Source organism: Carlito syrichta, unplaced genomic scaffold (genome assembly GCF_000164805.1).
Source record: "Carlito syrichta isolate Samal-C Ts95f unplaced genomic scaffold, Tarsius_syrichta-2.0.1 Scaffold311616, whole genome shotgun sequence".
In the NCBI taxonomy this organism is placed as follows: domain Eukaryota; kingdom Metazoa; phylum Chordata; class Mammalia; order Primates; family Tarsiidae; genus Carlito; species Carlito syrichta.
Window position 1 is genome coordinate 1,853,563 of NW_007255712.1, and position 128,851 is coordinate 1,982,413.

General features: G+C 36.1%; 1 protein-coding gene across 2 annotated transcripts; it reads right to left on the reverse strand.

Moving 5' to 3' along the window:
• Positions 1-62,885: 62,885 nt before the first annotated feature.
• ZPLD1 (zona pellucida like domain containing 1) lies at positions 62,886-121,570 on the reverse strand. 2 transcript variants are annotated; one of them, XM_008068869.1, is made up of 11 exons: positions 121,419-121,570; positions 99,248-99,361; positions 85,038-85,258; positions 81,667-81,848; positions 80,211-80,283; positions 76,049-76,146; positions 74,606-74,686; positions 71,033-71,204; positions 69,667-69,775; positions 63,541-63,570; positions 62,886-63,115 (listed from the first exon to the last, which is right to left on the reverse strand). In XM_008068869.1, exons 2-11 carry the CDS (start codon positions 99,351-99,353, stop codon positions 62,940-62,942), a joined length of 1,248 nt encoding a protein of 415 aa, XP_008067060.1. In that variant the 5' UTR covers positions 99,354-99,361; positions 121,419-121,570; the 3' UTR covers positions 62,886-62,939. The 2 variants fall into 2 exon arrangements, with proteins under 2 accessions (XP_008067060.1, XP_021573644.1); XM_021717969.1 differs by lacking the exon at positions 121,419-121,570 and adding an exon at positions 102,142-102,165 and having other exon boundaries at positions 99,248-99,371.
• Between the last annotated feature and the right edge of the window lie 7,281 nt (positions 121,571-128,851).

Below are 128,851 nucleotides of genomic sequence, written 5' to 3' on the forward strand. Positions count from 1 at the left end.
GTACATTTCAGGATTAGGTATACAAGTGATCATCATGCAGGTAAAGTTTGGGCCTACCCTTGGTCCTCACATTGCCTGGTTTGAGATTAGTTACCCTTGTTAATGTTATAGGCACCCACCCACCCTCAAACACACACACACACACACACACACACACACACACACACACCGGCAGTTTCTGGCTACTACCAGTCCCTTTCTCTTTTTTTTTGAGTTGGAGTCTCACTCTGTCACCCAGACTGGAGTGCAGTGGCCACTCCCGGCCACTGCAGCCTCGACCTGCTGGACTCCGGCGATCCTTCCGCCTCAGCCTTCCAAGTAGCTGAAACTACAGGCACACGCTACCACACCCAGCTATGTTTTTGATTTATTATAGAGATGAGGTCTCGCCAAGTTGCCCAGGCAGGTCTCAAACCCGTGGGCTCAGGCAATCCACTCACCTCAGCCTCCCCCAAACCCTTTCTTATAGGATTATGGTAAATGTTCAGGGTCTGCTTATGAGTGAGAACATACGGTACTTAGTTCTTTGTTTCTGTGATAAATCACTGAGTATTATAGACTCTAAATTCATCCAAGTTGCTGTGAAGCCCATAATTTTGTTCTTCTTAATGGCTTCTTCAGTTATCTTGAGAAAATATCATCCCACTGGTCTGTAGATTATGACTTAGAAAATGCCACCACTACAAGTTCATATAATTTACCCATTAATATCACATGCTCACCTACTAAATAGTTGGTATTGTATGGGACACTGTGACACTGTGACACTATTAAGGAAGATAAACCAGTCTCTAACCTCAAGAAGCATATATGTTGGTAAAGCACAGTGAAAACAATTAGTAAAAAATGATTCTGACAAAATATATCTGCAATCAGAGCTCAGAAAACAGAGTATTAAGTGCGGGAGGAATTTAAAAGAAACTAATAAAGGATTAAAACTTGAACACATCCTGGAAGGATGGGAAGGAAACTGATATGTGAGAAGAAGGAGGGGGCAAGAAGGAGACTTCCGGGGAGATGGACCTTGCAGATGGAGTTAAACAAGTGTTCATTTGAGCCAAAACCAATAAGGAAAGGAAATAATCTGAGATGTGCATGATGCTACTTATTAGTGGAGAGGAAGCAGAGGAAGATCAGTGGAGTGAGGTTTGAATTGTGGCAAGCAGTGAGAAGCAAGCAAAGAGTAGATTTGACTTGACAGCAGACAGATAGCATTTCTAGGGGTACCAGAGAAATACTGTGAAAGTCGTTTTAGGAAGATTAGCCTAAATGAGAGAGGGAGAGATTAGAGAGGGAAACAGATAAACCCAGAGAACAAGATAAAAGATCAAGGCAATCATCCAGGCACGAGAAGAAGGAGGCGTGGTCTAGGAGGGTGGCAGTAAGAATATATTCAGAAAAGCAAATATAAGAGCAATGTCAAGAAAAAAAAACTGACCAAATCCAGGACAGACTGATATAGATGGATGAAGGGGATAAAGGCTGGTCTTGATAACTGGAATAATGTGCTTTCACCGAAACAGACCATAAAATTTGCGAGAAAGAGAATAAATGTGATTGTAGAAATGCTACTTTCGACCATGAGGAACGTTCTTCTAACATGTTCCAAGAACAAAATAAAGAATACTAAGATTTAGAAACACATTTCTTCCTTCTCACCAGAAGAAACACCATCTGTAACAGTGTAAAAAGGTGAAGGTATTTTTGAAAGTGTCACTGTTCAAAAATACCTAGAGCTTAGGACACACAGAAGGAGTGATTGGAGTTAGACCCTATAAAGAAAGTCTGGGAGAAATCATAAAATAACTGTAACAAGTTGAAATTGAGCTCTACGGGGCAGACACAATGGAAACTTAGCAAGAGAGAGTGATAAGGCGTGGGTGTTGAGTCTTGTCCATTATTTGGAAGAGAAGTAAAGGAAACCACCAGTGAAAGTGATAGAGCCAGGCTCGGTGGCTCAGCCTGTCATCCCGCGCCTTTGGGAGGCTGAGGTGAGTGGATTGCCTGAGCCCGTGGGTTCGAGACCCGCCTGGGCAACTTGGCTGAGACCTCATCTCTACAATAAATCAAAAATCAGCCAGGCGTGGTAGCGCGCGCCTGTAGTTTAGTTCCAGCTACTCGGAAGGCTGAGGCGGAAGGATCGCCGGAGCCCAGCAGGTCGAGGCTGCGGTGGCCGGGAGCGGCCACTGCACTCCAGTCTGGGCGAGAGAGTGAGACTCCAACTCAAAAACAAAAAAAAAGAAAGTGATAGAGACAAATAAAGTAATAAAGTAGGCATGATGGAGAGAGTGATGAATAAAAGTGAAAGAGCAGAAAACTAAAAGGAAGTGAGTTCTATAGGAAGAAAGAATCACAGTCTCAGTGCTTAAGCTTATTTAAGAAAAAAATTGTTTATTAAAATGCAAGTGGCCTACGGTGACTTGTCAGTTTTAAAAGATATCCCCAATGAACTATACTACCTGTTATTCATGGTCTTGTGTACTCACCACCTCCCAAGCTGAATCTATGCTGCCCCGTGACTTCCATTAACAGGAGCTTGCAGCTTGAGTGACACTGTGACCCTTCTGGGTCTAGACTTTAAGAAGACTTACAGCTTTTGACTCCCCTTGCTTGGTTTTTAGAACTCTGAACTGCCACATAAGATGCCATTTTCCCTGGTCCAGTGATGGTCAAAAGACGCCATTATAAGAAGTCATGATACTACAAGGAACGGGAGAGAGGTGCAACCTCCTTCAGCGTCTCAGACCGGCCTCCAAATGACTCCACTAGCCTGAAGATGAGGAAATAGCCGTCATCTGATGGCAATCACATGAAAAACGTCAAGCAAATCTCAAGTAAGAATAACAGCCAGCTGAAAACAGTAAACCCATGAACACATGGAAGATGACAAAATGATTGCTATATCAAGCCACTAAATTTTGGAGTAAAATCTGCCCCTGTGAAGTGAGGTACATTCAGTCATAAACACTCAGCACCTGTAAGGGCAAATGCCCCGTCTAGGGGGCTGTTCCCCGGGAAAGGTTCCCCACCAGATCATGTATAGGAGGCCAGAAGGGGTTGTAGTAACGAGACGGGTGTTCTGGAGAACCAGAGGACCACAGCCTGGGGAAGAGAGAAGAATGTGGCTAAAAGGAAAAGTGGAAGGCACTGTAAAAAATGGAAATTCTCTTATTAAAGTGAAACCTCAAACCTCTAGGCTTTTCTACAGGGGAAAATAACCGACCCTGCAGTTCTTCCACTCTCCTTGGAAGATTTGCTTTCCTCTTGGGATTCCCTCATTTCAGACACTGCTGCTACCATCTCACTAGCTCCGGGAGATACAGTGTGACCGGTTCTTTGCTCTATCTAAAGCTCAGACAAAACGTCTTCTGTTTCTCTTAGCACAGTTTAGGGAGGCTAGAAATTTAAAAGAGACTTCATTAAACATCAAGGCAGAGAAAAGGTAGCAAGCAGAGTGAAACACAGAAATGATCCATTATTCAAAGACTGAGACATCCACTCCTGTTCCAAAAAGCTGGCCAATTTCAAAGGCACCTTTCCCAGGTCCTTCACTTCTGGGCTCTCGGCTTACCCCATTTATTCATTCAACCAACACTGCCTGAAGCCTACTGTGTACTAGACAGCTAAGCACTATATATGAATAAATAAAAGATACAATTCCTAGGAGCAAGAAGCTTAAGATGTAGTGGGTGATGGTTAAATGAACAAAGGATATCCGGGGGGGACAAAAATCTCACGTGGGACGGTAGCATTGGTGTAAGAAAGTTTCCCTGAAGGAGCAACTGAATTCTAGGAAATGAATAAGAGTTAGTCAACCTAATGTGTGAAAAGGCTTTACAGGGTGTAGGAATAGCAAAATCAAATTCAAAGAGACTTGAGAAATATAGTAGCCAACGTACAACATACAACAAAAAACAGTTCAATGAAACTGGAAAATAATGCATGAGAGGCCCAGAGAGAAGAGGTAACATTAAAGAGACTATCTAAGGCCTGAGGTGCCATGATTAATACTTTAGATTTCATTCAGAAGGCCACAGTAAAGAAGTCATCGTAGATGATTGACACAAGAACTGTATTTTGAGAAATACTTTAGAGTCATTGTGGAAGTTTGGAGAGAGCGAAGGCCTCCACATAAAGTGTAAATTTCTTATCCCAAATATCATAATATATTTCTGGTCAAGGCCAGGAGTGACAGATTCAAATTCTGCAGCCCACCTTGGGTGAACTTTCTGAATTTTTGTTTTATGTGTAACAGATGCAGGTTCTTCAGTGGATTTATAACAAAGATGAGCACACACTTCAGGTAAAGCCTTACTCACAGGTGTTGACAATTCTCTCAGTCATTATTCTGCAACTAAATTTTACTTTATTTTAGTTTACTTTATTTTATTGATTTTAGAGATGGGGCCTCGCTCTACTGCCCAGGCTGAGGTACGGTAGCACAAACATGGCTCACTCCAACTCCCAGGTTCAAGTGATTCTCCTACCTCAGCTTCCCGAATAGCTGGGACTATAGGAGTGCACCACTGTGTTAGGCTAATTTTTTTTTTTTTTTTTTTTGTAGAGAGACAGATCTCACTTGGTTGTCCAGGCTAGTTTTGAACTCCTGGCTTCAAGTGATCCTCCTGCCTTGGCCTCCCAAGTGCTGGAATTATAAGTGTGAGTCACTATACCCGGTCCAACTAAATTTTAATATAGCACAGTAACCACACTTCTTGGTATTTTTTTCTGTCAGAGAAATCAAAGATAAGCATTGCCATATTAATAATTGTTTCATGGGTCACCACATGGTTTAGTTCTATTTATTACATGACTGCATGCAAAAAGGAAACAGGAAAACAACTCATGGCATTAGATGTGGAATGCGCAACGCCTCATCTATCCAAAAATAAGTAAAATGCTTCATAAGTAAGAGAGTGTTTTCTTCATACATCTCTAAATTTTAGTTGCTTCTCAGCACTGCTGATGCCAGTATTAGAGAATGGACACACCTATCCAGGCAAATCAAGAATTGGAAAAGCAGGCTGGGTGCAGTGGTTCACTTAGTGAGGCTGAGGTGGGAGGATTGCTTGAGCACACGAGTTTAAGATTAGCCTAGGCAACATAGCAAGACTCATCTCTACAAAATATAATATCAAAAAAATATTAGCCAGGCATGGTGGCACACGTCTATAGTCCCAGTTACTCAGGAGGCTGAAGTGGGAGGATCTCTTGAGCCCAGGAGTTTGAGGCTGTGGTGAGCCATGATAGTTCCACTGCACTCCAGCTTGTGAGACAGAGATAGACTCTAACTCCAGAAAAAAAAAAAAAGAACTGTACAAGAAAATTGCATGCCCTTTTTCTTCTAGTCTAAGCTTAGTTACTAACTTTCGAGGACTTGAACCATCAATTAATTTTCTCTAGCTGGTCCATATAATGTCCCATCCATACAAATACAAGTTCCTTACTACAACACTGCTGGTCCACATTTATAGAAGCAGAAGCAAAGGTGGAGACCCATTCTTATTTTTTTAACTTTTAATTTTTTTATTTTAAAGATGTGGGGTACAATTCAGGGTTAGGTATACAAATGTTCATTATGCAGGTGCCCTTGTTGATGAGATGTGCTCCCTCCCTTTCTCCAGGCAGATTCCCACTACTGCCAATGCCACTTCCCTGCACCGCTCCCGGCAGTTTCCCATTACTGCCAATCCTTTTCTTATAGTATTATGATAACTGTTCAAGGTCTGCTTATGAGTGAGAACATGTGATACTCAGTTCTTTGTTTCTGTGAAAGATCACTCAGTATTATAGACTCTACATCCACCCAGGTTTCTGTGAAGTTTATGATTTTGCTCTTCCTTATGGCTGCGTAATTTTCCATCATGTATATGTACCACATTTTTTTAATCCAGTCTTCTTTTGATGGGCAGCATGGTTGGTTCCATGTTCTTACTACTGTGAACAATGTTGTGACAAACATACGTGTGCAGGTATCTTTTTTATAGAGTGATTTGAATTTTTCCAGGTATATTCCCAGTAGGGGGATTGCGGGGGTCATATGAAGGGTTGATTTTTTGATCTTTTAGGAATCGCCACACTATTTTTCACAGAGGTTGTACTAGTTTACACTTCCACCAACAGTGTAGAAGTGTTCCCTTTTCATCACATCCTCTCCAGCATCTGTTGTTTTTTGAGTTATTGATGATGGCCATCCTGACTGGAATTGGTTATCTCAGTGTAGTTTTAATTTGCATTTCTGTGATGACTAGTAAGGCTGAGTATTTTTTCTTGTATCTGTTGGCTGTTCATATGTCTTCTTTTGAGAAGTGTCTATTCATATCTTTTGCCCACTTTGTAATGGGGCTGTTTGTTTTTTTCTTTTCGGCACATTTGAGTTCCTTGAAGATCCTAGATGTTAGGCCTTTGTCAGACTTGCAGTTGGCACATATCTTTTCCCAGTTCGTGGGCTGTCTCCCCACTCTCTTGATGGTTTCTTTGGCTTTGCAGAAGTTTATCAGTTTGATGAGGGAGACCCAGTCTTTTAATTCTTCTCCCAGCATTGTTTCAATGGTGTGTCTATTTTCCATTTGGTGATCTAATGATTTCAATGACATGGAGGGAGCAGATGAGGATCAATAGGACACACTCAGCAAGGGTTCTAGTCCATTTTCAAGGAACCTATTGCACATTAACTAGGACTTATTTTCAAACAATGTCATTAGTTAGCTTGTTTACATGAAATAAAATGCCGACTATAGTTTTAGTTGGAAACATTCCTGTCACTTGAGAAAATAGGAACCAGAATGACCTTACTTTGCAGATATTTTCTTTCTTAGGACACCCGTCATCTCATGAACCATCGCCTTCTCCTCCTTGCTTTAAGTCAGATTAACAGACACTTCTGTAAATCATGTTTGTTTTATTCTTGTGTGAAGAACAAAATGGGGGCAAGGAACATAACAGGAGTTTGGAAAATTTAAATATTTATACCCTGGAGAATTAAGTCAATTCAATAGGGTAATGTTTGAAATGAAATGCTAATAACCAAATGATTATGTAATCTCACCCTCTTCTATGACAAACATTTGACACAATTCAAAGCCAGCTCTGGCCAGATTTTCAAGGGCAATATTCCTGCAGGGGAGTACTTAATTTGGAACTGCAACAAAATAACACCCTTGGTAAAAGCAAATACTGAATTACAGTTGAAATATGGCTGCATTGACTAATTGTAGTCCTGCTCCCTAAAAACTCACTGGGGCTAGCAGAAACACGATGAGGCATTGTTTGTAAGAAGAGAGAAGCCGCCATGGAGAGTCAGGCTGCAGACGACACACTGACTTCCGTGCCAGTCTCAAGATTTGTGAGGTCAGGAGACTAGAGTAAAATATGAGACTCCCCGACAGCAAAGCTGTTTAAAACTGACCTTGCTCACCTTGGAGGATAACCAAGGAACTGATCGTTCCACTGCACTCTGCAATTGCCAACCATGAAGAAAAACAACATAAGGTTGGCTCGGGCAATCTCTACCAGGGAGAGCTATGTTCACAGCCTCACAAGATTCCAGAAAATGCACCCATTCACAACATCTTGCTACTACCCTCAGCACTTTCTTCACTGAGTATCGCAATGTTTATGTGAATTTGCTGTTTTTCTCAATATGCCCTATATATTGCTAGCCATTGATTTTGAGACAAAAATCTTTCCTTGAGCAAACTAGCTTAGAGAGATGGTGAATGTGGCCAATGCCAATCATGATTTCCCAACTGACAATAACAATATTGTTCTGTCCTTAGTATGGCCTGACTAGGAACATAAAGAAGAAGGAGACAGGATATTTTTTTAATGTCCCTGACCAATAGGGAGATGAAAAAAAAAAGCATGACTTGTCTTCTTCTCAAGGGTAATGAGACAAAATTTCTTTTCTAAGGGAACTCAGAAATGTCATATAAATAACATATTTAAGTGTTAGATTGAAACTTGGAGCTATAATGGGCCTTGTGTTGTCCAGTTCTTTCACTATACTAATAAGAAAAATGGGGGTTCAGAAAGCACTGATTTTGCCATGGAGAAGACTTGAGGCTTTATCAGTTCTCCTGACTTCCAGTCCAGTTCTCTTTGCACTACGTTGCCACATTGCCAATTCCAAATGAAATTATGTGCAAGGCATTTATATGTGTCTGGATGATTCATTTTAATCAAGTCAAGATCCCTTCAGATAAATTTTGTGGGCCATTATTCACTCTACTGATTTTTGGATTAGAAGGATAGTAATCATTGAATTGTATTTAAAGCTCTCAGCAACCAAAGCAATATGCTTGAAAGAGGTATTCCTGCATGGATAATTCATGATCTGTCAACAGAGTCAGGGCTGGGGTAGAGTGTATCCTTGGGCTGAGGACCCACAGCATCCTATAGGAGAGCTCATAAAGCTAGTACTGAGGAATGCTGTCCCTACCAAACACTGTCCACAGTCACTCCACAGACCCCTAAGTTCTATAAACAATACTGCATTGTGTCCATTTTTTCTAAAGATTACATCAGTTGACCTTCAAAGAACAGGCAGACTCATTCACCTGATACTTTTCCTGGAAGACATATTGGCAACTTTATGTCTGTGTTCCCATATCCCATCCTTTGTATAACACCAACAATTTGGGGATGGAAGAGGCAAGTCATCTCTAAGATCCGGACCAATAGCAGAGGTGCCCAAATGCATTTTTCCTCACTCAAAGAAAGGAAGTAAGCTTAATATTGAAGAACCTTCACACAACAGTGCTTACAAAAGAGGAATGAATCCTGATTATTTACTTAGGGTGATTCGGTAATGACAAAGCAAATATGTTTTATTTTTCTAAGCCCATGGGAATTATAATAGATACTTCATTGGAAATAGGTATATACATATTCACTGAAATGAGTGTGATTCCATTATTGTTCAGAATTCTATGTTCTCAATATATTGACTAGAAATCATCTAGTCTCATTTTTGTGTTCTCTGAGAGCTGAGACCACATGAGTATTTCTCCAAATGAGAAAGCAAAAACAATTATATCATTTCTATTTCACTTCAGCTTACTTAATAAAGGAGAAACAAGAGAGTTTAAAATTAATTGCAAGAGCTAGACTTGTACTGGGCAAGTTAATGAGGAGCTTTTATGAGCTTTAATTTTTATTTATTTATTTGTTCAATTAATTATTTATTATATGCATTGGATATGGCCAGTGCATAATAGCCATCTGGGTGCATTTAAAGCTGTAATTACCCAAAAAACGAGTCCTGCCCTTACAACTTGTAACCTAATCAGACTCAGGAAAGCAGAACATTCACATATGGAGTAAATGAAATTTACTGAGCTCTCTCTTAAAGTGATATTTCAATGAAATTTCTTTTCATGCAGTAAGAGATGGTGGTGATTTCTATGTGCGTCTTATTAATCAACCAGTTAATAAATAATTTACTAATTACCTACTATGTGTAAGACACTATGGTAAACAAAGTGAAAAGAGGAAAAAAGCTTATGACGTGCTATATACATCCTCAAGCAAAGTTTGCGGAGACCACCCACTGTGTGCCAGACATACTACATATATACTCTTGCAAAGCTTCACATTAACTTAAGAACAAAGCACTATTATTCTCATTCCCCCATTTTGCAGACCAGAGAGCTGATTTAATAGCTTGAATGACCCGAATCAATAATTTCCCTGTTAGTTGTTGCACTAGCAAGGTATAACATGTGGTTCTCGTTCTAGCTGTTAGTTAGAAAATTACTTGCCTACATACTGGTAGACTAGTGTTTTTATTATAATTTTATTAAATGAAATTTACACAATGTAAATTAGCCACTTTAAAATATAAAGGCATTTGTATGGCATTTAGTACATTCACAATGAGAAAAAATTACATTTTAATTTATCTGACTTCTTGATGTTTTAGAAAGAACACACACTGATGTGAAAGTCTAAAGTTCTCAGTTTTAGTTCTGGCTTGTCCAAACCATTTCTGTGACCTTTGGTAGGTTAGTAAACTTCTCCAGAACAGAGGTATTTTACCATAGAAGGACAATGACTTTCATTGTTTGCATCAAAATCATCTTAAGAAGTTTTTAAAATACATGACATCAGACCATCCCCAGATTCTAATTCAGTAAATTTGGCATTTATGATTTTTAATAAGCCATATTTAAGAACTATTGGGCTTGATCTCCTTCATAATCTTATATTTTATGATTTTCGGAACCATAATTTCCATAGTACGAAGCCAGAGATACCAAAAAAACTTCTTTAAAAAAAGGTGAATTCAGATAGAAGGGTATGAGATTTAATACATGTACAAAGCTTCATGATTTTTTTGTAATTATTAAAATTATTTGGAAAATTATATATAAAATGGATGTCTTCCAGCAAAGAGTATGGTAAGTAGCAGAAGTCACTTCAGGCAGCAAGTGGTCCAGAGAAAACTCAAATTTAATTTATAATAATGGGCATTTTCTAATAAATATAAACTGAACTACTTGTCATACTCTATCTTGTAACCATACAAGTCATTCATGGTTTGTCTTTGTCAAGGTACATACTTATCCCTCATACTTCCAGGAGAGTGATTCCTATGAAGATTATACAGTAGATATTTTCTATGAAGAGTCTGATTCAAATGTTGGCTTCATTTCAAGAATATGTATTTTTGACACATTTCCCTGGTAACTTTTATTATCACACAGGATAGTAAACAATGATGTAGACAATAGCTTGTTCCATTTTGATATAGTCATTCAAAAATTAAAGGCTCATGTCATTTGTATTTATCAAATATCTAAGCAAATTCCATTCTCAGCTATTTCCTTCCTTGGGTCTGCGTTTGCCATTTATATTTTCAGTTGGAAACAGAATATTCAGATTGCCGATTTCTGGCAAATGCACTTATTCAAAACACAGTAGCTCTCTCTTGCACATCCATTATAATTTGTGTACTTCCAAGATGTCTGAAAGGTCAGAACAGGTGGTCTCTACTACGTAAGTGGATATTTGTGCAAGCTGATTCTGAATGGTTTTCTTTTACTACCGGATGCATCAATATGAAAGAGATTTGTCAGCAAATGAGAAGTACAAACGTGGAGCTGGACATTATGAGAAATAGAATCAGATAAGATGACTTTATTTTCCTCAGATTTAATCTTATAGACAACAACACCTTTGGTAATTTGCTTTCTACTAAAGCTTATTTTTAGTCAATGTGAGAGTGATTTCTCTTTGCTATTTCAGTGTGTTTCTTAGTTTGTTTCATAATAGACGTCACAGTATTTGCATTTCCCATTAGTCCACATTTCCTAAGTGTCACCCAGTGAAGGCTATTGTTCTCAGTTTTTCTTGCAAATACAGTGCAATATTTTTCAAAATGCTGCAAAATGAGCCCAAATATTTCTTTCCTGATTAACAGATAATGGACTTTCCTAATCTTAATATAATGTGTCATTGTATACTATTTTAATAGCAGGTTTCTTGTTTCATATCTTGCAAAAGAATGACAATCTCCCTTCCAACATACACACACATACAAAGCCCTAAATTCTTAAGTCTTCTTTCTCCTTTAAAGCATGCATGATTGCTTTTAATATTTTGTTAGGAAAAACAAGAGAACCAGAAGGATGATAGTTTGTGTTGAAGTGCTATGGATTCAATAATGTTTTGACTCAGGCTCAGCTTGAGATTTCTGCCCAGGTTGCCTCACAGAATTACAGAATTTTCTATTTCTGTTTGATCATCTAGACTAGGCTCATTTGTTTTCACCCATCCTTGAGCTCCAGAGAACACCCTGAAAAATCCCCAACTCTCACAGGGGTCATCAGGCATCTACTTTGTCCAATTGGTTCCACAAACTCTCTCTGCCAAAATCATGGTTGGGGGAGTAGGGACCAGAAAGGACTGCTTTTTGCTACGTTAATCATCTTCTTACTCACCAACCTCTATCCCAAGATGTGCACTCACCAGGTGAAAAGTCACTGACTTTTTCAAGCTAGAGAGAGAGTACCCAACAAATGAGAAATAGCCATACTAAAGCAAGTTCCCCTGTACAGCTTTAAAGTTTCCCAGCAGTTAAAAATCTCTAAAACTCAGACTATCCAGGGAGAAGGAAACAGGTGGTAGCCACAGATTAACTTCTGTTACAGTTAATGTGATTAACTCAGTGTTTATTTATTTGATAACAGCTAACAATTACATAAAATATGGTAATAACCAGAGATCAGAAATTCAAAGTCCACAACCCCAGTTACATGCCCAATGCTCATAATGTGAGCTTGGAAACCTTTTCAGGTACAAATAGTCAAAGATAACCTAAAGACCAACACTGATAACCACAACAGTAAGCAAACTCCACTCCCTAAGTAGACTTAGCCCTTTCAGTTGCTAACATTTCTGAGGGAAACAGGAGGTCTCAATTTAACAAATAAGCATTTAGGAAATGAAATTGCTCACTGAGTTAGGCTGTCAAAGATAAGATTTTCTTGTACTTGATGAACAGAGTTTGCTTGAAATGCCTCCAATCTGGTCATCAGGTTGACGCACAATCTCCACTTCAAGAGGGCACTGATTCCTCCCAGGAAGAGTAGAGGAGGAATGCTGCACAGAGATATGTGGAAAGCCTTGCAGGCTGAAAAGCACCTGGTATTTTTCAGAACCCAGAAGGCCAATATGGTTGGGGTGAAGTGACTTTGGAAGAATAGGCCAGATGTACATCCCTGTCCACCACTAAATATTTTGAGAGTCTCAGTCTAACGAGAAGTCACTGAGGGCTTATATTCTCTGGCTGCCACATGTAGAATGAACTAGAGATATTAGAAGGCAAGTGGGCATAACCAGGTTAACACTCAGTACATGCATGAAGAGTATCTAGCCACTCCTTGTTGCCCAGATAGTGCAAACACTCTGTTATGTTACATCTTTATGAGTCTTTCGCCTAGCATAGCATATTTTACATATTTCTGCTACAAAATTAAATGAAACAAGTCAGGTACTTATAACTGTGTCTGACTGCAAATATTAGTTTCTTCTCTTTCTCTGAGTACTTATAGTCACTCTTCATTTTCTCTCTTCTGCATAGAAGACTCCAGAGGATCACTTTGACTAGAAATTATCAGTAATGCCACAACTGAGGGAGCTTGCAGAGCAAGGTTCATAGGGCAAGAGGAGAAATTGGGGATTTTGGCAAAAAAGGGGAGTGCTAGCCACAGATATTGAGAGAAAAGTAAAAACCAGGATTTAGGGAAGTCAGGGAAATGAGAACTTGCAGGATTGTGAAGATAGAATGAAGACAAGAATGGTCCTTTGTCAACAGCTGGGTCAGGTTGGCTTTACTTGGTGAGGAAGCAGACCAGCTATGTTTCAGCAGTCAGAAAAGGTGTGAAGAGTCCTGGTGTCTTCTTTATTGATGTGATCCCATCTCATAGCCTAGAGTCAGGCATACAGGAGAATCTCAAAAATGTTATTACATGATTATAAATAAAGTACGCTTCAAGTAGAGACAAGCTGGTAAACTGAGGTGCAGTTAGGATCCTCTTAAGCCGAGGGCCACAGTGCTCAGGGAAAATGGCTCTATGTAACCTTATGTTATATGGAGAATTAAAGCATGGCCTGATCCCGTAGATAACACTCATATGAATAACATAATCAGAGAAGAGTGGTCATGGCTTGATTGTTAGAATGCAGAGAGGAAGGAAAACAAAAGAATAAAAAGGAATAACTACATTTTATAATGCAATTTTATAAATGGATTATGATAGAGAAGTACAAAGACAGCAGAAGCCTCTTTCTGAATAGCACCAGGAATATGGTTCAGATCTAATGTCATTTAAACTCTTGGAGCATTTTCCTCTGTTTCAGTCCCCCTTTCTCCCTTGTCATGGCATTATCCTTTGAAGTTTCAACTATTGACCCAAGCCTGGTGTCCACCCCTCTTTTCTGCAGAAGTCGCAGTCACACCATTTGAGCTCAGAGCCAAACAGCACATTGAGTCATTTAATGAATGGTTCATCCAATATATCCAACTCCTGATAGGAGTGGAAGTCCATCCAGGAGTCATTTATAAAAACACTACAAGAAAGAAAAAGAAAAAAGAAAAAATCAATTGACATCCCAATGTCCCTAAAAAGCTGTAGTTGTCAAATTTCTTCTGCAACTCCCTAGTGAATCTCTGAGGCTTATCTTAGAAAACTATGGAAGCAAAATTCTAACAGTATAAGAAGACTGGAGATTAAGAACTTGCTTGTATCTGATTCACACTTTGCTGTTTTTAACTTTAAATTGAAGTCTATGCTCAACGGTGGTCCCCAAAGAAAAGCAACTATAAAAGACAGATTTGTAGCCAGAGCCCACCCACACTCAGGAAAGGACTGATGGGGTCCAGTAACCAGAGACTGTGGTGAATGCCAGGAGGGTTTAGGATTACTTGAGTTTGATGTAGCTTGTTCTCAAGAGAAAAATGTTCTTTTTTTAGTCATGGCCTGATGGAAAAGGATGCTAGTAACTGCAGAACTACCTTGTGATTTGGCATTATGTATCTCCTCAATAAAAAGTAGTTTATCATCCTGTAATCACTACTCTTCTCATTTTGACACTCCCTCCCACATTCTCTCTCTCTCTCTCTCTCTCTCTCTCTCACACACACACACACACACACACACACACACACACTCCCCAAACTTTTCACAAGGCAAACAAAAATCTAACAATGAGGCTGACAGCAAGCTAAGACAGATAATCAAAACAAAGTGGAAAAAATTGTCTTGGGAGCAAATAACACAAAACACTTGGATGAACTTGCTTTATGTAGACTTTCCTAAACATATACTTTTCAGACAGATGCTTTTGTTCTCAATATCCAATAAAGTGGGGAAAAAATAGAAAGCGATAAAAATAGCCTAGTAAGAGAGGACATAGAGCTGGGGAACATGGTTGTATTCATTGTACATCTTACAAAATCCCTGAATCTCAACTGACACCATGCTCATTTTTCACCTGACATAGTCTCCAATTCTCTGCTTACCCACCAAACTATCTGAGACACAAATTAGACACCAGATGCCACAATATATACTAATTTTCTGATTAAATTCATGAGTAATGAATGATTTGAATATACATTCAGATCTGCTAGTTTTTCACCATGATGGATGAAATTATTTATTTGCCTTTGGTGAGTTAAAGGCGTACAGTTACTTAACAGCCTTGCCTGAATCCAGTTCTATAAACATTCATTGTAAGTCTTGTTTTAAAAGCTCTGGTGTTTTCCTTCCCCCTCACCAAGCTATAAAATTTAGTTCTGTCTTATTTAATGCATCCCCTCATCTCATTACCATATCCTGTTCATATAAACATTATAAATAAAATTTTAAAAAGAAGGGAGCACTACATTCAAGGCTTTAACTTGTGTAAGTTTTTATTTAAACATAGCTAATTAATAAGCATTAAACTTGAATAGGCTATGCCTTTCTTAAGCTAACAAACATAATTCTTTTTAAAACTCTGTGCAAGCTGTTCAATAGTTTATGTGGCAGCGTCTACTCCAAGTTTTAATTATTTTGTATGAAGATAGGTAACATAATAATTAATCATCTTCAACGCCTGAATGGAAAATAGAAAGTCCTTTGTTCCATTAGTAGTGATGAATTTGGTAATCATTAACCATCTTAACTCCTTTGTTCCAGAAGTAGTGATAAAATTGATATTCTTTAAATAGCTGAGGGATAGACATTTCACCTATGATTAAAAGTAAAGCCATTTTTAAAAATAAGCATCTAAAGAATGTGAAACAGTTAAAGATTTTAATCAAACCAAGCCCTGGACCATTGCATACATGATGTAAAAATATATCCAATGAAAGCTTAGTTGGTGAACCAGTATACTTCATGATACTCTCAGTTTCCATGTAGTTGATTAACTGAAATCTAAGAAATCCAAAGAAAAAATCAAAAATAATAGGGCTTATGTCCAAACTCTCAGATATCATTTCCCTTTCAGTGGTTATGGAAAAATTATTTTTTGAAATGTAAACAGCATTCTTCATCTTATTACCATTAAGCAAAACAGTAGGTACCAGGGCCTAAATTCTTAAAAAGAAAGCCAGTCTAACAAAATTTCAGCTACCCTATTCACATTAAATGAATTCTCTTGAATAAGTCTTTATTTCCTTCATCATTTTTTGTTAGTATCAGTTAGGACTCTTGTTGTAGCAAGTGATAGGAACCATTTTAAATTAAGTAAAGGGAAAATGGGAGGGATTATTGGTCAACACCAGCAATGGCACTAAACCAACAAACAGCAAGAAATACATGGATGCTGGAACAATTAAAGCCAGGCTGTTGAATAAGGAGTTTCTCCCTGTGTCTCTTTCTGTCTAGTTTCTCTCCATTATCTCCACCTTTTTGTGTCTGTCTCTTTGTGTGTCTGCCTGTCTGTCTCTTTCTCTTCATGTCTATGAATACTTTTTCAGTACACCTGGCAGAAAATGTGGCAACAACTTCCATGTTTAACATCTTACAAGCATCATTATAGATATTGACTTGTTCTTTTAGGACTAAATCCAAAAATCTAGAGGCATCCCTACTCTAATTCCGTTGTAAATTAATTCTTCTCTGATTATCCTATTTTGACTACTATGGGTTCCTTCTTGTGACTTTGATATAAAAATGCCATCAAGAATCATAAATCTGAGAAACATCAGTGCCATGAAAAAGGAAAAGCAAATTCCACAAGGAGAATAATTTTATTCAAGATAAATACAGTTAGTAGAACAAGGAAAACCAAATTTTTAAATATATCCTTGGAGAGTTATACAAGAATGCTGCATCTTAGCCGGGCTCGGTGGCTCAGCCTGTAATCCCACACCTTTGGGAGGCTGAGGTGAGTGGATTGCCTGAGCCTGCGGGTTCGAGACCCACCTGGGCAACTTGATGAGACCTCATCTCTATAACAAATCAAAAATGAGCCGGGCATGGTAGCACACGCCTGTAGTTCCAGCTACTTGGAAGGCTGAGGTGGAAGGATCGCTGGAGCCCAGCAGGTTGAGGCTGCGGTGGCCAGGAGCGGCCATTGCACTCCAGTGTGGGTGACAGAGTGAGACTCCAACTCAAAAAAAAAAAAAAAGAATGCTGCATCTTTTTTAAAACATTAAATAGAGGATTTTTGCTTCCAGATATAATGAGGCAACTAATACCAGTCAATCCCTTCTGACATGGATAATTATAAAACTGGACCGAAGTACAAGGTCACTGTTTTTAGGCATTGGAAGAACAATACTACAAACTTTGAGAGAAGGGAAAGCCCTTAAGATGAGACTGAGGATCACTCTATTTCTGACTGGGGACAATTTCCTAACCATGACACAGTGAGCTGGAGTCATGATAGAATATGATGAACTGCTTCAGCTACCCCAGACCCTGATTTTTACTTCCTGGATTCAGTAAGACCTTCAGAAAATCGGGAAGAAGAAGCTGTACCAAGGATGGACAGAAGTCTATTTGGGGGTTTCAGGCAAGACTTTCATTAAGATTTGGACTGCACATGTGCAAGGTTAAGACTTCATCAGATTTAGCAGAAAATATCTGCTACAGGGTTCAGAGCTTGACATTAGGGGCTGAATAATGCTGGAAAATGGAGCCTGGCTCAGAGAGCATAGACGTCTTTAAACACTTAGAGAACCCTGGGAATCCAGCTGAGACACTGAAAGAGTAAGAACAGACTACAGTAGATCTGCCCAATAAAACCAAAAACTAAGCCATGACAAAAGCCTCAAGGGATACATAATTTGAAGGAATTTGAATGCTGGCAAGTTGGAGTGCCTTGGAAAACATCTTATGCTGTTGTCAGGTCTGCAATAAACAAGTGAAAACCATGCTTACACAAATTCAAGGTGTTTAATGAATAATTACATTTCTTACTGGAACAGACATCAAGACACCTAGAGAAAGACAGCAGAATTTATATTATTTACAGCACATTATGCAAAATGTCTAGTATACAGTGAAATATGCAAAACTATGAAATATGTTAAAAAAATAAAAAAAGTGATAGTCATGCAATAAAGCAGTTTGTAAAAACGAGCCTCATGATAGACTTGATGTCAAACTAACAAAGAAACAAAAGGAGCTATTATAAACACCTTCAAAGAATTCAAGGAAAAGATATTATTTAAGTAATCAAAGAAATACATGATATTAACGAATAAACTGAAAGGGACCCTGCAAACTTAAAACTTCAAAAAAATTAAAGGACCAAATAGAAAATTCTAAAACTGAAAAGTAAGTGAAATGAAAAAAAATTACTGGATATCAGCAGATGGGAGCTCTTGAAGAAGGATTCATTAAATTTGATGATAGGTCTATAGAAATTACCCAATCTGAAAAGCAGTTAGAAAAAGATAAAACAGAGCAAACGTGACCTGTTGGATGATATAAAATGGTCTTATATGTATATAATTTGAGACTCAGCAGAAGATACTGTGAATGTAGCAAAGAAGTATCTGAGGAAATAATGACTAAATTTTTCCCAATTTTGATGAAAAAAATCAAGCAAACATCCCTTATACGCTCAAAAGTTCAGGAAATAACAAACAGAATACAAAGAAAACACCCAAGTACATTACAATCAAACTGTTTAAAAGAAAATATAAACTCTTTTTAAAAACAGAGAAAAAAGACACACTACATACAGAAAAAAATGTAATCAGTAGCTGACAATATTCGAATTATAGCTGATTGCTCATGAGAAATTTTAAAACCAGAAAACAATGGAAGAATATTTTTAAAACACTAAAGGAAAACTATCAGTACAGAATTCTGTATGCAGTGAAAATATCCTTCAGAAATAAGAATAAAATAAAGACATTTATAGATAAATGAAATCTAGTACTAGCAATACTTTACAAGAAATATAAAAAGATGTTCTTCAGAATAAAGAAAAACAATGCCAGGTGAAAACTCAGATCTATTTTTTTTTTTAAATGAAGGGCTTTGGAAATGGTAAATAGATAAATAGAAGATATGACTTTTTTTCTTGTCATAAATTCCTTAAAATATAACTCTCTCAGTCTGACTGGGCTACTATAACAAAATACCATTTACTTCATAACTTACAAGATGTAACACTTAAGTTCGCAAACCTGCCACCAAGTGCTTATGTTGGCAGCATTACACAAACAACTTGGTAAAGTTTCATAACCTTGGTATATCAGTGTCCGACAGCTGCATTCATGTGGATGCGTGGCAATGTCTTGCTGAGTGGTGTTCGTTATCGTTGCTGCATGTTTTTGTGTGACAGTGCGAGAATGTCAGAGCTTGAATCAGAGCAACAAACAAACGTTAAGTTTCTTGTTTAACTTGGCAAGAGTGAAAGTGCAATCATATTAGTCCAAGTTTATGGGGATAATGCCTTGAAGAAACTGGCAGTGCACAAATGGATTAAACGTTTTCCTGAGGGGAGATAAAGTGTCACTGATGAACAGAGGTCAGGACGACTAGTAAAGAGCAGATTTGATTAAAATATTGCAAAAATTCATCAAATTGTGCATCAAAATAATCGGCTGATTGTGAGAAGAAGCATAGCAGAACAAATAAACATCGACAGAGAAACAGGAAAATAAGAATCTTGATATGAGAAAGGTAAGTGCAAAAATGATCCTGAAGGAGCTCTTGCATCATGATGATGCACTATCTGTGAGGAAGTTTTTAGTCAGTAAACAAAGAACTATATTGGAACACCTTTCCTACTCACCTGATCTGGCCCCCAATGACTTTTTTCTTTTCCTGACAATAAAGGAAATATTAAAAGGCAGACATTTTGATGACATTCAGGACATCAAGGGTAATACAATGACAGCTCTGATGGCCATTCCAGAGAAAAAGAGTTCCAAAATTGCTTTGATGTGTGGACTAGGTACTGGTGCCAATGCATAGCTTCCCAAGGGGAGTACATTGAAAGTGACACTAGTGATATTCAGCAATGAGGTATGTAGCAGTTTTTCTAGGATGAGTTTGTGAACTTAATTGTCAACCCTTATTATAAGCAACAGAAATGTTTTCCTCAGTGTACTGGAGGATGGGAAGTCCAAAATCAGTGTGTCAGCAAATTCTATGTCTGGCAGGGGCCCACTTTCCACTTCTTAGATGGCATCATTTCTCTGTGCCCTCATGTGGCAGAAGGGTTAAGGAAACTTCTGGGATCTTTCTTAAAGGGCACTGATTCTACTCATGAATGCTCCCCCTGCCCCCGCTATGACTTAATCATTACCCTAGGTCCCCACCTCCAAATTCTATCACACTAAGGGTTAGAATTTCAGCATATGAATTTGGAGTAGATGCAAACATTCATTATATCACAATAACTGATTCTAAAGCACATATAATAGTATAAGGTAGTCTGTAACATTTGTTGAAGAAAACAATTTGAAAAGTATAGTACAATCGGTAGGAAAGTAGTTAATTGAAATTGTACTGCTACAATCTTCTTACATTTATCAAGTAGGAAATGTGACCAGAATGTGCCAGGTATATTGTATAAGAGGCAATTAATAAGGAAGACAATAAAGTTAAAAATTGGAAGAGGAAGTGCTACAATATTAACTTTATATAGACTCTAATGAGTAAAGTTGCATATCATTAAGCCAAGAACAAAAATGACAAAAAATAAATAAAAAGATGTATAGCTAAAAAATAATAGAAATAAAAATTTATAAAAATAAAACAATATTAAAAATATTGAATTTACCTCAAAGAAAGCAAAAGAGAGAGAAATAAAAAACAAAAGGGACAAATGGCAAAGAAATATCAAAATGACAGACTTAAAATCAGCCATGCTAATAATTTTTACATTAAACATAAATTGACCAAAAATTCCAGTTAAGAAGAGTAGCATCAGTCTGAATTAAAAATAAGACCTAACTGAATAATGGCTTCAAACAATGTGCTTTTTTTTAACTGAAAGTCATATATAGATGGAAAGTTAATGGATAAGGAGGAAAGCATATTATGAAAACACTAATCTTAAGAAAGCTGGCATGGCTATATTAATATTGTCATAATGTTACAAGAGATAAGAGGAATATTTGATAATGATAAAAAGAAAATTTATAAGAAAGATAGAAATCCTAAAAATATACACATCCAGTAAAACAACTTCAAATTTAATGAGGCAAAGGCAGACAAAACTAATGGGAGAAAAAAATAAATCTACAACATAGTTGGAAATTTTGACACATCCTCTCAGTAATGGATAGAAAAAGTAAAAATAAATAAGTAAACAAATCACTGAGTATATAGTCTGACTGAACAATACTATTTATCAATCTGTTCTAATTAACATTTTCATAACACTATATACAACATCTCCAGAATACATAAGTGTACATGAAACATTCACCAAGATGACTCATATGCTATAATAAAATAAATTTCAATACATTTCAAAACAATTAAGTCATAGAGTATGTTCTCTGACTATTACAATTAGGTACTTAACCAAAACAATGAGATATGTTAAAAACTATCCCAAACTACTTGGAACTTAAATAATACACTTCTAAATAATCCATAAGTCAAAGCAGAAATTACGAGGGAAGTTAAAGAAAACTTCAAATAGAAAAATAGTAAAAACATAACATGTCAGCTAAATCAGCATTTAGGGAAAACAATTAAAGCTTTAAAAGCCTCTATTAAATAAGAAAGATTTAAAATGATCTAATACATTGAATGAATTGAAATACAATTAAATCAGAGAAAAGAAATAAAGAACAGAACTTAAATAAATAAAAAGCAAAAATATAGAAAATTTTAAAATTGAAAAGTTGGTTTTTGGCAAATAATAATAAAACTATAACTTCACAATATTAATCAGAAAAATCACAAATTACCAATTATCAAGAATACAGATGGTGATAAAACTTTCAGTCTTACAGGCATGGATAACAAAAGTATAGTATGAACAATTTTATGACCATAAATTTGTTAACTTAGATTAAATAGTAAATTACTTGAAAAAATTTTACCAAAATTGAAACAGTAAGAACTAGAGTCTGATCATTGATCATCTTAAGAAATTGGTTTTGTTATAAAATAAACCTTTCCCAAAAAAAACTCCAGATAGATTTGGTTTCGGTGGTGAATTTTATCAGACATTTGAGGAAGAAATAATTCGAATTCTATCTAAATTTTTGTTTAAAAAAGAGGTAGAGCAAAAAACTTCCACATCATTTTATGAGACCAGCATTACCTTGACATAAAAGCCTGAAAGAGATATATTATGAGAAAAGAAAACTTTTGTGTCATGACATACATATAAAAATACCCCAAAATACTAGAAAATAAAATTCAGCAATACATATAAAGGATAATACACTGTGACAAAGAATGCAAGATTTGTTTTCACTTAAAAAATTAATCTAATTTGTCACACTTGCAGAATAAAGACATACCGTGTGACCATTCTAAAGGTAAGGAAAAAGCATTGACTTACTCCAAACCCTCTGGTTAAACCAAAGCAGAAACAAACTTTCTCACCTAATAAAGAATATCTTCTAAACCATTAGCTAACACCATACTTAATTGTGGAAGACTAAATGCTTTCCCTTCATATTAGGGACAAAGGCATAATTTTATTGTATTGGAGGCCCTAGCTTGTGCTATAAGGCAAGAAAAAAGATGGCATACATATTGAAAACCAAGAGGTAAATTTTTCTTTATTTATAGACATTATGATGATCTACAAAGAAAATCCTTTTTAAAAATTCCCCCAAACTACATTAATACACAGATTCAGAGAGCTTACAATATAAAAGGCCAATAATCAACTATATTCTGCAGATCAGCAATAAATATCTGGAATTTGAAATTTAGAAATAACATTATCCAAAACACAAAATATTTAGCCATCAATCTGATGAAAGATATTTAAAACCTCTACAATAAAAACTTCACAAAATTACTGAAACTAAAGATGATCTAAATAAAATGAGAAATAACATGTTCATGGATCAGTCAACTCAATATTGTTAGGATGGCCATGCTTGCTAAATTGATATATAGATTCAGCACAATCACATACATAATCTCAGCAGGATTTGTTGTTGTTTGCAGACATTGACAACTTGATTCTAAAATTTATCTAGAAATACAAAGACCTAAATAGGCAAAACAATTTTGAAAAAGAGCAAAGTTGAATGGTTTGTTGACCACTTCTATACCTAATCCTGAACTGCACCCCACATCTTTAAAATAAAATAATATTAAAAAGTTTTTTAAAAAACTTAGAATTGAACATGGAGAAATGATCATGAGGAAGAAAAGAACAAAGTTGATGATCTACTTAATTTTAAAGTGATGGTATTAGCACAAACGTCGGCATAAAGATTAATGGTAGGAGCACAGAGTTCGAAAATAGACCTACACATATAAAATCAACTGATTTCAACAAAGGTGTCAACATAATTTAATACGATCAATGTATTCTTATTGGGAAAAGTATATTCATTGTTTTCTATGCAGCAGAAGCTAAAGGTAGGAGGTAGAGGAACCCTTCTCACAAACACACAGATTTAAACCCACAATATCACTGCCAAGAGGCCACAGATAATTAGGCAAAGCTAAGATTAGCCCTTCACTTACCTGGTTCCCTGTACTTGATTTAATCCACTGAGTCACTCAGTCCCTGTATTTGATTAAAGGAGCATAGTAAAGTTTCTCTAATTGACTTGCAGATAATTAGCAGTCAAATTATAGTTATAATATAGAAAAAAATATGAGATGAGCATTCTAAGAAGGAAAAGGAATTTATTTTTTTAATCAAATGAACTTAGGTTTCACTTTTCTACCTCTTTGATGATAGAACTCCTTGGCACAAAAAATAAAAATAAAAAAGTTTCCATTAATTAAATCTAACCTGCTTCAGTTATGAGTATAGGACCCTTAACAGAAAATTGATTTTTGTTTCATACAACAAAGAATTGCAAATAGAACATATTCTTTTTGTCAGATAGATTATCTCTAATCTAAATTATTTTTAATTGTCAAAGTTCATTTTGGTGGAATCATTTCTTAATGAGATTTAGCTTGATTTAAGTAAGAAAAAAAAAATTACTGCATAAATGCCTCGTTTGTTCCTGCTCATTTGAATAACAGCCAAAGTAATATTGTCTCAGAGAATTGTCTTCAAGTGTGGTTTTATGCAGCAATAAGTTATTGATGTTAACATTTCCAGTCATGATTATTACAAAGCTAAATATCACCAAAATCCATTCATTCCTATTTGATACATAGGATGTGGTCAAGGTTGACAGACACTACATCGAACATATTACATCTTCCTTATCTCCTCACAAAGTCCATGCAATTTAATTTCATTGCATCGTTTTTTGATAATGTGTCAATTTTTTAAATGCCTTTCTTCCCAAAGAACTAAAATACAAAACTAGTACAGAGAAAAAACGTCATGTTGTCATCGACTGCTTTTTAAACACAAAGGTTATTATTGGTGGTAGATGAATTTTTGTTCTAAAAAGCTACATCTTCCTCTTCCGTCTCCTGCCAACACAAAATTAAGTGGAGCTTTGGAAATTAAATATTTCAGTGAATTCAGATTGTGAAAAAAGTCAATTTGAACCTTGAATCATTTAGCATTTATTGTCCATGAGAAATACAGGTGAATAGGTTAGTCTGAACTATGCTAACAGTCTAGAAGCTATTTAATGAAACAATTGTAAATCCTCCAATTATAACTCATCCCCTTTCTATCCAGCAGGAATTCCTGGCTCTCGTTAAGGTACTTCACCAATTGTGTAAACAAAAGACTTGAGCGTTTTTATCTTTATTCCCCACTTTGAGCAATTTAACTTTAGAGGATCAAACTGGATTCAGTATGCACTGTACACGTTTTACTTTTTCCTTATAAATGGGCATCAAATCATGGAGTAGGAAAAAAGTGTAATACACAAGGAGTCCATTATGTATAAAATTATTTGCATACTGTGGAAATCAAGACATCTTTGAATTGTGCCTCCTGGCTTGCTCTGCCATTCTCATCATCACTTAAGGAGGATGAGTCATCATTATTGTAGTCATTCAAGCACTAAGAGTGGCAGTAACGACCCTCAGAGAAAAGGCCTCAACTTGTGGAGTCATTGAATTCCAAGTTTCAAATAATACAATTATGCATCAGCATATTAATGGGTACATCACACAGTAGCTTTTATCTCTATACAACTAGATTATACTGGGCATTACTCCATATGAATTTCCTAACTAGCGGGAACCTATTGTAAGAGAATGTCAGTGAAAATTATACATGTGCCTCAGAAGAAAATTCTGTCCCAGAGCTTGATTTTTTAAATGACAAACTACCAGAACCTGAAATTCATCATTTGCTATGACTGTAAAAACTGCCACATCGAGTTGCGGAAGGGTTCTTGAGCTCATCCTTTCGGTTGCCAATCTTTATAAATGTCTTCCTTTCTTCTCTGATCAGATCCTGGGTTCTGCTGGCTGCTAAAACTAAAGTTGTGCCATGGTTTGTGACTGCAGTGGGTTTGCTGTATACATGAGAAAGTCCTCCCCATCTGCTTCTCCAATCTTCTTCGCCATTTGAAAGTTTCCTATTACTAGCCTGAATATGCCATTGCTTAATTATAGATAGTTTATTGTAAAGTGGGTTTTTTAGTTCCAGAAAAGTTGGAAATTACTAGTTGCTGAATCAGCAACCAATATTATATGATACATACTCATTTTTTCTTTCATAGCACAATTGAGTGCTTTAGGAATCTATAGAATCTTTAGGTTTCAAATTGTGTTGTATGTGCCATTATCTAGGGACCTTACCAAATGTGTCCTGTTATGCCAGGAGAATTTCTCCAGGGTTGCTATTTCTTGTGCCTGGGACAAATTTCTTGTGTCCAGGGATGGGGCAAATTTCTTAACCCATCTTGTGTCATAATATGAAATTGCCATCTTAAGAGAGGGGAAGATCGGTCTTATAGGTCAAGAATGAGAAAACAGATGTGCCAAGGCAGAAATACACAGCTTTTAGGTACCAAGAGTTAGGATTTGGGTTAGGTACCAAGAGTTACAGGAGCTATCTGAGAAAGCTAGCTGCCCAAAACCTGGAGACTGTGTAACACATAGGTTACTGGCAGAGTAAAGAAGTGATTAGGGTTATGGAAAGCTGAGCTTGGATGCAATACCACCTTTCCCATCAAGAGAAGAAAAAGAAGGTAGTCTCTGCTGTCTTATTGTCCAGTCAACTCAGACTGAGCCCTTGGGACCCCCTTTGGACGATTCTGCTCACTGCATCACACATTCTGTTCAAAACATGCCTTACTAAATAAACATTGCACCACCTGATTTGACCAATAAAGCTCAGGATAATTTCATTTCAGGACTTGGTTCCAAGGTTTACTTATTACTAAACCTTCAAGGATAGCAGAAACACGGTGGTTATCCCCAAAACAAAGACAGACAGGTCCTAGACTAGGAATGTTTTACCATCAAAGTAATATTGACTTCTACCTGCTGACAGGAAACACAGCAGAAAATCCCTTCAAAGATGACTTTGTCTCCAAAGTACATTTAGTAGACTCTATCTCATTGGATTCCTTAAGAAATGTCACCCTTTAGAAAAACATGTACTCAATTTTTTTTATTTGTTTCCCTTTTGATTCAAAAAAACCCAGAACACTGCTAAATCCTTTGCCAGTACAATTGTGATTTATTCATCTTTTGTTTTATTATGATTATCTATTTATATACTGGTACCTGCCTGTCTTCTCATCCATTGGCAGCTTGAGAAAGCAAGAAGGATGAATTCTTTTGGATTTGCAGGAATTCTAGGTGGGTATCTTGCATTCCATTTACTAATACCAGACAGGTTGGAAGAGAGCTGGTGGAACTGCTTTTATATTTCTGAATACTCATCCATAAATCTTATTTTATATGTGTCTCCAAAGAAACTTTGAGTTTTACAGATATTTCTTTATTCATGCAAATATTCTGGAAGGGAAAGAATTACCACTTAATTTGTTTTATAAACTAGAGGTTGAATTGTTAATATTTTCTAAAGTAAGGGCATATATCTCATGTCATAAAGAAAGAAAATCATATCTTTCAAAATGGACACTTCTGATTTTGAAATATACTTACAAAATCTTGGGGATAGGTAACACTGAAAAAGAGTGTCATCATATTAGCAGAGTTTATGACTGATAGGCACATTCTATGTATTTATGCTTAAGCTGTTTTATTCCTGAACCAGCATGTTTCTGTGTAGATATACTGTAGCACAAGGCAGTGCTAAGTGATGCATCTATATGTTAATGTTCACAGATTTACTGAGGCATCATATTACTAGAATGATTAAGTTTGGTATACATAATGCCACGGTGTCAGCAATGTTGATGTTGGCTCAGAAGCCGTTCAAATTAGTATTGCTCATGGCATTTTTTATATACCAAGATGTTACTCATAATGGCAATATTGAAGAAAATACTTCTTCTGAAGGTGTCACACAACACCCCCAACTGTCAGCAAAACAGATTAAGCAGATTTAAAGTCAGCTTTTGAAAAACAAAGGGATGAGGCATTAGAAATTATGCAATCACTTACAAATGACTGCTCCAAAATTCTTGTGTTTATAACTTTACTGCAGTTTTAGGCTATGTTTACATTATGAAGACATAACTCCTGTGTATGCCATTGGGTTTTGTAGAGGATTTTTTCAGATATTTGCATTAGGAATTCAGTTTGGAAATAGAAGTCATTCCCAAATTAGGCTGATGTTGTTTATTAAAATGAAATTCATGCCCAAACCCCCAAATGACTCTGATGGTAATTAACTAGAATCAAGTACTAGAATACAGCAATTTTTAAAAACCAAGCTGACAATTAATTTTTAAAGAGAGACAGTCACCTAGTAGAGATCAAATTTTAATGCATTTACTTAGCCTGCCACCATTCAAGAGCTTTGTCAGATATTTCCTAGTTTCCTAGTAGAAGAATAGTTAGCATACTAAAACAATTTTACAATGGTATCTTTGCCGAAACATGTATTCGGTTGAGCTTATTTACAGGAGCTGTTCTCTTCCAAAACTCATTGCATTTTATAATCTAATTTTAGTAATCACTGTGTTTCTATAACACCAGCAAGTGGAAAAGAGCATTCCCATTTTCTAGCTAAGTAATTGCAAATTAAAAAAGAGGGGAAGGATAAGTCATTTTCCCAAGGTCACTCAAATGACAAAGGGCATAAATACTTAAGCAGAATTCATGGCCCAAAACACCTGTGATTCCCAGAACATACCTCTGGCTTCCTGAGCTTTTCTTTCACTAGTTGTATGTGAATAAATTTCCACCATTACATAGCCCTAAAAGTTTACATGGAACTTTAACATATATTATTACACATAGTTATCACAGTCCCATGAAGATGAGTATTTTTATTCTATTTTACTCATGTAACATGGAAACCTTAAAGGCATAAATTGACTTTTCCAAGTTTACATAGATGATTATTGGTAGAGCCGGAATAAAAGCTTCAAGAACAGCCTTCTGTCCTTGTCCCATAACTGCAGTTGTCTCTTCCTGAGTTCTTTCTGTCTTGCCTGTAAAAAGAATATTTTGTCTTTGAAGATCTCTCTCAATAGTACCTGTTGCACAAGCACCCTAATACACCAATGTATCCATAGGAACTTGATACAAATATCTTACATACAATTGTAATATGTGGTTTATCTCTTCTTCTTAAATAAAGCAGTAAAGGGAAAGGACTGGTGATCTTTGCACAGAGCAGTTGTTCAAAGAAAGTAGATTGAACAAATGGATGGAATCATTAACTAAGGAAAGAAATTTTTTTTAAACCTTCACATAAGAGTTGAAAGTATGTTAAAAATATTAACTGGCTTGCCTTTCAGGAAATAAAGATAATCTAGGGAAGTGGCCTGGCTTGAGTATAGGCAGGGCTAATAATGCTCAGCTGTGATGAGGAACAAGGTGTGAACTTAGCAACCCCAGGTTAAGTTGCCTAAGTTCTGAAAATTCACTTGGAGTGGATCCTGGATCCCAAAAATTGAATCTAGTGACAAAAGAAGGTTTGGAAAAAGAAGTCATTTGTTATTTATGAAGTCTGATGTTGTTCATGCAGGTCCCAGGGCAGTGAATACCTCCAAATTCTCCTCAGCTTTTGCAATCACAGTTGAGCAGAAGTTAGGACAGAAGAGGCATTTCTTGTTTGTGACCTCACTAGACTCTAGCCTTTTTGGTGGCCAGGACTGTGTCCTGATCATCATTGTGTCACCATGACACCAGTACAAAGCAAAATGCCTAACATTTTAGAAATATCTGACACCTGTTTCTAAAACAAATAAACCCAAATCCAGAGTACTGTAGTACTGTAGAAGACAGGTATTCCTTCTACATTTCCTGTGGCAGGCCAGCTTGTCTTCTCCCAAGATACTTTGCAGGGTGATATTAATTGAATAATTTCTCCATGGTAGAACATATGGCCCTTAATCTTGAAGAGTGTAAAGCCTTAATCTTGAAGAGTGTAAAGCCTTATTTGTCAGCACTTATAGAGTGATCTGTCTCTCAGACGCAGACCCACATGAACAAAACCCACAAAACTGAAAACTAACACCAGAGTGACAACTGATTAATTTTAGTATAAAATCTATTTGATTCAGGTTCTTCAATTCTAGCCAATGCATTATCTCCCTGAAAACAAAAAGTATGGAAAATTCAATTATAATAAAAAAGTTTCTGGATGAAAATACAATTTAAAAGTGGATAAAGCCACCATCTCTGGGTAAGGATGGTTTTGATAAAAGGGTAGAAACAATCAAAGTCATTGTCTTTCTCACTAATCGGAAAACTACCAGTATGCATCTTCCCCATTTACCTCCCTAACCCTTTTGTCTTTGTTCTGGAAGTTATTAGTATTCTCTTTTGATAGATTCACTCTCTTTAAAAATAATTTTCATTACTATATTTCATTGGGTTACTATCAAGTCTTGTAGTCCTGGAAGCTAGTCTATTTTGGCAGTTTTGTGCATATGTCCACTCTATTGATATTAACATTTAATTTTTAGAGTATGAAGGGCAAACAGATTTTCCTCACTTCAAAGTTCTAGGAGAAGCCCCACTGTATCATGATGCCATGAAAACAGTTAGATAAAAGAATAACACATCGAAAATTGTTTCCCAGTGGGCTCTACTGAGAGAGTTCAACTCTCACAATGTCAAAGGAAGCATAATTATTACTGAATCTTAGCTGATCCACAGTGCTCTCCTGGTCTCACAGATGAAGCCTGTTGACTCTACCTGCTGTGCAGATCCAACCCACCCAGGTCTGTAATCATAGTCAAAGGAGATCCATGAAGTTCTTACTCTGCATTCTCGTTTTTTTCATCAAGTCGTCTTCTTGTTCAGCTATCTCTGAACTCTTACAACAGTGTGACAAGCAGGCATCTCATATGGGCTAGAGCCTATGTCCCCATCATGTACCCCAGGATTGGACAGTCAGTAAGAAGGGTCATAGACATTACCCTTTAGGGAGTGTGGAATAAATACTTTGCCCTTACTCTCTTCCTTCTTTCTAACCTTTCTCTAATCTCTTCCTATCAAGAAGAGTAAGGTGGACAAAAATGCAGAGTGCAGCAAAGGGTCAAATAAGAGATATCTAAAACAGTCGCTAAAAGTGCAAGCAAGCAGAGTGAATTTGGTCAAGTTCTTTCTCTAGACCTTAGTTTCCTTTTTTTTTTTTGGAGTCAGAATCTTACTCTATCACCCAGGTTGGAGTACAACGGCATGCTCATGACTATTGCGGTCTCAACCTACTGGGCTAAAGCTATCCTTCCACTTCAGCCTCCAAGTAGCTGGAACTACAGGCATGCAATACCATACCCAGCTATCTGTCTGTCTATCTATCTATCTATTGATCGATCGATCGATCGTAGAGATGAAGTCTTGCCAAGTTGCCCAGGTTGGTCTCGAACTCCTAGGGTCAGGCAAGGCTCTTACCTCTTCCAAAGTGCTGGGATTACAGATGTGAGCCACCACACCCAGCCTCAGCTTCCTCTTTTTTAGTGTGGGTATAACAATGGCTACAGAATTGGTGGAATAATTAACTCAACTATTTCATGGAAGAGTGTTTAGCAAAGCACCAGGCATTCTGTAAGAGGTCTAAATCTGCCAACTCTCATTGTTGCCGTTGTTGTTATCTTTTTTTCTTTTCTTTTCTTTTTATTATAAAGATGTGGGGTAAAATTCAGGGTTATGTATGCAAACATTGATTATGCAGGTACCCTTGTTGATGAGGTGTGCTCCTCTTTCCCCTAGCAGTTTCCATCAACTGCCAATCACACGCCCCTCCCCTGAAAGTTTCCCGTTACTGCTGAATGCTTTCTTATAGTATCACAATTGTTCAGGGTCCACTTGTGAGTGAGAACATATGGTTCTCTGTTCTTTGTTTCTGTAATAGATCACCGAGTATGATTGGCTCCAAATCCATCCAAGTTACTGTGAAGTTCATGTATTTAAAAATGACTCATTTTTTATGTTTCCAGAATAACAAACTAAATTTAAAAACTCACTAAAACTAACTAAAACACTTCTTCCACATGTGAAATCAAAAAGAACCTGACTAAAATTGGTTAAGCCAAGATGGCTGACTGGAATTTGCAAAAAACAAGGTTGCTAACATCACAGGCTGAACTTCCAACATATCTCATACTACTATGCCTGAATGGACATTTGAGGTAGCACAGTCCACTCTCTAAATCTCTTTTAATAAAAATATTGCCTTGAAGCCAGCACAAGGAGACAGAATTGAGCCTGATTCCTGTCTTCTTGTGAGTTGACTTTTTTTTTTTCTTTTTTTCAATTTTTATTTTAAAGTTGTACGGTACACTTCAAGATTAGGTATACAAGTGGTCATTGTACAGATATAGTTTTGGCCCCTGCTTTGGTCCCCAATTTGCCTGGTTTGAGTTCAGGTATTCTTTTTTTTTTTAACATATTTTTTATTTTAAAATTGTGGGGTACAGTTAAGGGTTAGGTATATAAATATGCGTCATTCAGGTACCCTTGTTGATAAGGGGTGTCCCCCCATCCCCAGACAGATATTGACTACCATTAATCCCACCACCCTTGCCCTCCCTGTCCCCACCCCATAGATTCCCACCACTGTTGATCCTTTTCTTATAGTATTATGATAGATGTTCAAGGTCCACTTATGAGTGAGAACATGTGATACTCAGATCTTTGTTGCTGTTAAAGATCACTCAGTATTATAGACTCTAGTTCCATCCAGGTTGCTGCAAAAATTCATGATTTTGTTCTTTTTTATGTCTGGGTAGTATTCCATTGTGTGTATGTACCACATTTTTTAAATCCAGTCCTTTTTTGGTGGACAGCATGGTTGGTTCCAGGTTCTTGCTATTGTGAACAATGCTGCAATAAACATACATGTGCAGGTATCTTTTTTATAAAGTGATTTGAGTTCTTCAGGGTATAATCCCAGTAGGGAGATTGCAGGGTCATATGGGAGGTCGATATTTAGAGCTTTTAGGAATCGCCACACTGCTTTCTATGGAGGTTGCACTGGTTTACACTCCCACCAACAGTGTAGAAGTGTTCCCTTTTCGCCACACCCTCTCCAGCAGCTGTTATTTTTTGACTTGTTGATAATTGCCATTCTGACTGGGGTTAGGTGGTATCTCAGTGTGGTTTTGATTTGCATCTCCCTGATGATTAGTGAGGTTGAACATTTCTTCATGTGTCTGTTGGCTGCTCGGATATCTTCCTTTGTGAAGTGTCTGTTCATATCTTTTGCCCATTTTATAATGGGGTTGTTTGTTTTTTTCTTTTCAGCACGTTTGAGTTCCTTGTAGATCCAGGATGTTAAGCCTTTGTCAGAACTGGTGTTGGCAAATATTTTTTCCCAGTCTGTAGGCTGTCTTCCTGCTCTCTTGATGGTTTCTTTGGCTTTGCAGAAGCTTGTCAGTTTAATAAGGTCCCACTTGTCTATTTTCTCTCTTATGAGCTGTGGTTTTGGGTTTTGTTCAGGAATTGGATGCCAGTTCTGATTTCCATGAGGGTATTTCCTTCATTTTCTAAGGTTCTTATGGTTTGAGGTTTTACATTTAGGTCTCTGATCCATTTAGAGTTAATTTTTGTGTATGGGGATAAATAGGGGTCTTGTTTGAGTCTTCTGCATGTGGCCAGTCAGTTTTCCCAGCACCATTTACTGAATAGGTTCTCCTCTCCCCAGTGGTAGGTGGTGGAGGCTTTGTTGAAGATGAGTTGGTTGAGAAATTGAGGTTTTGCTTCTGGAATCTCAATTCTATTCCATTGGTCTATATGCCTGTTCTGGTATCAATACCGAGCTGTTTTGATTATTGTAACTTTATAGTAAAGTTTGAAATCTGGTAATGTGATACCATCTGCTTTGTGGTTTTTTTTGCTGAGGATTGTTCTGGCTATTCTTGGTCATTTGTGTTTCCATATGAATTCCTATATTGTTTTTTCTAGCTCTGAGAAGAATGTTGCTGGTAATTTGAGGGGTATTGCATTAAATCTATAGATTGCCTTAGGTAAGATGGTCATCTTCACAATGTTGATTCTTCCAAGCCATGAGCATGGGATATTTTCCCACTTGTTTGTGTCATCTTTGATTTCTTTGAACAGTGTTTGGTAGTTTTTATTGTAAAGGTCTTTCACATCCCTGGTTAGGAAGATGCCAAGGTATTTCATTTTTGTTGTGGCTATTGTGAATGGGATTGTGGTTTTTATTTGGGTTTCTGTTTGCTTGTTACTGGTGTAAAGAAATGTGGTTGTCTTTTGCACATTTATTTTATACCCTGAGACTTTGCCAAAGTACTTTATCAGTGCAAGGAGGCTTTTGACAGATTCTCTTGGGTTTTCAAGGTACATGATCATGTCGTCTGTAAAGAGAAATAACTTGACTTCCTCTTTTCTTATTTGGATACCCCTGATCACCTTCTCTTTTCTGATTGCTCTAGCCAGAACTTCCAATACTATATTAAACAAGAGGGGAGAGAGTGGGCATCCTTGTCTTGTTCCAGTTTTCAGGAGAAATGGTTCCAATTTTTGTCTGCTTAGGAGTATGCTAGCTGTAGATTTGTCATAGATGGCTTTTACTATTTTGAGGTATGTTCCATGTATGCCTAGATGTTTGAGGGTTTTTATCAAGAAGGGGTGTTAAATTTTATCAAAAACTTTTTCTGCATCTAATGATATAATCATGTGGTTTTTTTCTGACGTCTGTTGATATATTTAATTACATTTATTGTCTTGAGAATGTTGAACCAGTCTTGTGTCATAGAGTTGAAGCCTACTTGGTCATGATGGATGATTTTTGAGATTTGTTGTTGAATCCAGTTTGCTAGGATCTTGTTGAGAATTTTAGCATCTATGTTCATCAAAGATATTGGCCTGTAGTTCTCTTTCTTTTTTGGGTCTTTACCTGACTTGGGTATCAATGTGATGTTAGCTTCATAAAATGATTTGGGGAGAGTTCCATCTTTCTCAATCGCCTGGAATACTTTCAGTAGGATTGGTATCAGCTTCTCCTTGAATGTCTTATAGAATTCTGCTGGAAAGCCATCTGGCCATGGCTTTTTTTGTAGGTAGTTTTCTTATGACATAGTCAATTTCCTTGATTGTTATTGGTCTATTTAGGGTCTTCTTGTTTTAACCTAGGCAGGTTGTGTGATGTCAGGAAGTCCTGCATTTCCGTAAGGTTTTCAAGTTTGTTTCCACACAGGTGAACATAGTAGTCTCTAATGATCTTTTGTATTTCTTCAGGGTCAGATGTGACTTCATCTTTTGTGTTTCTGATTGTGTTTATTTGGGCCTTTTCTCTCTTTTTCTTGGTCAGTCTAGCTAGGGGACCATCGATCTTGTTTATCCTTTCAAAGAACCAGCTTTTTGTTTTATTGCTTTTTTGTATTATCTTTTTGTCTTCTATGTCCCAAATTTGGGCCTTTATTTTGGTGATCTGGATTCTTCTGCTGAAGTTAGGATTTTGGTGTCTTGCTTTTCCAGCTTCCTTAGGTGACTTGTTAGGCTGTTAATTTGTGATCCTTCCATTTTCTTCATGTGCGTCTGTAGAGATATGAATTCCCCTCTTACTACAGCTTTCATGGCATCCCAGAGATTTTGGTAAGATGTCTCTTCATTTTCATTTGTTTCCAGGTATCTTTTAATCTCTGTTTTGATTTCATCATTGACCCAGGTGTTGTCTAGCATCATGCTGTTTAGTGTCCATATCTTTGTGGGTTTTGCGGGAACCTTGTTGGTGTTGATGTTTATTTTTATTCCACTGTGGTCCGAGAAGGTGCATGACAAAATTTTGATCTTTTAAAATTTGCTTATGCTTGATAAATGGCCAAGTATGTGGTCGATCTTAGAGTATGTTCCATGTGGTGATGAGTAGAATGTATATTCTGTGGTCCTTGGATGGAGTGTTCTGTAGGTATCAATTAAGTCCATTTGGTCAAGAGTCACATTGAGGTTTCAGATCTCATTGCTGATTTTTTGTCCTGATAATCTGTCTAGGGTTGTGAGTAGGATATTGAAGTCCCCAGCTATGATGGTGTTGGAGTCAATATCTTTTTTAAGTTTACCTAGAAGCTGCTTTATGAAAGTTGGCACTCCTATGTTGGGTGCATATATGTTTAGGATGGCTATTTCTTGTTGATGGATTGAACCTTTTATCATTATGTAGTGGCCGTCTGTATCTTTTTAAATTTTTGATAGCTTAAAGGGTATTTTGTCTGAGATTAAGATCACAACTCCTCCTTTCTTTTGTGTTCTGTTCACCTAAAAATTTGTTTCCCACCCTTTACTTTGAGTCTGTGAGTGTCCTTTCTAGTGAGGTAAGTCTCTTGAAGGCAATAAATTGTTGCTTGGTGATTTTGCCATTCTATGCCTGTTGTTTTTATTATTATACTCTAATCCACTGGCATCAATTTTCTTTGAGAAATTTTGTCAGTATAGTCACATCTCCCTGAGACTGGATTCCTGTTCATGAACTTGGCTTGTGAGAAATGCCTTCTTAACTGATGATCCAAGTGATCAAGGCTGAATCCTTGCCTTCTTGCCTTCCAGATTCCCTATCGTAGGGTTTCACTGACCACTATCACATCTTTGACTTTGCTAGTAAACATTGCTTTACTGAACTACCCTTGATGAGCAGTGCTACACTTTCTAAAAGTAACAGTTGTCTTACCACAAGGGTAGAGGAGGGGTAGAGATGGGTTTACACCCTAGGTTTGGGATCTTCTAACCCCAGGCCTTTGTTCTTAACTGGCTACAGTCAGTATAATCATATTCTAAGCTATGACAAAGACAAGAGTTTTATTTTTAATGCCTTCATATTATTCAGAATCATATGCTTTACTCTAATGTTTAAGAGTGACATTTAGAGAATGAAAGGATGCACCATTAGGAATTATGAGTCTGTATACAAATGAATACAAATGCAAATACAAAATACCTTGGCCATTCCCTATTTTCTTCCTTAGTCTATGGTTTATGGGTGAAGCTCCATTGACCACAGAAACCATCTTGGCAGGATCATTACCAGTTGCATAAAAGTTGACAGTCAAAACATATTAGGTGATTGTTGACCATAACTTACTGAAAATATGAGTGTTAAGTGAAGCAAAGCTGAGACTGGGAGATTGTTCTGAGACTGAATATCAATGTAGTAGTTGAATCCAGCAATTTACAGTTGTCAACTTAGGGTGGTTCTATGAAGCACTTTAAACTCTACTGCTGGCTGGAGTGGTCATTTGATGGGTGAGGGGTTTTTGTTTTATTTTTCTAACAGGTTTAGATTATTTTCTTTCCTTGGCAACAAGATTCTTCTACTGTTCCTTTTCAATCCCCAAAGTCTTACTCGTGTGCCTAACTGGAGGTGTTAGAAAATGATATGAAAAGTAATTTGATCAAGACTCTAGAATTATGCCCCCCAAATAAGGTAGAAAGTCTGGATTTGTTTTCTCAAGGACCAGAAATCACTTCAATTGGAATGAAAAAAAATGGATTAACCTGAGAGAGAAAGACATCTGTTGCTAAATCTGGGCACCTGTGAAGTTCCTAAATGGACAGAATTTCCAACCCAGCATGTCTCAGCCTGATGTAATATTTAATTTCTTGTGCTCTAAATGGCAAACTTAGTGTGATATGGTGAATACATTCTCTATGAAAGGTAAAATTACAAGATTGTAATTGGGAGAACATAAATTACAATTTCAGTAATAATGAGTCATCAGATGATTTGACATCATCAGCCCAATGTTGCTGATTTTAGGCCTAAGGCCTCGCATGTATCTTTGCAAAGCATCACATATGACATTTGAAGTAAACCAGAAAAAAAAGAATCATTATGAGTTGTATTGATACTATGATTAACAGTAATATCAAATCCTTTGAAAAATACAAAATGACATTACCATTTAAAGTTTCTTTTGTGTCCTATAAACAACATGGAGCAATAAATGACTTTGAGCAATCATACCCAGAGGAAAATAGCTATTTCAGCTTTTTGCCAGTAACTTGAACTGATTCTATGGTCTTTCTTTGATCTGTTGATTGGAGGTTTTAAGTAATGGAGTAATCATTTGAAACTGGTAGAATTCCTTGAGATACAATACAGAAGTGTGTCTCAGAGTGTCCTACCAAAGCATGGAACCTGGGGAGAAAATGTTTTGAGATCATTAAACTCATCCTTCATGATGCGGTGCAACATTTGGGTGCTAATTAGCTGTGAGATCTTTGACCATTTACTTAGCCTTAAACTGCAACCATGAAATAAGACATTGGGGAAAGATGCTCTTATATTCTCTTACAACTATTAAGGGATGGCATTCCAGGACACTTATGCCTGACTTCCCTTGGAGTGTCAGGACAGTCAACGAGCTGAAGTTTATTCTCACATTCCTAATTTTAACATGTATACATTGTTTTTGTGATTGACAGCGTTAATACCTCAGTTTCTTCAAGAGCTAAAAAGTTCTTCCTAGAAAGTTACAAAATTGTTAGTTTCAAATAAAACATTAAAAGAATGCCAAGTGTTACTTTCATAAACCTTTTCCAAGCCACTTGCTCTTCCTCTTCCTCTTAGTCATTATTTTTGGTTCATATCATATTCATTAATTTCCTAGAATTGTCTACTTATAATTCAGTACTCACAAATGAGGCAAGTGGCTTCTACATAACCAAAGTTGTTCAATCCCATCGATTATGTCACCAAGCTTTGAACCATGTCACACAATGCCTTTGTAATAGTTGAAGAAGTCCTAACCCAAAGGCACTCATCCCTACAATAAGATATGTTCCAAAATTAGACATCTATTCATTGTAGGTACTGTTTGATGGACCATGATTGTCTGTCCTGATTAGATCCTATTTCTTGAGAAATTTGAATACAAAGACTAGAGATTCAGAACATACAGTAGTAGCACAGAAGAAAAGACATGGAGAGTTTGCAATAAAGGAGTCATAAGACATGAGTTACTGAGTAACAGGAGACAGTCCAAGATCCAGTCAATAGTAGAAACAGAAGCAGAGGAAGATTTACAGAGAATGAATGAAACTAATTTGGGGATAATTTACCCTAGAATTGTTGTTGGACCACTGGAGCAACTTGAATTCTTACTGAATTCCAATTCTCCACGAGACCTGTTTATGTATCTGCTGAGATTTTTTTCAAGGTTTCTTACTCCTCTGTATGAATCTGGACCCAAATCTTATATAATCTGAAGAAACCTGTGTATCTTTTTGTTCTTTGCAACCTGAAAGAGCCTAACATAAGAAAGCATCCAATAAAATTGACCTGTTTTATCTGGTCCCAAATGGTCTTATTCCTGAATATGCAAAAGCCGAGTGTTTTTCAGTGAGGGTAGGCAGAAGGGAGCTACAGTAAAGTCTGACACATTAGTCTATTATACTTTATATTTCAGGTTTTATTAAAGGAATAAATAGTCAAGGAACGTAAAGCTAAAGGCTTACATATCCCTGTTCATCATTTGCAGGGATAATCAAGATGAGGTATAATAAGATTACTTTGTAAATAGAATTTGGTTAATGTTATTATTGCTTTCATGAATCCCTGGTATCAGCAATATGGTTTATCATTTCCTACCAGAGAGTTGTATAAATTAGACCATAGAATGCTTACTCTGTCTGCTAGTTGCTGAAGTATTTATCAGCATGCTAATTAGAGTCCTGTTTATGAGACTGAAAGAGCTCAGTGCCAACTTCTCACATAGCTCCTGTTGGTGGGCATAGCTTCCAGAAAAGCATGGTTACATCTGGTGTGCATGTTGTAGCTCAGCATTGATATTTTATTCATTTTATAGCTAGCAGCAATATCTGTCTGAAACAGTGGATTCAGTACAAATAGCAATGTAGCTGTGATATGCTCTGTTTTATCAAGTGGAAAACTTTAAAAGAAAAACCTGTGTGATTTGAATATGCTTGTAAACCGTGTTTAATGCACCTTTAAATGAAAGGAAAAGAGCTGATCACAGAAACAAAAGCACCTAATACATCCTTCTTCCCTGTCTGATGCAAAGTAAGATACATATGATGTCATAATAATTAAACTAGCATTTTAGGGCTATTTCAAGAACAAAAGCGACCAGAACATTTTGACATGTGGGGGAAAAAGGCAATGCTTTCTCCAGTCTAATTTAGTTTGTCAGTCATGCAATAGGACAACAACAAACTTATTTGTTTTACTCAGCCTAATTGCACACTTCAGAATGAATATATTTTCTTTTTTTTTCTCAGTCCATCTATTCTACATTAAATTGAGATACAAAACAGGAAAGATTAAGAACATGCATTTCTCACAGTAAAAGATGACTGGTTTTCCTTGTCCATAAATCTAGGTAGGTGAGATGCAACTTTTGTTGCTGACCAATTCCATCCATTCATCTATTTAGAAAAAAAAAGTGGTGCTGGCTGGATCTAAACATCTTTAAAGGGACAATGCTATGTATCCAGTTAATTACTCTACCAAAGGTGTGGCAAAGCTTACAACAGTATCTTGCCTGTAGCCATTAACAATACTGTGGCCCCTAAATGACCCTTCCAGCCACATCATCCATACAGTTCACAGTAGTGTCTTATGACTTACATGAGAGACAAAAGAACATTTCAGAAGCCTTGAAACATTACCAGATTGACAGACATGGTACATTAATAAACCTGCACCTTTGTGGCGGTGAAGACCATGAAAGTATTTTCTAACTTTGCCCTTTAATTTTCAACATCTCACCTGGGAAAGTAAGTTAGGTCTCAAGAGAACCATAAAATATTGGGCTAGAGATAGGACACAGAAAGTCAAGAAGATGGTCATTGATAAAATGCTATTTTATTCTGTGATGAATTTTCCCCTTACTCCGAATATCAAACTGACCCTATCAGTTTAATACAAGTTATGATTAAATGGCAAAAAAAAAGAAAAAGAAGGAAGAAAGGGAGGGAGGGAGGGAGGGAGGGAGGAGGGAAGGAAGGAAAGAAAGAAAGAGAGAGAAAAAGAAAGAAAGAAAGAAAGAAAGAAAGAAAGAAAGAAAGAAAGAAAGAAAGAAAGAAAGGAAGAAAGAAAAAAAAAAGAAAAAGAAATTTCAGGGAGTTATGGATGTACATTGTTGCTGTTGCTGAATGACAGTGGGAGTTTGTAAAACACTCCAGACTTTGGTCCATGGTGATACTTTCAGTTTGGGGAGAAACTTTGTTTCCCCCTCCATCTTTTATACATGACCTTCACCTAACACTTTTATCCTAGCGAATTTTGGTTAAAATAAATATCAAAAGAATGTACAGCCTAAAAGAAATACATGAAAAAGAGAAAAGGGAGTATCAAAGCCAACCTCTGTCCCCTCTGGATTTAGAGGTTTTTTTTTTTAATCCAGCTGCTGCTCTATTTTTTGTTCGTGTGTGTGTGTGTGTGTGTGTGTGTGTGTGTGTGTGTGTGTGTGTGTGTGTTTTACCTGCAGTTCAGTGTTAGTAAAAACATCTGTGGAGAAAAAAAAAACATTTCCTCTCACGAGTTAGCACCTTCCCCGTGAAGGATGTTACAGTTAGCACTGCGGAGAAAATAGTAACCTGATCCCTGCTCTCCAGGCCTCTCAGATTATGTTGTGAATGACCAACTAAGGTAGAAGGATTAATATGGATATATTCTAGAAAATGGAAAATAGATGAGGGAGAGATTGATTCCCACCTAAGAGATCTGAGAAAGCAAAATAGCATAAAACAAAATTTAAGGTCAGTATTTGGAGGATAGAATAGTGGAAAGAGAAAACATTTGGTAGAGAGAGGAGGCATATGAAAAACCTGCCAATCAATATTGTTCAATTAATTAAAAAGTTAACTACTTATATAAGGCAAGAAAAGCTAGAACAAGTTCAAGGGAGGGCATCGTCTGGAATACTGTAGAACAGGGTGTTGGTAAGATGTGAGGAAAATATTAGAAGACAAGTTTATAAAGAGAGAGAGTGGTCACATTCAGTAGAACATTTTCCATTATGCTGGGAGCCATGAACGTTTTATGAGCAAGGGTGTGATCTGAAAATATAGACTTTAAAAATACCTCTCACATACTAAGGTGTTAGGCCCTGTTCTGAGAATTTGTATTAGGTGGTCTTATTTAATCCTCGCAACAACTGTGTGGTCACTCCCATTTTAGAGCTGAGAAAACTGAGAATTAAAGAATATAAGGAAACCCCTGATTGCCTTCTCTTCTCTGATTGCTCGAGCCAGGACTTCCAATACTATGTTGAACAGGAGGGGTGGGAGTGGGCATCCTTGTCTTGTTCCAGTTTTCAGGGGAAATGTTTCCAATTTTTGTCCATTTAGGAGTATGCTGGCTGTGGGTTTCTCGTAGATGGCTTTTACTATTTTGAGGTATGTACCCCGTATGCCTAGATGTTCGAGGGTTTTTATCAAGAAGGGGTGCTGGATTTTATCAAAAGCCTTTTCTGCATCTAATGATATAATCACGTGGTTTTTGTTTTGACATCTGTTGATGTATTTAATTACATTTATGGTTTTACGAATGTTGAACCAGGCTTGCATCCCAGGAATGAAGCCTACTTGGTCATGATGGATGTTTTTTGACATGTATTCTTGAATCCAGTTTGCTAGGATCTTGTTGAGAATTTTAGCATCTATGTTCATCAAAGATATCGGCCTGTAGTTCTCTTTCTTTGTTGGATCTTTACCTGGCTTGGGTATCAATGTGATGTTGGCTTTGTAAAATGATTTGGGGAGAGTTCCATCTTTTTCAATCACCTGGAATACCTTCAGTAGGATTGGTATCGGCTCCTTCTTAAATGTCTTGTAGAATTCTGCTGGAAAGCCATCTGGAAACCATCAAGAGAGCAGGGAGACAGCCTACAGACTGGGAAAAAGTATTTGCCAACTCCAGGTCTGACAAAGGCTTGACATCTTGGATCTACAAGGAACTCAAACGTGCTGAAAAGAAAAAAACAAACAACCCCATTATAAAATGGGCAAAAGATATGAACAGACACTTCACAAAGGAAGACATCTAAGCAGCCAACAGACACATGAAGAGATGGTCAACCTCACTAATCATCAGGGAGATGCAAATCAAAACCACACTGAGATACCACCTAACTCCAGTCAGAATGGCAATTATCAACAAGTCAAAAAATAACAGCTGCTGGAGAGGGTGTGGCAAAAAGGGAACTTCTACACTGTTGGTGGGAGTGTAAACTAGTGCAACCTCTGTGGAAAGCAGTATGGCGATTCCTAAAAGCTCTAAATATCGACCTCTCATATGACCCTGCAATCCCCCTACTGGGAATATATCCTGAAGTACTCAAATCACTCTATAAAAAAGATACCTGCAGACGTATGTTTATCATAGCATTGTTCACAATAGCAAGAACCTGGAAGCAACCATGCTGCCCATCAAAAGAGGACTGGATTAAAAAAATGTGGTACATATACACAATGGAACACTATGCAGACATAAAAAGGAACAAAATCATGAATTTCACAGCAACCTGGATAGAACTAGAATCTATAATACTGAGTGACCTCTCACAGAAACAAAGATTCAAGTATCACATGTTCTCACTCATATAATGAATCTTTAACCTCCAATGTAATACTATAAGAAAATGACTGACAATAGTGGGAAACTATTTTGGGGGGAGGGAGATGCAATTAACAGTAGCAAATATCTGTCTGGTGACGGGGAAACACCTCTTATCAACAGGGTGCATGAATGAAACTTATTTGTATACCTAACCCTTAACTGTACCCCACAATATCATAATAAAAATATTGATTAAAAAAAAAGAAGAAGAAGAAAAAAAAGAATATAAGGAAATTTGTTCAAGGTCACATAACTGGTGAGTGACAGAGCCAAGATTTCCTTGAATCTAAAGCTGTCAACCACTTTAACATGTAGTACCTTCTATAGTGCTGGTTCGTGATGGGCATAGAGGCAGTCTCTCTGTTTATATCCTCATGTTTTTGTGAAAGACGTAAGTCTTTTAAAAATTTAATTTAATTGTTACGTTATTCATTATTTGATTCAAGATAGACAGTACTTTATTTTAAATTATGAGATAGAAGCCTGTCAGATTTGATTATAATGGCAACAGATCCCATTTAAAGAAATCTTACTAGATTTTAATCATGATGGAGTGCAAATAATTAGAAACTTTTCTGCCAAGACACTGGTATCATCATGATAGAGTCACCTTTGCTCTTAGACATGGTTATATCAGAAATCCTCAAGCCCTAAGTTACAGAAATCTTCCTCTTATCATCCAATCACATATGACAATATTTGCATTCTAAAAAGTTATTGTTATGCAGTCACAAAAGTCACTTCCAACATGCCTGACTTTAGCCATCCTGTATCATCACTGTAGATTTCTTTTGGCGCCTTAAATATTTCAGGCCCCTGGGACCACTTGGAAGGTTACTGCTTCAATGCACTAAGTAGGCCCTTGGTGGCATGAAGCAATTAATGAGTTGTCCAGAAATGTCTGGTAATAGCTTAAATCAAGAATACAAATGAGCCTCTCAATTGCTACATCTTCTACAATGTATTTTTATGTAAGTGTGTACTATCATATCAGGTGTGTTCTCTATGATTTCTATCTACACTGTGCTTGAAAACACCGTACGACTAGTAAGCATTTCTTTTTTTCTCTATGTACTTCATTTAATTATACAATTGTATACTTTTGAGAGAGATTATATTGGAAATAACCTGTGGAAATAAAGGTTTAAAGGTGAAGAGTCTTACTACTATGAAAATGTAAGTTTCCTAGTTCAAATGATAAAGTCACTTAGTCACAAGTATTAAAGAAATGATTAGCATTTTTTCCACAAAGTAACCATTATGTTTCTCTTTCCCTTATACAGTATATTATTCTATTTTATTCATAAATTTGTTGTAGAGTCAGAAAAAAATAGAAAGGCAGGCTGTGTAAAAACTATCTCTTTCCAGATGAAGAACTGGCAGGGGGAAAATCTATTTAAAGGGTATTGTCTCTTGGTTAAGCAGGAAATGAATTTGCTACAAATGACTGTGGAACCCTGCTCTGATAGAATTGAAGGTAATTAAAATCTAATGGTAGAATCTAACCATTTAAATTGCAATTTAAATTGGTCAAATAAGATTGAAATCAGAATACTTGACAACCTTAAAATGGGAGTATAAGAGATTCACTGTGTGCATGTGAAATATTTTGCTTACTCTGGATTGAAATTAACATTGCATGGATGAAGCGAAATAGTATCTAAATTTATATGACTTTTCATTAGTATGAAAAGATAGTTATGAGCTTTTGCATCTTACAATATGTAATGACAAAGAACAACTGGCAGAAAATTAAAAGCTTTCAATAACAAGCAAATGATGATTAGGTATTTGCTGTTTATGAGATCTTATTATTTTAGCATGTATAGTTTATGACACAAAGTCTGAAGATAAGAATTTTAAATGATCAAATTACCTTTATTGTTAGTTTAACTCAAGGTTACATGGTTAGGCCTAACAGTCATTCTCTTTCCAAGTGTGGAAAACTCAAAGTTGCAATGCATATGTTTTCACAGTTCATTATACTACTTGTATTAAAACGTTAATGTATTAAAGTGGTTTGACACATGAAGTTGAGAAAACGCCATTTGAATTTCTTACAGGAATTGATAAGGACTAGTAGAAGTTTAGAGTTTATGTTTGCCAAAGTGAACGTAGTTCTTCCAAGTTTTTGTTCAACACTCTTTCTAGTAGTACATCTCTAATTCCTACTATTTTTCACATTGCCTAAGGCTCTCGATACAACTACTTTTAATACCACACTAAGCACCAGATGTCCAGTGTTGTTGAATATATGATCCACTGCATCTGAATCTGTCAGATTCCATCTTATTTCAGAGAACCAGAGAGAAAGTTTTCAGGCCTCACTGGACAAATAAAACATAGATCTCTAGATGAGGACATGAATTGAAATTCATGAAAAGAAAAATGGTTAAAGTGTTAACAATATAAAACAGATGTAGGTAAAATTTATTTTTATTTTAATAGCTTTTTTCTCATTGAAAATGTTTCCTAATTAAGAATTCTTTTTGACTGTAATACATGTATACATACAAACCCATCCCCAGCACACACCTATATATAGGCACTTTTTATGAACTTTACTGAGAATTTTGTATCTGGAAAAAATGCCTGCCTAACTCATAGTGAATGATTCGACCGCCACTTAACATAACCACATAATTTTAAGGAAAAAAATAATCTCAAAAAGGAAACACAGGGAGAAAAAAATTCTAACCCAAGAAGAAAACCTTGGTCTCTGTCCATTAGCTTCACTGAAATTATAGACAAGCAGATGTTCATGAAAGACAATGTATTTATGTATTTTCCCATGGAAACCATGTTAAAACTGAGAGCTCTGTTCTTGACAAGAGACTTGGCATAAAAGTAAGCCTATCTTAGGCCAACGATGTCATAAAAACAACCATAAAATTCTTCCATATATTTAATAGTAAAATTATGCTCAGAGCCCAATAAAATGAGCATAAATATTCTATACACATTGATTATACAAGAGGGTACTCTATGCTATAAAGTATACATGCTGCACATAAATAAAATTATACTACACTATAAATTAAAACTACTTAAAATTAATATGCTAGCTATAATAAAGATTGAACATTTAATTAACAATATTTTTGCTTGCCTTCTTGGAAATTTTATAATTTGAATGGTCTGGGTCTCCTAAATTGCTGTCTAGGGAAGTTTGAAATGACATTTTTTTCTTCAGAAGGTCCCCTGTCTTAACCTACATGATTCAGATTATAAGAGATTCTGAAACTGTTCAACAGACTATAGCTGAGACGTATAAAAGAGAAATAAGCTGAGAATAAGTATGGATAAGAATCCATATGCACCGGATCCCCTTAGGGTGGCCAACCATCTGAAATTCAAACTTGGACCTTGACAGACTTAGACATTACTTGGATTAGTGCAAAATTCCCCAGGGAGAAGTGATAGAAGAGAACGAAAAAAAGGAATCTTTCAACATTAGTGATACCTTTGGTCGAGAAGCATTGTAACTCAGGAATCCATTTTCTAGCAGGGCCTGGGTAGCAAGTGATAGAAACAGAAGCAGGCAGAGAAAAAGGCCATGTAGATTGTCAGAAAAGTGAATAAGTCCAATCTTGAGAAGTGACAATAGGAAAGGATACCACTTGATGGACGTACAGATGTCCACAGAATTCCTAGTGAGCAAATGACATTAGGTCTTAGAGGCAGCAAGACAAACATAAGCCCTTACCATCACCCCTGTTGGAGAAGGGGCTCCAATATGCAGTCTGGTTTGTCTTCATTGGCTCCCAAACTGGATTTTCAGGGCTCTGCAGTTAGGCAGCCTGGAGTGGGTATGGACTAGAACATCCTCCGATAGACAGGAGCTCAAATGTCACCCAGTGACCCTTACATGATGCTCAAAAATTGAGTTCTTATTTTCAGAACAAGAACTTTATTCTAGTCCATTCAGGCTGCTGTAACAAAAATGCCATAATTGGAGTGGCTTATAAACAACAGACATTTATTTTCATGGTTCTGAAGACTGGAAAGCCCAAGATGCAGGCGCCTACAGATTCAGTAACTGGTAAGGGCTAGTTTCCTCATAGACAGTGCCTTCTAGTTGTGTCCACATCATGGAAGCAATAAAGCTCCCTCATGCACTTCATGCACCCTCGTGCATCTTGCCCTCATGACTCTATCATCTCCCAAAGGCCCCACCTCTAAATGCGATCACTTTGGAGATTAGGTTTCAATATAAGAATTTAGAGGGGGACACAAGCATACATATTCATTTCAAAAAATAACCTTGGTAATATACAACATGAAAGGAGGTACCTATAGAAACCTAGAATAAACTTAGTTTAGCAGAGTCTTTTTGCCTCAGCATAACCATTTTGCTTAGACTTTGTTCTTGACATACTTTGAATCTAGCAGAGGTTAGGCATAGATAGATAAATTTCCAATAGGCAGGTTTTAGGAAGCTTTCAGACATTCTACCGCAGGCCAAGCTGGCAGCCTACCCCACCCCCTCGGCAAATCACCATCAGATGCAAGACAAGGACAGAGCCATAGAAATGATAATAAGACCACCTTTTGGTCAAGGAGTTTGTGGATTGGAAATGTCTGACAAGGTTCTTGCAGGAAAAACTCCTCCTTTATCTTCCATCTAGTCCACCACCATGGCAGCAATCATGTGACTGACTAACCCATCCATCTCCCTTCTGTCCATCACCTGACTTCAGAACCTGGCTTACCTGCCCTTTCATAATGACATGGAACAGACCATCATCCAATCACCTCAATGGCCTTCCCCCATTAAAGGGAACAGTTAAAAGAGCTCAACTATGAGCAGCCATTGCCACCACCATTGTCTTACTAAAGTACGGTGTGGCTATGTGCTCTTTGAACTATGGCTGTCACCATATTTCTTAAGCTTTGGCCCCCTTCCCTACCTTGAAGAAGTGAATCTCCTCTTTCTCTCTCTCTCACTTTCTAATTTACTTTTTAGATAAACTATATTTTCTCATCTAACTTCTGTGCAATTCTTTGCATCTTTCATAGGGCATCAGCTCACACACAGCACACCCCACACCTCCAACGGGCCTGACCTAACGCTCTGGAGGCCCCACTAGGAGAGCATGCTCTAACACAACATATTTACAATAGTGTCTAAAGTTTTAGTTTAAGCTCTTGAAGAAGAGCAAAACCTCGTAAATTTGGTCCTTCTGCTTATTAATTTTCTTATTTGTTAAGTCATTTGTTTCTCCCCCCTCATCTCATTCTTCTAAGAGCACTAAGGCTGCCAATGAACATGCAAATGGGAAATAGGAGAATGTGTTTGGAAAGGAGGAACAATAGCTCTCCTCTTCCCTCATGCTATACGATATGGGGAGCTGTTGATGATTCAATTGTCTACACATGGACTTGAAGCTTCTTATTTGTTTTTGGAATCACATTCATTACCTCATTTTATTTACAACTCTCGATAAGAGAGAACTACTATTATCCCCATTTTACAGATTAAGAAACAAACTTGGAGAAATGGTAATTAGTAAATGCAAATCTGTGCTTCAGAAACTTGAGGTGAGGGATCTATTTATCTGTTCACATCCTCTCACAAAGTAGGTCCTCAAAAATATCTGTTTGCTGATTGAACACAGTAATCGATTTTTTTTTTTTTTACCAAAATATTGTTTTAGGGTAAAATCAAGATAAGGAAATGACATGAAGTCACAACCAGGCTGAGGAACAAAGGTGATGTATTATTATTATATATTAATATCAATTGCATGCTTACTATATGTCATTTGATAAACACCTTGTATTATTTTATTCCTTAGAAGAACTTTTTGTTTGTTTGTAAAAAAGTCTTTCTCTGTCACCCAGACTGGAGTGCTTTGGTGTGATCATAACTCACTGCAGCCTCCAACTCCTGGTTTCCAGCAATCCTCCTGCCTCAGCCTTTGGAGTAGATAGGACTACAGGCACTCACCACCATGTCTCTAGTCCCAGCTACTCCATAGGCTGTAAATTTTTTTTTAAATATTGTATATAACAGAGTGCTGTGCTGCCCAATCTGGCCTCAAATTCTAGGCCTCAAGCGATTCTGCCACCTCAGCCTCCAAAAGCACTGGGATTACAGGTGTGAGCCACTACACCTAGTCACTTACAAGAGCTTGTAAAGGTGGATAGTCATATTTTTCACATTGTATGCATGAAGAAACCACAGGATTTGTTTCAGAGCTGGGATTCAAACTCAAGTAGGCTGATACTACAAACCATGCTCTTAAACCCCTACTACTCCACATGGAAGCAAATTAACAAGTCAGAAGTTACAATGGTAAAGAGTGGGTGAACAGCAAGGGGAGATAAGGCAAAGTGGAGGGTCTAATGTCTACTGTGGGCTCGGCTTTTGGTTAGCTGCTTTACATAAATTATTCATAATTCTTCAATTAACCTTAAAAGTTTATATAAATATCTTACTTCATAGATAACGAACCTGAAGTTCAGAGACTACATGACTTCCCCAAGGTCATGCAGCCAACAAGTGACAGAACTGTGGTTCATATCACGTCCAATTCCAAACCAGGTGATTTTTTTTTCCTTTTATATACAATGTTGCCAAAGACCAAATCTACACAATGTAGACAACAGAAAATGTCCATGCCCAGCAGCATTCTTTGTTCCTAAGGAATGTGGTACTGAATAGCAGAGGAATTCTTTCACCAAAGAATAGTCATTCTCAGCTTGGAAATTTCATTGCTTTTAACTGAGCATTTATGTTACTGCTTCTGGAAAATAAACAAGGAGCTCTGAGAAAGAAAGTACACAGCTCTAGACTCTGAGCAGTGTGTATACTTCTTTGTTTTTCGGGATATACAAACGATGCTACATAGCCATGATGATCTCTTTTTAGCCTTCTGGAGTTGACTTTTAACCTCATTCTAGAGAAGTAGTTTTCAAGCTTTAGAATCAACTGGAGAGCTTGTTCAACAGTAAATATGGAAATCAAAATTTCTGATTGAGAAGGTCTGGACTTGGTTCTGAGGAATTGCATTTCTAACAAGTTCCCAAGTGGTGCCAGTGAGGAGACCATGCTTTGAAGACTGGTTCTGTTAGACACAACATGATATTAGTTACTAGGAATGAACAATATGGTTTTTAGGCAAATTGCTCAATTCCTCGGCTTCAAGTTTAGCAAGATCCCAGGTCTAAGTACTGATTTCCAGAGTTTATGCATTTCATAGTGAGTTCCACATTTTCCCGAAATTTAGAAAGCACAGATACATATGGCAACTAAGGTAGAAGTTAAAAACAATAATGTCTATAACTGCAAATTATGCATAGGTCCTATACAGTTAGAAACCTTTGGCTGGTCCTGCATAAGCAATAGAATATAGAAAGCTTCATTTAATCAACAGTGTTTAGAACCTGCTCATTTTTCTGCCAATAATTATAGAGAAATAAGGTTTTGCTCATGTTTTGCAAATAATTTTTTAAAAATAATTTTCATAGCTTCACCACACGCTTTAGACTTTTATAGTTGTCAAAACTCAGCTAGGGAATGCTATGACTGACTGTTTCATTCTGACAGTTCCTTTGGAACAATTATTTAATGTGAGCATTATTTAAATATGAGAGTATAGTGAATATATCTTGGTATGAGTTTTAAAATTTAGTCTCAACATCTTATCTTCCATCTACATTTAAAACAGCACATTATTCTTTGCTTCCTACCTTCCATTTAGAGTCTGGACAGAATTTGATATGGGGAGAAACAATTTTGAATAAAGAGCTAAGGATAAACACATTGATTGCTATCCTTGGCTCTGTTACTCTCTTAATCCCATTTGAAGAAAAAAAAATATTGGTTTTAAGCTGAAGCAACATGTGATTCCTTTTGAACTACACAGTTGACAGTTTAGAAAACCACACAGTATTCAAAGCATTATTTTAAACCCCCTGGGTGACTATAAAATTCCTTTCACAGGCTGCTATTTTGAGGAAAGATCCTGATTCGAAAAGAGCCTACAGAGGAAAGTTGCTGTTGCCTTCTCTTCAGACTTGCAGGAAGTATAGTTATATTACCATGAAGTTATATTATAGCTATTTTTATAATGGAATCCTGGTCATCCATTCTAAGAGATACTTAATAGGTAATGGAGGAAATAATGGAGTCGGCAAAGCAATTATCACTGGTCTGTCAAGGGGATGGGGTGAGGTGAAAATGTATAGAAAATAGTTATTTGTTTACTTCAAAAAACGGGTAGTGTTCAACAGAAGGGGGTAATCTGAAGGGTTTCTGTATCTTTTTCACATGCCATTTCTCTGGAAAATCGGCAGGCAGTGGTTATACCCGCTCTGGAAATTGCCTTTATGTACAAATAGCATTCATTACATGCAGCTTTTCTCAGCTCTAAAGGGCAAGGGGAAAACAAATTATTCGTAAAATGATTTAAAAAAAAAATAACGCTGGCATGGCTTTTTTTATTTTTTTATTTTTTTCCAGGTGAGAGGAAAAATGTCTGGATGTTGTTTTCAAACATTCCAGCCATCAACTCCAGAGAGAATGGACAAACATAATTTTCATTGTTGACATAATGAAGATGATGATGCTTTTCAACCATTTCCCAGAGCATAAATTCGTTTTCTGTGTGAACCTGGCAGTGTGACCACAACAAATGCAGTGATGTGGGAAAAACAAATGCACACATGAAAAACAATGAGTTGGATAACTCATTCATTGCTGTCAGTAGGTGCCATAGCTCCCCAAATCTGCTTAGTATGCTGCTATTGTATCACCTGAAGTTCATGGCAGACCATTTTCACATTGAATAAAATGTTAGAACTGGTTGGGAATAAACAACACCATTGTATTTTTACTATCTCTCAGAAAAGGTTTGGAAATTTATTTTCTTGGTGTGGTGTGTGTGCTTATTAAATTGGATACAAATAATTTTTTTTCAGCAGATTAAACTAAATGAAGTTGAGAATTGATGCAATTATCTCAACCATATAGAGGAAGTCTTCCCTCAGCTCTTCAACTCTCTGGTTTAAATTATCTGGATATTTTCCCAAATATCCAAATAATTTCCTTACGGTCCAGAGTCCACATTTCTATCAATTTCCTTCCTGTCTTTTTTCTGTGTCAGTTTTATTGTATATGTAGTTCTATATTCTGATTTTTTCTTTTCCTTTTATAGTATAAACATTTTCTCATTTGGTAAATGTTTTTGTGGCTGATTTTCAGTGTCTACATATTATTATATCACAGAAAATAACCACGACCCATCTAAGAATTAATATACTACTTTTGTTATTAAAAATAATGCAGTGACATGTACCTTTGTACATGAATCAATGTATATGATGTTTTAAGGCTGTGAATAAATGATGACACTATTTGAGTAACATAGGTGTAAGTCTAATCTTCTGATTAGCTGGGAACATGGATACCCACAGTATAGACTATGTTTTCCAGACACCCTTGCTGGTAGGGTGAGTGTAAGTTCCAGCAGATGTGTGGTGAAAGTTTCAAGAAATCATCCTTGAATTATTGATGGTGTATGCCTTTTGTTCCTCTTATGAACCTTTCACCATAAAACAAGGGCTACAGGTCAGGGATGATAGAGCAGTGAGTTTAAAGAAGACTTGGCCCCTGAGGACTTCACGGAACAGAGCTGCCACGCCTGCCCTGGACATGTACATAAAACTTCTATTATATTTATTATAAATATTTTTTTACTCTATTACTTGTAACTGACTGTAATTCTAGCTAATACAACAAATGCCTATTTCTCAGTGAAATGAAACAATCAAGTAATCTAATACCACGTTAATGCTACCTATAATGATTAGAATTTTATTACACAGCTAAATCAAATTTTTAGTAGTTTGATTTGCTAATTATGGTACAATAGCTATAAAACTATATCAATGCTGACAAATTTCCCTGATAGTCAATGTTCATCTCTTCAACCTTCATCTCTTACAAACACTAACACACACTAATTAATATACAAGGAACTTTGATCAACTCTGTCAAATCTGGAGTTTTATATTCTCTTCATATCTATCATGTCCCAGGTGGTGAATGAGAAGCTAGTCAAGGGAAATATCTAAGACATTAAAAGAACGATTACTACAAAAGGTGAATTAACTAATTAATAAAACTTGGAAGGTAGATTACACTTCAAATTATTCAAGTAAAAATATGATGCAAATTCCTCTAAGTAAATTAGAAAAATAACATTCGTTTTTGTAAAGTCATTATAATATGTACTAATATAAAAGCATCTATAAATATTTCCTTCTTACTTTTCTTTTCCTTTCTAGTACATATAGATTTAAAATATTATTTATATAATAAAAATTAATTAAATTGTGATTCATAATTTTTCTTAAAAATCAAATTTGCAAAAAAATATGAGATAAAATGGAAATTTATAAAGATTTTGCCTCTGACATTATCCTACAATACAAAGATTTCATATAAGTCAAAAAATCAGATTTCATAATTTTTTCAAAACTGTTGAAATAAATAATTCTCTAGTAGATAAGTGCTTAGATTTCAATTACACTAAAGAGATTTTATTACCCCCAGGCTTCTGGAATAATCCCCTAAGGTAAGACTTTAAGAGAAATTCAGTGTAATTTATTTACAGTTTCTTTATCTCTAAAGGAGGTCAGGAAATTTGGAACTGTAATATAACCATTTTTTGACAGTCTATGGGAAAAGCAATATAAGTTTTAACACCTTGTAAAATTTATCTTCCAAACTGAAAAAATAAGTGGGTGATTTGTAAATGACTACCTTTAGACAGAATGTATAAAGACAACCAGCCTATTAGTGTTTCCCAGTGCCCTACCAACCAAAAGAGATTAAAATGGGGGAACAAGAGCCACCATCATGTCGGCATCAAATAAAACATCACACACTCCAAATCAAGCACACACTACCATCACTACAGGACATCTGGTGACCCAATCTGTGACTTTTTTAGTTGCTTCACCTGTTCCCTCAGCAAATGTGGGCTGAAAAATCTGACCTTGGCTGTCACCTTGGATGGGCCTGCCCTCTATTCCAACATTGCTCTCCTCTCTGGAAGAGACAGACGACTTAGCTTCATAAGTGACCTCTCTGACCCAAGTACAGGGGCTGCTTCTCTTATAGGGCTCTCCATCCTGCTCAAGTCAGCATTACTTGACTTTGGGCTAGAGCTGGGGGATATTTGCAGCATATGACTCATTCTCTTTGACTCATGGTACACTATTAACGGGCCTCTGAAAGCAATATTTAAAACAAAAGGTAAGTTTAATGAAAGAACATAATAAATAATTAACACTTATGTATTTACCAAATGCAGCCACAAATATCATCCACTTATTTCTCATGTAAGAGTTGGCAAAAGGCAGTGTCCTCGGATCACTGTCATTCACTTACTTCTGCCAGGCAGAGTTTGACTTTCAGAACTAGCCTTGGGCTAATAACATTTCCAGAAGTTCCCCATGACACAACACTCTTTCCTGAATGACTAACATTATTTAGTATGATTCCAAAAATTCCTTTTAAAAAACCTTCACCTCAGCCGTAAAGATAATAAAATATGATTAAATGAAAAATTCCAAAGATTTTTACTGAGAAAAATAAAGAGTACTTTGAATGAAACTGTTTGTTTGGTCCAGGGCCTCATTGTGGCCTTTGGATTCCCTAAGCTGGTCTGAGGGGATGCACAACCAGAGGGGTAATAACCCAAACTTGACACTCCATCAATAGTGGTAAATAAAATATAAAAACAAAAATTGCTAACATTTGTATCCAGCAACAATATGTAATTACGAAGTTTAATTCTCAAAAAAGTTTTCATTTATACTAACTGCCAAAACCTACGATACTCAGGAGTAAATCTAACAAAAGTTATATAAAATATTATGAACTTTTATAAAGAAAGTACTAGACTCAATAGCAGGTAATATAGGAAGACATGAATAAAAGAAGAAACAGAACATGATTGATGATGGAAAATCTCTCAGTATCAAAAACATGACAATTTTTCCCCAATTAATCTATTCCAATAGAAATTTTAACATAATTTTCCCCATGATATCCGATTTGAGAATCTATATGTAAAAGTCATGATCCAAGAATAGCCAAGGCAATTTTTGAAGAGGTGGAGGAAGGGTGAGGACTTTCTTGCAAGATATAAAGAACCTTTCCAAAGTAATAATTGGTAGGCTATAATTAAAGCAGACATTATTGAAGCAATAATGTAAAGAAGTCATGAAACTAATCTGTATTAGGATAAAGAGATTTCAGTAACATGCTATTGACTTCCAAAATCAATATGCAAAATAAAATATACAATATGATAAGGAAATGTACATAATGATAACATTGACGCTCTTTGTTGTTTGGAAGATATCCAAATGTAATAAATATTAAAACATGAATGGGAAGAAAGCACACCAATTTAATGACAGTGATTCCTTCTGGGCACAGAGTTAAAATGACTAGAGAGAAGGACAAAATGAATCTCAACTTATATGCAGGCTTATTTTTATAGATCTGAAATACTTAAAACAAAATATGCATATCTGTTAATCCAGGATGGTAGAATTTCTGTGGTTGTAACATTGCTCTCTGCATTTTTCTATAAGTTTGAAAGTTTCAGGAATTAAAAAAAAGAAGAAAATTTTGTGTGCCTCTAACTCCTCTTACATTTTGCCATGTGCTTAGCCTTTCTTTACTATCCTTAATCCCCAGTTCCACATTTTTATAATTAACTCAAATTGTGTGTATATCAAAAAGTTTACATAACTTCTCACCACATTGAATCCTATACACAGAAAACAAAGACAAGGTTGAGGAGAATTACTATGGGTCAGTGGAAAACCCTTTCTGGGCAAGTGAGCCACATGGTTTTGGAAGCCAATGAAGTGGTCATCAGGCAGATTTCTTTACACATACGCCAGTGAATGCAAGGTCAGATGAACACACACTTCTTCAGACCATTTGTAACTGTTTATGAATTAAATAACCATACTGTCGTATTGGTTTAATTATAATGTTCACTGTAACTTTATTTTTATTTTATTATAAAGATGTGGGGTACAAGTGAGGATTAACTACATAACTAGACTGCATGCAGGTGGAGTTTGGGCTTCTAACTGGCCCTCACTCCCCCTGCAAGTGGACCAGATACCTTTTGTATTGTCATGTGTCTTCCACCCTACATTCTCCCTCCCTCCTTCCCCTAGCAGTGCCCAGCAACTGCTAATCCCTCCCCAATGATCTATATATCTGCTGTTCATTCTAAGAACATAGGTACATCCCACACTCACGTGGGTAACTCTGGAACTGAGAATGTAGATCTCTATTTGCAGAATGCATGACCTTACACATGGGAAACCCAAAGACAAAGAAAAAAATACTTGCTAATATGACTAATGTTCAGGGCCTACTTATGAATGAGAACATGCGGTATTCAGTTCTTTGTTTCTGTGACAGTTCACTTAGCCTAATGGTCTACAACTCCATCCAATATGCTGTGAAGCCCATGATTTTGTTCTTCTTTATGTCTGTGTTAGATTCCATTGTGTATATGCACCACATTTTCTTATTGGCTTAACCATGATGTCATGGTAACCTTGAAAAGAGTTTATGACATAGTCTCAGAGACATAAATCATGTATGTTGATGATTAATTTATGAAATAAGAGACATTTGATATCTATCCATTGACAAACTAGAAAGAAAGCATTAATTTTGATAAATATTTTAATGAACAATAGTGAATCGCCTTTGTTCTACATTGAATCTAGAGAGTGAGGTGGAATACCAAAAAAGCATCTGTGATATATATTTATGGACTCAAGAGGGATTTGGAGTTTAATTTCACTCACAATGGACAGGCACCCGACATCATTCTCACCCATCTTACTCATCACAAAACATATGCTCCCCAAAACAACAGCTTTTAAATAACAAATAAGTTGTAATTTCCAAATAGTAAATAGTTGCTAAAAACAACTATATTTCCTCTAGAGTAATTTTTCAGTTTAGTCCTTTGTTCACTACTTTTAAAAAAATAAATAAGTTACAAAACTACATATAGGAGGAGAAATAGCTTCAAGACCTGTATAACTTTGAGTCAGAGTTGCGTGAAATTGTCAAACCCCAACTCTCCCAGGATCTTCCAGTGTTAGTTGATTAGTCAAACCAGCAGGATTATTCAGTAATGGATTCTGCTTTGGGCGATGCTAATACAGCTATGCTCCTGATGAAAGCTAACCTCAAAATGTGGGCCACTTTGCCTTTGACTGAAGCGCCGTGTAATGACAGCACTGGTCCTTCCTACATAGAAAATGAAAGGGAAAATTGTGGTAATTATGTTGGCAATTTAACTAAAAAGGAAATATCCAGATACTTGAGGCAAAAGGGAATTGGAGGTCTGAACTATGCAGAAAACAATCTGAGTTCTCAATTTCACTTTGCCAAAATACAAAGCATTTTATAAATGAAGATTACTGAGCAGAGATTTCTAAAGATTATGTCTAGTCCACATGAGCACAAGCCCTGAAACCAATCTTTTCCCTGCTATCTCAGCAAAAAGTGGCATTAATTAAGGCTATTTTCGTTCTCTTGTGTTATCCAAATCTGCTGAGACTGATTCTGTTTGCCAATAAGTTGTCAGACAAGATATTCTCACAAACATGAAAATATAACTTTTAAATTCAGTTTCCACTTACCTTTGAGCTTCTGAAGGAGACGGGCTGCCATGGTGAGTGTGGGTAATAGCTGTGCGAGATTTTAGTTCTATCTCCTACCAGTGAACTAGTTCACTGAGAAGCGGCCTTTCCTCCAAGGTTCCAGCACTTCCTCATTGTGTTTGCCCCCTACTACCTCTGCTCCCTCAAGTTCTGTACTTTCTGCTTCTGGCCTGATGTCATTACGCTTCTCCTTGGCTGCCAGCACCCTTGAAGCCAACCCTGTAGGAAATGGGTCCAATAAGTACTGTCTGGCCATGCCTCCTCATACGCTGTTTCTCTTGATACTGTAAGATAATCTGGCATGGCTTCAGAGCTCATGGCTACCCACCTACTCATGGTCCTGTCTTTCTCTTATTTGACCCATGTTATTTAGCTACTATAGAAGTAGACTATTCACAAATCCTTACCACTAGACAGTTAATATTTCAAAACCATTTTAATTGCACTGTCAAATTTTGTAATACGTTTATTGATTCATTCCCCGATGTCACTGTACTGATTAAGAAGTTTTTCTTTTTAGCAGTGTGATACATTCAATCATTTGAAAGCCTGAACAGAAAAGTCTGACTCTCCTAAAGTAAGAGCAATTTCCTCCTGCCTTTGGACTGAACTGGAACATCAGCTATCCCCAGGTCTGGAGCCTGCCAACTTTTGGGCTGTAACTACACCATCAGCCTTCCTGGGTCTACAGTTTGCCAACTGTAATTCTTTAGACCTGTTCATATTCCATAACTATGTGAGCCAATTGCTTATTATATAGGTAGAATGTATGTGTGTGTGTGTGTGTGTGTATATATATTTGACCCCCCCAAAAAAACCAGAATTATCCTTGGTAGGGTGGGCCCCGTGTAGTACAGGTTTTCCCACTAGGTAAATGTTCTAGAAACCCACCCACCAGCTAGAATTGTTGTGTGTCATGATTTGCAGAAGAAACGTCCCGAGTTGTGGCAAACAGGTGACTGGTTCTTCCACCATGAAAAGACACCTGCCCAAACCACGCTGAGTGCTCAGCAATTTTTGACCAAAAATAACATGACCTCCATGCCCTACCCTCCTTATTCACTGCTCATCCCAAGGGACTGACTTTGTTTATTTCCCCAGATGAAAAAAGTTCTCAAAAAGAAACATTTTGTCAATGTGGAAGAGGTGAAACAACAAAACAGCAGAAGCATTAAAAGGCATCAACATTTATGAGTTCAAAAACTGTGGTTTTTTTGTTTTGAGTTGGAGTCTCACTCTGTCGCCCAGACTGCAGTGCAGTGGTCACTCCCGGCCACCGCAGCCTCGACCTACTGGGCTCCGGCGATCCTTCCGCCTCAGCCTTCCAAGTAGCTGGAATTACAGGCATGCGCTACCACACCCAGCTGATTTTTTGATTTATTGTAGAGATGAGGTCTCGCTGCCCAGGCAGGTCTCAGTCCCGTGGGCTCAGGCAATTCACTCACCTCAGCCTCCCAAAGGCGCGGGATTACAGGCTGAGCCACCAAGCACGGTCAAAAACTGTTTTAAGTAGTGGGAAAAGCATTTGATAAGCGTATTGTATCAGATAGAGAGTACTTTGAAGGTGACTGAAGTTTAAACATGTAAGAATAAACACACAATTTTTAATAAATAAATTCCATTTTGGGAGGAGTCTCCCTTCATATATATATACCAATATCCTACTGACTATTTTTCTCTGAAGAACCCTGACTGATACACCAGTTTCAGCTCACCTGGTATTTGTCTTGTTCACTATCCAAGCATTTTTTAAAAACTTATTTCAAAATTTCAGGTTTGGATTGTTTTATTTTATATGTCTCCCCACCTGTAAATAATTGAAGAACCTCAATCCCAAATCAATTGATCTATGATCAACTTGTTCTTTTTCTTATAAATATGTAATAAAAATAAATGTGTGCTCCCTCCATCCCATTGCAATTCTCTCCTGCCAAGTGCTCTGGGAATTCCTCAAACTATGCCTCATATGTGTTAACAAACAGTTGCCTCCCATGAACTTTCCCTGTACTTTTCTCATTTTGTAAGTTCACTGCCTGTGAGGCTACATAAAACTGACACAACCTCTCAGGAACCATTGTGCCTTGTGATTCTCCTAAAACTAGTTACTGATACTTCAGGGTTCACAGTAGCACCCACTTGTGTAAGACTGGATTCTTTCTGAGTCAGGAAAAGGATTTCTCCTCTACATTGTGTTACCTCCCAACCCACACTCCCTAAAGACAAGGAATGACATCCAGACCCTGCTGGAGTTATCATAAGAGACTATTAAATTCTGGGCAGAACCTGAGTTCCTTATCTTTCTAGTTTTTACTGTCCCTACCAAAGTTTGAAAAATAGTAGGCTCCACTCTTGTCAGAGTTCAAGCTCCAGGTAAAGTATACTTCCTTTCCCACAGCCATCCTCAAGAATATGTTTCCCAACACAGAGCTCAATATTGAGAGGGCAGACCTCATCTACCTCCAGAGATCAGCAACCTGCCCTGTTGTATTAGCCAGCTGATATTTGACTAAATCTTTATCAATTCAGATGTTCCTCAACTTACAATGGGGTTATGGCCCAATGAATTCATCATAAGTCAAACATCATAGGTCAAAAATTGATTTAATATCCTGATAAACCCACCTTAAAGTCAAGAGATTGTCAATACAACCATCATAAGTCAGGAACACTCTATATTTGTGAAAGGGAGAAGGATGTTGAAAGCAGGAAGGAGAATTTTTTTTTGAAAAGGTCAAAATTTTAAAGATATTTATTAACAATTATTTTATTAAACAATCAACTTTTACATGTCATCAGACCTTACCCCTGAAGTGCAAAAAAACAGTTTGAGGTATTAAAACTGAAGAAACATTTGCACATATTTTGTAAGGTTTTCACACTATAATAACCAGAAAATTCAGTATAACTAAATACTACATATAACTGCAGGTTTACAAGAACAAAGCTGTACGAAAAAGACCTGGTTTATCTTATTATAGCTCTGATTCTCCCACTGATGATGAAAGGGTGGCAAAAAATAATGTGAGATTAAAGTTGCTTCCCAAATGATATATGTCCATTATTCAGTTCTATTAAATGGAGTACAGAATTTAAAAGGTCAACAGCTGAAATAGCAGCCAACCCAAAAGCATAAAAATCAAACTGACAAAACAGCTTCTGTGATATAATGTCTTATTCACAGAACTTAATCCTCAGATCAATGGCAATTCACTTAAAGTATCTGAAGTAGATTTACCAGAATATTTCAATACTATCCACGTACATATAGGGTCACATTAGTAGCATGGCCAGTTAATCACAGATAAAGTTCAGAATGGTCACTTCAAAGTATTTTGAAGTAATGCAGGGAAGAGGAAATTGGCTTTTTAAATGATTTAAACGTTTTTTAAACACCGAAGAAATTATCCAGAGACTTTCCAGATCCCATATCACTTTGTGTCCACACCTTGAAACAGAAAGTTGAGGCAATTATAGAGTTAATTATTATAATATAAATACTTCCTCCTGAAATATTCAGGAAAATTGGAGAAAGGCTTTTTTTTTTTTTGACTTAGTGATTGATTTAATTATTAACCTCATAGCGTAGACATTTCACTTGAAGCAAATCTAAAATCGCATGATGATTTGCATGTAGTACAGTAAATTAAGTCCTGACTAATGGTTCACAAAAGGTGAATAGAAATTAGTTATAACAGCAATTTTTTACAGTTAACATGGTACATCTAGTAACCACACATGCTAGGTTTTGGTGTTTGTCATTGAATCGCTTTATGTGTTCAACTGTGTAAATAGCTTAAGCAAAAAGAATTGATTTTTTTGTAAAAAAAAAAAAAAAAAGGCTGCTTTGGCTTTAAAAATTTTTTGCAAAACTAATAAAGGATGAGACGCTTCTTATGTTTACCATGAAAGGAAAATACTGTTTATTCGTGGCAATTATGACACCTACATGAAGACACCTTAAAAAGAAGGCCTCTTCAGATGACTTTTTCTTGCCTGGCAGCAAAAATATTGGGGGAAAGGAATGTGTGTGTGTGTGTGTGTGTGTGTGTGTGTGTGTGTGTGTGTAGACTTCAACAGTGTTCTGTGAACTACACTTAACATAAGTTTCCTCTTTGTTCTAGGAAGAAAAGAAAACTAGGCTTTTAAAAACCCTTATAGAAACAGAATGCTTCTGGGGTGATGACAGTGTTCTCTTTCCACAACTATGGTTTGTTTTCACATGTAATGATTCTTGAATTAAGAATAATCTTTGCACAGTTGCTGCACTGCTGGAAGCACAGCTGCAAAAGCAGCTGAACTGTTTACCTGGGAGGAGAGTTAACATGTGTGGATGGTCTCACGTGAACCAGGAGAAAACTGATCACAGTCATTCTTATCCAAATGAATAATCATCTAGAGCCACTTAGTATTAGCTTAGGAAGCTAACAACTATTTTTACTATTTGCTACACAAATGGATGCTTCAGGTTAAGATGTGTTTCCCAACAGTTTCCTTTTACATGAATGTTGTCAGACATGGAAATCAGTCATAGAATGAGTAGTTAAATCTCAGGTATTCAAATTGACCAGTCCAATTTAAAGCTGGAATTATCTGGAATAAAACCAAAAGCAACTTTCATTTTAGGATCACATATGTAAATCTAAATGCAATTGCATTGGGTTTTAATGCTTAGGGGGGAAAAGTGTTAATAATTTCATTTTTTCCTATGCCTACTTTTTATCTTTGTAACCAACAATCAAAAGAAAATTGAAATAAAACGAAATATCACTGATCCCGTGAGATCTAAGTCCTGAATATTTTTTTAAACTTATTGTCAATACATCCATTGGTGCCATAGAAAAAGGGCTGGCCACATACATAAGTGACAATAGTAATATTACCGAATTCTTTCACTATCATCATGCTGACAACCTACCCTGTGAAATCTATCAAACCTACAAATATCAAATGCCGGTGGGCATTCAACTCAGTTGGAACACTGACTGCAATCACACATAGTATAGTCAGTGAAGCCTTCTCCCGAGAAGAGGGACCTGTTATCATCAGTCAAAGACTGGGTTTCTTATGCCATTCAACACCAAACTGGTGGGTCCCTTCCTGCGCAGCAGGGCCAGTGAGCATAGGAGAAGGGAAAAGCTCGTGACTCCCAGAATGACCATTCCTGATATCAGTGCGCTGGTGATGGCATTCAGCTGGAAAGGAGGCACATTTGGAGAACCTGCAAGTAATGAAACACACACAATTGTAAAGGCCTCCCACCGCATTGATCTCATCTTAGCCCAATTTATACCTATGAAACATCTGTCACCAGTATTTTATAGAACAGCAGCATGACACTGGGTTTCGCTACAATCGGTTTGACTGTAATTCAATCCAATACCAAAGCATCACATGGGTTAGAGGTCAGGTATCCCACGGGCAGTCAAAACCAAACAAATGAAAAATACTACAAAAACGCTATAAAAATTGACCAATAGATCACATATGAGTTCACATATTCTCAGTGAACTGTGACTTAAAATGTACCGAACATGTAAAGCTGAACTCATGATTTTTAACTGATTACAGTTTTGTAACTGATCGCCAAAAAATGTAAAAAAAAAAAAAAGCACTTTTATTTTCATTCTATGTTAATTAACTTACCAAGCTGTGAATTGTTGGTTGGAGTTTCATCTGGGGGTTAAAAAGAAAAGAGATGTGACACTGTCTCTCCTAACTGTCACCTTTTAAAAGGCTGATTCAATAATTACTTTGTGCCTGGATTTTACCCACATCTCCCTATACCTCCACCCACAGTCTCCTCAGGGAAGGCAGGAATGAAACTCCTCCTAAACCTCTGCCTTCCCATTCCCTGTTCCACATGTCCTGGATTTCATCATCTTTCCTTTCCCCAAACCCACATCTTGCCACTGCCCCAGGTCTACAAATATAATCACACGATATACTGGGCTGTATTCTTGCCTGCCAACTTTGTTTCATCAACTCTCCAGTAAGGTTAGTGGGGGCAGTAATAATAAACAACTATTACATCTTTTATGGCCCTATAACCTGCCATTTGTTATTCTGTTATAGGGAAATATTCATTATTTAGTGCCACTCGATTTTAAGTATTGCCAATTTGCCCAACATAATCTGCAAACATATCATTTTAAGTTCCAAGAAGATAAATTTACACTTAATAACTAAATGAAAGGCAGATGTGATTCCTGAGCTTGAATTGTGGTTTTATTTGCATCTGTTAAGTAACAGATTGAAACTGTTGATTTTTCACTTTTTTCTGACAAACATAATAATAGATACAATGAACATATTCATTTGATTTCCAAATTTTTGTGATCCAATTTGTCATCATGTTACTATTAACCCTTGAGCTTCTGCAACTAGCTCATACTTAATATTTGAAATAAGTTCACATTTGTGTTTTAATATGTGTGTATTTGTTACTTGAACCATAAAAATGTGTGCAGTTGACTGTTTATTTCTGAAGTATAAATATTATTACAATTAATGTGTGTAATTCCATATAGTTTCTAAAGTGTTGCTTCATGTATTATCACGTTTTATCCCCCAGATAGCCATATGGCTTAGATATTATTGCCACCCCCCATTTTACAGATAAAGCAACTTCCATCTGTCACAGCTTTTATGACAAAATAAACATATGCTTAAATCAAAGCTCAGTTTCAGAGCCCTTTTTCTAGAATAATACCTTTTTGGTTAGGAAGATGACCATCTCAAACTATTAAACTCCAGGATTAGTATTTGAAACAAGTAATGGGAGAACCTGGTCAGATATTCATAAAATATCTGCTGCCATTTATTTTCAGGCACATGAGTCTCAGCAGAAATGATGGTTCTGCTGTCTGATCCTGAAGAACAGTGCCCAAAATTAATAAAGCATTCACTCATAGGCTTCTTTAGAAAATTGTGCAGTGCATTGCAATAGGACAAAAAGAAAAAAATAACACACATATTCATTATAGAATGCTCAGGAAAATCCTAAACTCTAACCAACACGACTTTATATAGACCCTTCCTTCTCATGGAAATAGATGGGAAAAATGGACTGTGATCAATTGATCCAGAAGATCTATATGCTTTTTCCCCAAGACAAGCTACTCACTGGAACAAGGGAAGAAAAGATATGATGTCCAAAATTTCCTTTTTAAAAGTTATTCTTTTCTTTCTTCCTTTTTTTTGAGTTGGAGTCTCACTCTGTCGCCCAGACTGGAGTGCAGTGGCCGCTCCCGGCCACCGCAGCCTCGACCCGCTGGGCTTCTGCGATCCTTCTGCCTCAGCCTTCCAAGTAGCTGGAACTACAGGCACGTGCTACCATGCTCGGCTGATTTTTGATTTATTGTAGAGATGAGGTCTCACCAAGTTGCCCAGGCGGGTCTCGAACCCGCGGGCTCAAGCAATCCACTCACCTCAGCTTCCCAAGGCACGGGATTACAGGCTGAGCCACCAAGTCCAGCTATTCTTTTCTTTCTTTTTTTTTTTTTCTATGAAAGAACAGAACATTCCTTTTCCCCAAGTGTCTCAAATGAGACAAAAGTGCTCTGACTGGATGTCCTCCATATTTTCCAACTCCTGGTGTTAACAGAAGTCAGCATATTTCTTCCACTCCCCAACCCTACCGACACTTCTGTAGGAACAATACCCCAGATGTCCCCCACAAGGACTTTTTGGATAAAATCTCCCTGTGTGGGAACAGAACAATGCATTGCCAAATGAGCCTGAACCCTGAGCTCCAGGTACCAGGACTCTGAAAAAATAAAAGCATCCTACCTTTGGTTGATGACGGAAATTAAAACATGTAATTTGAATCCTATTTAGAATTATGTTTGGCAATGGATAAAGGTACAGAGAATTGATTTATCTGGTTGCTGTTTCTGGTACCATTCCATTTTTGTTTTATTACAATTTTTTTTTTAAAAAAAAGCTAGCCCAGAAAGGGAGGTAGATGTTTTTCAGGGTCTTTTTAATGTCACAAATTTCTGTTTTTCCATGAATCTACTTGGTCTTGACATGTATACATATGCTAAAAGAAATACATATAGGCTTCTGAAATTAGAAGAATAGATTGAATATTAAATTTAGTGGGCTCTTCAAATATATATGTATGTACACACACACACACACACACATACACATCTGAATACCTACAGGAGAAAGGTGATAGCAACAGTGTCACAGACATTTGAAAGCCAGAAATGGTAGAGTGTTGTTCTCTGTTTTTCTCATATAAGTAATTGAAATAAATGGAGGGGAATGGTTATCAGGACAAGTTATATGCAGAATGAATCTTTTCTTTCTTAATACCAGCAAACAATTTTTTCAAAAAATCTTTAATTACCTCTGTAATAAAATGGATCATATATTTCAAGTTAATGACCTCCAAACTTTTTAATTTCCATTATGTCATGTTTGTTAACAGACTATCTCTACCTCTGAACTCTAAGATTCCTGAGGGCAAAGGCTGTAGTCTGTTCTCTAGTGTATTCCCAGTTCCCATCAGCATTCCAGTACCATAGGGGCTAAGTATGCTCACATGAATTATTAACTACACATAAAACTCTGTAATACTGGTTGAACAAGAATATGGCTTGGGTTTCTCCACAGGAATTTATGTAAACAAAATAATTAGGTATTATTGTTTTCCAGTGTTTGTACTTTTCAAATTTAAAATTGTACCCTATGATAAGCATTTCCCCGTCTAAGAAGTTTTAGTGTTTGAAAGTTTTAAATAAGAACACTTCAGGAATTTTGAGGATTTTGCATTTTGAGGTTGTGAAGATTTTCCTAACTCAACTAACAAAAATATTAACAGTCATATTAAAATTTCCAGATTGAATTTGATTTCATTGAAATAAAGAAAAACCAAGAGTTCTGAGGTTTAACAACTTATTAAATTTGACCTAAGCTAGATGTCCAGGGAAAAGGAGTGGTTCAATGAGCAAACAGAGCAAAACTTTCATGTATCAGAGTGTTTTGAAGAAAGGAAGTCAAGCCTGAAATTGGACTTGTCTATATAAAATCGGCCACGGGACCTGGAGAGATAAATTCTAGCTGACCTAAGGTAAAAATAAAGTGAAACAAAGGAAAGAGGGTAGCTGTAATCATTAAGCTGAATATTAAGTTTGCATAGGATTTGCCTATGGATGGATATGGCTTGAGTTCTGAGTCTGTGTTCATGTGAAACTCTAGAAAAATGTGTTGGGTTTTTTGTTTTGTTTTGTTTTTTGCATGGAGATTATAGTATACAATGTAAACACTGTCACATATGATCCTCTAAGCAAGGAGGTTACCATGACCACCAAAAAATAAAGACCGTCAAAGTATTGTTTATAAACATTATTTTAAAAAAATAAACTTAGAAAGAATGAGAGAGGATTCAAGGGTATCCAGGTTTGAGCATAATTTGGGGAGGGCGGTTATCAATGAAAAAACCTGAGGTGACACAGAGACAATCTAGCATGTTGAGGGATAAGCAACATTCTTGAGGTGTAAATAGCTGAAAACTGGAAAGAAGAAATTCAGGCATGACATTGGGTCATTGCGCTAGCTCTTTGAGGTTTTAAGCAGATATTTTGAGCAACTGGACATGGGATGGGTGAAACCTCCACACCCAGTCAGCTAATCAGCTGTTAGAATTAGAGATTTCTATTTGGTAATCGGCACCAAAATTTGGGAGTCTTAGAAAGTTTTATGTATGGTCTTGTTAAAAATTATCTCACACTAACAAATTATTTAAAATTTGTAATATTTAGTTTGGTCTAGGCAAGAAGCAATAGGGTTACGAAGGAGGAAAAGTCATCTACCCAAGGTGAAGAGGAGAAGTGTCACTTTCAAGGTTCTTATATCAAACTGACCCTAGATGAGTTCCATAGAAATAAACATATTTTTTATTGTGCCTACTCAGAAGCATTCCTAGTTATTGGCAAAACAAGAAATGAGTTTCCATTCAACACAATTATATGAGCTGTTTCTAACAGCTAGAGATAAGAAGTGGGCCTTTCACAAACCATTCATAGCACATATCAAAAATCCTCAGGGAGTCCAGACTAAGTTTGAAATTTCATATTGAATACATTGCTGCATTATTTACAATGCCTATTAGTTTGTTCTAAATAATGTTATGTCTACAGAAACACAGGAAGGTGAGTAATTAAAGCAATTGTCTGAATTTTTCAAAGCAAATTCACTTTTTGCTTAATTATTTATTTCAGACAAACTTTCTTTGCACTATGGGATGAGCAACTTGGGAGAAAAGGTACACAAAATCTAATTGAAACATAGTAACGGCCTTAAGGCTAATATAAAATGGAGAAAACATTATTAGCCTATAATCCAAATAAGAAGTATTCTCTTATTTCGAGACAAATGTGAAACTATAGAGTTAGAGAGAAACTTAAAGGCTACGTATGTGTATGTGTGTGTGTGTGTGTGTGTGTGTGTGTGTGTGTGTGTTTGTGTTGGATTCTCACTCTGTTAACCAGGTTAGAGTGCAGTGGCACACTCACAGCTGCCATAGCCTGGACCTGCTGGGCTCAGGTGATCTTTCTGCCTCAGCCTTCCGAGTAGCTGGGACTACAGGTATATGCCACCATGCCCAGTTTGTTTGTTTGTTTGTTTGTTTGTTTGTTTGTTTGTTTGTTTGTTTATGGCAGAGACGAGGTCTTACCAAGTTGCCCAGGCTGGTCTTGAACTCCTGGGCTCAGGCAATCCTCTCACCTCTGCCTCCCAAATTGCTGGGATTACTGGTGCGAGCCCACTGTGTCCAGCCCAAGGCTACTTTTTAAAGCTTTCATTTTAAAAATGAAGACACGTTTGCCCAGAGAAATGAAGTAAAATCCCAAATCACATAGCTTGTTAGAAATATAGCTAGACCCAGAACCTCTTTTTCTGATTTCAGTTTCAAGGTTGTTTACACTGCACATCTGTTTTATCCACCTGACTCTGGATGTCTCTGGGTTCCTGCTGACTTAAATCTATATCTCTTTATAGAGTGTGCATGGATGTGTGTGGGGGTGTATATGTATGCACAAATATTTGTATATGTGAGAATATCCATGTATAGTGAATTGTGTCCATTAGATCATATAAAATCATGAGCGTGAATGAGCACACTAGAAGGGGATATGTAATATATAGGATACTGGAAGGAAACAAATGGTTCTCAAACTTGGCAATCTAATGAGTGTTTAATAGGACTATTTAGAAAGGTGCTGAAAAGTCACAAGGGAAAGTCAAGTTACCTGGGCTACAGGTTAAGGAGAGGGTTTCCAGAGTAGTTTTAGGGAGAGAGTTGCCTAGGAGGAGGAGTATGGACTTCCTTTTTGTGCCCTCCCATCTACTGACAACGTCTATTGGCCAGGCCCTATCAGATACCAGATAGCAAGGAAGCCAGTAGACACAGTCCACTAAGGTCAGTCATTGTGGGCAGAGGGTGGGCAGGGTAAGAGGATCCACAGGAGGACTAAAACACATTCAGTACGTCCAACACGCTGTGTGTGTGTGTGTGTGTGTGTGTGTGTGTGTGTGTGTGTGTGTGTGTGTGTGTAAGGGAAATGTAAAGACAGTATTGTCCTTTGTGTGAAAGTTGAGTAAGCAGGAAAACTACTGTGAAATTAAAGTTGCTTAGCGGTTTATCTTGTCTTACAGTTAATTAGTGCTGGTTAGGAGCCACTCTGAGTTCTCGCTAGAAGCCAAGTAATGAGGCATTTTGGAAGCGTCTATCGCTACATACAGAGGGAGGAACACACTTACCACTCCGAGTAATGATGGGACCAGCAGAGAGGACCGCGCTTCCAGAAGTGCTCTGGGGGATCCAAGTTGTCCTGCTTCCTGCATCTCTCCTTTCTCTGTGGCTGCAACTCTGAGGTGTTAATGAAAACAAATGAAATTCCACACCAGCACAAAATTGTTTCTTTATGGCCATTTGGAAAGCAGATTCTTTTGGAAGAGATACCACATGTTTAATTTTATTCATTTCCTTCTGTGCATTTATTTAATTACTTTGCATATAACTGCTACCATGTTTCTTACACTGGCTTGGACCCCGGTTCTTATTTCCTCCCACTGTAATTGTGCACTGCCTCATTAATTTACACAGCTCAATGGTTCTTCTGAAAAAGAGCTGTGTTTATCAAACTTTCCTACTTTTATTGCTCTCAAGTCTTTAATAAATCCTTCCCAGAAATGTTGGTCAGCACAGAACCAGGATAACATGGACTCTCCATTTACCCACATCTGATATAGCTGGTTAGACCAAAGAAATCAATGATTGTGAAGAAATAATTCACCACTTATACATGAATTGAGCATAAATAGAAACATATTAAAGCTATTTTAAATATAAAAAGCTGTCTGATTTTTTTTCTCAGGTTAATATTTATGTGACGACCCTGATGGACCTATCAGAATATATACATAAATATTTTTTATTCACTCCTAAATGGATCTATATTAAATGGCTGGATGCAATTCAAATCCATTCCTTTCATAACTTTTAACTTTTAATCCAAGGGCTTCCCAGACCGTTTGGCCATAGTCTACCTTTCTAGAACAAGCCCAACCTCCTCCCCAGGTTTCCCCATCATTCTCTGCTGTACAACCTTACTGAAGGACTGGAAATTCCCTGATCACACTGGTTTATGTATATGTGACATTGACCATCCTTTGGTATGAAATGTCTCTCACACACCTAATTTTGCCCCTGTGGGGCTCATCCATCTTCAGAGTCACAGCTTGGACTCATGTCCTCCACCAATCCTCCTACCCTCTCCTGCTCCATCTCTCTCAAAATGGTGAAGACTTTCTCTTATTACAATCCATATATGCTGCCTTTGCACCATAAGACTTTTGTCTTGGTTTCTTTTGTGACTATCTCATGATCCTAAAGGATTAGCTAATTGAATTCATAATTCATGCATATTTCATCCCTATCCCCACTAGAATGCTTGGCACAAAGTATTCATTCAATAGACCTTTATTGGATGAAAGAATAAATCTACTCCAAACTGTTTGACCTAATGCATATCCACTTTCTATATAGAAATTAGTTCTTGACATTTGATTACCCTTCAGTTTAGATCAATTCAACAATTTAGAATAAAGTTGCTTAAAAACATACTGGCATGAGGAAGGGGCAGTCATCAGCTCTGCAGAGCTTGGTAACACAGTGCAGGAAGACTGTAGACATTTTTTGATTCTTGTGTTTCACAAATCGGAACACTTCAAACGAAAATCGGCCGCGCTGGCTTCTGCCATTTTCAATCACAGTGGTCTGAGGATCTTTGTCACAGCTATATTTTAAGGATTGTGAAAACAGGACATCACTGGGAAGTTTCAAGCTGGGATTTGAAATTAATTTCTACAGTATTAAGGATACCCCATTACATTAAGAGCTAACAAAACCATACCACATTCCAAACATTTAATAAAAACGAATAGAATTCAATAGATATGACAAGAATAACTTGGATCATAAAATTTAAACAGATCAGTCTCTGATTATAATACTACTGTCACATTTTAGGGGGATTCATATGGTTCAAAAATTCAAGTGAGGGGGGGCTTTTGCCCAAATTCAAGAGTGTTGTTGGCCTTTTTCTTCTGACTCTTGCAAGTTTTTGTTTGTTTATTTGTATTAGGAAGAATGACCACTGGCTTGTTGTATAAGTTGCAAATTGTTTTGCATTCAAAACAAAATTCAGCTTTTTTTTGGAGGGGAAATGTCTCCAGTGTTTATTGTATTTCTGACTGTCTGTTTATATGTTCCCCGTGTTCCATCTTATGAAAGCTTCAATTTTGTACAGGGGATCTTTTCATTATGTTGATAAAAGTTTTTTTTTTTATTTAGAAAAGTGTTCTGTTTTTAGACATTTGTTCTGTTATTTGGCTTCCTTGAGGGGATTATAATTATGTATGTTATATACATATTACGTTTCCTTTGCCTGCCTTTTGTTTTTGTCTTGCCTACTTTATCCTTTTTGTTTTTGCCTTTATATATATTTTTTATTTTTATTTTTTTAAAGCAGTGAATAGCTTATTTAGCGAAAGGATAGAGGTAGTACACTCCAAAGAAAAGAGAAGATGGAATGGGTCTGTGCTGGGAGTAGCTCAGGAACACTATTTTTTCTTTTTATTTGTATTTTTGTATTTATCCTCCATGTCTCTTACTGTTTCTGCTGTCTGTACTTTCTTGAATGCCTTCTAATTATGTATACCTGCCTGTGATACATTTATTTTTTATTTTTATTTCTTGTAGATCCCTTTTCCCATTCTCATAGCTTTACCTTTTACTGCCTACCTGAGTTCTTATTATTCTATCTTCATAACTATGATTGTTTTTGGTCCAAATGTTTAACTATAAATCTCATCTGTTCCATGGCAACATGTTTGAAAGGTGAGTTTAACTCACCTTTCAAATTTCTTTTCTGCCATTTTTGACCTTCTTCTGGTAGGATACTGGAACACTGCAAGAAATGTTTACATTTGTCTACCATTCATATTTTTAAAAGTTGGATTTCCCTAGACCTATTATTTTCTGGGACTCCTAAGGCAATGTGGGATGGGAATGACCTTTCTCAAGAGTTTCCTCAACTCAAGCACTCTCCCTCCTCTATTTCACAATGACAAACAGTTTTCCCTCCTCCATTTCACAATGACAAGCAGTTGTGAATATAGCACAACTGTGTATCTGAGTTTTCTCTGCCTCGCTGAACTTAACGATACTCACAAGATTTCTACCATCAGTCCTGGGTTCCTCAGGTTTATTCACCAGCGTTGCCACCAAAGGCAGGTCTCTGCCTTCTCAGGCCATTTCTTCACTTGTAGAAGCTATGCTTTTGCTAGTGCTTCATGAGATTCACCACTCCTGAGGCTCTGGGCTCTGCTCTTTCATTCTCCAAGCTCCCCAGTCCTGGTGGCAGCTGGATCTCAGTCATGCCTCAGACAGCTCCCACCAGAGTGGCACCCTCTCCTTCCAGGTATGCATTTTCCAGCTGCTTCTGGGATCCGACATCCTGGGAACCCCTCTGCAACCACTTTTCTTCCCGATTTCCCTACTACTTCCCCTACACTGCTTCCTGCACCATTTTGTCCCAATCTTAACTGTTTTTATCAACACTACTGCCTATTTTAGAGTTTCTAGATTTTCTTTTCCTCCTGGATTCACTAAAAATGATACTTGGAGATTTTTTTTTTAATTATCAGTTTTACTCTCTATAGTTTTTAATAAGAAAACCTAAAAAGTTTAAAAGTAAGTTGCCACCGTATTTATAGTACAAGTCAGATGATCATATTTTAGATTATCAATATGTGATAATTACAGAAATTTGGGGAAATAAGAGAAATGTCAAAACAAAATGATTCATAATCCTGCCATGCATAAATACCTATCATGAACCTTTGGGTGTTTTCCTTATAGTCTTTTTTTATCACATATATGAGGATCATTATATATATATACAATTTTATATGCTAATCCTTTCCCTCCATATTTTAATACATATAAATTTTAAAGAATCACATGTTTTCAAGGTTAGCAATACCAAGAAGACAAAAAGGGAGAAGGTAAAATAGAGCAAACCATTTATTTCTATTTAATAAATAATTGTATATGATTTATATGATTGTCAAGCCTGTGTGAACTCTCAACTTTCTGGCCCTCCATAATTCACCTAGCCATTTCCTTATTGCTGAATATATGGTTTGTTCCCATGTTTTACTATTGTTAAATATTACTGATAGACCAAAATATCATCACTATTTTAAAATATACTTTCCAATTTATAAAACTAGAATCGAAGAATAGGAAAATTTTTAAGGCTTTTGATACATGCTGATATTTTTTTCCAAAAAATGTTGCCAAAATTAACACTTCCAGCAAAAAAATATATAAGAGGGTTCATTTGACCATCATCTCTGAATATCATCTTAACCTTGATTAGTCAATAAAGCAGATTCTGTGGGTTTCCCATTATATTACTCCCATCAAGTGTCAATAAGCTGCAGCGATCTGAGCCAAGTGCATTTTATAAGCATGATTAGAAGACAGTGCTTGACTCTCTGTTCTGCTGTCAGATAAAAATGCTGAAAAGGAACTGGGATGATTGAATGGTTTTATGATCAATGTCCCCTTTCTCCAAATGTAGATTACCTTCACTCTATCACTGTCTACTGGGGAATGAAGTTGAAGTTATTGGCTCTAATAAAAAAAGGAGTGGTAAGCTATATTATAGTTTCATATTAAATACTGATAAATGAACAAGAGTATTTTGGGTTCTAAATTATCCAGACCATTACTTTAATTTTACTTTCCTTTTGACATACACTGAGACAGTCTCGCTGCAGATAAATAGTAACCTCCCATTGCCTTTGTCCTATTGTGAATAATATCCTAACCATGCTTTTCCTAAGACAGTGAAATATTCCCATATCTTCTAAACATGAATGAAACATCTTTGGTTGACCTAACTTACTTATAACTCTCATTCAACAATAGCCTTATCAGCATTTTGTGTTGAAAACTGTTCTCAACTTTTATATTTTCAGTTCTACAAAAACTAAAAGAATAAAATGTAAAACTTGAAACTCAAAGCCATAACAATGCTTTATATTTTACCTGACTTAAATATTTCATTTCAGTTATCTACAGCTGGGTCTTTGGTATCAATAAAAGACTTAGACTCCTAAGTCTTACCTAAGGAAGAGATCATATCGAATGTCATCATTTGGGTTTCCTGATGGAGTTGTGTAGCAATAATCCATTAAGACATTCCATCTATAGAATGCAAGCAAACATAATCTAGAGTCAGAATCTCTTTTTGTGTGTTAGTTGCTAATTGAAAGGAAGTAAATACTGACAAACTTCTTATCCCACGGAATCTAGTTTTTATTACTTATTATTTGCAGAGGCTTCTTATTTATTAAAACTTTCTCCTAAATTCAAAGTGGTTAAAAACCTATACCAAACTGTTCTTCCTCACATGGAGTAGAGTTAATGTTAATCACACACACACACACACACACACACACACACACATACACACACACACAGTGTACAAGACATCTGAATAGTCGCCATCTGAGAACTAAAACAAAGTGAGCTACATGGATACACAGATGCTTATATGTTCACTCTGAACAACAGCCTTTTGTTTCTGGAAGTTACTTCTCTAACAGAAAAGAGAGAATATTATAATATCAATATAGTTTGATGCAAAAATTTTACACCAGAATCACTGGGGCTGGGAGTGGGAGTCCACATTAGATACTGTGTTGGGGAGAATAGAGCCATGAGCCACAGACACAACCTTCCTCCTCCAAGTCAGAGAGTGCCCAGCTTTATACATGACTTCATCCCAACTCTAGTGTTATAAGAAAATACTAATCCAAGGAACATGTATGCCAATAAAATAGTGTGGAGAGAAGAAGCTCTCATTTAGTAAGACAATTTGAAAAAGTCACATATATCCAAGAATGGAAATATCAACAAGATAAAAAGATAGAAGGTCAGAAGAATCAAATTTCTACAGGACTCCAACATCTTCAGGATGCAAAGTTAAAATAATAATACATGAGAAATCCCAAATAAACCATTTACACATTGTAATTTTTTTAATAGAGCAGGATTAGATCCTCAGCTTTTGAGCTCCTTTACAGTTTTGATCATTATAAATTTTCTAAGTATCATATGAAACTTTTTTTGGGGTTTAGGGGATCATTTTACATCATTTAGCCTAGACTCTTATAGGAAGAGTTCTTTTGTTCTTTAATAAATTTGCATTGAATAGCAACAATACATATGAAAAGTACACAAATCAAAAGTGTTCACAAAATGACAACATCTGGCTAATCATCAGATGAAGAAATAGAACATTCCACATCCCAGAAGATCTCATGCCCCCTTCTAGGTACTAAGCTTCTTTATGGGAAGACTTGTTATTTTCCAATTAATGACAGAAAATGAGTGTCACCTCTTAAACTTTGCAATTTGTTATTTCTTGTTATTAGCATGCGTAAATGGTGTGGCAATGACAGCATTATTCAAATTGAATTTTAAAATGGATAAGCTAGCTTTATGACTCATGAGGCCCTAGGCAGCCAGTGTTTTAACCAATAAGAAGGAAGAGTTCAAAAATACCTGCCATCCAGATTAGTAGCTTGTACAGCTGCAAATACTTTGGTTTTCAAAGGTAATCCTGTACTGGGGATAATTAACTGCTGATTGTAGGTGGAATCCTAAGGATGAAACAAACAAAAATAATAATAATTACTATTCCCCAACAACAGCAGATTTACCACTTAAAACAACAATGTTACTTTAAAAAGAGGAGTAAATCAACATAAATCTACAGAACCAACTCCAAAAAGGATTTATTTAATCCTCTGGTTTCTTGGCAGAGCTGTTATTAAACCATTCCCATGTAGCAAATTGATTTCCATGCATAAATCTTCTTGTTTCCACAGTTTACCATATACGGTGGCTAATGTTCAGTGCATGTAAATTATATTCAATGGTCAGTGGTTAATATTCAGTTTGTTTAATTTTCAATGGTCAATATGTAGTCTATCTAAATGAATACTCCATTTACATAAATTATATTAGAAGCTGATATTTGGTTTATTTAAATTACATCTGCTTCAACTTACGCCCTTTACTGTTAGAGTTATAGGTATTGTGCTTTTGATAATCTTTCTTTTACCTAAAATCACTTATCTGGAAATTAAAAATTACCAAAACTTACCTGAAAACCAAAAATGACACATTCTCCAAGTTGCCAAAATGCATGCCATAGAGTTCCTGCACTAAATTTCCTGGTGGTTATTTATAAAGGGTATCTGAGGACTTCATGTTAACTTGTTTACCCTTATTTTAGACCCATTCCAGAGAGTTTATTTATACCACTCCCCAATTTACAGTAGATTAATACAGCATATTAGATACTGTATAATATGATGATGAAGGAAAATAATTAAAAATATATAAAATGAAAAACAAAAAGCCTTCAAAATTTAAGCACTCATAAAATAGAGGTCAATTGTTTCCCTAAACTTAGTAATACTGTTTAGCAGCAAAGGAAAGTTTTTAATGTTCATTATGAAAACTTAAAATCATCAAGTAAAGACAAAATATGAGCCATACTTTGTTTAGAAGGCTGGGAAGAAAGCAACCTATTTTGAATTTTATGAAAAAAACAGTAATACTTTTGGGTGCTTTCTTTTAAGACATTTTATGTATGTGGAACATTTTATTCCTACAAAAGCCCAAATAAACAAGAGATTATATGATGCACTTGAAAATTGTTACTCTTCAGTCACTTAGTTTCTATATTTTTGTGACAAATGATAATAGCTCCTCTAACCATATGTGATAGGTAGCATTTTTATTTAATTATCTTTCTGGCTCTCTTTTCCAACTCCTCCAGTCCACAGGTCATTGACTAGACAATTCTTTCATCTTATATTTGCATCAGTATGTCCAGAAGAATGCATACTTTCTTTACAATATTATACTGCTGAGTCATTTGCAAATGATATATGACCAAGGTGTTGTTTAATTATGAATCATCACATTTTTCTCCTGAAATTGCTTCAGAGGTAATTTTCTGATGTATATTTGCATATTGCTATTACTCTTGTTAGTACTATATTGTCCCCCAAATCAATTATATTAATTTTTTTCCAACTTTTAAAAACACTCATAATTGTCATAACTTTATTTCATATTTGCTGTTTCTCTTCCTGCTCATCAGACACTAACATTTAGGTACAATTCAAATATACAAAAAGGCATCTTCACTTTGCATTTCCACAGTGAATAAAGCTGATGTACTTATATCACACAAACATAAGGCCACAGTTCAACTAGAAATCTGCATATATGGAAGTGACAGAGTCAGTAGAAGTAACTGTTTTTTCTAAATGTAATTTTCCACGTAATATATACTGGGATTCCACTTACTGAACCCAGTACATATAAAAATAAACAACTGTGCTACATCAAATTGGGTACAACTTTTCCCCTCCAAATAACAAACCAGAGAATAAGAGTAGTAGGTAAGTCATATAACTTGCCATCATTCCTAAGGGTTAGAAATAACAAAATATTTGCATGTCAAATAGAAAGGCATGTCTCCTAAAGATTACAAAATAATATTTTATTTGAAATCCTACAATACAATCTCATTTGGCTATCTACATGTTAGTGTTCCAAACAAGTACTAAATATGATTTTGATTCAACTAATGAATGTAGATCAGAATTTTTTCTAGTGTAAAGTCATTTTTAATGTCCTATAACATGGCAAAATACTATGATAACACATGTTTAAAAATGTTTAGTTTGAGGCAGTGAAACTCTTTGTATGATACAGTAATGATGAGTGTATGCCATTATATATTTGTCAAAACCTACAGAACGTACAACAGGAAGCATAATCTAAATGCAAAATAACGTAAACTATGGACTTTAGTTAATAATGTATCAATATTGGTTTATCAGTTGTAACAAATGTATCCCACTAATATGAGATGTAAATAATAGACAAAATTGCATGCAGAGGGAGTGCGTCTGCAGGGGAGCTCTGTAATTTCTATTTTTCTGTAAAACTAAAACTGCTCTAGAAAATAATGTCTGTCAATTTCTTTGAAAAAAATCTTAAGTAGTTTGAGGAAAAATGGTTGAACTTTACTAAAAAATATGGTTAGAAATTTTTTAAAAATTCAACTGAGTGTTTTAATCCAATCATTAATGATACTTTTATCGCAAACTGATTAAAAATTAGAAGTATTTTGGTACCACCTGTCTTATTTCTAGTCTAATATAAAATAATTGGTTGCCTTTTTGCCTTATAATTAAAATATTAAGGTTGTCATCAATTTATAAGCTTTTGTTAGCATTAAAATTCCAGAAACTCTTTAAAGAATTGTGTCATGTTAGCAAGAGGGCTACAATACCATCTCTAATGGTAAAGGAAAGACCTTAATAGCAGAGGTTTCCTGAAATCAACACTTCCAAATTTTGATTTTCTGCTTTTCCAGTGAAAGAAAAGTTTAATTTCCCAGAAAATAACGGTATCATTAAATGCCTGGTGGATATATTTTTCACTCTTTTAAGATCAAGAATTCTCATCTCTGTTTCACTCAATTATAACAAGTAATATTAAATTTGAAACAGTCATCTCAATTTTACCTCAGAGAGCTTGCACATATAAATTAACAGACAGAAACTTTCCAATTTAAAGAGATTAATATAAATATTGTTCACAATAATAATAAATATCTGGCCACATCAGAAACAAATATTGGCGCATATTTGCTGAGTTTGGAGAACCAAGTAACTTGGCAGTTTCTCTTTGCAGAAGAAAGTTTAGAAATGACAGAAAGGCAATCTTGATTCTAACACATTTTAATTTGTTGTTTAGAACTCTGTGGTGTCAGACACAAACTTATAAACATGATTTTTTTAATGCCTTTGGAAAATGCCCTACTACAATATTTATAGCTCATTATATTCAAAGTATAAAGCACTGACTTTTAAATCAGTTGCATGAATTATAACTCAGTGCCATGATAACATGAATAATAATGCAAAAATCAGATTCATAATTTACAAAAATGTTGGTTGATAGATTGAAAAATTGATATTTAAATCAGGCATTTAAAATGTATGAATAAAAATTTTAATCAACATGAAAATATCATTTGGGGGATTAATGTTACAGTTATAAATAGAAATCCTTGTATTTTTCACGTTTTGCTGCCACTGCCTATATTTACATGACAAAAGTTTAGACAATGCAATATAGTCATTCCAAATTATTTCAGATGTGACAGAATTGTCATCAACCTAAATCCATATGGAAAATATTAGCACATTCATCACTAAGGACGCCTCTGAGAGAAGTAGCATTTGGACTTTTAAAATCTTTTTATCACATAAAATATTATTTCCCAAATCATGACCCTGACTTTGGCTACACACACACACACACACACACACACACACACCTCAATAAACAAGTAAACACATGTAAATGTAGATAGCCATTTGAAGTAACTATTACAGAATTACACTTATAATATAAAATTTTAATCATTTATCAACTTTTAGAAAATTTAATGGAGTTTTTATTATACCTGTATCACTAAAATATATGAAAATGGCAGTAAAGATGGATAAATGTTACCAAAGTATAACAGGGTTAATGTGACTTTCAGTAGATTTTTATACAAAAGCCATTCACATAAATGATTCCTCACAACAGTGAAAGAGAAAATAGCATCCTTCACCCATCAACTTACGTTATAAAGGAGCAGGTTCAAAGTGCTGACAAATGTACCATTGTTCTCTCTCACAGAAATAGCAGCTGAAGACCTAAAACAGATTTAGAGAAAGGAAAGCGCTGATGAGACTTTAAATTAAAAGAGATACCTGAATGTTAAATTTAAAGCACTGAAACTCTTGAAAAACCCTGACATACTTTTGCCTATGCTTAGATTAGGTACACTGTTTAAATTTCTGAACAGATAAATTATTTTAAAAAGAGGCACCAAATACAGGCAAACTTTTATTTGTGATCTTTTTATTTTTAAAGACATCTCTCTTTTTTTGCATTACATATGGGAGATATTTTGCAGAAAATCTTTGTTTCACAAAGACTTAAATCTGATGCAAATATACCTTCATCAGTTACATTCAAAGTTTTATGGGATAGGGGAATTTGTTTCACTTTGTTCACTGCTAGAACATTGCATGGTAAACAGTAGGTGTGTGATAAATTCAATAAGGAATGAATTCCCATTGGTACTAAAGCTCAGGAATACATTAGTGTAAGTGGGGGACAGGGCAGATGAGAGGTGCTTCCCTCTATACCTGTATTCCTGTTTCCCTCTATTCCTTTTGACTCAAGGCCTTATTTTCTCATTTTCCATCCTGCTTCTGACCAAGGGGTTTATCATTACTGTACTATTAAAACCAGTTATGAATATTTTTTCACTGGAGCAGAATGTGGCTTCTATGTTTCCTCATAACTAAAATTCAGCAATAATTAGGACTTAGTAATAGGAAACCCTAAAATTGGAGAAAGAAGTTTTCACTTCATCATCCCATGTTGTCACAATATTTGACAAATCCAGGTGATTATATTGCAATGTGGATAAAGCCCTTGCTTGGTATGTGCTTTGGGAATAATGAATAAATATGTGACTATAAACAAAAGCCTCTATGCTCAGTCCATGTTTGGAACTCCTTGACTATTGGTCATGCTCTACTTCCTGGGGAATTATCAGCACCCATGCTGGTGACACCTCAGCAGGACATGAAGACCCCAGAATCTGGGCAGCAGAGTCCAACAGTGAGAGCACATGGCAGAGAGAAAAGCCCAAAAAAAATCCAGCAGCGTAGTCATCGAATGCCATACACACCAGAACACCACAGGACCTTTGGGAGTGCTTAAGCACCCAGGGCTCTTGGACCAAAGGAGTGAAAAGAACTCAAGGAAGACACCTGATGGTTAGAGCCAGTTTTAATTTGAAAAAAAAAAATTGTTATGGATCTCATTGTTATGAGTCATAACAATTAGATATAGATGACTGGTAGATTGAGGTAAAGATATATTAGACTTAATATGCTTCTTGTTACATTGTTTGAGTCTGGCTAACCTCAACAAATCATGCTGTCTTTCTAAGTCCCTCAAGGATATGAAATGACTGAAACATAAAGGCAATATGAGAAATCAAGAATCAAATGTGAACTTACGAAGCAAGCTGGGTATTATTAACCAGGTATTCCAGTGGATAACTACAACTAAATTTGTAAAGAAGCCCAGGTAAATAGCTGATGATAGTTGGTGGGTCTGGAGTATCAATATATCCTGATATATTTCCTATTTGTACCGAAGTTGCATTTCCATAAGCACTGACTCCAGGAATTGTGGATACCTGTTAGAATGGTAGATCAACTTTAATGATTAAATGGCTCTATATAAATCCAGGCACTTCACATGCAAAACAAAACATCAGACAAGATCATTTCTAGGGTCCAGTTCAACTGTACCATGTGACAGTTTTGAAATCATACACACAGAATGCTATTTATAAGTGACTATGTTTTTTAACTAAATGGAACTTCCTATTTACCAAAGACACTTCACTCATTCTTTCTTTATAAATAAAAAAGAGAGCCGGGCTCGGTGGCTCAGCCTGTAATCCCGCGCCTTTGGGAGGCTGAGGTGAGTGGATTGCCTGAGCCTGCGGGTTCGAGACCCGCCTGGGCAGCGAGACCTCCTCTCTACAATAAATCAAAAAATCAGCTGCGCGTGGTAGCGCATGCCTGTAATTCCAGCTACTTGGAAGGCTGAGGCCGAAGGATCGCCAGAGCCCAGCAGGTCGAGGCTGCGGTGGCCGGGAGCGGCCACTGCACTCCAGTCTGGGTGACAGAGTGAGACTCCAACTCAAAATAAATAAATAAATAAATAAATAAATAAATAAATAAATAAATAACAAAGAGAGAGATTGTAGGTTCAAAGGGCTGCAACAAACACTCATGGAAAAAGTACAAATTATTGGGTATGACTTAAAAGACCCCTGTTCATCTGATTCTGTTTCCCTGTCAGCTTCATATCTCAGGCCCCCATTTTAGATAATAACACTGCTACTCCAAGGCCCTTCCTGCTCTGGCCTTTCTGTATACCTCTTCAGTCACAGCTCTTTCCACTTCTCCACGCTATATCCTACTAATCACCAGGATCTCATCCCCTGGGAAACTTCCCTGACTCCCTCACATGCATCATTTTTATCTCTATCACAGCAGTAGGCACAGCACGAGCTGCTTGCTTGCTGGGCAGTCCCCTCAGCCATCACCAGGGCTCTTTGTGGGCAGGGACCATCTCGTTCACCTTTGCAACTTCAGCATAGCACAGTGACCAACATCTTGGGCCTCAGAAATAATTTTTGAACAAATGAATGGAGGTCATACATTTTCTGAGGATGGATCTTCTCAGGGTGTTCCTCTCTGACTCAAAAAGAGACACTTCCACTTCTAGGGCAATAGTTCATAGATGAGTTCAGGGAGATCATGAACTTCTAGAAGCTATGCAAAATCGTGTCTCTGTGTGCATTTTCTTAGGTCAGCTTAGTTTTCACTGGATCCTCCACTCCTACTAAAATTGAAGAACCACCATTTTGGGAATAATCAATAATGTGTTTGACCTCCATGAGGCCAGAGAGGGACACAGCTTCTTCCTACCATGTCAAATATTATATGGCACTCAATAAATATTTTAGCAGATATCACTATACTTGTAATAATTTTTAATTATAGAATAAACTTTATGCATGAACCTCACAGCACATGGACAAAGCTGAAGCAATTATCTAACTAATTCATGAATGGGGCAAGAATCTTTCTGTATGAAAACATTTTTATTCCAATCCGTGACTTAATAAGTCTACTTAATTTTTCCCATGTAGAAATGCCCTTAGAGCAGATGCCAAACCTGGTGATACCTGAGGCAAAAAAAAAAAGAAAGAAAGAAAATAAATAAAGAAGTCTTCCTCTCCCCCCACTGCTTGACTGAATCAGTGGCTAAACAGACATAGTCTGTCTGTGAAGAAAATACACACACACACACACACACACACACACACACACACACACACGCACGCGCGCGCGCACATGCACACACACAGCAATATTTGTACCTGAGTTATTAAGCTCTTTAAAACAGTAAAAAGTACACACATATACGCATACACACACACACACACACACACACACGACACTTTTCCTAGCTTTTCTCTTGACTTGTTTTTCTAGGCTGCAGGGCCGGGTGACTTACATTCAGAGAAGATGGGGAAATAAAGGCCTCCTCTGTGGGAGATAAGAAATGCTGCTGATCTCTACACAGGCTCCTCCCTCCACACAGAACAGGGACTTGGAATAATCAACCTGAGTGGCTCTCCCTCAGGCCCGCTTCATAACCTCTTTGCACACAACTCAGAGTTGAATAAACGTTTTTAATAAAAAGAGTCAACAATACCCAAGCTTCAGGCTTGGAAATGGTCATGGGCACAATATTCTAACTGCCTTCTGGGAAAAGATGAAAAAGATTCAAAGAAATCACTCTCCTCTGCCTTTCATCTCCCACCAAGTGTCTGAAATCTTGACCTTAGAATGATCAATCCGTTCTGCTTAATACAAAACAATAACTTGCGAAGAGTAAAAGCCAATTTCTCCTTCACTGGACTAAGTGGTCATATTTATTGTATTTCTTTATTGTATCTTTGGTAGGATTTACCAGTAAGATTATATTTAAACAACCAAAATGAAAAATAGTACTAAGTGAATTTCAGTGTAACCAATATCCACCCCCTTTAAATCACAACATATTCACATCAATTAATTTTAATTCACTGGAGAGTATATTCCTTATTCAATTCTATTTTCTGGTATTCAGTACCATAATAAACAAAAGAATGCTACAGACTAGCAGTTCTCATTCAGGTTGGAATCGTTTGAAGTGATGCTTTAATTAGTGTGCTGCTGGGATTTCTTGGGTAAGACTGGATATGGTAAACATTTTGAAATGCAAAGGACAATCCCACATGATGAAAAAATTCACACCAGAAATACCCACAGCCCTCTTTTACAAAGCTCTGGTGTTGAGCATTCAATGCTAAATATGAGAGAAGACTCCAGGCTTCCCACTCTATCTTTCAACTTGCCTTTTGAATGAGATCACTAAGTCAACAGGCCAAGGTGTTCACCGCCAGACTCACTGGAACAAACATTTTTGAATGCGCAGAAACTTCCATCAAAAGCATGAGAAATGAGGCTAATGATAAGTTGTAAAGACATATCCATCAATGTCATTCACACAAAAGAATGTTGCATACAGGGGTACAGCTGACCTCAGACCCCTTGACTACCCAGCTGCTATAAACAGAACCATTATTAGAAGACAGAATCACATATTTGGGAGTGCAAGCCTCAAATGGGCAAAATAAAGTGATTTGTTCTATTGAATTTTTTTCCTTGAGAAATAGATTGGGCTCCTGATTATTTTATGAAATGGGGAGATTGTGTATTTATGACCCCAGACCTAGCACACAATTTCACACTAATCTTACCATCAGGTTGTTTCCACAGCCCTCCAAGGTGCTGAGATTGATGATGAAAATGACCACTGCTGGAAAGGTGTTGTTATTGATGAACCCCCTACAGTGGGAATCCCCGTGCCTTCCATTCAGTGCCAGATCTGTTTCCGAATAACCCGAGAAAAGTACCGTGCAAAAATTAATCTTCATTGTAATGGTCTGTACCCCACAGTAGACACTGATGTCCCTTTCAGCTGAAATAGCAATATATAAAAGACAAATGTAAGTCAAAAAAGCAAAGAGAATACATAAATGACTTTAACATCCCCCTGATATATTTGTTTATCTCCTTTGTTTAATTCATGTTTATAATTGAATACACCATAATCCAATGTGCAAGTTATTAAGAAAAGTTGTCAGAAAAAATAGTCTTTTATTTCGTTATTTAGGAAGAGATCTTTGAGTGTCGAGATTATAGTTCATCTCTGTTTCCCCATGCCTGATGTTCACCAGATGTGCATTAGACATCGATTGAGTATTGTCAAATGGCCAGAGAACTGAGAGGAAAAAATCAGGTTACTGAGAAAATGCAGAACTAGAGTAACTGAATTATTCAGATCACCTGTCTAGAGTAGTGAAACTCACTACAAATGATGCATTTTCCCAAGTGTAAAGAAGAAGCCGTTAAAATTCACTCTAAACCAAATTGTTAAGCACGTTGGTATTTGGTAACCCATCTTTTGGGTTGTATAAACAAAAGCCATCCATCAGAATTCAATTTTATTATGCCTAAATTAAATTCCAGTAGAAAGAAAGGGAATGAAAAATACTGTGTTGATATTATGAACAAAAGTGTATAGCTTACTCTAAGAAAATTTTACCAATGACTATGCATGCCTCAATTTAAAAAAAGTAAACTAGGCATGGAAATGTAAAACCCAATTTGCATGGTTTTCCAGACTCCATGGGCTATCAGTGATGGATCTGAGCCTACACCTGGAGGAGTGAGCGGACACACACATAAACCACACACACATATACACACACATGCAATGCTCTTCATGTTCTCTCTGGTTATTTTGCTACATGTGATGAATAAAATATATGTAAGAAAGGGAGAGTTTGACTGCTAGGTAATTCCCTAGTGGCAGGTGTTATTTTTACCAGTTTTGCTGACTGTTAGAGGTTGGATTGTGTTCCTGCCAAAAAATATATGTTGAAGTCCTAACCCTTTATTTGGAAATGTTGTAGTTGAGATTTCATTAGTTAAGATAAGGCCATAACAGAGTATGGTGGGCCCCTACTCTGATATGACTGGTGCCCTTATAAAAGAAACATCCTGTGCTTAAGAGACACAGAAAGGACACTAGGTGAAGGTAGAAGATTGGAGTGATTCATCTATAAGCCAAGGCACACTCAGGATAGCTAGCAAACCACTGGAAGCTAGGAAGAGACAGGAAAGGATTCTCCCCAGACTTTTAGAGGGAACATGGCCCTACCTGAATTTTGAACGTCTGGCCTCCACAACTGTGAGACAATACGTTTCTGTGTTTTATATCACCCCATGGTACAATAAATTTCTACTGTCTTAAATCACCTTGTTTTGGGGACTTTTACAGTAGCCTAGAAATCTGATACAGTAAGCTTACAAATTTTTATCACTCTGTTTTACCAGTTAGATAAAGACTCTGAAACAAGTATTGGGTTTTGAAAATGTAGAAACAAGCAAAAATTCATTATGCTATTTGATGGAAAATGACTTTGTTTAAAAAAAGAAAACTAAACAAAGTCTATTTTTGGCAAATGATAGTATGTGCACCTAAGTAATATATAAATGTCATTCAAGATTTTTAGCATAGAATTAATTTGCCTAAATAACTCAGCCCTAATCTAAGAGTAGAAATGTCCAATAGCATATTTCTTTGGAATATTTACTCTATAAACAAACTTTTTTTTTTGCTAGTAAGGTGAGTCATACTTTGAGAATGTGAATGAGCAATATGGAAATTTCTGTGTTTAGTAATAAGTTTAACCTCATTAAAATTTCCTATAAAGAAAGAGGAAAAATCTTTTTCACAGCCAAAAGGCAAAAGTCTAGGTATTATAGAAAATTCTAAGTAGTATTTCCTTTGTAGGTAGAAAAATGAAATGAATTAATTATGAAGCATACTTTGCCAACCTAAAGAATAATAAATACCATGTAAAATTAGAGGAAACAGCCTTCAGCAACACTGTCTAGAAGCAACTATAATGTTTAAATGATGCTCCTTCTTAAAATAATACAGTTTTGTTTTTGTTTTTGTTTTTTGAGTTAGCATCTCACTCTGTCACCCAAGCTGGAGTGCAGTGGCATGCTCACAGTCACTGCAGCCTCGACCTGCTGGGCTTAGGCAATCCTTTCGCCTCAGCCTTCCAAGTAGCTGGAACTACAGGCACATGCCGCCATGCCTGGCTAATTTTTCTTGATTTTATTGAAGAGATGAGGTCTCGCCAGGTTGCCTAGGCTGGTCTCAAACCCGTGGACTCAGGCAACCCTCGCACCTCAGTCTTCTAAAGTGCTGGGATGATAGGTGTGAACCACCACACCCACCCAATACAGTTCATTTTTAATAAATGTTTATTGAGTATCTGTGACCTTCACAATACACCTTAATTTTATTGATTTTTCTTATCCACATGCTATTCCTTTGCCCATGCATTATCTTTCTCGTAGAATATTGTATTAACTTCCTAATTGGTTCCTTTGTTACCACTCTTAAACACCTTCAATTAGTACAGCTGTTAATACATGAATCCCATCATTTCATGCTTTTAATGAGATCTTCAACAGCTACTTATTTCACCTAGGCCAAAAATCCAAATCTTGAACCAGGTCCTCAAGACTCTCCATAATCTGCTACCTGCCTACCTCTGCATTCTTCTCTCTCTCTCTCTCTCTCTCTCTCTCCTATCACCCTCGCTCTCTACATTTGTGACATGGAGTTTATTTTAGAACTTTAGAAGCATCACATTGAATGACAGAAGGCAGAAAAATGGCTACTTCATGGGGTGGAATTTTGGCATAGGTTATATGAGTGCATACATGTTAATATTTCAAGCTGTACTTCTGAGATTGGCATATCTTATTATATGTAAATTGTTCTAAATAAAGTGCTGTGGTATTTTAAAAGGCATAATACGGGTTTGTACACAAGGTCTTCAGTCAGTGTCTGTCCTTCTGCTTGGAACTCTCCTCCTACCTCAGAATTTTGCCTGAGTAGCTCCTACTCATACTGCAGTTCACAAATTTTATTTTCTTTACCCAAATACTCCCCTGTTCTCAAATCCAAAGTATGCCACTCTGTTTTATGCTGCCATAATGCCTTAGATTATATATGTATTTTCATAATCTTCCTCACAATAAACTAAAAGTCCCAAAGGGCAGGAAACCTTTTATACTTACTGATGTACTCTAGCAAGTGAGTCATTAATTAACCCCATAAAATACTGGAGCAGGCCAGGTGTAGTGGCTCTTGCCTATAATCCCAGCAATTTGGGAGACCAAGGCAAGAGGATTGCTTGAGTCCAAGAGTTTGAGACCAGCCTAGGCAACATAGTGAGATCTCATCTCTACAAAATATCTAAAAATGAGCTGCGTGTGGTGGCACATGCCTGTAGTCCCAGCTACTTTGGAGGCTGAAGTAGAAGGATCACTTAAACCCAGGAGGTCAAGGCTGCACTTGTTGACCAGTCTAGGCAACAGAGTGAGACCTCAATTCAGAATAAATAAATAAAGTAAACAAATAAATAAATACTGTACTGATAAACTACACTAAGAATTCAAAACATGGTGGCCATATTCTCAAGTACAATAGTCAGCCCCTTATCCTTTAGGGATATATTCCAAGACCCATAGAGAATTCCTGAAATGACAGATTATACTGAACCATACACACACACACACACACACACACACACACACACACTGTTTTTTCCTATGCATAGATACCTCTGATAAAGCAGAATTTATAAATGAGGCACAGTAAGAGATTAACAATTATTAATTAAGTTAGTATTAGTAAAGTACTATTAAGTAAAACAAGGATTACTTGCATTACAAGCAACGCAATGCTGAGACAGTTGCTCTGACAACCAAGATGGCTTCTAAGTGACTAATAGGCAGGCAGCATAGACAGTGTGGATATGCTGGACATAGGGATCAGTCACATCCTGGGTGGGATGGTCTGAGATTTCATCGTTCCTACTCAGAATGACATACAATTTGAATCTTATAAATTGTTTATTTCTGGACATTTCCCCTTAATATTTTCAGACCTCAGTTGACAATGGAAATTATAGAAAGTGAGATCACAGAAAAGGAGGGACTCCTGTATACTATAGCCCAATAGAGGTGACAGACCCATTAGTATGGCCCTCATTGACAGAAAGATTTTTGGGGAGAGTGATAAGGTGGCACAGAAGGCCAATCTTGCCCAGACCAGCTAGTGAGGAATGCCTTCCTAGAGAAGACGGCATTGAGCTCAGTTCTGAAGCATTAGTAGAAGTTAGCTACATAAAGGAGTAGAAAATGTATAACACAGAGAGGAAGGCATAAATAATAAAATATGCTCAGGCAGGTTGGGAACCTGACAGCTCCATTTTCACTCAAATTTAAAATGCAAAAGAGGAAATGGAGGGGAATGAGGCTAAGTGGATGGCACAGGTGAAGTTGCAGAAAAGCTTTGCATGTAAAATATTCTCTTTAAGGCAACAAAACATCTACCTGAATGTCAAATCAAATCCTCTACTGTTAAAATTCACTAAGAACTCTATGCTCAGTGAAATAGAGAACAAGTACTATTGCACTACTTGATATATCATAAATGTGCCAAAGTGAATACATACCAATAAACACATCACAAAAGAGAGGAATCATTCTTCTTAACTTAAACCAACTAAAGACTTCAGCTTCCTCACCTTTGTTTAAGGGGATTAATTAATGCTTATGATACCTTAACAAATGGCGATAATTACTGTGACCAGATGTAGAGTTATCTTCTGTTTTCTGCTTATAATTGAAGATTTACAAGCTCTGCAATGGAACCGAATTTGCTACAAGCTAGTCCCACTTCAAGATGTGATAACAAACTGAAGGTTTTTGCAGTATAAGAAAAGAGATCTGTTCAAATCCATTCTAACCCAGTTTTCTAAAGATCATTTTTTTAAACTATATTTCAGAGAAACACATTTTTTTTTCCTGGCTATAGATACTCAAGACATCCATTCAGCACAACTTAACCAATTGTGAGGTTTTGAGGGAGGAAAAAATGATACTTCAAGTTGCCAAAGAGCAATTTCTGCCAAAAGGAGAGATACTTTGTCCAGAGTTACTGAATAACAGTTGCTCTCAATGACTAAATATTTTGAGCCTTTCACTGTCTAATCCCTCACCTGAATTACACATTTCTTTGAATGATACTCAAGTAGTAAACAAGCTAATGCCAAAAAGTCAAGGAATACATGTCTTTAAGGATTTGGTTTTTAATGTTTTATGTTAAAAGATACTAAGTATATTGAATGGCAGGCCTGCTTTCGGAGTTTATGTGCAGTTATATTGCCAAAATAGCAATATTTTTCCCTGATATTTTAACCAAGCTAAACTTTTCATAGAAATTAAAAATAATACAACATTCAATAGACTAGAGCAAAAATAATATTCTGTATACCTCTCATCCATCGATCAGGCAATGAGTTTGTCTAGCTCAGATTTTCTAAAATTAAGCAAATTTTAAATATCTTAAATATCTTGTCACACTGTCAATGATCTAACTCACCATGTATAAAATATGTCCTGATTGGGGTTCAGAGAATCATGTAGTTACCATGTGTAGTAAATGGAAGTAAAAAGGGAATGGACCAATTATATATATATGAATAAGGATTTATTCAACTTATTTACCCCCCAATAAAGTTCTAATCCTAGTATATCTAATTACATCTTTGCCTTTAGACGCAATCACTGAAAATATACTTGTAGCATATTATTATATATCTAATAAACATAACTGACTTTGTTCTTTTTTTAATAACTTCATACTCAACTTGCTTAAATCTATAGCATTCAGGACTAAAGATTGCTAGCTTTTGATAGACAATCATTTCCATCTCATTTCAACACTCTTATGTTTGAAACTTACCTTTCCTTTCACTAGCAACAAAATGTTTATTTTAGCACTTTCCAATTATTTGATAGAATAATAAGAGTACAGAGAAATATGACTATTCAAATAATTTGCACACATGCATTCTGCGATACAAAGATGGCAACACCCCAAAATTTGGCTGTATGCTGGTACTTAGCACAGCAGTGCAGTGGCTCAAAATGTTCCTTCACCATTGACATGAAAACGTAAAGGTCTGTATTAAAAGCAATTCTGGAGGTCATTATATAGGGTAAAAAAATAAAGTAGATGGGGTACATAAGAATTGAACATGCAAATTCAATGTTATCAGTTTTGTACTAGCTGGAGGCTATTGGTTGTATTTATTTTTAAGATCTAAACTACATGCCACTTCATGTCAACTAAGTACTCCAGGCCAGGTGTGGTGGCTTATGCCTGTAATCCCAGTGCTTCGGAAGGCCAAGATGGGAGGATCACTTGAGGCCAGGAGTTTGAGACCAGGCTAGGCAACAGAGTGAGACCCCCATCACTACAAAAAATAAATAATTAGCCAGGCATGATGGCACTCACCTGTGGTCCTAGCTACTCAGAAGGCTGGGTCCAGGAGTTCAAGACTACAGTGGACTAAGATCATACCACTGCACTCCATCCTGGGCAACAGAGTGAGATCTCGTCTCAAAAAAAAAATATTCCAAAAAAGCATTATATGTAAGTATATGACAATAATTTACATATAATGCTTTTTTGGAATACTTTATATATAATATGTCAGTTTCTATGCTAGGCCTTGAGGATAAAAACATTAACAAGAGACTCCATTTCTTCAAGGAGCTTGTGGACTAGAGAAGACTAGAGGAAAAGTAGACAATTACAAAACAGTCTGATAATGCTAAGTTATAGGTTTGTAAACAGCATTATAGGTGACCTTGTCTTGGTAGAAAAAAGGTGCTTGAAAGGAATTTTTAGGAAGCATTGAAATCGTTTCAAGTGGCTAAATTTTATAAGAAAATGATTAGATGATTGCACAAAGAAAGGGGGATGTCACTGCACCGATGTGTAGGTTTCCAGCACAATATCATCCATGCGTAGGTTTCTAGCTTCAGTGAGTGAGTGGATTATCCCCTTGCTAGAGAATTCAAGAAGAAAGATAACAAGTTCTATTTGTGAAAGACAGAGGTACCTATGAGAAATTTAGGTAGAAATGTATAGTAGGTAGTTGAAAATATGAGCCTAATATTGGAGGGATAGACAAAAACAAGAAATATACATGCAAGAATCACCAAATATTCAATAATATCTATAATGAACAATACAAATAGCTGAAATTACTCAAGAGAATGTTCAGTTGAGAAGAGAAATAAGCTGAAAATAGAAAAATAATATCAGAGTTGCCCCTTCACGAGTCTTTCCCTAATTTTTCCAATGGAATACAAGCATCTGCTTGAGTTCTTTTCCATCTTGCTTGAACTATGAGTCTACTATATCCCTTACGTTACATCTGGGGTGGATATTTGCTTTCCTATTAGATTTTTACCTCATTGAGAATTCTGGGAATTTTTCCAATGTCTAACAAACACTCAGCAAATGCTTATTAAAATACATTGACTTCAATTCTTTCACACACAGCCTGCGTTGTTTCCAACTCTTTAACATCAACTTTCATGATTCACAGATTAAGAAAGCAATTGGCATGGGTTCATCCTCACTGTTCACCCAGATCTCATATTTCCTACCTGGACTCTGCCAACTGCCTCTGTTTTCAATGAACATCAAAATCCTTAATGTCAGATATTTTCTGACTTCTAATTGAGAAAATACAACCCATTACATAATACGAAATTAAGGAATTTTTATAATTTGTTTATAGGTATTTTATCTCTTTAAGTGTATTAATCTTGGTAACTAGTTACCTTGCCTCGTTTTTTAAAAAATAAATTTTTAAGTTATGGGCTTGTTGATGCATATTATTATTATTATTACTAGAAAGTGCATGATGGCCAGCTGGGGCTGGCATAGACACTGCGGTTTTATAGCAGCATAAAGCTAGCAGGTCATCATGAGTACCATGCTCTAACTAACACTTCTTATACTTTACTGTGCAAATGAATCGCCAAAGCTTCTTGCTAAAATGCAGATTCTGATTTGGTAGATCTGAGGTGAGGGCCTGAGTTGCTGTGTTTCTTACGACCCCCAGGTGACACCCATGTTATAAGTCTCTCAGTTAATTGAGGTGCAAGTCACAACTATGTATTTTGTCTGGACAGAAGTCAACTCTTGAATTTCGCCCAGTGAGGTTCAGCATGCTCACCAATTATCTATTTGTATGACCTGCAAACTTACAAGAGAAAACAGTTTGGATGCAAAAAGAACAGGAGTGAGAGAGAAAGAGACAAGAATCACAAAGAGGCTGGGAGTGTATCTGACTCCCTTCCTTTTCTGAGGCTCACAAAAGGCTCTGTGACACTGAGACCAAGTAAGTCTACTTTCACGCTCCAGTAGCAACATGTGAAACAAAACTGAGAAGAGAGTGAATCTTCTCCTCCCTCCACCCCTCTACCTCATTTCACCAACGATAGCAGTTTAGCAACTGGAAGAAGCAGATCAGCCCACTCAAAAGACAACCTGGCAAAGCGGAGAAGTATTTTCATAAAAAGCACGTCTAGCAATGGTGCCTGAGGCCAAGGACCCAGAACAAAATAACCTGAGCAGGATTCCCCTGAGTATGTGAGATGTTGCCCTGGGGACTCTGAACCCACTGGAAAAGACCACGGTGGGTGGTCTGCAGAGGCACTGTGCAGTTCAGATACAGGGATTCTTGTAAATATTGCCATGTTTGTATTGATAGGCTGGTTTGTACCTTTAAAAGTAGTATTGGTTTAAAACTGATGGTATAAACAAAAACCTATTTAATATAATAGAAGAAACCTTTTCTGCATGCTGGAGAGTGCTTTGTGTCAGAAAGTGTCACCTAGAAATAATTTACTTCCTGGGCTCCAATAAATATTCCAGTACTAATTTATACCATCTTAGTAGATTATAAGAGCAATTTATGTACCATTTCTGCTTTTAGCTTTAAAATGAGAGTAGTAATATTTGGCGCTACATAAGCTTACAAATTGCCTACAGAACAGATGCTATATACGTTGCCTTAACTCGTTTTTGAAAGTTAAATTTCCTCTCTCCAAGTTTTTACACAAGATTGAGATTTTGGTGCTAAAAGAGCAAGAAGTCCTAAAGGGTTATTGATATTTCATCTATACAAAATACCAACAGCTGATGGAGACTTTAAAGTGGATTAGGAATTCAACATTCCTCTCTCTATATTGAACAGGTTTCATGCCACCTCGGTTTTTCATCACAACATCTGTTTCTCGTTAGCAAATGCAAGCTGTTGTTTCCAGTGCTGTAGGAAATTCATATACAGTCTGAGGCAAACTTTTCAGACTTATAATCACACTTGTGGATCCACATTTTTTGGAACCAGAAAAATGTGGTCATCTTCAGGAAGAAAAAAACAAAAAAGCATACGGGTATTGCTTTAAAAAAAAAAAAAAAAAGAGGAAGTGAAATTGTATGTAATACAGAACTTCACTATTAAAATACAGAAGGGTATGGATTCTGAATTATTCACTGAATGTGCTGACTAATTGCTCCCCTCTTCACTACACTTTATCACTGTAGATTAATCAGAATGTGATCTGCAAGAGCTGTCTGGATCAGTTCTTTTGCCTCATCTGCTGTGGTAATTGCAGTCACAGGTGCAAAGTGGAAAGCCAGCATCCTCTTAGACAACTTGGAGACCAAAGCACTACTGCTGCGTAGAAAGACAGGAGAACTGGCCTTTCATATCTATGTAGAAGGCCGAAATATGGTCCCTGGAATAATTATTCTGTTAGCCAGCCTGACTATGTCTTTGGGCACAGAACAATGCAATGCTTAAGCAAAGTCTCACATAAAATTAGACAGTCTATTTTGCTTAATTTACCCATGAATCTTCTCAATTAAACTCACCCATGAATTATATTGATTAAATTATTGATTCTCAATTTTATTTCCTGTGCAACACTCATGTTCATTGAAATATTAATAAGTATTACTGGAAAAAAATATTTCCTTTGTCAAGCAGGTCTTGAAAAAGCTAAACAAACTTCCCTACCACATAACTTTTCAGATTCTTTAATGTGGTAATTTCCATTGTGATTCTCCATCCCGACATTGTTTTTTAAACTTAATATTTGAAGTTCATTTGGGGGCAATATCATTTGATGGAAAGAGTCCTAGTTTTATATCTCTATCAATTGGTAGCTTTATACTATTGGACAAATGCTAATTCTCAGTTTCTCTACTATAAAGGGTATATTTTAAAAGATTTTGTAGGTTTGCTATTAGAAATAAAAGAGAAAGTGCTATAATGTGCCTAGCACTCAATAGGTAGAACCTATTGTGTGCTGCGTAATTCTTAGTGTTATGTTCAATAGAACAGTATATAGCAAGTTATGAAACACTGACTTACATTCTGTTTTCCATGAATGCTTAGTTCACCATAAGATAGTGTCACGCCATGAAGTTCCTGGTTCCATAAAGTCATTTCTCTCCTTGGTTGTTCCTTTATCATTAAAAAGCTCCTTAGAGACCAGAAAGTTTACCCTAAAACCCTCATCTAATACCCCCTTCCAAATAAGAGGCTGGTTCTAGAAGACACTCATCAGTCACAGAGGCCAAGTACATTCATCTGTATGTTTTACTTTAACCATATAATTCCCTGGTACTCTAAAAGTCAACTATGTTTTGAGTTTCATTCTGGAAAGGTTACAACTATAATTTTAGTGGTGCATGAGTATGCACTTTGCTCTTAGCATGGGTAACCAAGAGTTAAATACCTCTAAAACTAAATGGTATCCCTTTACATTTAAATGGATTAGACCATGGTGGTTCTCCTGGCCCCTGGATAAATGCCATGGAAATTAAAGAAAATAGTTCTAATGTCACCAAACAGCAAAGGTCAGATAGGGTGAGATAATTACTCTCATCATTATTAACATTGCTTTGCATTTAGATAGCCCCTCTCCTCTGCCAGACTCATTCTCATTCTTGTCCCATTGCTGAGGATCTGAGTAGCTTGCTGAGCTCCTGATGACATCAAGGTTGAGCCTGATGAGGAGGAGAAGCTGAAAGTCAAGAGGGCAGTGAGCAATTAATCCTTAGGCTTTATTTGCTCACTCTGATCTTCTTTGGGTAAACAACTTACAATAAAAATGGGTACTAAATAATACCCATATAAACTCAAAGCCTCTCCTGGGACTTCTGCTTCATTTTGATTTTAGTTTTAGTTTTAGTTTTTAATACACATTATAAATTCTAAATGTGGGTGTGTGGGTGTGTGTGTGTGTGTGTGTGTGTGTGTGTGTGTGTGTGTGTGTTTGGAAAGTTTAAGTGTCTGTTGCCTAAGCCAGACAATACTAAAAGTACAAAGGGGCACAATAAAAACTACAAATTAAAAATAAACTTAATTTTCCCTGTTGAAAGGGAAGAGACTGCTCCCATTTTCTTAGAGCATTTGCTTTAGAAAACTTGTAATTACAAGTACTTTCTCCTCTCTTTGGAATGTATATAAATCTTTTAGAAAACTAGATAGGACTTTTGTAAGCTTTATGATCTGGGAAAGTTTTTCTCAAGGACCTCAAAGTCATCTTGAAATGTAAACATTAAGAGAGATAGTACTCCTATCTCCCAGTGTCTGTAGCAGAATAGGAGCCTAACTTTGTTGTAAGCCTTCCTCCAAATTGCAAAGCTACCTGTCACAAAGATAGAGATTTGAGAAGTTAATTTTTCCTCTGAATAAAGCCAATAAGCTAACACAAATGTTCACCCAACTTACCAGGTAGAGTCAGAAAGAACAATATAGACAGATGACGCTGTCAAGTCCTCTTACTTGAGGACTAATTACTGATTATCTTGAAAACAAATGTTAAACTGTATAAAGATTGGATTTCTTCTCGTCTTTGCAATCTCTTAGATTTTCTGTGATGCATATCACATTCTGGTTTAATGCTTATTCAGTGATAAAAGTGTTTTATGTCTCTACTACCCTGATGGAGAGGATTTCTGGATTGGGAGATTTTGTTTTTAATTATATATTCCAACACATGATTGTACCTTTAATTGTAATAATGTACTCAAGGTGACTCAGCCTGTAATCCTATGCCTTTGGGAGGCTGAGGTGAGTGGATTGCCTGAGCCCGCGGGTTCGAGACCTGCCTGGGCAGCGAGACCTCATCTCTACAATAAATCAAAAAATCAGCTGGGCATGCCTGTAATTCTGGCTACTTGGTAGTGCATGCCTGTAATTCTGGCTACTTGGAAGGCTGAGGCGGAAGGATCGCCGGAGCCCAGCAGGTCGAGGCTGCGGTGGCCAGGAGCGGCCACTGCACTCCAGTCTGGGTGACAGAGTGAGACTCCAACTCAAAAAAAAAGAAAAATAGAAAATAATAACATATTATTATCAGCAATATCAGTTGTTCTTAACCATAAATGTACATTAGACTCATCTGCAGGGTTTAAAATATACATTCCCAACCCCACATTCAGAGCCTCTGGCATTACATATTTGGGCAAAATAGGGGAGCCCACACTTCTAACAACTATCCCAGGGGATTTCGATGCAGGTGATCAGTAGATGCCATTGTCAGTGGATGTTTTAACACATTTTTTTTTAACTTGATGATAAACACTTCTTTTTTGCTCTCCAAGTCACTCCTTGACTCACTAACATGTTTTATTTACCTTTGCAGGTAAATAACTACCACACCGGCCAGATCTTCTCCACTGACCAATCTTCTTATTATCTTCTTAGCCTTCCATAGCAGGGTCACAGCTTGACCACCTCCCAGGTCCCCAGCCACTCTGATGAGAGCCACTGCCCTCATGCTACATAGAGGGATGTGAAGACAATGAGCATCTCTTACCTTCTCCAACTGTCTTTTTCTCTCTTTCTCCCCTAAATCAAAGAAACAGCTACTACATCTCTAAGATTAACTCATCACCCTGTCCTATTGATCTCTTCCATATTTTATTCCCTCATTACATAAATTATGTCTTCATTAGTATTTCCAGTTTCAGAATACTCTCCCTTTACTCATGTATGCTTGGGTCTCTCTAGTCCAAAAAAAAAAAAAAGCCCTCTTTTCTCATTTCAATTTCGAACTCAGTTTACTCCTCTCTTTCTTTCACCACAAAAGTCACCTAAATAGTTGTCTATTCCCATATCTTTTATTTTCCCATCCCTATTAAGTGTGTATCCTCTGCATGGGAGTTTAGCTCTCATAGAGGTAGCTTCAGTTTTAACTTCTCTTCTTAGGCCTACGTCTATATGTCTTACTATTGGATAGAAGTGGCCACTATGCATTTGAAAAATGACTCAAATTCATTATTTCCAAACAAACCTCCCATCTAGCACATGTGTCTTATGTTTTTGGTGTCAGTTAACAGCATCAATTCTAGTTGTCCAAGTTCAAAACATCCTCTAGTCTTCTCTTTCTCTCACCTCCCAAATAAAATCAATTCTCAAGTTCTGCTGGGTCCACCACATAAGTATCTCCTAATACCTATCCCTTGTATTACTTCCACTGCCGTTGTCTTCATGATATTTCTCTTGGCCTCTAGTCTCCTTAAGTTGATTCTATCTTGCATGTTTTTCCTAGTATCTGCTTTCTAAAACAAAATGTGACCATATTCAACCTTTTTAAAAGGTATATTTAAAGAGACTCAATGGTTCTTCACTGCTTATATAATGAAGACAAATTTAAAATAACATTAGCCTCTCCCAATTTTATTACCCACTAGCCAATATTATTCACATCTGTAAGCAATCATTATAATAATATTAACTATAATGAACACTTTGTATGTTAATGTGGACATAAATTACAACTCCAGAAAAATGTCTTTTGTCATTTGCCATTTGTTAATATCCACTTAATAAAGGGATAGCCCCCCATTTTCCATATGTATTTAAATGACTTGCTTTCACACATAATCACTCTTTCCAGAAGCAGTTAGAGAATAGATTAGGTTCAGACTTACCAGGAAATCTACTGTGGAGGTTGGCATCACAGTTGTAGCCATTGAACTGAGCAGACCCCGGAAGGACTCTAATTGTTAGAAGCAGCAGCAACCATATTTGTTCCATTTCAAAACCTAAAAAAGAGTTATTTATCATGTAGACAACACCAGCCTTCTCTCCTACTTGCTGGGAAGACCGAGGCTGACCTCAGTTCATCGTCAGATTAACGGTTTATATCCATGCAGTCAAATCTCACTAAAGGTGTGAGGGTTATCAGAAATAATTAACAGCAATGAAGGCAGAGATTTTGGTTACAATATTTGAATATTATTTTCATTGTTAGGCTTCAGTTGGCTAAGAGGCGGCAAAGCTAGACTTTTATAGAAGAGCTAAAGTATAAATCATGAAGTTCACAAAAGGAAAATTCTGTATTATAAATAGAAAGAACTCTAAGTATCCAGAAGATTGGAATAGCATAACTAGGTAGACTCACCAACTTTAGACAACTTTACACTTTATAATACCAGGGGAATTTACATACTAAATACTTGATTCTGAGAGGAGTCTCAACTCTTAATCACCAAGTAATTTCAAAAAAATATTTTTCTTCAGCAAAAGAATTCCAGACTATGAGTACTTTTCAAAATCAGTAGTTTGTGTATTATTTTCTAAAAAAAAAAAAAAAAAAAAAACCAGGGATAAAGCCAAAGGAAGAACAGGAAAACACTGTGTGTGTGAACAACAATGGAGTTCTTCCTTTGACTGCTCCCTAGTAGGTAATAAGGACTGATACTGGCATATGGCAATGTTGAATTCTTAGGAGAAAGCAATGAAAAGTGTTTTTTAAAATATCAATATGGGTTTTACAAATAAATATAAATTGACTTTAAATACCAGTCAGAATTTTCTTCCTGGATATCCTTTTATTGGTCTGATAAGGTTAAAACATCTTCCAGAAGTACCTAATTTATTTTCAGAACATAGTTTGTACACTGAAAAAATCTTTTGGGCTGGTGGTCTTGGTCTATGCATAAAAAACAAAAAGAAATTAAAATTGTAAAAGATTTACTCAAATAATTTAGTGCATTTTAAAAGCTTTGGTTTGGGGGTAGAAAATGGTTTTTTAGCTGTCCTTAAAGATCTGCCCTAACTGATTAATCAAGTCTTTATCAAAAGGAAGGAAAAACATCTTGCTTTTAAATCATCATTTCAGAATAACAAGTTTATGGTGAACAAAGTCACTTTGGTGAGGATGTGGGAAAGGAAGGCATAAGTTTACTCTCAAAAATAGACTGAAAAAATATTAATTCAGCAGGAGCTTCCTTCCTTCAGCATTCTAACACACTACTCGGGCACAAACCTAATGACTTTGGAGAGAACAGCCATATGTATGGTTAGTTCTCATTCCCTGTAATAGTCTGTAGAAAAAGCCTCACACACATGGCTGGCCCAGACCCTGGGCTCTCTTGAATACACCTACACCATCATTGTCCAGTTCAAATACTCTCAAACAGAATAAGATAGCCGTGCTCTTTTGGAGTCTTTGGAAGACTACTAGAAAAAGACCAGTCTGGTTCTGAGCAGTCCACCCTACCACACCCATGTTTATTCCACGCCCTACTATGGCCTTTTATGACAGGTCCCATTAATTCCCAGAAGACACTGGAGACTCTATACCCACACTGTCTGCCAATATAGAGACGTCTTTTAAGGCTTTTCAGAATCAGAAATGTAAGTTGGCTAGTTATTTTTATTGTTCTGAAATGCTTTCTAGCCTTTATATTCCTCCACAAGAGTAAAATAACATCTATTGAATGCATTCTTTGCACAAAGAAGGCACTGCATGCCAAATCATTTACCTATTGTCTCTCATTTATATACCTTATAATGATTAAGTAAGGTTGGAATCATTACTTCATGTATCTAAAAAAAAAAAAAAAAGAGTCTCAGAAAGTTTAGGTGATCTGGAAAGCAAGTGGAAGAACTAGAATTCAACCCCAGGTCTTTCTGATGGTAAAGTTTGCTAAATGAGCTACCTATATATCATCTATTACTAAATAAAGTTAATGTTTTGGGGTTACAGTTTATCCTCAGCTGTTTTCTTTAGCTTTTAATTGTGTACCCTTTATATATCTTTCCATCTGACAATGAATAAAAAGTTTATGTAACTAATGCAATTTGCTTAATAGATATATTTTCATGATGGGACATTTTGAGGAAGAAGTTATTGTTTTAAAAAGGAGGAGGTCCTTATTTCTCATTGTGAAAACAATAAAAATATTATTACAGATGAAACTGGACACATCTGTGTTGACCAAAAACAGATGAAAAACTCATACTAACTGAAGAGCTCACTGAAAACAGTAGTAAACTCTTAGCTTTACTTTAGATCAGATCTGAGGTTGCCCAAAAAAGGCATGTCGTTCTCCTTCATACAGTGAATAAAACCTAGAATGCCATCATGGAGACTAAAACCCATCATAAAATCTTCTATAAATAAGAGGTGGGCACACTGCTTATATCCCCCAAAGGTATTGAGATAAAAAATAATTTAAAAAATAAATAAATAGGTAGAGGTATAAGGTAGCTTGCTTTAACAGAAACTATATTGATCTTGATTTCAGCAGGTATAAATTCAAATCCCTTCTCAGCCATTCTCCAGATTTGTCATTTGAAAATCAAGATAATGATCACAGACTTTATGAAGTGTAAGTGCATAAAGAATGGTATAGTTAGGACATACAGAAGGCACTGAGATCTTAGTTTGACCGTATCCATATTTTGAATCCCTATGATACTGGCAGTGCTTATGGAATTTTCAAGAATTCTGAAGACTATACTTTACCTACAAGTTAAAACAAAATGATGAACTATTAACTTGCCAACTTTGCATCCCCAACCCTATCTCCATCATTTCCCTACACATGGAAAACCTGAGCATCAATTCAAGTAGCAAGCTTAAAGGTGCTACCCTAACAGTCCCAAAATTCTTTTCTGAAGTGGAATTGTTCAAGGTTTGGGGACTCTTTTGAGACTCTTTACACTATCCAAGCATCATGTCCTAGCATCTCAGGCTCCCTATCTCTTAGGTGCAGTTGCAGACATGAGTATTACAGTTCTGACCTGGCTAAAAATGCTCAGTGAGCCCTTTGTTAGACCAATTTCTATGGTCTGCTCTGGAATGACCTGAGATGCCTGCAGTCCCACTGTGGCACAACAAACTCTTGTTAGAGATTCTGAGCAGAAGGATTTTTCACCTTCTCCACTGCATCTAAGTGCAGCAACCAACACCTTTACTTTGGTAGAATACGTTTACAAAATTGCCTAATACATTCAATATTACAAAATATTAATAATACATTCTGAGATAATGACCTTGAAAATATGCGTGCACAAAAGTTTTACATGTGTTTCTTATTTAGTACCTTCAGAAATTTAAATGATAGGAATAAAAGAGGAAGACGAGGAGAAAGATTGTATGTAAAATGATGAATTTTAAGAAATTCAGAGTGCTGATTTAAAAAGAGACACCCATATCTCTTAAACTGGTACCAATAGGAAAAAGAAGTCATATACTAAGTGATTTGCTGTCAAATGTGTCAATATTTCTCATATATTAATTTTTTTACAGTAACTTCTTCCAACACATACATTTCTAATTTATTTGCTTAGGATTGAATTTGGAGTGAGAAAATTATAATTTCACTTTCAATTCTCACTCAATTTTATATAAATTGATACAACTCTATCACAAATACTTTTCTCTAAGCTTTATACATAAAATAATCTTTTTTGACATTCTTTTTATTGAGATTTGTTACTGTACATGCCAGGAACTGTGTTGTGTTTAATATTCAACTACTAACATAGATTTAATTTTAAGCACATTACAAATGTGAAAACTGCAGCCTTAAGTTTTTAATTGACTTTCCCTGGGTCACAGACCTAGTAAATGACTAAACAGAATTAAAAAATGAGCTTGACCTTTGGAATTATCACACTACTCTATTTTACTTGATTGGAGTTTGTCAAATAAATAAAATTAATGTCTTGCTAATTTTCAGAAAGTAAATTATATTAATAATGTATGCTTAAAATAGGCTCTGAACTAAATGATTCAGATGGCTGAGACAAAATATTTTTAATATCTGCATAATTGTCGTGACTCTATTCCATTTAGGCAATGAGTGCATAAAGAATATTATTCTTCTTAAAAATTGGTTTAATGGTAATACTAGTGAGTTTTAAGAGCTACTGTGTACCATAATGCTTTAAGTAATTCATACGTATTTTCTAACTATGAGATAGGTAATTTAGGCTCCATATTCTGGGGATGAGAAAACTAAGGCACAGAAATGTTAAGTAACTTGCCCAAGGCCAAACTTGTCCAAGACAGTCAGTGTTAGAATCAGGATGCGTGCGCAGGGCAATGATAGAAACTACCCTCAACCATTATGTGGTACCACTTTCCAGAAAACAATATATATAATGCTAAGTCAAATGAAAATTCAGCAACTCCTTGGTAAATTTGATCAATATTTATTCATTCTTGCATTCTGTTATCAAATAACTATTGGATGTTTACATGTGCCTGATACTGTCCAGGGGGTTGAGGTCATCAATTAGAAAAATTTTCTATCTGCATAGAACTTACATTCTAAGTCTAAGTTTTCTTATGAGTTCTAAGAGAAGACAAAAAGAACCAAGTCTATAAGTAAAACATAGAGTATATTTTGCTAAGTGTCATGGAGAAGGATAAAGCAAGAAGAATAAAAGAAAGCTCTAGAATAAAGGGAAGGAGATACAGAAATTTCAAATAAAGTGGTAAGGGGTGTGTGTGTGTGTGTGTGTGTGTGTGTGTGTGTGTGTGTATTCAATGTACATAAATGAAAACTTGAGGAGGAGAAAAATTTTGGTTATAAACAATCAGATCTATATGTCTTTAATTGTGTACTTCACTTTCTTTTTCTCTTCTTCATCTTCTTTTTTTCTTTTTCTTTTTTTTTTTTTTTTTTTTTGCTATTTAGGCACTTCCCAAATAAACCAGACTTTTTAGTGTATAAATTACTCTCTGGGAATAACTTGGACACTTTTTGAAAAGCTGCATTAACCTTTTCAGATGAATAAAGGTGGCTGTTAGAGCCTGAGAAAAGTAATTTATTAGATAGCACCCCAATGACCTGAAAAAAGGGAACATGATCGAAAGTGCCTTTATCTGCTCTCGAGAAACAACTTTTGCAGAGACAAATGAGCTCAACAATTTATCAAAGTTTTAAACTTCCTTAATTTTATTGCGTTTATATAGGCCAGTTGGTTGTTATTGTTGGAAAGAAAAATTAAAAATTCAAGCGTCATTTCCTCAAATGTTTAATCTAAGATTTATGCATTTTTTTCCACTAAACTAAAGTTGATTTTGTTTAATCATACAGATTCACAAACATATAAAATGGGTTCTTTGGCATCGGTGATGCCCCTGTCCTCTCATCTTGGTTCTGCATTTACTGAGCAGCTACTCTGCACAGGCATGTCGTCTCTACCAGGCGGCACACAGCCTCATGCCCATTGCCTCTATCACTCACACAAGCCTGCTCTGCAGAAAAGATCAGAAAAACAGTTCATCAGGCTTTAAATAACTGGAAACAGTTTTAACTGTTTCCAACAAAATGGAGAAGGAATGTATATATTTTAACAGACATCAAAGTTTTAGTTAAAGGAATGAAGCTCTACACCAGCCAGCCTTGGAAGCAACTGACAGAAGCCTGGTAAAGAGGAGCTAAAGTGACACAAGTGGGCAGCTGTCCTGCACAGTTAAGAATCGTGGTGTTACACAGTCTTCCCTCTAGAAAAAGGAAATATTAGCTCACCCTCCAAAATTATCAGCTTTAAAGTGCTAGGGACCAAAGCTCTTTAATGAAGAAACATGTATTTGATGGGGTGTCTAGACTGAAACTCTATATTCCTTATTTCTATGCTGCACTTGGACATTAGAGGCAACCATATATTAAAAAGAAAATGAAAATACAAAGCCATCATTGGAAATATCCATTATTATGTACTTATACATGCTTTAATGTAGAATGTCCTTGTCTTGCTAAACAAAGAATAAAGTACACCATGTACTTTCAGAATAATGCCTCCAACAAAGAAGGAAATATGTTTAGCCATCAAGAAGACATTCAGAAATTTTATGACTCTAAAGATGCTGATGTATACCATAAGGAAATATGAATGCTAAAGGCTGCTCCTAAGAGAAAAACCGACTCCAATTTTCTCTGACACAAAGTGAGTGTTCATTTATTTCCCTTCGCCTGCCTTCCTCATTTGTCTTTCTGTTGAGGGCTTTCTCAAGTAATCTACAGCATTTAAATGATCTACAGTGTTTAGTTTAGAACATTTATTCTAGTACCTTAGTTTTGGGACAGTAGGTAAAATGACAGATTGAACTAAGTCACTTTAAAAGCTTTTTCTTAATAATTCACCAGGCTCCTTTTTAAGATATTTGTACATTTTATTTTTCTGAAGTATCTTTGAAGATGTGTTAGGATATCGACTTCCTTCCTCCTTTCATGAAGTGTAAATCATAATAAATTAATAATTGATTAATACTTTTACTAGTTATCATAGCATTTCCTTCTAGCAAATTAGACAGTCGACTATTAGTGTGATTATTTCAGAATCAAAATATTTCTTTTTAAATAGAGATGATATGCAAAATATTTACAAAAGAAGGCACTGCACAGGAATCAGTCAATCACAAGGGACACAATGTTGATACATTCTGGCTAAATATAAACCCACTTCCCAATATTCGAAAGTATTTCCAAGGGTAGCAATAATTAATAATGGAAGTATAACTTCATACCTTGGTTAATTTTTGCTTAAGAATAAAAGAGCTCCTTTATAGTAGTACACCTCTAATTTGAAAATTCTGTATTAATTAATTTATTTATTCGACATATTTTTATTGAGGAACTTCTAAGTGTCAGACTCAGAGTTCTGGGGATCCAGTGACTAGAATAGGCCTTATCCTCACAGAATTTACAGACTGAAGAGAGAGATGACCATTTAACTAATAGTCACACACATTAAAAAGTACTTAGAAAATCTACTTGACAAGTGCTACAAAATAGAAGTAAAGGGTGCCTCAAGAAAAACCCTAAGGGTAGAAGCTAATTTAAATGCAGGTGTCAGGGAAGGACTTTCTGTGAAGTGCCATGGTTGAAAAGAATGGAAGCATTGGTCTGAGTTAGTCAGGTGAAGGCTGGAGAAGACACTCTAGGTAGACCTCATGGCAAGACAGTAGGTTCCCAAATGTAAAAACGGTCAATACTACGTGAAACTTTTCATGAAAGAAGTTCCGTGGCCCTGAGTGAGGAAAAGTGGCCCAGGAGATAAGATTGAAGGTAAAGGCAGGGGGACGATGGTACACGATTTTTCCTAAATGAAATGGGAAGCCTTTGAAGGCCTTTGGATTGAGGAGTAAGATTGTAACACCTGGGATGCATTGAAGTAAACAAACTTAAAATACTATCTTAAAAAAGGAAATAACAGGACTTGTCGAATCCTGGGTGCAGAGTGAGCAAGAGAAAGGGATCAAGAATGGCTCTCAAGTTTATGTCTTGATCAACCCACTAAATGGTAGTACCACCATCTATTGAGATGGAAAAGTAATTGATCAAGGTACTGGAATGGAAGCAGGGATGGAGAAGGGCCCAAGATATCAATGGGTTGGGGCCAAATGAATTGAAACCCAATTTTTCTATATAAAACTGAGACGTTATAAAAAATGAAACACATATTATGATACAGAATAGCAATGCTATTTTAAGCTGTGAGAGCAAGCCTGTGTCGGGTGTCACATAGGGTCGCATATAAATATAGCAGGCACCACCAGGAGAATGTTCCCGACACATTCAGAGGGATAGGGTTTTATAAAGCAGTTAGGTGCTACAGCTACCTCCTGTAGACAAAATTTCCCCTGAAATTCCTTAAATTGCCCATTCTTGTGTGGAATTTATGAATAATGGAATAGTATTTTAAGTGGGTTTCATCATGATGATTTCGGTTGCCCCACAGATCTCTTTCCTTTGAGGAAAATAAGAACAGAATCTACCTGAAAAGGAAAATATTGTCTGATTCTGACTTTCAGTCTTATTTGAAACCTATAATGGAGAAAATTGCCAGAAAAATCCATGTTTTTGACTGCTAAAGACAGAGGAAATTTTGGCTGTCCCATATCCAAGCTTTAATTTTAAGAGCCAGGTTTGAAGGACTGAGCACAGAGTTTGTACTAAAACCTAAGAGAAGGTGTGACAGACAATATGGCATAAACACAATGCTCTGCTCCACACGAAGGAGCGCAGAGAAGATGGAAAAGAGTGGTTAGACTTTCATGAGGGGTTTTCTTTTTGGCCTCCACTTTTGATTAAAAAAAAAAAACACCCAGTTAGATATGTGGGTATCTAGAAGTAAACTGGATATATGCCTGACTTTTTGTCTAAAACCTGGTGGGAAGTGTCTGTCAAAGCATCCATGGCACCATGGGGAAATCAGAGTTGAGTGGCAATGGTGGTAGGACAGACCTAGACAAAGGGAAGGTTTGAGATTACCTCCCATGCAGTCTTGCTACTGGCATGGAGAATATCTTTAAAAGCTTTCATGACCCCTCAAAGGAGACAAAGAAGGTAACTGAAAAATTGAGATGCCTTTTGCGTTGCTGGGAAGCCAGGATATGGTTAGCTATAAGATGGATGGCCCCAAAGCCAGGAACCAGATAGGGAATAAGGACCAGTAGCTCCAGCAAGAGATTGTGTGTAAAATGACTGGTAAGAGGTATAAGTCACTGGTACTGGTAGGAGATGGGATAAATCATTTTGAGAAAAGAGAGCATAAGTCATGCCAGCCATAGTGAACACAATAAGGGCAATGACAATACTCAAAAAGCCAAACAGATGGGAATTCTCCACTGAGGTCACTTTAGACCACAAGATGGTAAATGGACCAAGAATCCTTACCAACACCAGGGTAATAAGATTTTTTAAAAATAGCTAATGTATATAATAATCACTATGTATAAGATATTATTGTAAGAGATTTAGCAATCTCACCTTTCAATTCTCAATGCAACCATATGAGACAGGTACTATAATTGTCACTATTTTGCAGGTGAGGACCAAGAAGGTAAGAGGGTAAGTAATTTGCTTTAGGCCACTCACCTTGACAGTGGTAGAGGGAGTAGCTGGGCTCTTAAACCTGCACTATACTGTCTCCCTATTCTCGCTTTCCATATGGGAAACCTAAGATGGTTAGGAGAAGGTAGATGGGGAGAATGTTAGCTATGACTGATAGTTACCTTGAAGAAACTAAAATTTAAACCAGAGTTATCTTGGCAAGATAAGGTGTTTTCTGCCATGGGCAGAAAAGCAGTCTCTAATGTAATTTGAGTTTACGTCAAAAGAAATAAAAAAGACTTCTTTGAGTGTAACCAAGCTATTAACTAGTTTTATGGAAAAACTCCTGTACAGACACATAGATTCTCCATGAATTCTCCACAGATTTTCTTCTCATAATTAAATAGACTTCTAGACATCATTATTATCAGTGTTATATGCTCAGAAGCTGAGGCCGGGGCAGAATCCAACACACCAGCACAACTTTGAGAAATGGAGATTCCAATCAGATATTTCTATCATCTTTTTGTTTCTCTTTCTCTCTCCCTCTCACTTATTCTCCCTCTCTCTCTTCCTCTCTCTCTCTCTCTCTATCTCTCTCTCTCTCTCTCTCTCTCTCTCTCTCTCTCTCTCTCTCTCTCTCCATCCCTTCATCTATCCATCCATCCAGCTATCTGTTGTGGTGGATCATTTGGAAGTAAGTTTTAAACATTTTGATCACTATTTCAGCACACATCTCATAAGAATAAGTACCTTCTCCACATAACCACAATACCATTATCAATCTCAAGAAAATTATAATTAAGTTATAATAGCATCCAATATCAATTTCATATTCAATTTTCCCCAATTCATAAAAAATATATTACATACCTGGTTTTATTTTTCCTATCCAAGATATGAAAAAAAAGAAGAGTCCAGAAAGAGAATACAGCTAAATGAAAATGTTTATGTTTTGTATTTGATTGTTATATGCTTTTAGTCTCTTGTCATATTTAAAAAAACCCACTCCTCAGATATTATTTTAGATCTGTAAGAATTCTATGGTTCTACCAGGCAAGAAGAATGTGAGAAAATCCAAGATTTTTACGAAATCGAACATAATTAAATGACATGAAACGTTATTCAAATATTTTAAGAGTCAAGAAATACAAAATGTTATTAAATACTAAAATCTGCATGGTTGCAGAGAGAATTGGGTCATGTGTATCTGGCATCTAACAGATGTTAAAACACTTGGGTTATATAAGCTAGATAGGCTGTGGCAGCTTTAACAGCAATGAAGTCAACTTCCTTAACTTATTAAGTCCTAGGGTTTTTTTTCCTAATTTAAGTTTTATTTAAAATTGTGGGGTACAATTCAGGGCTAGGTATACAAATATTCACCATGCAGGTATCCTTATTGATGAGGTGTGCTCCCCCCTTCCCCAGGCAGATATCAACTATTGTCAATCCCACCTCCCTGCTCCCCACCCCCGCAGTTTCCTGCTACTGTCCATCCTTTCCTTATAGTATTACGGTAGTTGTTCAAGGTCCACTTATGAGTGAGAACATGTAATACGCAGCTTTTTGTTTCTGTGCGAGAACACTTAGTATTATAAACTCTAATACCATTCAGGTTGCTACGAAGTTCATGATTTTGTTCTTCTTTATGGCTGCCGCAGTATTCCATTATGTATATGTACCACATTTTTTTTATCCAATCCTCTTTTTTTTATTTATTATATGTATTTTATATATTGCATTGTCTAGTCATTTCCATGTAAATATGATGATATAAAAATTGAACTATTTTGTACTTTCATAATATTAGAAAATTAAATGGTTAAATAAACTTGATCATGTAAATTAAGGAAGGACACTTCCCAACTGGGGAGAGGCTGTAAGTTCAGATCCCCTTGAGCCTTCCTGGTATCACCTTTCTCTACTCCCCTAATGTCGAGCTCTAGTATGCCATATATCATTATATCGTCAGCATAGATATCTGAGATGAAAGTATACTCACTAGTAGCACTTTTTTAATGATTTTTTTATCATTTTCTGAAACTTTATTTACAGAAAATTATTTTTTAGGTTAATTTCAACCCTTTGTTTTCTTTGCTGTTACCTATTGGTACCCCATTTTCCTCCTGAAGTAAGACAAAAATTAAAATCACATTTAGTACTTTCTAAGCAGTATGTGACATGCTTTCAGTTATTGTGGGATGATTCCTGGTCATCATGTAAGTTTTGAATTTTCTCTTTTAAATGTGGCTTTCAAAATGGAGGATGAAATCTGGTATAACTAAAATATCCCCTCCTGTTTTGGGGCAATATCTTTCTATTAATGCTACCGGTCACAATATAATGATGATGAAGATGATGATGGCAAAGATAATGCTTGTCAATGCCAGTCCTCTTTCGATGTGCAGCATGGTTGGTTCCATGTTCTTGCTGCTGTGAACAATGCTGCGATAAACATACGTTTGCAAGTATCTTTTTCACAGAGTGATCTGAGTTCTTCCGGGTATATTCCAGATCATAAGAGATAAGATAGATAAGTGGGACCTCATTAAACTGACAGGCTTCTGCACAGCCAAAGAAGCCATCAAGTGAGCAGGGAGACAGCACAGAGTCTGGGAAAAAAATTTGCCAACTCCATGTATGACAAAGGCCTAACATCAAGGATCTACAAGGAACTCAAACATGCTGAAAAGAAAAAAACGAACAGCCCTACTACAAAGTGGGCTAAAGATATGAATAGACACTTCTCAAAAGACATCAGAGCAGTCAACAGATATATGAAAAAATGTTCAGCCTTGCTAGTCATTAAGGAGATGCAAAATTAAAACTACACTGACATACTGCCTAACTCCAGTCAGAATGGCCATCATCAATAACTCAAAAAATAACAGATGCTGGAGAGGATGTGGCGAAAAGGGAACACTTCTACACTGTTAGGAGTGCAAACTAGTTCAGCCTCTGTGGAAATCAGTGTGGCGATTCATAAAAGTTCTAAAAATCGACCTTCCATATGAGTCCTAGGTTATTAATAGGCTTATGTTACACGATGGCTACAAATAAGAATCTAGTCATGTACAAACCAAAACATTTGACTAATAAGTAATTTCAGTTAGTAGAGAAGATAAATGCTTTTTTTAATACATTAGTACTCATTTAGAGAATCAAAAACTAAAGAATTATTTCTTAATGTTAGAGAATGTATGCATCTTGATTTTTTTAAGTGGTTAAAATGAGTCAGGAAATTTGGCCCGTTTAAGTAATGCATCAGTCTTTTTTATTCTGAAACTACTTTTGCATATAAAATAAAACCCTATTCAAAGACCACATAAAAATGTTTGTTGATTTCTAAACAAGTCAGAATATGAACTTAAAATCTTGAAGATTAGCTAGGTTTGGGGATTTATAACTTTAATTGAATATTAATCCTTAAAATGTTAGAATCAAATTTTTAATAATTCAATGTATGGCATAAAAAATACCTCATGCTAAACACAAAACAAGTTGTTGTTTTGCCAGGTTACATGTAAAATTCAGGTCTTTAAACACTCAAATCATAGACCACATATTGAGATACTCACACACAGAGAGGTACATGGAAACTAAAACCAACAGAAGCAAATCAGTTTGGTATTGTCTGTCACTCACATCTATGCAGGGTCACAAACTAACTCATTGACTGAAATCACAGGAAGACTGCACATATTGTTTATTTTCATTGCATTTCCTCTTTTCTTCCCAAAAATTCAGAGTTGAATTTGCTAATAAGTGCCAGTTTGATGTGACTTCACTAAATGCACAGAATATCTGTTTCTGTCCTCCAAAAACTTTTGAACCAAAGGGAAACACTTTAGCATTAACAACAATAAAACTTCTAGAAATTAATTTCAGAGATTATCGTTATGACTTGGGGCAGTGAAAGATTTCTTGAGGAAAAAAATTGCTTTACCATCATAAAGTGCAAGCTGATTCTCCCAACAACTTTCCTCTAAAGGCTCGCAGAGATGTCTATGTTTTTATATCGTCTGTATGTTGTGTATAACGTGACATTTAGGCCACACACACTAACACATCCTTGAGTAAACACAATCACAGGATTAGGCTCTGGTTCTCATTCTGTCACCATCTGCGTGGTCTGGGTGATGTCACATGCAGGATCTTACTGTCAGTTACTTCTTGTATGAAATAAAGTATTGGGCTAGAGGGTGACTGAAAAGGTGCCCAGCTATAAAAAGCACGGGAATCATAATGTTTTTAACAACGACAGGAGAAAATAGTGATACATTCCCTGGACCTTCTTTCAAATATCACCTCCCTTATGAGAATTTAGACTTTTCTATAGCCAGAGGCTTTAGAGATCTTCCATTGCCTTCTTGCTTTATCCATGACAATTGATAAGTTGGCAAATGGAGCACTCAGAACACCTTCATATCTACCTTTTGCTATTTCATAAGAAATATAAACAGCAAGAGGTCTCACAGCCTAATCTCAGTGTTGCTAAAGGAAAGCATTAGCCCTGACACTTTTGAATGGTTTTGTCCTTCCTTCCACAGACAAAAATGATAAAATTAAAATTACATGAAAAATAAATAAATGTGACTATTGGCTTTATACTTCTTTATTTCTCCTTGGGTCTACATTTCGGTTTGTTTCACAAAGGCCTTTAGGAAGCAATAATCACAAAATAAAATAAGCTTCTAGTAATGTATGACAGCACTTTATTCTGCCTGGAACACATTTTCAACCCTGTTCTCATTAACATTCATAATTTTTTTTTTATTATTTGTTGAGGTGTTTGGGGGGATGTAGTGCTAACCTTCATGACATCACACTGAGGAATACGCTGAAGCAAACAGAGCCACCTTTGTTTTTTAGATATGAGAACTGATGCCAAGTGGCTAAATGTTTTTCTTAGGTAGTTGCATGATTGTTATAAATAATGTAAAAGAAAAGCACTAAAAACTGTTCCTGAAATAATAACTTCTAATATTTCTAAATTATCTGCTTGCTAATAATAAAATTACATCCACACAATAAGATACTTTTAGGCATTATGAAATCAGATCCACAAAAGTTTTAGCCAGTTGGATCAAGTAGCGTATATATATAACTTAAAAATCAATGTTGAAATCTGAGAGAACCTAAAATATAAACCTTTATGCTTAAATACTTCATAAAGCACCATATTAATTGTTTTTATTTATGAATTTTAAAAAATCATAGATCATTGGAGATAGCCATTATATCAAATCTTTACTCTGAAAATCAGTAACTGAAGGAAAATAATTATTAATTCTGACTTTTAAGCTGCAGTAGTATTTCTGTTTTAAATTGATTCACACACAAAAAAAATCTTTGTGCATGCATATGTGTGTGTGAGTGTGTAGGGAATATGGCAAAATATTGAAGATTATACTATTTTAATTTTTGTATATTTGAAACTTTTCATAATAAAAATTTGGAAACCATTGACCTATAGATAACTTATTCAAACTGTTGTACCTTGAATAACTCACTTTACCTCTCTTGAACTGTTGTTATCTATAAAATAAGATCCTACATGACTAAGTAGCTAAATAATTATAACTAGGTTGTGGTACCTTAGAAAAAGGCCATTTCATCCTTTATGTAGTAGGGTCAAGAAAAGAGAAAGAAATTGAACTGACTTATTACAGGATCAAAGTCAATGGTGTCAAGATATTGGAAAAAGAGAGTTCTGAAGGGGAGGAAAATTATTACTTCTTAAGAAGACAGCTTATAAGCTTCTGTGTCTTGCATGAGATGAGTATAATTCTAATAAAATTGTAGCCCTGCAATAGCTAGAGTTAGAAATATAAGACATAACTCTAAACACAATTTTCAGCTCCTGTTCCATTAGCCAAAATGGTCTTTGGGATCTAAAATACCAGGAATGCTCTAGAAATGACTGCAGACTACAGTATGAAAGGTAAGCAGTTCTAACAATGGATCTCAGACAAAGGAAAAGTGACCTTAGTGGGGAATGGAGAAAGAAGGTGAGCAGAGAGATGCATTATTTTGAATGAGAATTCAGATAACATTGCATTATAACTAGTAAGTCAGAACCTTTGACAAATTTGAACATAAATCCTTAAAAGCATAGAGATTGCACTGCTTCAGAAGTGCTTATTTCACATTTTGGTAGATGTTCTGTTACGGACAGTATGAAAACCAAGACTCATCATAAGAAAAATGTCTCTACCCAAAGATGAGCACAAAAGATGTCACACTGATCAATACATAAGTAGTTGCCAAATGAAGAGCAATAAGTGTCTAATTTGGTCTATTCATTGGACAGCTCCATGAAAAAAGATGAACATGAAGATTATTCATAAATGGAACATGAAGATTATTAGAGAACACTGTGTATGTGCTGTAAAATATATATGTGTTGTATATATACATATAGGTGTATGTATATTAGATCATAATATAAAGTATCTTACTGTGAGTCGTAGTCAAAAAGTTTGAAAGCTACTGGTTTAGAACAAGGTAGTTACATGGTATCCATGGGCTGAAACTCCCCAACCACAAGCAGGTTTTGATTGGCCTCGCAGAAGCAGAAAACATAGAAATTAGCATTTCAAGACTGAATACCCATAAGAACAATGTTAAGAGAAAATAGGTTTCCAAAGTTCTGGGCAAGGACTCAGAGATGGATCAGAGTCCGATTGGTTATCTATTTGTTTGTGTCTTGAGAAGGTGTTTGTTTTAAATATATAGTAAGAATGTAGAGGCAGCACATATAGGATACTCATTTTTGATTAAAGGAAAAAAATAGGAAGCTCCCAGAAGGAAATTCATAACTAAAGGAAATTTTTTTTCTCAAATGGAAAACTTTGAAGGCAGAGAAATAAATGCAAAATGCAAAGAAGATATTCAAGAGACTGGAGAGAAGAGGACTATTTGTAACAATAGTGTTGTTTCATTCACTTATTGGTGCAATGCTATAATTAATCCATGGGGAACAAAAACTGAACCTTCTTTTCCCTTCTGTTTCCTGATGAATAAAAAAAGTCACAGCCTTAAATAGAGCAAATAGTTAATGACTATTTGTTGAGCAAACAACGGATTAGGTTGACATTTTTGGTTACTTTTTTACAGGAATGAATTAGCATCAGTACACAGTTTCTCCTGTAGCACATTAGTAAGAAAATTCGCATTCTTAAGGCTGCTGCATAAGATGGAATATGTGATCTGTAGCTAAAGATCAGAGAATGGGCTATAGGAAGATCAGCTCCCAGTCTTTCCCTCATTGCGCCATGCTCACTAGTCATGTTAATCAACCAATCACAGAGCTCAGTTGCACAAAACAAAACTTTTTAAAGAGTATGCATGTCACTGTTCAAAAACTCCATGTTGAAATCTCTCTGTTACTTGAATGAGACACATTCGAATCATGAATTTCATGTAAGGTATCATAGTCTGGTTCCCTCTTTTCTGTAACAGAAAGCTACTCTTTGAAAATTGGTATATGCTCAGAAAATGCAATTTCATGTTAATTTTTAATGGAAGTAAGAGGTAAGTTAACAGGAGAAAAATCTTTTAAAAATCATTATAAAGTCAAAGAAAATTTAAAGATTAATACTCTGTATTCATAGGAGAACTCCCTGAGTTAATACCGTGGTCTCCACCCTTACTGTTAATTCGAGTTACCTGAGGAGTTTTAGAAAATACCTAAATCTGTCTTGCAGTGACTTTAAGAAGCTTTCAGGATTGTGAACCACTGAGAAGAAACAGGGTTTTGCTGTAGTGGAGATTCCATTTCTAGTTGTCTTTTTTAAAAATTGGCAACATTTTATTTTTCTCTACCACGACTCCATAGCAGGAATCTGAAAACAGAACTTCCAAGAAAGGACGATGCTCCCTGATGCTATAACATGGCAATTTAAGCCTGCAAGAATCAGCCAATCAGCAACATAATACATTCATAAGCCTACTGAATATGAATTAAAATTGTTTTTATTTCTTTGATTGAGTTCTGACAAATAAAGTGACAAATATTGAATAAAAAGCAAAACATTTGTAGGGAAAGAAGTAGGGATCCTTCTTTCCCACTGGGAGACCATTTCTCCCTGTGGTTTTTCTCTAATCAAATGATTTAGGATTTTGCATTTCCTGAAATAATCATGATACTTCACATCAAGGTTGATGAAATCATGTAGATAGACTGTCTGATCATGTCACATCCCTGCTTGAAACTCTTCATAGTTTCCAATACTTTTCAGGAGAAAACCCCATTCTATGACATAGAAAAAAAAAATTCTTCTCATCCAATATCAGGTTACTATTCCTCAATATCCATCCTATCCACTCGAGACTTCTTACAATTTCCAAAATTAATATCACCACACCTTTGTTCACTTTGCTGCCTAAACCTGTGAAGTAGCTCTTCCAAAGTCCACCCCTTTCCACAGAAACATCTCCCATTTAGCTTTTCAAGAATCTACCAACACATAGCTCTTCTTTTATGACATTCCTCTTTCAAAACAATCTTTCTTGCTTGTAGAATTGATCACTTCCTCATCTGTATTCTCACCAGAGTCTGTGCGTCATAATAGCAGTTCTAAAAATTTTCTACATTTAGATACGGTTTCTCCACGTTGGCACCATTGACATTTTGGAGCAAATCATTCTTTGTTGTAGGATGTCTTACAGCATTGTAGGCTGTTTAATGCATCCTTCACTTTAACCCACTATATACCAGGAGCAGTCCCACCCAAGTCATTATATCCCAAAATATCTCCAAACATTACCAAAAGTCTCCTAAGAAGCAAAATCACCTCTTAGATGTACATCATATTTTCATTTTAATTGATTAATTATTATTACCTTTAGAGTTAGGATCTCACTCTGTCACCTAGGCTGGAGTGCAGTGGCACAATCATAGATCACCACAGCCTTGAATTCCTGGCCTTAAGTGATCCTCCCACCTTAGCCTCCCGAGTAGCTAAAACTACAGGCACGCACCCCACCCATGCCCAGCTTAGATGTACAACTTGCATTCGTATTTTTTTCTTTCCTAATAAATTTGTAAGCTTCATGGGAGCAAGAGTATTGCATTCATCTTTGTAGTTATGAGCTACTAGAGTACCAGACCTACTGCAGAGTCTCAAGAAATATTTACAAAGTGAATGATTACTTTGCCACAAAAAAGGATAGTGCCATACTGTTAAAATATAGATTTTATATACCAACATTCAGTCTGATCAAGATAATGCTTTACTGTTTAAATATTCCATCACTAATGAAATTAAAATTTTCAATTTCATCTAAACATCAATCAAATTAAAATTCTCAAATCAATCCATCCATCACTAGAAGTAATTTATATTGATTTTTATATGTTTTTAATATAAGGAAATGAGACAGAGTATAGAAATTGACTTGAAATTGTATCTATGTATGTAAAACTTGTAAATTAAAAACTGCTTGAATTTAGTTAATTGACTCAGTTCTTTTAAAAAAAAAAAGTCTCACTAGTATTTGTATGTTCTGTAAATAATTTTAATTAATTGGTTCATTTAAAAATATTCAGCTGGTACTTTTTATGCTATGTAAATAATTTTAATTTTTAGAAACTAAAAATACCAAACTTGGGTAATACAATCTTTTGCTAAGTCTCCCTTTAACTCCATTAACGGTGATGACACAGATTTTGATAGACTTGATAAAGCAAGGAATTTTAGGAACTAGAAATATATTACCTTAATTTTAAATGCTCATTCAAAATATATTTCTAATTAGAATTGCTGTGCCAGAATTTGTGCTCAGAATATGTGAGCACAAATATGCATAATACACATAGGTTTTTAAAATATGTATACTCTATACATAGAGATTTAAAATCTATAAAAGATGAATAATTTTTAAAGATTATTCAATTATTAGAACATTATGTCCAAATTATGATAAGTTACATTTGAAATGGGAAGAAAAATCGGTCATAAATTCTTTCTAATTCCATAATACTTCTTATTTAAAGAAAAATGGTTTGATTTGAGAGCACAATTCATGTAATGTAAAGAAGATTTATATTCTGTGGTGTAATGATGGTGAGTTCAACAGAGAGTGCAGCTGTATGAACTGTGGCTATTTCTCGGTAAAGCACATTTGAGCAAATATTGTACTTTAAATTCTAATAGATGACAAGAAGTGGTCTTTATTCTTTCTTACTTCTTGAATGATGCAATTTCATATTCAAAGACTACAATGCTAGCAAAAGGATCAAGTTAACCTTATTTTATAGAGAATCTTAACTTTACAAATAAATAAATCATTGACATTTTAATTAGCTCCAACTATCTTTTAACCAAGTTAAATATATATTTTTTGTATTTCGCATCTGAATTTTTCACAGATATAGCAACAGAAATAACAAAATGATCGTTTTAATCTAACTTTAAATTTGCTGTTCTTGTGATTTTGCAGATTTTCTTTAAACACGGCTTCATAAGTTTTAAAATATTTGGCCACTTCTCAGGAAAAAAATACATAAAGATCCATGTATATAATTTTGTTGCTTTATATTTTTTTATGTGTGAATATGTCTTATTATGATTTCTAGAAAAATTAATACATTAAACTAAAGGGTCTATAATCTGTGGCCTGCAGTCCAGATTCTGCCCACCACTTACTTCTATATGGCCCGTAACTTAAGAATCATTTTCACATTCCTTAAAAGGTTGATAAAAATAAAAATGGTGTTCAATGAAAAGTGAAAATTAGATGAAAATCAAATTTCAGTGTCTATAAATGAAACCATCTGTGTACATAATTTCTATGGCTGTTTCCGAGCTACAATGGCAGACTTGAGTAGTTGTGACAGAGACCCACAAAGAGTAAATTATTTATTATGTGGCCCTTTATGGAAAAGTTTGCTGACCTTGCTATAAACAATTTGGAAGTGACTATAAACACACACAACTTGTAAACATGGAAGACAGTACACTTAATGTATTTCTAAGGAGATTTCTTTCAGCAAATATTCCCTTTTTATTACTTTCTCATTGATATATTTTCTGTAAACCTTGGTAAGGGCCATTGGTCATTAGCAATAAAATGCTTGTTATGAAATTCATTCAATATTTGGAAAAGTATTATTGAACTGGTAGAATTGATCAGCTGCTTTTTTAAGGTATAGCATTCTTTACCTCAGCACTAATGTCTTGAGAACTTGAAATTTCTATAATTTCTCATTGGAAATCAACTTAGACATCTAATAATAATGACTCCAAATCTGTAAAAGTCAGCCTAACACTTTATCAAGTCTTAGTAAAGCTCTTGTGTCTGAATTCCAGCTACACCATTTTGTAATGAAGACAAAACACAGCAACCAGATCAAGCTTAATTAACAGTCTTGGCCTAGTTTATAATCTAGATTAAATACAGGAAAAAACAAAGTACAAATTTGGTAAATTAACCAAAAATTGAATTCCTTGCAAGCAAACCTTACTAATAGGTGCTTTAATGATACAAAAGATTATCAACATCTACTAATGAATTTAATGCTATTCAGGCTATTGAAAAACCTACAAAAACATAAAATTTTAGTAATTTACTATCCGATGTCATAACTAAATAAATTATAGACTGAGCATCTGCTCGTAGTTCAGAAGTTACTTTGAAAATCAGGTTTCCTAGCAAAAAATTTCAATTGTTTATTACCTCTGCATTATTATAGGTCTTTTTTAAGGGAAAAAAGGGGTTAAAAATCTTGAAAGAAATGTAGAATTTGCTGCAATACCAACTATGGTCTTGCTACTGATTACTATATTTTATTTTGAGGATGTTTTTGAAAATCTCTAAAATTAGAGTATATACAGCATATCTTTAGATTTTATATTTAGCTAAGTATTATAATAGTCAGCAAAGAAAAATAAAAACTTACTTAGGGACACTGAAAAATATAAAAACCAGAAGCAATAATTCAAATGAAAGTTTGTGGCACATGAGGTAAGGTTAGTGACTGAAAAATGAAATAATAGAGAGATTTTCCATTATGCATTAAGAGATATATTAGACATGTTAACTGTATTCAACCTCTTTTTGTCGCCAATTTTATTTAAACCAACAGTTTAAAATTATTTTGACTTTCTTTTTTTGACCCTTAAAGTGAATTGTAAGAAGCCAATTCAGAGGAGCAAAACAAATAATGTCATAAGCCTTAAAACCAAAAGGATTATTATCTCCAATATATAACCTAGGAAGAGAGATCTCTTCCTTGATGTCAAAAAGCAACCGACTTGACCAAAGGCAAAGTGGAAGGAGCTATTGGAAAGGAAGGCACTTTAGAGATCATCCAAGAAATGGAAATTATAACGTTTCCTCTTGATCAAAGATGACTTCTATCAGATTATGTGAGATTCCATGCCAATTCTAACAATACTAATCATTAAAATAATTTTCATTTAAAGGAAAATCACAGCATAATTATTTTCAATTATCATATCATCTTTGTAATTAGAGATGATACCACCCATATCCAGCCAGCTTCTCTGGTGCAATGGAACCCTGATAAGAAATCTCAAATATAAACAGTTTTTTTGCTTCCATTGATAGAGCTCCTGTGGGCTGTAGCCGACTGGCATGGACTATGGGCTGGATTCATGTCCAAAGCACAAAGGTGTGGCAAATCCTGCACAACATTTGCCCTCCAGCTTTAACCTCAAGATTGAAGAAGCTGCCAAAAGAGTTGGTCCTTTCTCCAAATTTAATCAAAATATTTGGGATGAATTGCAGCTCACAAAAGAAAATTTTGTTTCTATCTTTCTCCAACCAAATATGGAAAGATGTTTTTCACTTCCTTTTGCTATATTTAAGATACTTTCCAGCCCAAACCTTACCCACCACTGGAACCACAACAACTGGAAAAATTTTACTAGAGATTGCCTTACGTGGTTAAAAAAAAAAAGCACATTATAAAATTAAAAAGAGTCTTCCGTACTTACTAAAAAGGCAGCATTTGCGGTCACTTTAGGCAGCTTCAGTGCTGGGCACTTACCCAAGTCCCTGGTTCTGTGGAGTCAGCTGTCCTCCATGTGCTTGGTTCTGCCGCATGTGACTGAGTGTTCAAATGCCTAGCCTTACCAAACTTTTTCAGAAAAGATTCAAACCTTCAAATGAGAGAAGAGCTCCCTATTTTGAAAAGTCTTTTTTTTTTTAAACTGAATTTTAGACAAGCGTTTCCACAGGTCTCAGAAGGTTTTGCAAGAGTAATCATCACCAACATGAAACCCGAGCTCATCTTTTAGAGACCTTTGTTTCCTTCCAACTATGTCTCTTTCAATTTTCATTTCATTCCCTTACTCTTTTTTTTTTTTTCTACCTGCTTTTGATCTTCTATTTTATACTGTGCAGAAGTCTCGAGTGGTATGTGTGAAGTGAGCCATCGTCAACCTGATGAGGGAAAGCCTGCTGGTCTATGAAAAAAATCATATAAGTATGAAACAAGGCCTGGGATTGGAACAGGAGCTAATATGCACAGTTATCAATGTCCTGTTGTGCTTTGTGAAAGATGCCTGGTTCTTTCAATACTACATTTCATGTAGTGATGAAAATGGGATATGGAATATCATCGTGAAAACGGGTTTGATTGGGATAATAATGACTCAGAGGTCGTCAATGCAAACAAATCCAACAGGACCCAATTGTGAAGAGGAAGCTAGACACTGAGCCTGCTTCATTATCTCTGCTTTTGTTTAGGGGCTTCCAAGCAACTCCCACGCCCAACAGCCTTTGGAGCCTCGGACCAGTCTGAAAGTCATATAACCATTTCACTCCAATAGCTATTATAATTTCTCACTGGAAAGAAAAGTGGGAAGCTGGGATGCGGGCGCCACAGGGAAAGCTTTTCAAGATGCTTCACTGCAGCGAAGCTTTACTTTGTGCATTGCTCTGCTTAGGGATAACTGTGGGGATGATGGAAGCCCTTTGTGTTGATATACTTGACTCCATGGCTGTTTCATAATAATGGCTACCCTGAAAAAAACGCACTGCTCCATCAGTAACACCACTGGCCCACACCTTTATAAGATTTCATTTTATTCAATTGGCTCGGAGTACTTTAACAACATTTACGCTCTCAATTACCTCTGTGATAGAGGCGGGTTGCCTATGGCTACCGTGAACAGAGATTAAAATCCAGGAGTTCAGCCTCTTAAGTTTTCTAGTCAATCCCCTGAACCCAACTCTTTCCCTAAACGGTAAGTGATTTTAAAGCTAATGTAACCACTAAAACAAACATAGCCAGGGGCTATTCACATTGCCTTCTATCTCCTGTTTAATGTTGAGAGAGAGCTTGGTATTTCCCACACATACAAATCCAGGCTTGTGTTTTGCAGGGAAGTGTCAGTTTCATAAACAAGCATACTTATGATACTTCTACCCATGAGTAAATGTGAAGTACATGACTCTACCGATTTTTCAAATACCATAAATATAAACGTCCTTGTATTTGGGGAGTTACGAACTCACTGAAAATATAGAAACAAGAATGTATCAAATCATTACGTGTACCTCCATGTATCTACAATGTATAAATTAAAAAATAAATAATTTATTAAAGCAATCGTGAGAAATTTCTTAGGTCTTCCTAATGATGGTGACAGAAACTGCGGCTTTTCCTCGTTCTCCAGAGGCACATGTCTGTTTCACTCAATAATGAAACTTTCTAGCTAGATGTTTTCAAGTGATGTTTCAGGTTTCACTTAGAATGCATATCTGTCATGCCCTCTACCATTTTAAAACTTAAAATGAAAATGCAGCCAGTTTAAGTAGCAATTAATAAATTCTGTCATTTATTAAAAAAAAAAAAAAGTAGCTCTGTCCTACAAGAAAACGGAACATTTCATAAATATTGAATACTACTGCCCACATACTCTACAAGTTGGTTAGCTAAAAAGACAGTAATGCCATTAGAGGGTTTCAGCAGGGAAAAGATAAAATAGTTGAGATAAAATAGCTGACATTATTTGTTACTTTTTTACTTTTAAAATGTGGTGAACAACAATGTTGTATACACCACAAAATTCCAGGAGAAATGTTACCAGTTATCTGAAAATGCTGAGCCCTTTATTAAGGGAATTTCTTGTCTTACAGGCTGTGTGACTTGGCTGAATATTTGATTAGTTATACAGGCAGCATATGCTTCTATCAGGGAATAATTTTAGCCATATGAAATATTCATTAGTATCTGATAGCACCAGAAGTAGAAGGCTGAGTAGTTATCCTGTCCAGAAAAGGACTTAGTTAATGTTTCATAATCAGGAGAAAGGAGACCAATGCTCTTTAGTTCCTAAAGAAGGTTGAATTTAGATTAAAAAGGCATTGTGACTAATAAACGTTTCCTCAGATAGATGGCTCATTCCCATCATCCTTTAAAAAATCATATAACTAACCCCTCAATGACTGAATTACTCGTTAGAAAATGGAAGTGAAAAGCCCTGCTTGTCGCATGGAACTATAATAAAGCATAATTAACGAATCAGTACTTTTGGGTTTTGTTCACAATAGAGTTACATTCTTTACATAATTCAATACAAGCATCTTTTCAGCATGGGAAAAGCAGGTTAGATTTTTGTCTCTAAAACAAAGTTTTAGCTTCACTCTAAAGCATTGTATTAGAAAACAAACATAGGATATTTGTATCTCGAAACCTCTATGCTGGATGAAGGTTGTAGCATCCACCCATTGTTTAGCCTCAATTTGAAAGTTCCTTTTTTGCTTTAAAATGGGCCTAAACTCAAGCCAGGCTCGGTGGCTCAGCCTGTAATCCCGCACTTTGGGAGGCTGAGGTGGGTGGATTGCCTGAGCCCGTGGGTTCGCGACCCGCCTGGGCAACTTGGCCAGACCTCATCTCTACAATAAATCAAAAATTAGCCTGTAGTTCCAGCTACTTGGAAGGCTGAGGCGGAAGGATCGCCGGAGCCCAGCAGGTCGAGGCTGTGGTGGCCGGGAGTGGCCTCTGCACTCCAGTCTGGGCGACAGAGTGAGACTCCAACTCAAAAAAAAAATATGGGCCTAAACTCAATGGCACAAAAGAAGGAACTCATAATACATATGTTGATCTTTTTTCATTTGGATTGAAATAATCAGTTAATCCAGAAGCCAGAAAATAGTTTTGAACATCATGGATCCTACCCTTCCTTCACCTTGCCCAACACACTTTAAAAATAAAAGTATTTGGGAGGCTGAGGTGAGTGGATTGCCTGAGCCCGCGGGTTCGAGACTCGCCTGGGCAACTTGGTGAGACCTCATCTCTACAATAAATAAAAAAATTAGCCGGGCGTGGTAGCACACGCCTGTAGTTCCAGCTACTTGGAAGGCTCAGGCGGAAGGATCGCCGGAGCCCAGCAGGTCGAGGCTGCGGTGGCCGGGAGCGGCCACTGCACTCCAGTCTGGGCAACAGAGTGAGACTCCAACTCAAAAAAAAAAAGAAAAAAAAGTATTTTTAACTTGTATGTGGGTATCTCATAGATATAGTCTAATGGATTGCTTACTGCGAGCTGAGTTATAGGAGAGCTATAGGCTTTTCAAGTACTTACAAAATCAGTTGTAGCCCATGTACTCTTATTATACACAAATAAATTGGCTCTATGTCCTTGGGATTTCAGGCCACACAGCATTGTAGACAAATTATAAAAACAGATTCAGCCACACTTGAAAGAGGGCCCAAACAAGCTTTAGACATAAGTGCAATCGATTTCCCAGCTCAACAAGTAATTTAACCGAATATTTCTAATCTCAGGAGTCTAAAAGCTGAATAAATTAGCCTCACTTCTTGATCACCATGAATTGTTAGTTGATAAGTTAGCAAGCAGCTATAAAGTTGAAGTTTTATTGTATCATAGGTATTATTTCACCACAAAGGGGGAAAATGTTATTTGTAAAAGTTGAATTTATTACTTTAAGACCGTCAGTGGAAATACGGATATATTGTTGCTCTTATATGACATGATACTTAAATCTCTGTTTGGTTTTTGATAATTCCCCTTACATACAAGATTTACTGATATATTCTAGATGCTTTCAATGAAGATTTCATGGTTATTACAGTATTTATAGTACTATAATTTCTTAGCAGTTACTTATTTACAGATGTTCAATTCCAGGAACTAGCTTTACTAGTTAACTGATATTGAATAACTTTAAGAAAGCTTTTAAATCATCCCCAGATTTGTAAGGCATTTCCTTGTTTCTTGGATTACTTAAGCTCACTTATTTCTGGAAATGCCTAATCAAAAGCATTAAATTTAAAATAATTGTAAATTGGAGTGCTGATGGCTATTAAAGTGCAATTACTGTATCAGCTCACCAATACTGCCCTATTGGATAATAAAAGCACTAAAATTGTGGTTTGTATTTCCAGCAAATCTTTGTTGAAAACCACAAACTGGATAATGGTAGGAAAAATTGTTCTAATCATATTTCTATTGTCATAACAAGACATCTCTGTTGTTTTTAAAACCAAAGATTCTAAGCAACTTGTAAGTTAGAAACAGGCTACTGCAATGTTTTCTCTACACATTATGCAATTGTGGGAGTTTTCCCTGAACCCTGTAGTTAAATTGAGCCTCCCCTCTTCTCTGGAACAGGAAGCAAACTTTAAGGACTATAAGAGCTGGAAGGTAATATAAATAAGTAATGCGAGCCACCTGATGAACAGGCATATGGACACATTCAGTGAGTAACAGGAACCATGTCCAATTGGAGAGCACAAAGCTTGCCTAAAGGCAGCAATGGCTACACTCTTCCAGAAGATTGTTGCCATGCAGGAATACACTACCCAGCATTGCCAGAAATTCCTGTTTTTCAAGAAAAGAAGCAGATCAAGGTTTTTATTTGAAATCACCCAAATTTTACATTAATTTTATATTGAAGTCACACAAATTTTATATGTTGCTCATGTTTTTAAATCATTTACACATATTTGGATTGAATTACGTCTTTGAGTTTCCAGTTTTTCACCTTATCTAGAAGTCTGATGAGTCAATGGTATTTTCTTACTAGAAAAAAATGGGATCATTTCCTGCTAAAATCTTGTCCTTTTTGGACAGCTCTACCCAATTAGCTAGTAATGGCATCTTCCTGAGTTGCAGGATGGATCTCCTTTGCCCATTTATACATTCTTTATAATAAATATCCATGGGGCAAACAGCACAATTTCATGTATTTTTATCATATAAAAAAGTACCACATTTTGAAGGGCAAAAATAGTAAGTCTAAATGTACTATCTTGAAATCAGTTTTCTTGCAGTCTTTTCAAAGTAAATTTGTCTCTTTAACATATTCAGAAAGATATTAAGGTGGCATTGTCCTAACAAAGCAAAGGATAAAGATGAACAAAATCAGGTTAGAATATGTTCTAGTTTTTCCAAACACATTGCTTGACTTACAGAAGTGTATAGGTTATGAATGAGAATACAGTGTATATGGAAAAGTATTCACTTCCCAAACATTTCTTCCTTCAAACACCTCTCCATATAGTCAACTTTAAAAATAGCAATGACAGCAAAATATATGTGAAAAATACTACATAATTTTTGTTTCAGGGCAAGTCATTATTTGTTTAAGAGGTTTTATAGAAATCATTATCTATAAAAGAGTTTTTTAAAGTTAAAACGCATATTTTTATACAAGGAAGAAAATAAACTGTTCATTAATATAAAGTAAGCCACTACACTATTGGTGAGTAGAAATGAGGCTATGAAATGAATACAAATAAGCTTCAAAGCCACAAATAATTAACTTTCAAATTGATTTAGCTTGGAGCAAGAGTCTGTGAACATTATGAGACCTTTGCCTGTACTGTGAGCCCAAGCCTACAAACACAACATGGTCTTGGAAATTTTACTGTTAAAAAATAATAGCCTGTTTGTTAAAAAAATTGTATGACTTAGTATGAACTCTAGAATAAAGTTATCTAATTTTATGCATTAATATATTTATGTATTTATTCTTGGTAAAAACTAAATGTCATCAGATGATGGGTATGGTCTAGTAGGAGTCAAGCAAATGTCTATTCTGAGTTCTGAGAGCTATGTAAAATTCATTTATAGGCGTCATATTTTTCAGCTGTCAAGAAGTCATAGAATCATTTGAAAAATCTTTTGAATAATAGTAGTACTCATCTAAGTAATCCCTCACCTGACACTTGAATCTCCCCTAACCATTTTTGTATATTTTCTTTCTTTGTCACTCTCTCTTTCTTTTTACACACATATGATATATACACATTGTGAGTGGTAGAAACCATGTCCAATTGGAGGGCACAAATCATACTTGCTTGTGGAGAGCACAAGGCAGTGATCACTACGGCCTTCCAGAAGATTGTTGCCATGCAGAAATACATTATCCAACAAATCAATATAAGTGAATATATATATATGTATATATATATATATATGAGTGAATATCAATATGAGTGAATATTTATATTTAATAGGAACATATGCATATGTGTGTGTGTGTGTGTAGATATAGATATAGATAATGAAACTAGCCAGTCTGTGCTTGTAAATCCTCTTCAATGGAAAACTCACCAGTTCCCAATGGCACAGTCAATTTTATCTTTGGGAACAACTATGACTACTAGAAAATTCATCCCTATATTGAAGTAAACGTTATCATTCATTTATAATTTCTACTTATTCTTCCTCCTAAAACAGTACAAAAGTGTGACAGCACTATGTATTTCAATACAATAAATTGAATACAATGATTACATCCTCTCCAACTTTTTCAATTTTTCAGGCAAAACAACATTAGTTCCTTCAAAATCATTTTTCTTATGATAGCTTTAAGCTTTCTTCAATATCATGATCACTTCTAAATATCCTAGAGCTAGTGTAGCAGCACCTTCTCCACAATGCCAAGTTCCAGAATCAAATGTAACCTTTAAGGCGGGATCTAGTGAGCATACAACACCGAGCTAAAAAATACCATGACATCTTGCTCCAAATTCTGTGCCTCTCAAAACAGATTTTTGTTCAGCAAATGTGATGGTTAATTTTTTGTGTCACTTGGTGAGGCTTTAGTTCCCAGTTGTTCAAACACCAGTCTAGATGTTGCTTGAAGATGGTTTTTAGATGTGATTAACACTTATAAGTAGACTTTGAATGAAACAGATTGCCCTTCATAATGTGGATGGGTTTCATCCAACATGAAAAGCCTTAGGAGCAAAGATCTGTTTCATGAGGAAGAAGCAACTTTGCATTATAGAAACCCTACTGGAGGTTCTTACCTGCTGCAATTTAAATGCAAAAATGCATCAGACTTTACCTAGATTTCCAGCCTGCCAACCTGCCCTGCAGATTTTGGACTGCCTAGTCCCCAAAACTGCACAAGCCGATTTCTTTTCAAAACTTTTTAATTTTGAAGATGTGGGGTACAATTCAGGATTAGGTATACAAATGTTCATTATGCAGGTGCCCTTGT

Bases quoted from the DNA above. Each gene is read 5' to 3' on its own strand.
- ZPLD1 (XM_021717969.1), bottom strand. The intron at 81,849-85,037 runs GTAAGATTAGTG...CCATTCTAACAG, and splicing joins GCTGTGGAAACAACCTGATG to GTATCCACAATTCCTGGAGT. The intron at 69,776-71,032 runs GTATGTTTTTAA...TTAACACCTCAG, and splicing joins ACTGCCCCTTCCTCATGCCA to AGTTGCAGCCACAGAGAAAG.